We start from the raw sequence: 116804 nt of genomic DNA on the forward strand, positions 1-116804 counted from the left end.
TGGGGTGGAGAGGACCCAAGTGACAGATTACTTCATTGGTGTTGACGAGAAAATTCCAGACTGGCTGATTAAGATTATATTTCTGTAGAGGTTGAAACAGCAACTAGGTCAGGTATTAAAGCTAGGTTTGGTATCATGGGCTTTAACACAAATGATGCCATTTTAGGTCTGTGCTTTTCTCTTTAAAAAAGATTAAAGAATAGTATGTTCTAGAAAAAGAAACCTGGAAGAAAAGGAGCTAAGGCATCTTCTGCAAACTCAAGCCTAAGGTACAGTGTCAACGGCAACAAACATGGGAATTGTGAATGTAAAACATTACATGCTCCATATATTATTTGTTAAAATCTCCCATTTGTTTCTGTCTATAAGTTTTAAACTTGGTTCTCCCCCCCACTTCGTAATCATCAGATTGTAGCCCTTGTCCTAGAAACTGTAAATCCTATTCACTGTTGGCGAAATAAATTTCAATAAGAAGAAAATGTTCCTTTCTCCTAAGCAGTCTGCTAAGAAAGCAGATAACATCCAGTTTGATAAAACTATTCTCATGAAGATTAATGCTAACAAAGAAGTTTTGTAACCCATCCAGACTTCAAAGTTTGTTCCTATGTCCTACGAAATTAACCTCAACCACCATGAGCTCTGTAATTCCAATTGGTTGCCATATTTATCATATTTGTAATATTTTGTCTTTTCTTAAAGATAAAACGCCAGAAGATCACTGAATTTTCCAATTCCTCTCATAAAATGAAACAAACAAGTAAAATGACTCTAGAGTTTTCTTCTCTACACCAAAAGTTGGATATATTTAAATTAATTAATGGCTATTAAGAAAATATTGATCCAACAGTGTCATTTTATAAATATCTTTTCTACTGGCCTCCTCCCCCTCCTGTCTCTGAAGAAAATGTACTTTGTTCAAGACTTTAAGGTAAATCTTCATTCTTATCCTTCTTCTCGGGAGCTGTATGACCTTGGGAAAGTTAACACCCTCCTCTGAACTTCCATTTCTTTATCTGTAATTACTGCACGTGTTGTTGTTTAGAACAGAGCCTGGCACAATATAGTGCTTGATAAATATTAATTGACCTCCCTATCTTGCCTCTTTTCCTTTCCCCCCCTCAATTTTTATTCCCACCTTTCTGCCTTCTCTGTTCCTACAGTGCCTAGCATAAGCCTGAATGCACGAGAAGTGCTCCATATCTCTCCCCTGACAGGAAGGAAGAACAGTTTATTATTTAAAATTATTTCTTTTGTGAACAAAAAAAGGAGGCTATATAATAAGTCTGACAAGCCCAGTGATGGAAAGAAACCTCACAGAGTGATCTGATCATAAATTTTCAACGAGGCCAGTCATGGTGGGCAGTCCCACCCCAGGCCTATAAAAGGCTTACCTTTGCCTTAAGCCAGCCCTGTTCATTGTACTTGTGCATCGAGGTTAACACACCTTTGAAATGCCAGAAGTAATCCTCTTTTTCAGATCCCCTTAGAGGTGTAACCACCCTCACAGGAGCACATAATCTTGTTAACTGTTCTGTAATCCAGTCATAGAGATTTCCCCGCCTTGTTTTCTCCCACCTTTATGTAACCTTCCTTATGCTTCCTCCTTAATTTCAAATGTATAAAAAGAACTGCAAAACTATCATTTGCTGGAGCATTTGAAATTTTGCTTCCTGGCATGTAATCCATTTGGTTCACATAAAGTCTTATAAATATTCTCTACAGATTTGGATGTTTCTTATGTTGACATTTTTCTTAAGAAAATATTTCCATTATAATTTGTGTCTCATAAAAAAGGACAAATGGTTTTAATTTGTTTGCCTTATGGGGACGGAGAGCCCACTTTTTAAATAGGTGTTGGCCAGTATCCCACTCTCTCAAAGTTTGTCTAGCTGGGATATATATAAAATGTCCCTCTACCAGGTCAACTTCAGATAAGTTTCCTCTCTCTATACCTCTATACCTGACCCAAAACTATTGTCCTTCAGAAGCTAATAGTACCCGAGTTCAGCTCTGCTGCAAAAGTGATTTTCCATCTTCATGAATCAGCACCTACTTCTGGGATCCTGCAGCCATGGGGTTTCATTTCCTGATTTTTATTAATGGAAAATGGTCCATGGAACTCAAATAATATCATATTCTCTCAGTACTGTGGTCCTTGTCTTGTTTTAAGGATATTAGTCTTGTATTATTGTGGCCAGAAACTGAAGCCTGGTTTCAGGCGCCTTGGTGAATTTACACCCATGTTCATGTTATTGTTTCTTTCTGGCTCTTTTCTGCCAAGATACATTTAAGAGAGTGGTGGTGCTGCCTCAGTGGTGGAATGGTAGAAGGTTTGGGCACGTGTCAGTCAAAGGACAAACTAATACAATTCAAAAAAGAGCACAACAGGCTTGCTGGATATAAGATCAACTTACAAGAATCAATAGCATTTCTCCATGTTATCAATGATCAAGTGGGAAACACAATATAAAATACAATATAGTTTTCACTAGCCTTTCAAAGTCTATGAAGTCTCTAGACTTTATTTTGATCACACATATACAAGACTTCTATGGAGAAAACTTTCATATACTAATAAAAGGACATAGAACATGCAACATTTGTGTCCTTGAATGAGTTCATCTCTCCCAAGTAATCTATGAATTCGATACAGACCTAACACAGATTCAAGTTAGTTTTTCTGAGCAAATCCAATATATTTTGTCTAAGATTTATAAGAAATAATAAAGGTTCATGATTGGCTAAGTCAAATTTGAGAATGAAGAGAAAAGATAGGGTCTTGCTTTATGAGTATTGTTCCTCAGGCACACATTTTACACATATTTGTACATACACACACGATCTGACAATTAAGTTCACAAACTTTTCACCATGTGCTTACATGGGCAGCACTGTACAAACAGCTCAGTAAGGTTTCATAACCTGTATATATCAGTGTCTCACAGCTGTGTTCTTGTTCACATGTGGCGGTGTCTTGCTGAATAGAGTTCATTATTGTTGTGTTTTTGTGTGCCATCGCGAGAATGTCTGAGCTTGAATTAGAGCAATGAACAAACATTAAATTTCTTGTTAAACTTGGCAAGAGTGGAAATGAAATCAGGGACATGTGAGTTCAAGTTTATGGGGATAACGCCATGAAGAAAATGACAGCGTACAAATGGATTAAACATTTTTCTGAGAAGAGAGAACATGTCATTGATGAAGAGAGGTCAGGGCGGCCAGTAACAAGCAGACCTGACAAAATCATTGCAAAAATTCATCGAATTGTGTGTCATAATTGTTGGCTGACTGTGAGAAGCATAGCTGACCAAGTAAATATCGATAGAGAAACAGGAAAATCTTAACCGAAAATTTTGGCATGAGAAAGGTGTGTGCAAAAATGGTCCTGAAAGGTCTCTTGCATCATGTCAACGCACTAGCTTACATGCCACTGTCTATGAGGGCGTTTTTAGCCAGTAAACAAATAACTGTATTGGAACACCCTCCCTACTCACCTGATCTAGCCTCCAATGACTTCTTTCTTTACCCAAAGATAAAGGGAATATTGAAAGGAAGATATTTTGATGACATTCAGGACATCAAGGGTAATACGACAACAGCTCTGATGGCCATTCCAGAAAAAGAGTTCCAAAATTGCTTTGCAGGGTGGACTAGGTGCTGGCATCAGTGCATAGCTTCCCAAGGGGAGGACTTCGTGCGTGACCGCAGTGATATTCAGCAATGAGGTGTGTAGCACTTTTTCTAGGATGAGTTAGTGAACTTATTGTGACACATCATATTCTCCTCTTTGCTCTGTATCACAAGTATTAGCCAGATCTGCCCCAAGATATGATACTACAAATATTGAACAATAAGTATAGTAATATAAATAATATGTAAGTCAAGATATGGATCAAATATTTTGAATATGTCCCCTTTTAGTCTCTAAATAAACTATGTAATAGTCAACAATTTACTATATAACATGGGAGGGAGCACAATCTTTTTATCTAATCATTTTATTAATTTTCAAGTCGTTTGTTAAGTTTTATAAGTTGTTGATGTAGTCTTCTATCTCCTGTGGCTGTTACTGGATAAATGTTGCTTTGGTTTGAGGCATGGTTTAGAATAAAATAGTCCATCCAACTCTTCTCAAAAGGCCCCTTTAAAAATGATGGGCATTATGACCCTGGTGCTTTATTGCAGTCTGGGTAGTTGGGTGGATGCACTTCTGGTCCATAGATACATTTACTTGCTGCAGGGCACAGACTTGAGAGCCTGTAGCAGGCCCCTGACAATGCAATAACTGCCCATAATGCATGTTCATCACCCTCCTCTACAGCTCCGAGAAACTAGGGTCTTTTTGGGGTAGGAGGGGCAGCTACTCATGCCCATGTTGTGGTGTTCACCACTTCCCAATAACTGCTGGATGAGCTCCTACCCCCATATCTGTTCCTGCTCTGTTACTGATGTCTACTGATGCCACTGTGTGAAGCCATATTGTAACATGCTTTCTCAACAGCTAAAGAATTTCTTTTCATCAATTAGTATTAAAATATATTAATATTTTAACAACTGATGTGGCCAAACTGATGTGTCCCAGGTGACTACCAGCCCTCCAAGTACTGGCATGAGTCCCATAACTTGTCCAAGTGCTTGCAAGAGCAGATAGCACTCACAAATATATTGAAATTTTGTGGAAGTTCAAAGAGATCCTGGTTTCTTCACCTTGGACAGACTCTGCTTTTCTAAATTTATCTCAATACAAAATACTCACCAAGGACAGCAATTCATCTTTCTGAGCTTCTCAGTCTTCTGACTACATTTAATTTTCTGAGGAGCTGAAGACAATCTGACATCACAGTCTATATTTTAGTTCACTTTTGAAAGTTATGCTTTTGAAAGGAGAACAATTCTTGAGACATAGTAAGTGCTCATTAATTGTTAGCAATCATTATCATTCCCTTTATTATCCTCACAACAATCTGGGGAAGTAGGCATTAACTCCTACCTACATGTCTTTGTAGAAAATTAAAAAGAATCTACAAGTTAACTACCAGGATTAATAAGAAAGTATTAACTTTTCTGGATACCAGGTCAATAATAATCAGAAAATGAAGTTAGATCATACAGTAGGAACAGAATAGAATGGGGGTTGCCAGGGGCTGCAGGTGGATGAGTGGGGGCAATGGAGAAATTTTGGTCAAAGGGTATAAACGACCAGTGATAAGATGAGTAAGTTCTGAGGATATAATTACAGTATGGTGATTATAGTTAATAATACTGTGTTATATACTTGGAAGTTGCTAAGAGAATAGGTCTTAAATGTTCTTACCACAAAAAAGAAATACTAACTGTGTGAAATAATGGAGGCATTAGCTAATGCTACATTGGTAATCATTTTGCTATATATCTGTATCAAATTAACACAGGGTATGCTCAAAGTTACACAATGTTATATGTCAATTATATCTCAATAAAGCTGTAAAAAAACTCATTAGAACTACCTAAAGTATTTTCTCCCTTTTTTAGAAAAATGATTTAAATAAATGCACTAACATGTAAAATTCTGCAAAAAAAAAAAAAAAAAGAAAGAAAATGAAAGTAACAGAAAAACACATTTACCATGGAATAAAAACATCAAATAATATGACTTCACTCATATGTGGGATATAAAACTGAAAGCAACGAAGGGACAAGACAAGAAAACAAAGAAACAAAAACTCGTAGACACAGGCCAGAGTTTGGTGGTTACCAGAGGGGAAGTGGGAGGGCAACGGTAGAAGAGGATAAAGGGGGTCAAATATATGGTGATAAAAAGAGCACTGACTCTGGGTGGTGAGCACTCACTGTGATATAGAAGTAATGTATTATAGAATTGTACACTTGAAACCTATGTAATTTTGCTAATCATAATCACCCAAAAAAATTTAATTAAAAAAACTATGAATAAATCCAAAGACAAGATTTCTATGTGGAAAACTAATAAAGAACACTACGAAGAAATTTAAAGAAGAGCTAAACAAACAGAGGACTATATCTTCTACATGATGTTAATACTCTTCAAATTGATCTACAGATTCAATGTTATCACAATAAAAATCCCACGTGGTTTTTCTTTGTGGAAATTGACAAGTTGATTCAAAGATTTATAGACATAAATGGGCAAAGAATAGTTAAGACAACATTAAAGAACAAAGTTGTGGATTTAAATACCTGGATATTAAGATTTATTATAAAGCCATATTAATAAGGAAAGTGTGATACTGAAGCAAAGATAAATAAACTAAGGGAACAAAACAGAGAGTTCAGAAATAGACCTAGTCATAGAAGGTTACTTGATTTATGAGAAAAGTGACATACACAGTATTTTCAAAAAATGGTGCATAATCAATTAGGTATCTGTATCAAAAAAAAAAAAGAAAGAAACTTGGCATCTTCCTTAGACCATCCACTAAAATCATTTCCATCATGTGGATTGTAGGTCTTAATAAGAATGGCAACACAGTAGAGTTTCTGGAAGGAACATAGAATAATATGTTTATGACCTTAGCATAAATAAAGATTTCTTTAACAGTATGCATAATATGCTAACTATAAAAGAAAAAATAGATAAATTGGACCTCATTAAAATTGGAAACAATTTGTTGAACAAAAGATGTCATTAAGATAAAGAAAAGAAAAATCATAGTTTTTAAAAGATATAACCAACAAAAATCTTGTATCCAGACCATATAAAGAAGTCTTACAAACCACTAAGAAAATTTCAGACACATAAGTCTGACAATTAAGTTTGCGAACTCATCCTAGAAAAGGTGCTACATACCTCACTGCTGAATATCACTACGGTCACCTTCAAAGTACTCCCCTTGGGAAGCTTTTCACTGACACCACGGCCTAGTCCACCCTTCAAAGTAATTTGGAACTCTGTGGAATGGCCATCAGAGCTCTCGTCATATTACCCTTGATGTCCTGAATATCATCAAAATGTCTTCCTTCCAATATTTCCTTTATCTTCAGGTAAAGAAAGAAGTCATTGGGAGCCAAATCAGGTGAGCAGGGAGGGTGTTCCAATACAGTTATTTGTTTATTGGCTCAAAACTCCCTCACAGACAGTGCCGTGTGAGCTGGTGCATTGCTGTGATGTAAGTGCCATGAATTGTTGGCAAAAACTTCAGGTTATCTAACTTTTTCACGCAGCCTTTTCAGCACTACCAAATAGTAAACTTGGTTAACTGTTTGTCCAGTTGGTACAAATTCATAATGAATAATCCCTCTGATATCAAAAAAGGTTAGCAACATAGTTACAAGTTCGCAAACTTAGTTGTCAGACCTCAAGAGACAAGAAGGCCAAAACCTTGAACCGACATTTCATAAAATAGAATAACCAAATGACCAATTATCATAAGAAAGGGCTCTCAATTGTACTGTTATTAAGGAAATGCAAATTAAAACCACACTGAGCCACCATTACATGTGCACACCAGAATGACAGGCACTCATCTAACACATTTGTCGCACGTTAGTATAAGAGAAAACTTACATCCTTTAGTCAAATTAGTTACATTGTTTCAATTTTCAGTAGTTTCAGTCTGCAAATAACTTTCAGCTTTCATATACATGATATGATCAAACTCTTTACATCATCCTTAATTCTTTCCATAGGTAGTACCTTGCCCAATACCTAATTGCTCCCATAAGAAGGTAGAATCCTATAGTTCAGCACTAGTAAGTATATCCTGTGATGGTTGAATAGCTAGTTGTTTGGTTATACATGGGAGGACTTGTGACACTTCCTTAGCTATATTTTGTTGCAACAGAATTTCATTTTAAGCTTTCCAATCCCAAACTCTTCCTCGGTTTCATTCTAATTTTGCTCCTACTGCTAACTCCAGTATTAGACCACGATTCCATCCTGTTTGCCTCTGAATTACATGTTTCTACAATAGTCCAAGGTAGTATTATGTTGTTTGTCAGTATTTCTATATTATAAGAGTTTGCAATTTCAGTCCTGGTTCTGATTCTTCCTAACATAGAACTAAATGTTACTTTCAGTTCGATCATGGCCCTTTTGACTCTTCCATAAAAATTTTCTAAAATGGTAAAGTCCATTGTGTCCAAGTAACATCCACTCTTATTAGCAGTAGTAATATTAAGAGATACAGTTCATTTAATTCTCCTAAGGGCCTCAAATACGAGGACAGAAGATTGCGAGTTTATAAATAGGGTAAATTCATTTTTATGGGAAGATAGTTTTGCACTTTTTGAGAAAACAATCCCACCATTTGGGTTCAGATATTTTTTCTCATCTTTGTATCTATCTTTAGTTTTGTTAAACCGGGTCTCAATGGCTATAAAAGATAATGAGCAGTTGGAATCCTGTGGAATATAATTTGAGTATAATTATATTCAGTTTGATGAATTAACAGTTCCTTCCAATTGGTATATTCAGTAACACAATAGGATGTGATAGTTAAGATTATATTATTTAATATTTGGGTAATATTGATTTTAGTCTGTGGGAAAATTTGAAATTTTTTATTTCCTTTAAGTTTAAACCACCCAATCAGTGGGTCTGAAGTGTTATAGACAAATAAGGAGATTTCTTGAGCCTTTACTCCATATTCAGGACAATTTTGTCCAAACTTGGTACAAAATCCCATTAGGTAAATATACTTATGTTTTTAAAAGATGCTATTTTTAAAGAAGGATGAATAAAACTGTAAGTTTACTGTTTAACTGGTAGAAAACGAAAGATTAAAATTATAATGGTCAGGATAACTTAAAAGAAAGTAACAACAGTCTGTCTCTCTTGCCATCAGAACACTTTTTTTCTTCATCTTGCATCTTATTTTACGTTACTCTCTGGAGAATATAACTGAAGGTCCTTCTTGAGAGTTACCATCTATTCAGTCGTAGATGCTGATTTCACACGTGAAGCATGAATCCAGCTGTGTTGCTTCTTCCCTTTGATAGTGGTGTGAGTTATCAACAGTACCTGGTATGTTCTCCCCAGCATGATGACAATCCAGCCTTGCCATTAGAACACTGACCTACACTTTGTCTCCTAGTCTATACTGACACACCTTCTCAAGGGGATTCTTCCATTATCTGGCCACACGGTGGTGTAATGAGCCTGGGGAAACAAGCAAATCCTTCATAGCTGACCAGTGCCACTGCGTCAGGTAAAGAGCTGGTCTTAACCTCTAAATTCATAGAGATGCCAAACATTAGCTCTAAGGGAGAAATATCATGCTTGCTAAAGAGAGTTAATCTTGATTTTCATAGAACCAAGGTAAGGCTGTTGGATACCATAAACCAATGGCTTCATATAATTTAGCCAAACAATTCTTTAAGGTAAGGTTCATTCATTCCACTTGTCCAGAACACTGGGGATGATAAGGAATATGACAAGTTATTGGTATTTGTAAGGTTTGATAGCACCCCTGATTTACCATAGAAACAAACTGACTGTCTCTACTGGATTCTAGATATCCAGGAATTACAAAGATTGGGATGATAATTCAGTAAGGCTTTGATCATGATTTGAACTTCTGCTTTAGCCAATGGGAATAGTCCTGGCTGTGCAGACACCATACATACCATCACTGAATAGTATTTCTTACCTTCTGAGGGTAGAAACTCTACAATATTCATTTGCCACCAGGTCCTAGGTAGTGTGGGCCTTAGTGGGCTTCCTTGACATACTTTGGTATTCCTTGTAAGGAAATTTTCTGACAAACAGCACATATCTATATTACTTACTAAATTATTTGGTCCTTATACAGGAGTAGTATGATTCAGAGATTTTCAGTATATTTATTTTGTTTGAATGATATTACTAGTTAGATGGCGTGAAAAGCCATGTGTGCATACACTTTGAGTACAGGAATTGGGTAATTCCCATATTCCTGTGGTGCTCTTCTTAGCTCCCCTTGATTTCCAGTTCTCCAAGTTTGGGGGAGATGCATATTTCTGAAATTGTGAATAGGATTCTCTAGATAGAAGTAATGGGACTTTAATTTTCCCAGTCCAAATCCGAGTCAACATTTTTGTGCAGATTTTCTTTTAGATATTTCATCTTGTCCGGTAGGTGGTTTACAATTAATTTTATAGATCTGCTTGGGAACTTGCAATAACTGTGATAAATCAGCAGTTAGTTTCCATGTGGTATATTAATTTTCATTGACGTTAGAAAGCCTCTATTCTTCCAAATTTGGTCTGTAATAATCAGGCCCCGCACACATATTTACTGTCAGTATAGACATTCACTTTAAGACTGATGGCTAATGTAGAGCTCTCATAGTAACTATGAATGCTAATTTTATATTTGTGAGAACATACCCTCTAAAACCTCATGAGGACTATTATGTTTTACTATTTGCTTTATATAACACATAATATGCTTTTATATTTCCTCATGTGTCTCTCGTACAAGATCCTTTAGTGAACTATTTTAAGTCAGCACTGGAAATAGAAATATCAGACATAGCAGACTGAGGTCAAGTATCTTCTATAACGGCAAGGCAGTCATGTTTAGTACTTATTTAGGACCTGACAATTGAACAGCTGGGTTCAAAAAGTTACACCTGACTAGAATAATATTAGTATTAGTCAAACTCTGTACCCATTGAACACTGACTCGCCATGCTTCCCTTCCTGTCCCCTCCCAGCCCTTGGCAACCATCATTCCACTTTCTGTCTTTGAGTTTTACTACTCTAGGTACCTCTGTAAGTGAGAGCATACAATATTTGTACTCTTGTGACTCGCTTATTTCACTTACAATAGTATCTTTAAGGTTCATCCGTGTTGTAGCATGTATCAGAATTTCCTTTTAAGGCAGAATAATATTCCATTGTATGTACACATAACATTTTGTTTGTCCTAACTTTTGGCTATTGTACATAATGTTGCTATGAACATGGGTTCACAGATATCTATGCAGATCCTTGCTTTCATTTTTTTCTTTTTTGTATATACCCAGAAGTGAAATTGCTGGCTCATATGGTACTTTTATATTTTATTTTTTTGAGGAGCTGCCATATTGTTTTCCATTGGGCTGCATCATTTTATATTCCCATCAGCAGTGCAGAATAAATTCAAAATGGATTAAAGACTTAAATGTAAGATCTGAAACCATAAAACTCCTAGAAGAAAATATAGGAAGAAACTTTATAGACATTACCTGGAGTAAGATTTTTACTGATATATCCCCTCGGGTAAGGGAGGAAAGAGAAAAAATAAACAGGTGGGATTACATCAAACTAAAAAGTTTTTTCACAGCAAAGGAAACCATCAATAAAACAAAAAGGGATCCTACTGAATGGGAGAACATATTTGCCAATGATATATCCGATAAAGGGTTAATATCTAAAATTTATAAAAAACAAACAAACAACTCACTCAACTCAACTCCAAAAAAACAAACAACCCAATTAAAAAATTGGCAGAAGAAATGAGGAGACATTTTTCCAAAGAGAACATTTGGATGGCAACAGACATATGAAAAAATAATCAACCTCACTAATCATTAGAGAAATGCAAATAAAAACCACAATGAGATACCATCTCACCCCAGTCAAAATGGCTATCATCAATAAATCAACAAACAACAAGTGCTGGCGAGGCGGTGGAGAAAAGGGAACCCTTGTGCACTGTTAGTGGAATTGCAGATTGGTACAGCCACTTTAGAAAACAATATGGAGGGATCTCAAAAATCTGCAAATGGAACTACCTGATGACCCAGCCATTCCACTCCTAGGTATCTATCCGGAGAAATCCAAAACTCTAATTCAAGAAAATGTTTGCACCCCTATGTTTACTGCAGCACTATACACAATAGCCAAGACATGGAAACAATTGAAATTTCCATTGGTAGACAACTGGATTAAGAAACTGTGGTACATTTATACAATGGAGTATTACGCAGCCATAAAGAAGAAGGAAATCTTACCATTTGCAACAATATGGATGGACCTAGAGAACATTATGTTAAGTGAAATAAGTCAGACAGAGAAAGACAAATACTATATGTAGAATAGTTATATGTAGAATTCACTTATATGTAGAATCTAAAGAAAAGAATAAATGAATGAACTAATCAGAAACAGTCTCAGAGACATAGAGGAAAAACTGAGGGTTGCTAGATGGGAAGGGGGGTGGGGATAAAGGGAAAGGTGAGGGGATTAGAAAGCACAATCGGTAACCACAAGATGGCCACGGGGTTATGAAAGTCAATTTGGGGAATGTAATCAATAATGTTGTAAAGATTCTGTAGGGTATCCAATAGACACTTGTCTCATTAGGGAGACCACCTCAGAGATGATGTAGATGCCTGATCACTGCACTGTACACTTGAAGCTGAAGCTGAACAATAATGAATGTCAACTACAATTATATATATGTATATATTTACATATATATATTTATAAATAAATAAATAAATATATATATACACATATATATATATATATTTACGAGAAGTTGAGTACAGAATTAGGAATAGAGACAGTGAAAATGTAATGCTGTATGCAATATCAGAGGGGTAGAAGAGAGGGGGAGGGGGTTATCACTGTGTCAGAGATAGAAATGATAAATGTCTAACTATTACATTGTTTTGTACACCTGAAACTAATTAAAAAAAAGACAAATGTTTTTAAAAAGATTATTTATTTCTTAAATTATATATTAGTTTTCTCATTGCTTGCTTCATTCATTCAAATTTGTCTCACACAAAATGCCAGTTGGCTCTAATTTGTCTTTGCTTCTTACTGGGAAGGAAGGCCCACCTTGATATGGGGCAAATCTTCCATAATTACAGAGTGTTCAGTTGAGATATATGATGTATGTTGTCCTTCTGCCTGGCTAACTTCAGGTATGTCTCATCCCTTTTAGTTCATTGCACACAACTCTGGCCCATTTCCAAAACTAATAAAGGCAGGACACTGTCCTACTGCAATGAGTTCTATTTGGCCCCCTGCAACACAGCCCTCCATTTTCTCAGGACATGTCAATCATGAAGCCCTATTTAATGACTATTTCCATCTTTCTGATCCTGGTTCATAAGACTCCAGGTAATTCAGGACTTTGTCAAAAATTCTGGGGTCTTGTATAAGCTATTGCTATCTTGGTGACCTCTGAGATGACTCTTACTCACATATACTAGGCACTACCTGAAGCCTTTTCTGGTCCCAGATATGCTGTGGGTGTTAATCCCAATGTCCACCATATTAAAATCTCATTTGGTTCTGACAAATTTAAAAGGTGCTGTTCCTGGAATAGTGGAGTATCAAAGCATGAAGCATTTTAGGTAGTGTTGTCATTAAGATGGGAGTTTGATTCATGGGTTAGGTGTGAGACACTGGAATCCAAGTTGGGGAACCATAGGAGGAATCAATGATAGTTTGGGATTTGCAAAGAGAGTTGTGGTGGAGATGGTATTTGACCTTACAGTAAGAAATATTGGAAAAATGAGTAGGGATGTGGAGGGGGGTGAGCAATTCTATTAATAGAATTGGGCTGGACTAATATTTTAATGTAATCTGGAGAGGGAATGGTATTTTTGATGAATGGAGTTGAGGGTGGAGTTGGGTAGAATGGGGAGTTTGGGAAAAAGTTGAAGTTTGAAGTTGAAGTTGAAGTTGAAGTTTGTAGTTGGTCTGTGTTTTGGCTTGGTGCTGTGAATTAGGATTCAGTGGTTTGGCTAGTGTTATGTTTGTGTTAAGTTTTATAATTGAGCCTTAGGTGGTTATCAGAAGACATAGGACTGGGAGTTGGAGTTAGATGTTTGGTTCAAGTAGGTATCTTACTCAAACAGGGCATATGTGGGTTTTATCTGGGCAGTGGTTAGCTTAGCCTGGGGTTGGACATTATTAAGCTTGAGTAAGATAGTCAAATTTATCACTGCAGAGCTGTGGCTATTGAAATAGGGAGAATGAACGCTGGATGAAAAATATCCAGTAGTATTTTCAAATTCTTAACAAAGTTCCTTCAGTGTGATTTTCAGGGACACTGAAAAATAATAGAGATACTCGTAACTGTAGGTAGAGAGTAGATAAATGCAATCAGAAGTCTGGAATATCTTCAATGTCTTTATCAAACCTTGGCATGTACAGAGAGACATGGGAGTGGTCTCAATCCAGCCCTATAGAAAACCTAGGTTGTTTCTCCTTTGTTGGGATTGAGTTCAGAGTTACCACATCTAGTGTTTTTCTCCCCCTTCCCTTTCTCTCTCCTCTCCTTTTTCTCCTTCCTCATCTTCCTAATTCACATTCCTCTACCCCTTAGTCTCACCCTGTTTTATCCTCATTACTTGAGAGACAATTCTTCTCATGTCCAGTGAAGCTCAGTTCCCATGTTAGAACAGTGGTTAAAATCATAGGTGGGTTTGCAAAAAGCAACAACACAAAAAGGAAGACAGCACTCTATGCTTCAAAAGTTGTACACAGTGTTGCTTCCTTAATAACTACTTAATATATCACCTGGCAGAATTTATGGGCAGGAACTGTTCTGAACAACCTTTCCTGGGACAATCTGTCATTTTTTCCTTTCATCACCGCAAACATGTACATATAAAATTAAACTGTTTGAAAGCCAAGACTCTGCTTTTTAAATTTATGTATTCCTGGTTGAGCTGAATTCTTTGCACAGAGTAGGTTTCAGTAAAAGCTTATTGACTGAATGAATATATAAATGACTTATGCCTAATAAACATACATAGGTAGGAAGAACCCTGGGAATTGGGTGGGTAACGATAATATTTGGAGTGCACAGATGGCAGGAAAATCAAGTATCACATTGATTTTGGCTCTGGATGGAGCTGATAGCTTCTAGAGTATATGTTCAATTTTTTATTGATAACATTTTAATTTGCTCTTAAAACAAGTCCAATGTGGGAACATGAGCTGGGCAAGGTCTATGGGTGAATGTGAAAAGGTCAGGCAGGATTGTGGCTCTCAATTTAAGCAGGAGCCCATGAGTATTTTCTTAGAAACTTTGGCACAGCATTCTTGCTTGAGCCTTCTCAAATTAGAATCTCTAGAGACTTGATATGAGCATACTTAACAATCCTCCCAGGTTCTTACAAAATATGACACCTCTTCCTCCTTCATAAACACAGTTGAGATTTTTCTGATCTGATGAAAACTTTCCCACTCGCATTTCTCCCATAGGGATACCAAGTCCAGAGGGTCAGAGGCAATGCTGGGATTCAAAGGCAGATCTCCTCTGATTTCAATTTGAAGATGGAGGGATTGTAAAAGGTGACATTAACTTGATGTGGGTGTTACAATTTATCATGATACAAAATAATATAGGATTAGAATAGCAGGAGGGAGAAGTCATAAATGTCTATGACAAAACCCTAATTTATTTGTTTAGCCACTGTAAACAGAATCCTCCTGGGACTGTCTTGACCTGCTTTCCATGTGGAGAGAGTGAGGAAAAGGGAGCCTGCCTGACCCTCATTTTTGATTTCTATTTCCTATCCATCCTTTGGTCACTCCAAAGAGGAAACCTTGGGTGTCCCAGTTTCCATCCAGTCTGTTTGGGAATAAATGAAAAGAAAGTTCTCCCATTCCGGAGTTACCCAGCGTGTGAGTGTCACTCTAGGGAGGCCCCCTGCAGAAGTCCTCTTCCTACAAGTATACAGGTTCATAAGTGGCAGTTTTCAAATGAGAGACAGGTTCCATAATGAGGGTGAGGTAGGAAATGCAGTGGTACAATGATGCTGGAGCATGGATGAAGGGGTGTCATTTTTTCACCTCGGTGAAATAGCAGTCTGGTTGAGTGTCTCCTCTGGATTGGTGTGCCAGTTTCTGGGGCACTTCGTATATACACCAGCACCCATATGCTATGGGATGTCTGCCACTGAAGCATTTCTTTTTTCTTTCTTTCTTTTCCCATTCTCCGAGTTCACCTAAACTTTGAAAATTTTACTTCTTCCTATCAAACAATTAACAAAGTGCTTTTTTTTTTCATGTAGGAAATAACACTAAACTTGTTCTGTCCAGTTTTCACTAATGTGGGTGGGCATTGAGACCTTTGCATGCTTAGCCCTGAGTATATAGCCTGGCACAGAGTGAATGCTGAAAAATGAATGTGGAATAGGGGATGATGGATGAATGGTTGAAAAGATCCTTGCCTTCTCAAATTATTTCCAAAAAATTCAAAAGGAGGGAAGGCTCCCAAGCTTATTTTACAAGGACACTATTATCCTGATTATAAAACCAAAGACATTACAAAAAAGAAAATTATAGGCCAATATCCCTGATGAACACAGATGCAAAAATCCTAAACAAAATATTAGCAAACTGAATTCAACAATATATTAAAAAAATCGTACCAAAAGATTAAATAAATAAATAAATAAATAAAAAGATCATACACCATGATCAAGTGGGATTTATCCCTGGAATGCAAGTTTCGTTCAATATCGACAAGTCAATGTCATATAAACAAATTAAAAATAAAAATCAGATGGTCATATCATCTGATTTTTCACATGCTGAAAAAGCATATGACAAAATCCAGCATCCATTTATGGTAAAAACTTTCAGCAAAGTGGAAATAGAGGGAACATATCTCAACATATTAAACGCCATATATGACAGACCCACAACTGACATCATACTCAACGGTGAAAAGCTAGAAGCGGTTTCCTTAAGATCAAGAACAAGATAAGGATGTCTACTTTCACCACTTTTATTCAACATAGTATTCGAAGTCCTAGCCACAGCAATCAGATAAGAAAAAATAATAAAAGGTGACCAAATTAGAAAGGAAGAAGTAAAACTGTTGTTTGCCGATGACATGATCCTGTATATAGAGAACCTTGCAGATTCATTATATTAGAACTGATAAATGAATTCAATAAAGTAGCAAAATACAAAATTAATATTCAGAAGTTGGTTGAATTTTTATACACCGATAATGAATCAGAAAAAGTAAGAAAACAATCCCATTTACAATTGCATCAAAAAAATACCTAGGGATAATTTTCTGAGTACAGGTAAAAGACCTGTACTAAGAAAATTATAAGACATCGAAGAAATTAAAGAAGATACAAATAAATGAAGCATATACCATGCTAATGCATAGGAAGAATTACATCATTAAAATGTCCCTACTACCCAAAACACTCTATAGATTCAATGCAATCGCTATCAAAGTATCAATGGCATTTTTCACAGAACTAGAACAAATAATCCTAAAATTTATATGGAACCACATAAGACACCAAATAGCCACAGCAATCTTGAGAAAGAACAAAGTTAGAAGTATCATGCTACCTGATATCAAACGATACTTCAAGGCTATAGTAATCAAAATGGCATGGTACCAGCAAAACAGACACATAAAGCAATGGAACAGAATAAAGAGCCCAGAAATAACCACATGCCTATATGGTCAATTAATCTATGACAAAGAAGGCAAGGACATACGACGGGGTAAAGACAGTCCATTCAATAAATGGTATTGGGAAAACTGGACAGATACATGCAAAACAAGATCACCTTCTTACACAACATACAAAAACAAACTCAAAATGGAGTAAAGACTTAAATGTAAGGCCTGAAACAATAAAACTCCGAGAAGAAAACATAGGCAGTAAACTCTCTGACATTGTTCTTAGTAATACTTGTATTTTTTTCTGATATATTTTCTCTGGCAAGGGAAACAAAAGAAAAACAAACAAATGGGCCTGCATCAAACTAAAAAGTTTTGCACAGCCAAGGAAACCATCAACAAAGTGAAAAGGCAACTTACTGAATGGGAGAAGATATTTGTCAGTGATACATATGATAAGGGCTTAATATCCAATATTTATAAAAAACTCATACAACTTAACACCAAAACAACAATTAAAAGATGAGCAGAGAACCTGAATAGACATTTCTACAAAGAGGACATACAGATGGCCAATATACATGAAAAGATTGAAAATTGGTGCAGCCTCTATGGAAAACAGTATGGCGTTTCCTTAAATAATTAAAAATATAACTACCTAATAACCCAGCAATTCCACTTCTGGATATTTATCTGAAGAAACTCAAAAAACCAATTTGAAAAGATATATGCACTCCTACATTCACTGGAGTGTTATTTACAATAGCCAAGATATGGAAGCAACCTAAATGTCCATCAATAGACAACTGGATAAAGAAGAGGTATACAATGGAATATTACTATATACAATGGAATATTACTTGGCCATAAAAAAGAATGAAACCTTACCATTTGTGACAACATGGATGGATCTGGAGAATATTATGCTAAGTGAAATAAGTCAGACTGAGAAAGACAAATACCATATGTTCTCACTTCTAAATGAAATTCAAAGAACAAAATAAATGAACAAACAAAATAGAAACAGTCTCATAGATACAGAGAACAAGCTGATGGTTGCCAGATGGGAGGGGGATTGGGGGGCTGGATGAAAAAGGTGAAGGGATTAGGGAGTACAAATTGGTAGTTAGGAAAGAGTCAAGGGTATATAAAATATAGCATAGGAAATATTGTCAATAATATTGTAATAACTATGCATAGCACAGGTAGGTACTGGCCTGATCAGGGGGATTGCTTTGTAAATTATGTGGATGTTTGACCTCTGTGCTGTACACATGAAACTAATATAAAAAATGGTGGATGTCAATTGTAATGGAAGAATAAATACATTTAAATAAATAAATAAATATATCAATAAATGCAAGAAAAAAGAAAATAAAGGTGCTTGAATGCTAAATTATGAATTTTGGACTATCTATTGAAAAATACCTATGCCAGCAGACCTCAATGCAATGTGCCACCCTCTCTTAGAAATTCTATCACATAGAGAGGCAAGTGACAGAGAGGAAAGAGCATAAGCTTAATATCATGTAGACCAGAATAAAATCCGAGCTTGGTCAAGTACGAGCTGTGAGAATATGGATAGAACAAGGTCTCCCTTTCAGCCTCAGCATCTTCATCTAAAGAAAGGAGATGACAGCAGGCTTTTGTGAGGGTTCAGTGAGCTCTCATTTGTAAAATACCTGGTACATAGAAGATGCTGGATATATGGTAATGATTGTTGGTATTATTTTCTTTCTAATGGCTCCTTTGTCTTTGAAAGTTCCAATGGGTAACTAATACTATTGATGACTAATCTTTGTAGAATGCTAAGTGTCAGGAACTTTTTATATTTTCAGGTGAAGAGCCCGTATACACACAGACATATCTGGATGACTGACACAGCTATCAACATTCACAAATGGGATGTAGCCTTACATATAAAATGGTTGTAGAGATTTGTACAGTGAGCACATGTGTATATGCTCAGTTTAGGCATGAATGTGGACCTTTGAATAAAATGAGTTCTGCATATGTGCCTGTGTGTGTGTGTGTATGTGTGTGCCAGTGTCCTGCCCATGTATGTACAGTATGTCTCTGTGGGGCCCACCTACAAAGAGAGGTATGTATGGTACATGCTTGCTCAAATATTTCAAAGTACAAAGACATCCGGGGCCTCGGGGTAGATCCCGGATGTCTCTGATGAGAGTCATGTGTGAGGAGCACACTTCTATATGGGCGCTTGGGTCATGTCCTATATGTGCTCACAGTGGCCGCCCTTGAAGCCCTGGGCCCTCAGGAAAAGACTTTTATATAAAAACAACACTGTCTAGTATTTAATTTTTCCTCATATGTGCCAGATACTTTTCTGAGCATACTACATGTGCTAATTTAGTCATCACAAAAACATTAAGAAGTTGGCCTAGTATTATGCCCATTGTGAAGGTGATGCAACCAACGGTGGGCCTGGGAACTGAAGTCACTTGCCTTAATGATGAAGAGCTACAGTGATAGATCCCAGATTTGAATTGAAGTGGTTATTTTTTTCCCTACTTTTATTTCATTATTTTTAAAATTAGTTTCAGGTGTACAAAACAATGTAATAGCTAGACATTTATCATTTATGTTCCTCACACAGTGATAACCTCCCTCCCCCAATCTACTACCCCTCTGACATCGCACACAGCCATTACATTTCCACTGCCTCTATTCCTTATGCTGTACTCTACATCTTGTGAATATATATATATATATATATATATATACACATAATTAAATTATAGTTGACATACAGTATTATTCAGCTTCAGCTTCAGGTGTACAGTGCAGTGATCAGGCATCTACATCATCCCTGAGGTGGTCTCCCTAATAAGACAAGTGTCCGTCGGATACCCTACAAAATCTTTACAATGTTATTGATTATATTCCCCAAGTTGACTTTCGTATCCCCGGGACAATCTTGTGGTTACCGATGGTGCTTTCTAATCCCCTCAACTTCTGCCTCCCACCTAGCAACCCTCAGTTTTTGAATTGAGTTGGTTTTGACTCCAGATCCTGTGCTCTTAATATTCTTAGGTCTCATTCTCTTTAAATCATACTTCCCACCCTTATTGTTGTTGCTACATGGAAACTAAACATGGCTATATTTTTCCCAGGTGGCCTGTTCAGATCCTACTATGGCAAGAGTCAGGAACCTTGGAATCCATGCCAGGTTTACCACGGCATGTGCAGAAACGCCTGCAGAAAATATGAAATTCAATACTTACCCTGCCCAATGGTCAAAAGTGCTGTCTTAAATTTTCTGTGAAAATAGCCAGTTCTAACCACGGGAAGGAGGATTCCAACTCTGATTTCAACTTGTCAGTTACAAACACTTAAAGCTCCTCTGAAATTTGAATATCACCAACCTTACCGTCTCCTGGAGCAATTCCTTCCCCATTCTGGAACACCCTCCCCGTTAAAATGCATTCCTTCTCACATGTGTGTCTTTCATCTGTGAACAGTCATCATTGGACAGGGGAAGGTTAGGCTGAGAGCAGGGGAGCCACAGAATATAGGAAAGGGCACTGGCTAAAAAGCCAAATAGGATAAGATAGCTAGCTGAATAGATGGTGAGGGTGCTAAGGAAGGGAGGAGATCGCATTTCTGCCCTGCTTTGATACCACGAAGAGGAATGAGAGGCATTCTGGAAGCTGCAGATAGAAGGTGACCACTGGATCGAGTCTGGATAACCCAGTGAACAGGTAGGGGAGATCACTGAGTCCTCTGAGTAAACACTGTCGGATGAAGACAGGAATAATAGGGTTACCTTTGATACCCAGAGAGCTATCCTGGTCTATTTGGTATAATGTGGTGTCCTCAGGAAGAACCAGAACTAGATAGATGGATGGATGGACTTGAGTGTAGGTATCTGTTGGACAAATGAGGGCAACATTTTCTAAGCAGTAGAGCTGCTTCTTCTTCCAGTTTTGAAGCGGGAGAACCATTTCTGGGTGTGGGACAGAGGTGATGCTGGTCATGGTGTTAGAGAGGGATTTACAACAGAAGCTGGACTTTATATTTGATAACCTTTAAGATCCTTTCATTCCTGAGAGTTGACGAATATTGTTTTCCCACTCCAAACATAGCCACAACTAATATTTGGCATGCTATAAAATTTTCATTGTATTATGTATACTCTTCTTCCATGGCTAATGTTTTCTCTCTCCCCGTCTTTGGATCCAAACTTCTAGAACTAGTATTCCCAACCAAATTCTCTAAGTTCCAGATTCTTAATTTCATCTCAGCTAAGACAACTCTGGCCACTTCACTGAAATGGCTGTGGTTTTGCTCGCCAATGCTTTCACTGTTGAAAAACTTGAGTATTCTTTAGTTTTTACCATTTACTTTGTCTCTAGCTACTATTTCACTCCATTGTTCTCCATCCTTCCTTGAAATCCTTGTTTGCCATTGGCTTTTAGTCCCTGGGTATTCTTTCTTAGTCCCCTTAGGGGTTTCTTCTTCTGCTACCTGCCTCATGATATTTATCATCTTCCCTATTTTCTCTCTCTTTCCAAGTATGAGATTTTCCCAAAAGATGTCATTTTTTGCAGACACACAGAAAATAAGACGCATCATAGTTGACTAATGGATAAATGAGCAAAAATTAAGCTGTAGGTCCCACTCCTTAGTATATTAGACTTTGTTGCATTATTTTTGGCATTTAACCGAAAACCAAGTTAAATGGATCATTTTTATATGCCTCTCCAGATCTTCTTGACCCCATCTGCTTCTCGGGCCTTTGGCCGTTTGGTCACAGGAGAGCCCTGACCACCACTGCCATCACCTCAACTTTTACATCTGCCAGCTGGAATGAAGATTGGGTTCCAGCGCGAAGCCCTTATCATGCCAATGTGGTGGGATCTGCAGCAGCTTCAGGACAGAAGCTTAACCCCAGTAAATCCATGGAGCCTCTGACTGTTTTCACCATTTCTGGAGCAGTGCCCTGTCTTGGGGAATTGGTTTTTGCAATGGCTACTTAGCAGGGCTGCTTGATGCAGCATGGCCAAATTGACCAAGCAGCTGATTATGTTTTCTCTTGAAGCTGTGGCCAGCTTGAAAATGCATCTCCTGGTGTCCATCTCTACCCTGGGATTAGCATCCCAAAAGAAGTGTTAGTACACAAACCTTGCTTCCAACTCTGCTTTCTAGTTCAGAGGTTTTTCAAACTTGTTAAAACCCAGACTACCAGGCTCACCTTCAAAATTTTGGAGTCAGTAGGTCTGGGATATAGCCCAAGAATTGGTGTTTCTAACAAGTTCCTAGGTAATGCCAATGATGCTGGTTCACCGATCACGCTTTGAGAACAAATATTCTTGGGAGTTCAGGGTAAGACAATTAATATCAGGAGTGGTCCTGAAAAACAGAGCTTTGGATAATATTTGGCATTGGATTTTTCCCACCTGTCTGAAAGGAATAAGAATCCTATCGTTAGCAAGAAGCAGGGTGGCAATAACCCATGTAGTGGCCTCACTGTCACTAAAATTTCCACCTCTTTAAATGGGATAAAATGTGGGTGGACAATAATGCATTACAAGATCAAATAGCTGCTACACTAGATTATCATGGCAGTAATGATAATTAGGATTGTGGTGTAGAGTTGCTGACAGAAATGAATTTGAAAAAAGAAAACGCTAGGCTCAAGGCATCTAATGGCCAACCTAAGGCATGTTCTGAAAGCCAGAGGGTGTCTCTTGCAGACTTAAAGAAGACTCTTCTGCAGACACAGAAACTGCCCTGAGATTCAGGTTTAGGATTTGATTGTAAGGGGGGCAGGGCTCCCACTATTTTATTTTTAAATATGAAGACAATTTAGCCTCAAATTTTGAGAGGGAAGTGGTACATGGTATTACGGACATATAGTATGTGCTCTTGCCGGTTATTAAATACTGCTCATGTGTAATATGTTGTTTCTTCTTATTCTCAGAAAATCTGTTATAAAATTTATGTGCATCTTATAACTAATGGTGCTTGAGAATTGAGGAAATACAGTACTTGGCATTCAATACATGTTGATTTCAGGTCACTTTCCATGTTAGTTCTTTTCCTACTGACCTGATCATTCTCTTCTTGTTCTATCTCTAGCATTTGTTTGGCTTTTTTTCTCCTTCATAACGTAGGGCTTTTATACTTCCTCTCATACTCTTTTAATTCTTATTTCCATGGGGAAAATCCCCAAATCTCAACCTCTCAAAAAGTTTTGAAATCTCAGAATTATGCGGAATGTTTCCTTCCTTTAGTCCCTATAATCCATGAATTAATTTGTCCCATTAGTTACTTTTTCAGCTGTCTCTCACATATGTTTTGTTTTTGTCTACTCTTTTAAAGCTTAGGTAAAACCCAGACAAGCCCATATACAAACTGGGATTTTCATACTTATATTTGGAATGTAAACAGGGATTTTTTTAAAAAAATTCATTATAGGAGGAAAGTGAATTCTGTCAGCAATAAATGAAAAGGCATGGAGAAAAGGAAGACATGAAAAGGAAGAATTATGTATTTATATATTTACTATTTTACCTAGCAATTTGAATTCTACAAAACATTCTCACAAGAAAATTTGCCCCAATAAGCAAAGATATATGTATAGGAATGTTTTTTTTTGCTGAGTTTTGGTGATATCGATAATTTGAAAATGGATCAAATGGCCATTAACTTGGGCCATGAAATAGCAATTTTGGTTTATTCCTACAATGGTATAATGCATATCCAGCCATTAGAAGTAATAAAGGAAATACACACACACACACACACAATCTTATACTAAATAAAAAAGCCAATTAATAACAACATTTGTGGTATATTTCACTTTAAAAAAATGAAGTTTAAACACAGTTGATTTTCATTTGTGGTAGTTATGTTCTAAAAGTCACCATGAACACTGAATTAGCAAATGCTACAGCAGTGCTCTTAGAGGAAATATAAGGTTAGGTTTGTAAGCCTCTTATCACAATATTTTCATCAAGTAATCAATACATAACCTTGTTTTGTTATGCTTCTGTTTAAGGATACCTTGTTTAATATATACTGTTCATTCATTAATTGAACTCATGGCCAATAGCACTATAAATCATACCTGAACAAAGTTATCTAACACATGTATTTTACTTATTTTTAAATAATTTTTAATTGTTCAATTACAATTGACATACAATATTATATCAATATCCGTATTTTATCTGTAAGGCACATCACATCTTTCTTGTACTTAAGAACACTAGACAGAGCTTCAGCACTGTTTGTGAGCCATTTGAAATAGCAACATCACTGGTAGGAACCACAAAAATGTGAAAAAATGTGGCACTAATTATACTGCAAAAAGGACAATTTACAGTATGAGAACTGGAACAAGATAGTAGAGCGTTGCTTTGTTTGGCCTCAACTTGGAACGTGTGCATCAGGTGACTCAAACTTTTCACCACTTTGTGCATGTCCACAAATGACTATGAAAGTGTCATGAATATGGTTTTGATTACAATCAATGTAGTAAGAAGATGAATTCCCAAATACAGAATCTGCAAATAATGAAGTTCAACTGGATACTACTTACATGAGTTTATGTGTGGAGACTGTATTGTAGAATCACTGACTGGGAGAAGAGGATGGTACATTTTCTGGACAATTATTCAGATTCTAATAGTCAGTAATTTAAGAACTCTGAGCATTACTTTGAACAAGTTTTTTGCTTAAAGCAATTATCTTAAAAATCTAAGGCTTTCATGGTTGGAAGGGTATAGAAAGGCCTGTTCTCTCCTCCACATCAGAGTTCTGTTAGTTTGGAGATTGGAAAATAAATTATGGTGCAGTCTATTTTATTATTATTGCCATTGTACAGATGAGAGCAATGAAGAGACAGAGAGCTGAAGTTATTCGTCCAAAGACCAAGATCTAGTAAACAACAGAGCCCAGGTTTGAAAATAGGTGATTTTGATTCCAGCTCTTCTGCACTTAACATTCTATTCTTCTGTTATCATGGTTGCATAGAGTCTAATCATAGCCATATTTTCCCCAGGAAGCATGAAAAAAAATCACTCCCCCCCAAAAGAAGACAGTGGATTTTTAACGTAAATGTGATGGAGACGAAGGAAAGTGCAGAAATAAATGCAAACAATCTGAAACTGGAATACACTACTGTGAAAACAACAAAATGTGCTGCATGAAACCTTTAACCATTCTTACTAGAGTAATTGTGGAGGAAACTGGTTAAAACTGAGAGAGATCCAAGATGGTGGAGTAGAAAAACACTGTGCTTGCATCCTTCCACAAACACATTAAAATTACAACTAAATTATAGAACAATCAACCTGAAGAACCATCTGAAGTCTAGCTGAACAGAAGTCCTATAACTAAACATATAAAGAAGAAGCCATGTGTCGTGCAGGGCAGCCTGCGGGGCCTCCGCTCCCGCTCCCCACGTAAGAACACAGGACATGGTGAGGGCAAAAAGGAACACCCACGGAGCCCTAAATAGAGGAGTCAAACCAATATATTCTCACTGGCGGCTGGGCTGGAGACACAGGAAGCAGGATCTACATAATCTGTAACCCGCCGTCCTAACAGCAGTCCGAGCTTGCCAGCAACCCTCTTCTCGCTTAGCCCCCATTTTTTTTTTTGCTAGCATAGCCACAGCCGTTATATTAGTGGCCAATGGCTTACGGGTTACAGCTGACGGCCAACTAGCCACAGCTGATGGCCATCTGATCACAGTTGATGGCCATTTACTACCCGAGCCAGCACCTTTCTATGTGAGGCCGAGAGCCTGGAAACTGTTTTTTGGGGCTTTGTCCCCACACCATGTCAAGACTGGTAGGAGGGGCAGAGATGCAGAATGGACCTCAAACCTTCCTGTGGCAGTTGAGAATCAGGAAGAATATCTCAACCATGGAGGTTTCCCCTGGAGAAGCAAGGGACCACAGCCCCATACCGGACTCCCAGCCCAGAGTACTGGTGCCAGGAAGAGGAATCCCCCAACATCTGGCTGTAAAAAACAGTGGGGATTGTGATCGTTCTGGTGGGACAGAAAGCTGCAGGAAACCCAGACATCCTCTTAAATGGCCTGTACAAAAACTCACTCACTCGCAGGCACTTACCTTGGTCTCCAGCGGAGGGATGGTGACTCAGAGGGCCTCTGAGGCATACATGGGCAGGCTGAGGAGTATGGCTTCAGGAGGAGGACTGAAAGACAATCGGCATTTTCCTGGCGAGGAGTCCTTCTCTCGTGCAGCTGGCAGGTGGGCGCCATCTTTCCTGTGTTGAGCCCGCCCCCGGGCCAAATCTGAATCTGCCTGGCCTGGTGAGATCTGCAGCTCTGCCCTGTTGACTCAGCTGGACCCCGCCTCACCAAACTCGAGCATTGCCAGAGGCACTTTCTCCACAAGCAACCAGCCCCTCCCACATTGAGCTTTTTCTTTGAAAACTATGAGAGTCCATTGGCCCCAAGAAAGCAATGACTGGCCTCAGTATGCTCTGAGACTTTTGCTGAATCACTCCAGGCTCAGCACCGGCATCAGATCAGAGTCTACACTAACCAGGTGACCACAATTCTTCCCACACTAGTGATTCCCTGAGACATTGCCTCACACAAGATATCCTGCACCTGCCAATTCTATAATTGCGTTTTTGGACCTCTCCGTCTATCAAAATAAACAAAGAGATGAAAAAGAATAAACACAATTATATTAAGGATGTTGGTAACTGTAGTAATAATAGTTAGAATGAACTACTGAAATGTAGTGGCATTCTTGGGAAGATTTGATAAATCTGTGCGTTTAGAATGCCGACAGCTGGTCTTGACATGTACTAGATATGAGTATTTATATCCCTCCAATTGGAGGGAGACTTTATCTCTATGCTTATGATGTTTCCATCTCCATAATTTTTCACAGTCTCATCAATACTAGTTCCTCCTTGTTCCCAAATCTAGGTGCTTGCCAAGGATTGGGCCTATACCTTCAATTATTTCCCCCCTCTCCATTCATTATTACTCAACATAGATTGGTTGGGCACCTACCACGTGCCAGGCATTGTTCTAAATGCATTTCCCAGATGAGGTCTAGAGCAGGATTTTGAAGATTGGATAAGCAATTTATGTTGCTGACCTGCAGGTTGATGTTATGGGTGGTGTAACACTCTGCCCTTATATGATCTATTGTTTGTGACTTAGCCCTACCGAGGTCAATAAAACACAGAACGCAGACTCAGCTTCCCCAGTTCATTGGGTTGAGAGATCATAGTATCTTGGTTTAAATTACAGATTCCTTCTACTTGTTTTTTTTTTTTTTTTTTTTCTGCAAACTCCCCTCCTGGTAGAGAATTCCAAATTCTCTTTTTCTCACCAGGATGTTCAGACTGGAAAAATCAGAGTCGACATGACTCTGATTCCATAAGTCATTGTGCAGATTCATTCTCCAAAATGTCATTTGCATCTGTAACTCCCTTCTCTATTCCAGTTGCCCTCAACAGAGATTAAGCTAGGCTGAAACCAACTCAGGGTTAGCCTAGAATTACCTTCTTTTTGTTTCTAGAACAACTGAATGATTGACCAAGACTTTCAGTTTGAAAAGCTGATCCAAGAGCAGATACAACTTCCAATAGCAATGATCAAAAGGAAAATCATGGAATTAAAAATCATAAACTTTAGAATCCCCAGGAAGCTTAAATGGGAACATTTCCATTAGCCAGTTATTCACCACTAGTATTGTATTGTTGGAGAACTCTGGCTGTGTTCAATCTTGAATCCAGAATATTGTGCCTTAACTATAGCACCACCTTGAACCTGTAGATATCCAACACCAACCTACAAATTTTTCACTATATATTCTAAGACAAGAGCAAGATGCCTCCTCTGATTGCTTTAAAGGGGCTTTCAAAGCCAAACAACAATGGAGAGGTAAAGTAATGGGACTGGTTATTGCAAGAGGTGGTATCAATTGGAGGTGAGGGTGATATGAGAAATGCCTGGGATGAGAGCCTGTTGACATTTAGGCCAAGGATATTAAGGACACTAGAGATGTTGGGGTTGCTTCTGCATATGGAAGGGACTTTGTATAAGATACTCTGGCTTCTGCTGATAGTCATCAGGTTCCCTAATGAGAAGCAACATCATGGTCAAGGGTGACAGACTGCCCTTAATACGGGGCATATTAATTATAAGGGTTTTCACTAGATCTCAGCCATCCCATGGGCGGTCCTCACTTCCACACATGTTCAGTTTTCCAATGATTCTATGAGTAGGACTGCATTCCTACTACCTTTTTTCTCCTCTCGATCGTCTGGTTACCTGGAGAAGCCTGAGCCAGGAACAAGATTTTAATGTACCCTGAAAGGGGTGAGGAATGATCTGGCAGCCTACTGAATGTGTTAGGGAAGGTAGGTCTTCACTCTGCATTTTATTGACTTGGGTAGGGCTGAGTCAGGGACAATAATTCAGAGAAGAACAGAGTGTTCCACCACCCAGAACATCAGCCTGCAGGCCAGCAATATAAATTGACCATCCAATGTTCAGAGTCCTTCTCTAGACATCATCTGGGAGGGTGGAAAGCATTAGCAGGGTATGTACAAGTCCTACACAAGTTGGTGGCATTATGGTGAGAATGGACCCACTTTTCAAGGAGCTTTTCCTGTTCTTCTCCTTGGACAGGTTCACCCCATCCTTTAGGTTCTCACAGCCTCTCTCCTTCCTTCTTTCTGTCAAAATGTTATCATGATGAGTTGGAACTAAGTATTTTTCTAGTTCGTCTCCCCTATCAGACTAACCATTGAGGGCATCTTTTAAAATGGTGAGACCTCTGAAAGTAGGGAATGGCGGGGATTTCTGTATGTCCAGAGTGTGCAGTGAATATTTGCATTTGAAACAATGAACGGATGAATGCACATATGGTATTTACTCATACTAATAGATCTCAGAATTTACATTTCTCAGCTTAAAAAATGCAGGCCCAGAGAGTGGAAGAGAATTGCCTAGGGTCACACTACGACAAAGAAAGAAACAGACTGAGAGACCTCATAACCAATTCATAGTCCAGAGTTTCTAACTCTGCATTTTTCTCTTTATTTGTTATTCTAAATCCTTAATATTAGCTGCTTCTAGGACTTTCTTGGACTCTAGCCTGAAAGAATAAAACAAAAACATTTCCTGTGGGTTCTCCAACAAAGAGGGCATGGAAGGGGACACTGCCTTGGCTCCATCAGGGAGTTTGAGTTCACTGGATTTTCTTTTTTTTTTTGAATCCTTGGTCTGTCTTATAGTCATTTTACACTTTTTGATGGGTCCAATATTCTTCTGTTCTACTCTCTTCTTCCTAGATTCAGCAGGTATTAGCAACAGCTTGATGGGGTTCAGGAAATCTGCTTCTCCCTTGATATCCAGGTGGTAACTTCTTCAGACAAGAAGTGAGCATGAAGCTAGGCACTGAACTTTCACTGTCAGTAACTATGATAAATTTACATACATGATCCACCAGAATCCTCACAAGATCCCTGATAAGCAGATGTGCTTTGCACAGAGTTACACAGTACTTAGGAATGAGTCCTAGAATCAGATTTGTTTACCTGTCCTCAGAGCACATGTTCTTTCTATCATCCCAGAGTATTATACCTGGGTAATGATGGAAGGTGAGGCCTGTTTAACCTAAAAAGCAGTAATGAACTCAAGAGAGTTCTAGTTGATATCTTCTTAAAGGCATGTTGTGGAAATTGCAGGGGGGCAGATTTAAACTAATTGAAAAGAACTCTGATGATTGGAACCTTCTGGAAATGGTAGGACTGTCTGGGAGAAGTGGTGGCTCCCAGTGTCTAAATTGTACAAACGAAGTCTGCATGACCACTTCTCTCAGATTCCTCAGAGAGGATTTATTAAGGACCCATATACTAGGCACAGTTCTAGGCACTGGGTCTAAGAGTAGAAAGCAAGGTCCTGCCATTCTGGTGAGGGAGAGAGACAACAAACATATAATGCCAGGTGGTGACAAGTACTATAAAGAAAAATAAAAGTAGGGGAAGGGATAGAGCATATGATGTGTGTGTGTGTGTGTGTGTGTGTGTGGTTTGAACAGATTATGTTTTTTTTAAAAAAAGGCTCTCTGAGGAAGTGACAGTGAGTAGAAACGTAAATGTACTGAGGAAGTTAGCCACAGGGATATCTAGAATCTTTCAGGCAGAGAAAGCAGCAAGAGCAAAGGCATTGAAGAACGAAAGTGATAGATATCCTAGCAAGAGCAAAAAGTCAAGTGTGCCTGAAATAGTGAGCAGAATAAATAAAAGAAACCAAAATCACAGAGGTAGGCAGAGCTACCTCATGTAAGATCTTAAAGGGCCCTTTCAAGGACTTTGAAATTTTTTTTGTATGTGATGGGGAATTGTGATTTACATCCTAAGAGAACTTCAGATCTGAAAGTTTGTTTCTGTCTTTTTGTCTATAAGACATCACTTTCTTCATCTGTAAGGTAGTTTTTAGGCTAAAGTAGTGTTTCCTGAAATATGTGACCCATGTCACTGGTAGCATGAGTGATAACTTAAGGTGGTAAAATAAGTATATGTTTTTAATAATTTTTATTTTATAGTCATTTGAAAAAAAATATCACTAGCTTTGAATGTGGTGACTTTAGAGATAACATCACATAGGATGTTGTCAAATATGGATTTAAGTACATGGACTGTGTTGGTTTCTATAAAAAAATATTAAGTAAATAATACTATAGCTTACAGATGATATGGCAAAAAAAACTTTGTAGGATGGTACACAAATAGCTAAAGTTTGTGTTAGAAAATTAATAAAGACCATTCTATGGAATAGAAAACTGAAGTTCAGAGAAGTCAAGTGACTCTCTTAAGGTCACACCACTGGTAAGTTATGGAGTCAGGAACAGGACTTTAGTCCATCTGACTCCAAATCCATTGCTCCTATCAAAACATATATCAAAACAAGGAAACTGACATTGAATACCACTAATTTATATTGTGTGACTTTCTCATATTTATTGAGATGATTGCATGAACAACAGGTTCTCAAGTTTTTATTGAACATTTCCCATGTGCAAAAAACTGGTCTAGCAGCTTGGGACAGAGCCATGAGCAAGATCAAGGTGTCAGGATTATATGTACATTATGGTGGTTATGGTAGCCATACATAAGTAAATAACTCAATAATTCAGAAGGAGAGCAAAGAAATATGCAAAATAATTTCAAAGAGTTTAAGTGATAGGAAGAAAATAATACAAATTAAAGTAAGGAGTGGTCTCATAACCAAGGATTGTTTCTAAGAAGATGACATTTGAGGCAAAGATATGGTAAAAGAGTACTCTAGGCTGAGGTACACAGGTGGTCTAGGGAGGTCCTTATGGTGAAAGAATGCTTCTGTGAAGAGTTGACATGTGACCTGTATGATGAGGTGTCAGCCACACAAAGACTTGGGGGAAGAGCAATTCAGGCCAAGGTACATTTGGGAGAAGGTGGTCAATTTTTCTGGGTTTGCTAAAGACTTGGGTACTCTAATTCCCATGATCTGGGAAGACCCTCAGTACCAGGCAAACTTGGATGGTTTGTCCAATGGTCAAAGATCTATTGGAATATGAGATTTACTGAAAGATCAGTAGTCTGATGGCCAATATCCAAACTACAGCCATGGCAGCTTGATCTAGACAAAAATAAAATGAATTAGAGGAATAAACCTTCTTGATTCTGAGACATTTAGGGATCTGATACTGTGGCTCTCAGTAGCACTCCAGCCTTAGCCCAGCATGGTAATAATTATTCAGTCTTGTAGTTAATAACTGCTTCTCTATGATATCAGAGAGCAAACTTGCTGACCCATCAGTTGTCGTACAAATAACACTCATGCATATAGGCACACAAACCACAGGTGCCCTACACACAACTAGCATTCATGGACATGAAGATCTGGAGAGGCATGCAATGAGGTCACCATAGTTAAAAGTTGGACTTTGGAGTGGAAATAACATTGGGAAGATAAGTAGAATTTGTGATGTAACTTTTAATTTTATCTGATATGCTTTCAAGGCAAGTCCCACTTTTGACTCTATTTAGTTAAATCAGTGTTTGTGCCAAATGAGGTAGTCTCTAATTTTAACTGGAATAGTTCCTAGTTAAAGCCTTAAACAAAATTTGACCTTATGATACTGACAGAGATTTAAAGTCAGAGCTTACAATAAAAGGTGGGGTGTGGGGAAGGGAAGACTTTTTATGTACCTTCATAAATTCTTCCATATATGATGGTGGTTCAGGCATTAATAAAATCAAAATCCAAGTGTCAACCAAAACGGCAGCTCCACACTGTGGCCTTCAACTTTTTTGGGGAGAGGAGGGGAGAAGCATGGAAAAATACACAGACACACAAATGTTCACTTGAGACCAAATATTAGACCATATATTTTAATACATGTGAGGAAAACAGATAAAGAATTGAAGCTTGATGAAGAGAATCCCTCTATCTTCTCTACACTTCTTTTTCTATGTTTCTGATTGTAAGGTAATTCTCTTGGCTCTTGTCTTGGCAGTGGCATTATGTCCATCTTCATTTCACCCAATCCCCAACAGAATTGTCTTCAGTGAAATAACATCAGTAGAATTGGCTCCCTGAATATTATTCCTAATGGTTACCTGTAGTGTTCCATACCCAGCAGGAAATGTTAATTAGTTGTACCACTGCTGCTCTTAAGAGGATATGTCAAAGGTGAAGTTAAAGTCAAAGCCTATGTAGACATTTTCATCTTGGGAGTCGCGGTCGAAGCCTGTGTAGACATTTTCATCTTGGGAGTCGCGGTCGAAGCCTGTGTAGACATTTTCACCTTGGGAGTCGCGGTCGAAGCCTGTGTAGACACTTTCATCTTGGGAGTCGCGGTCGAAGCCTGTGTAGACATTTTCATCTTGGGAGTCGGGGTCGAAGCCTGTGTAGACATTTTCATCTTGGGAGTTGCGGTCGAAGCCTGTGTAGACATTTTCATCTTGGGAGTCGTGGTCCAAGCCTGTGTAGAAATTTTCATATTGGGAGTTGTGGTCCCAGTTTCTGTGCTTTCTTCAGCTTTGTTAAATGTTACTTCATCATTGACCCCAGTTATGGGGGAATTAGGAAAAACGTCCCAAGTATTAAAATTGATAGTAAAATCTTCAGGAAATAGGGGAGGTAGTGGCCTTCGAGTATATTCATCAAATTTTATGGGAGTGCAGCAATTTAGCTTGTTCATACAAAGAATTTTGTACCTTTCAGTATGTAAACACCGTCTTCTGCAGTGTCCTACATTATTCTTCCAGCATCTTTTAGCTTCCCAGCCAGCTGCAATGAATAAATAAGCAGGTCAAGTTTTAAACTCTAGCGACAATATGGTAAAGTATGTATTAAAAATTGTGATATATGCCACCAAGGAAATTGGGGGTGGGGGGAGAGAGAAGGAAGAAGAAGAGACAGAGAGGGTGGACATACTAAGAGTTGATATTTAAGTCAAGACAAGGAGGATAAAAGGAGCCAGCAAGATACATAGGAGGCAAAGATTATTTCAGGAAAGGACAAGCAAATGTTCAGTCCCAGTGATGAGAAACTGCATAGTGTCTTCAGGGTATTTAGAGAATGCTGATGAGCCTGAAATGTAATGCACAAAGAGCAAAGGAGCACAGGATAAAATGAACTTGAAGTAAGAATGCCATCTCCCAGTCACTTTAGGCCATCATTAAGCATTTTTATTTATTTCAAAACATAATGTGAGCTAATTTACTTTATGTTTTAGATAGTTAGCATTGCGTGTGGAAATTTGATTAGGGAAAAGAAAGAAAGAACAGAATCAGGAACACATGTTAGAGGTTTTGGCCGGTAAGATATAATGGTGGCTGGAACTGGGCCTGTGCAAGTTGTGGAAAGAAGAGGACAGATTTAAGACCTTGATTGTTTGGACATAAGGTTAGAGGAAGACGGAGAAATCAAAGTGCATCACTACATTTCTGAAGTGAGCTAGAGTAGATTAGTGATATTTGCCACTAACAGAATAGTAAACTGAGGAAAGAACAAGATTTGGAGGGAAGAGAAGAAAGTTGTCTCAAGTATTTGCTCTGGGGCATATAACATGTAATATATATAAAATGTCAAGAAGACAGTTGGATATACCTGCAGGATCTCTGTAGACAAGTTTAGACTCTAGGTTTAAATTTTGGAAACATTGCTTATGGATAGTATTTAAAACTACAGTAACTGATAAAATATAATAAGTTGGAATAATATGAGGAAAAAGAGGCCTTAATTAAGGTCTGGTGACTGTAGCCACGCAACAGCTTAACCTTTTGTTTCCTTCTACCTGCCCCCATAGAAAGGAGAGTCTGTAAGACGATCCTTTCAAGGACTTTGCTAAACCTTTGTGTTTGCACCCTATGTCTCCCTGTTTGGCCCCAGAAAGATGACTGGACAGTCAATGATGAGTAAGATTCCTCATGTAGGAACAACTCAATCCAGACGCAGTCGTGGGGACCAACAGGAGAACCCCCGGGGTTCACAGAGGTGGGCACAGCCTCCACCTTCCTCAGGCTAAGGAAAATCTCAGTCTCTGTAGCTGCATTCCTTCCCAAAACCTGCAAGGGAAGTGATTCAGTGAGGTGCTCTCCATCTATTCATAGGCATATAGGTTTTGTCCCTTGGGGAATTTGAGACTTAGCATCCAGCTGTCTGCCGCAAGGGTGATTGACGACAATCGGTTTCCTATTATGATGTATAAGAGTCACAGACCGTGGAATAAATAATGCTAATGCCTTATGTCAATATCAATAAAAGCCACCAGTCAGCTTGATTCTGGGCTCCAGTCTTTGTTCAGGCTGCGAGGCCCCTGACCTTCTGAGATTTAACTGAATTAAGTCTCTGTTTCTTTTTTTTAAAAAAACTTAACCTAAAGCTGCCCCTTTTCGTTCCTTTACTGCCCGTGTTGCACTGGACGCGACAGTTGTGTGTCAACATTGAGAGCTCAGATAGGAGGGAAAGACTCAAAAGGAGCAACCAGATAAATCAGAGCAAAACAGGAAAATGAGACACTAGCGAATTAGATTCATTTCCCCAAAAGCAGATCTTGAGGCAAAAGTGGAGTATAATACTTAAGTTGAGAGGTGTCCCCCAATCAGTTTGCAATGGGCAAGTTAGGAAAGTAAGAAAACCAAAAAGAGGTGAGTTATACAGTTCATTACCACTGTGGTTGCCTAAAGCACAACCCCATGGGGAACTCTAGCACCAGTGTATGAAATAAGCCTCGGAGTGATTCTTCTTGAGGAGCTGGAGTATTTATTTGCCATCCTGCCAGCCAGTAGCTCATAATTCCCTGTCATTTCTGGGTTGCCCTGTACAGAGGTATTTCATAAGCAATCAACCATGCTCAAGCTGATATGCATGAAAATGGCAAATGCCTAAAGGATACAAGAAAAGTTGTATCAGATATGACTAGATTATGCAAAAGAGAAAAATATTTCATAAAGGAATAAGTAGGTATTTGTAGGCAAATACCACTGAGAGGTTGAGTAAGATAAGGGCAAAAGTGTCCATTGCATTTAACTCCATGAGTATCACTGGTAACCTTGACAAGAGTAGTTTCAGAGTGGTAGGAAGAAAAGAAACAAAAGTGAAGTTGGTTGAAATGTCAATGGGAGAAATGGAAGTAACACCTCAGACAAAACTCTTAAGGTTAGCTTTGAGGAAGAGCAGAGAAATAGAGAAGTTCTTGGAGGACAATTTGGGGTCAAGGGAGCGTTTTTCACATTTGTTCTGAAGAATGGGAAATAACAGAACATACTTGCAAACAATAGGAGAAACAAGTAGAAAGGCAGAAGTTGATGTACAATAGGGAAAAGAGAAAACAAAAGGGCATAATCCTTGATAAAGTGACAAGGATCAAACTCACTATAGGACAGATTGACTGAAATGGAGAAGGCACATTTCCTCAGCTATATCAGGAAGGAAAGAGAAGATGGGTGCAAAGGCCCAGTGGTATGAATGTTGGCAGTGGTAAAAGAAGAAGTTCTATTTGAATTTTTAAAATCACGAAGTGTGAGGTAAAGTCATAAGCTGGGAGGGAGAGTCAGATAGAGGAGTGGAGCAGGAGAATTAAAAGGAAAGAAAGGTCAGTACAAAATAGCTGCCTAGGAAAGAGGGAAGATGAATGCACAAGAGACCAGTAGGATTTCTCAGCAGTGTGATAATTCATTTGAGGGGTGAATCTATGAATCTAAAGTGAAACTTGTCTGCTCCATTGTATGATCATTTATCAGGCAAACCACATAACCATCTTTCTCAGCAAATTGTCCGAGAAGTACCAAGGTGAGAACTTGCAAAGTACTAAGCAAAGAAAACAGCTAGAGCAAGGGTTCTATGTTGGAGGAAGCCCAGTATATATGAGGAAGGGCAAGTAATTCTCAAAACAACCTTTTTTGGATTTAATTTGATAATGTATGAAAAGTACCTGTCATGGCGTCCTATTTGGGAGAGCACCTCAGGATACTGTGGATACCTGATCATGGCATTGTACACCAGAAGCTAAACATTAATGAATGCCAACTATAATTTTATATATATAATGTGATGGTTCAGTGTGAGGTTGGAGGGATAGTGGTTGGGGGGAGGGGGGTTCACAGTGTGAGGGATATAAATGATGAACGTCTAAGTATTACCTTGTCTTGTACACCTGAAACTAATAAATAAAAAAATAAAAAATAAAAAAAATAAATAAATAAAATAAAAAAAATAAAAAACAAAGAAAAAGAAAAGTACCTGTCATGGGTTGACATATATAAAGCTCACAGTAATTTGGCTCCTATTGCCTCCTCTGGGACATGTTCGCTTTATTCCTCTTCTCCAATGATTCATTCTCTTATTTTATGGGCCCAGATTTACTTGGCTCATGATAGAATTTTCTGTAAGTTTCACATGTAGACATTCCATTTCTTTCACCCAAGACAAAATCTAACATTGCTGCTTCACTTCTCACTTCTACAGATTATCTCTTAATGTGTTTTTTTTCCCCCTCCAGAGTACCCATACTTGAAAGCTGAGGTCTCTCTTGTCCTTTCCTAAGCCCTTTAATCATCTTCTTCTGTCAATTTTTCTTCAGAATTGTTTCTTACTTGCATTGGTCACTATTCCTTTTTAACTATTCCCTCCAGAGTTAAAACTTAGGGTACAGCTCTCATTCAACACAGTTTTGAGTCCCTAACTATCATATGGACTCTATTCTAGGCCCTTGAGGTACATTTGTTAACTAAGCAGACAAAAATCACATGGAGCTTACTGTCTATTAGGAGAAGACAGGCAATAATAATAAGAATAAAAATACACCGTCCATGAAGTGGTCTCCCTAAGGGGTAGTAGATTGGGAGAGGGGAGTTATCACTTTGTGAGGGGTACAAATGTCTAATTAGTACATTGTTTAAAACACCTGAAACTAATTTAGAAAAGTAAATTATCTTGTATGTGAGAAGGTGATAAATCGTTTGCAGAGATGAGAGAGAATAGATTTAAGCAGAATCTATTTGGAGTGTCTTTGATGCAATTTCTTAAACAGCAGTTAGCATAGATCTTGACAGAAGGTGACAATTAAACAAGGACTTGAGGAGGTAAAGGAAGTAGCCACACCGGTATGTGGGTTCAGTGCATTCTAAGCAGAACAAACAAACAGAACTCCATGGGTTGAGCAAGGCTGGCCCGTTTGAGGAAGAGAATTCAGGTCAGTGTGAGTCTAGCAAAGTGGGCAATGACTAGAATAGTAGGAGATGAAGTGAGAAAGGTCATTAAGGCCAGATCATGGGCGGCAGGTGGGCCACTGTAAGGGCCCTGGTTATTGTTCTGAGTGAAGAGGGGGCCATTGCAGAGTTTTGAGCAGAAGAGGCACATAATCTGACTTCCAGTGTGCTGTCTTGACAGTAGATTGCAGGAGGCAAGGGTAGGACAGAGACCTGTAAGGAAGCTACAGGAGTAAAAGGTGAGAGATGATAGTGACCTGAATCAGAATGGCAGCAGTGGAGATGGTGAGCTTGGTTGGTTCTGGATATAATTTGCAGGGAGATGTAACAGTCTTCCTAATAGATGTGGATGTCACAGCTGAAAATATCAAAGACAATTTCAAGAATATAGCTTAAGCAATACAATGATGGCAATTAGGAGTAATCTGTAACTTAATGTGTTTTTTCAGAATAACCTGGAATTATTATGTAGTTAGGATTTATGGCCACCATCACTGATATCTCAGAACCATAAAACTAAAAAATATAAATAACTATTATTTCAGGCACACAAGCCCTCTAGCCAAAACATCATCCCATGTGTGAATTTTCTCTAAAACATACCAGATATAGAATCAGATAGCATCAACTTCAATATCGCTATTGATATCAGTCCATTGATGGACATCTTGGCTTGGTAAGAAATATCTTTATAAAACCATCAGATGCTGTCTCACTCAAAAACACACAAAAAATAAACTTAAATACATCAAATAGTTAAATTTCAAAACTGAACTTGTAAAAGAAAATCTATAAATCAACAGATATAAAAACTACACCCTCCAAATAAAAGGGAAAATTGGCAGGACCACACAATTTGTCGAAAAATTAAAATACACACTAAATATATACTTCAAGTTTGATTTCATAGCCAAAGAAATAGAAAACAATTATACATTTAGATATTTTCCTTCATTTAAAAAAATTGCAATATTCAGAAATTAATAAGGTGCATTTCTAGGAATTTTATGATGAATGTTTATGTCTAACAACAGTTATATAGAATATACTTGTAAATGAAACATAAATACACTTATTAGCAAAAAAAACACACACAAAAAAAATGAACAAACCAAGGACATACATGTCCAGTTATAAAATTGGATGAATAATTTACAGATCATCCATTCCATAAAATTTTATGCAATTATTAAAAGCTCAGATTTGGGAACATATTTAATATGTGGGAAAATACTAAAGATGTGGTAGAAAATTTAAAAGTAAATTACACATTTTATTCACATGGTATCCAGGGAATCTGAGGGAGAGCAACAGAGCAAAGCTTATTTTTACTTCTTTACTACTTCCAAACTTTCCAAAATGTCAGCAAATAGTTCATAATCAGAACTGAGAGTAGATATTAATTCTTTGTCTCACTTACAAAATCAATATGTCTCCATGAGAATCAAGATATAGGATCATAGGCACATTTATGTCCATTTTGTGGAAGTGAATACCTTTCTAAGCAAAATATAATATGCCCAAATTTTAAGAGTCCATTTTCTTAGATATAAAGAACTCTTAAAAATTAATTAAAAAGTGTTCAGAAATCCAATGGAATAGATGTTCAAACTCATTTATAATTAAAGTACGATAAATTCAAACAAAAATGAGATATTTTCACACATCAAATAAAATAGTTGAAAGAATGTGATAAAAACTGTAATGATGAATACATGGGAAGCTAATACTCTCACACACTAGTGTTAAGAGTGAAATGTAGTACAGCACATTTAGTGGGTTGTTTGACAATTGTGGGTGTGTGTGTGTGTGTGTGTGTGTGTGTATGTATTTGTGTGCATAGTTATAAATGGAAAGACATTTGTTGACAATTTTTCCTTACTAAATTGTTTCTGATAATTAAAGACTGGTTTTCCAGCAGTAATGGATGAATTAAATTAAGGAAATTCAACCCACAAGTTAAGTTCTATGTATGCATTAATAATAATACAGTTGATTTACATGTTGGTAAGAAGTCTCTAAGACATATTGCTAGTACATTGCAGAAGAATCCACATGGTTCATTTACATTGGATTTTTAAAAAAAATCTAGGAGACATACTTACATATATGTATATCTTAGTTTGTAAAAGATATGTAAACTAAGAAATGTATTAATATATCTTGTAAAAAGTTTCTTTAAAAAGCCATCAGAAGCTGTCTTACTTGAAAACACACACACACATATGTATGTATATATATATATATATATATATATATATATATATATATATATATCTCTCCTAGGATATACAAGTAACTGGTAAGAATAATTGATTCAGAGATTCTGAAAGGGAAGATTCAAGAACCATTATTCTAGAGTAGGAGAGTACTTTTCTTTAAACTCATATAAACCTATCAATTACTTGATACTTTTTAACAATTCCAAGTATATTTTTTCAACAGAAAGCATATAATTTTCAAAAGTAGAATGATTAAAAAGAGGGAATAAGTTCATTCATTTTGATCTAATATCAGAAGCCCCCCATTGGTCACTTGTCTTTTTACTTTATTTTAACTTCTCCCCAGTTCTAACTCAAACTTATGTTGTCTCTTTCTTATGACAGCTCTACAGCATCTACAAAGAATGTGATGAACTTGTTCATTGTATCTCAGAACATAAAAATAAAGGCCTCCCTTGAAGGTTAATTTCATGAACAAAGAGAATTCAAGATGATAGTAAAAGTTGAACTAATAGGAAACACAGTGAAATAGGCACAATAATGAAATTGTTAAAATAGAAGGAAGTCAGGCTAAGTTAATACTGGTTCTTTATATAGACAGATAGAGCTATTCAGAAGACTGAGGAAATTCTTGCCTTTGGATAAATTTTTCAGAAGACACTCCAGCCTTATAGGTGCACCTAACAGATACTTAGAGTAGGGACATGGAGCTGCCATAAAAAGAGCATTTCTGCTGCTCTTTATTGGCCCAAGTCTTTTCCTGTGGACCCTTTTCCCCCATTATGACACCTGGGAGTTCAAAGGCAACAACTCATCCTAGTTCCATCATCCCGATATTCTAGGGTTCCCTTACCTTTGGTCACTAGAGTTAGTAACCCACATATAATGAAGGTCAGCATCAGGAGATTCATGGCTTTTGGGAGAGAGGAAGCTCTGTATCCTGAGGAATCTAAGACACTTTGCACAGCTAGGACTCTAAGTGGTCACATTTACTGGCCTATCATGTGTGATGAATCAGAGAAGGGGAGAATGCTATGCCACTCGGAACACCAGACTATTAACTTGCACCATTGAGTGTGCATGACAAAATAATGCTCTGTTCTAGAAACTGTAAGAGGAAACTGAGGCCTTATGAAATGAGTTATAATTCTGAAGAAGTGTAGGGTCTGATGGAAAGAAACAACTCCCAAAGGAAGTCCTCCTTAACACTATATGGGGCCTCTCTGATTGCAGCAACATATATGTATGTATGTGAATATATATATGTATATATATGTATGTGTGTGTGTATACACACACACACACACACACACATACAATGATAACTGAATGCTATGTAACGATCCCATTTGTTTCAGACCAATAGCTCACGACATTCAGTAGAGCATCCTCCTTTCTATTTGAGTGATTGCCCCAATCCAATTTGTATTAATTTTTGTATAAAGTTTAGTTTGAGATGGATTTTTTTATAACCTGTGGAATCTAATTTTTGCAGTAACCATTTGTTGAAAGAACTATTCTTCCTCCATTGAATTGCTTTGGTACATTTGTCAAAAATTACTTGGCGGCACTTGGTTCTTTGTTCTGTTCCATTGATTATGTGCCTGTTCTGCTGCCAAACAATACACTCCTGATTGCTGTAGCTATATACTATGTCTTGGGATAGCGTATTGACTCCCCCTGCTTTATTGTTCTTTTTAAAAATTGTGGTAGCTATACCAGTTCCTTTGTCTTTCAATAAAAATTTTAGGAACATCTTATGTATTTCTACAAAAGATTTTGCTGGGATTATGATAGCAATTGAGTTCAACCTGCTTATTAGTTTGAGGATAAATGACTTCTTTACCAAGTTAAATCTTTTAGTCTATGAACATGTGTGTATATGACACTTCATTTAAGTCTTTTAAAATTTTCTATCATCAGCGTTTTGCAATTTTTAGAATATAAGACCTAAAATATTTTTCCAATTTACACCTAAATATTTAAACTTATGAGCGATTTTGATTTTATACTTTTAATTTAATATACCCGTACCCTTACTAGTATGCAGCAATACAATTCATTTTTCTGTGTTAATCTTGTAGCCTGGACCTTGCTTAACTTACTTTTTAATTCTAGGAGGTTTTTTTGTTTTGTTTTGTTTTTGTTTTTTTGTAGATTCCTTGGTCTTTTCTATGTGCACTATCATGTCAGCTGCAAATGGGGACAATTTCTTTCCTTTTGTTTACAACTGTATGCCTTTTATTTCCTTTTATTGTCTTAATTGTGTTGGGTATCATTTTCCAAATATGTTAAATAAAAGTGGTGAAAGTGAGTACCTTTGCATGTTTGATCTTAGATGGATTTATTGATTTTTTTCCCATTAAGTATGAAGTTAGGTGTAGGTGTGTTATAGATTGTTTTTTATCAAGTTGAAAACAAAGTTGAGAAAGTTGCCTTCCATTCTCAGTTTATCATGAATGCATATGGAATTTATTCAAATGTTATTTATGCATTCATGTTATATATGCATATGTATGATATGATCGTATGATTTCTCTTTTAACCTGTTAATTTGGTGGGTGACATTGATGGTTTTCAAATATTTAACTGCCTTTCCACTTGCAAAAGATCGCATGTAGTCATGGCTTTAGTTCTTTTCATATATTGCCTGTTTCCATCAGCTAATAGTTTCAGTAAAAACTTCAGTTGAAATAATTGTAGCTTCACATCTAATAATAAAAAATAACTTAAAGCAATCTTGTGTAATCTTTATCCTGTGTCTCCCAGTGGTAAAACATTTTGCAACACTATATCACACTATCAACAACCAAGATATAAACAATGACACACCTCATAATTCTTATTCTAATTCCCCAGTTTTACTAGTTATCATTTGTGTGTGCATGCATGTATTGTGATATTGTGTGTGTATGTCGTTCCATACAATTTTATCACACATGTAGGTTCGTGTATCCACCACTACACTCAAGATACAAAATGGTTCTATACAGGTAATAAACTTATGGGGTTATCACTTTGTGAGGCATATGTCTAGTCACTATATTGTTTTGTACAACTGAAACTAATTTAAAAAATGGTGCCATCACCACAAGGGTCCCTCTTTTATTGTTCTTTGGATCTTATCAAAAATCAGTTGAGCATATTTGTATGGTCCATTTCTAGGCTAATTTGTTCTACTGACATTCATTTATCCCTCATACACGCTTTCACTATTGTACTTAAGCTTTGATATTGGATAGAAAGACACCTCCCACCTTTGTCTTCTCTGTCAAGATGGTTTTATTGCTCTAGGGCCCATGTATTTTAATACCGATTTTATAATAAACTTGTCTCCACATGGATTTCTTTAGGTTAATCCCATTTGTGGTTTACTCAGCTTCTTGACTCCTTTGGTTATTATTATCTTTTGCCACATTTGGGATTATTTCTTCAAATACTTTTTTCAGCCCAACTCTCTGTCTCTCGCCACACATCTGGGCTCTGATGCTTTAAATATTAGCTCTTTTTCAATGTCCCACAGAACAACATGCAAAGAAAGGCACACCTTTTTCTGTTCTCAGTTGGAATATTTTGTTGCACCCGTCTTGAGTATATATGAGGAGTTAAGGGAACCCAGGAAATCAGCTCCAGGTAGTTCTCTAAGACCTCAGGCATATTGGCAGTCCACCTTCTCCTCTCCATCTTTCAGAGTCCTGCAATCCTTTTTGTTGTGTTAAGTATAGAGTCTTTCAGATGGAAGAGAGAGGACCTGGCAAGAATGGGCTACTCCACTTTGGTGGAATTAGAACCCAATTTTATTTATTTTTGTTTTGCTTTTTCCATTCACACTTTTAATGGGCACCTTCAATAAGCGAACTCATTTATTTTAATCTTTGAATTTTTCTCTTTTCTTTGGTATTCTTCCACTCTGTTCTACCTTTTTCCCCTCCACACACTCATATGAAAAGGATTTGGGACTCTATTTCTGGCTGGAACCATGGAAGGCACAGAAGAGAAAAAGGAGGTTCCTGGTGTGCCACATACTCTTAAGACAGAGTGAAGGAATTTCACAGAGCTGAAGATCAAGCACCCGAGAAAGAAGTTTGCCCAGAAGATGTTTCGAAAGGCAAGAAGAAACTTATCCATGAAAAAACTAAGCACCATCACAAAGAATACAGGCAGATGTACAGGACTGAGATTTGAGTGACTAGGATGGTAACAAAAGCTGGCAACTACAATATATGTGTGGAACCCAAATTGGCATTTGTCATCAGGAAAGAGGCATCAATGGTGTGAGCCCAAAGGTTCAAAAGGTGCTACAGGTTCTTCACCTTCTGCAGAACTTCAATGGCACCTTCTTAAGTTCAACAAGGCTTCAATTAACATGCTGAGGATTGTGGAATCATATGTTGTATGGGGTACCCAAACCTTAAGTCAGTAAATGAACTGATTTACAAGCATGGTTATGGCAAAATCAACAAAAAGCAATAACACGTTGATTGTTCAATCTCTTTGGTAAATATGGCATCATCTGCACGGAGGATCTTATTCATGAGATCTATACTGTTGGAAAATGCTTCAAAGAAGCAAACAACATCCTGTGGCCCTTCAAATTGTCTTCTTCGTGAGGTGGAATGAAGAAAAAGACCACCCATTTTGTAGAAGGTGGAAATGCTGGCAACAGGGGAGACCAAATCAACAGCCTTATTAGAAGAGTGAACCATAGTATCTACCATGGTTGTATTTGTAATCTGGTTAGTTAATAAACAGCGACTGCTTTCAAATTGAAAAAAAAAAAGGATTTTGGGATTTCTTGGTCTGTTCCTCACATTTCTTAGTGTTTTTTCCACACACTTCCTATCCCAATTTCTTCTTTTATCTGTAATCTAGAATTTTCCATCCAGCTCTTTCAAACTAAGCTACTCTCTAGCTGGGTTCATTACAATATGAATATAAAGCATGAAGTTTATATATCAACAGTTATGCTTTTCATAATTGATATCTCAAATTGTTCCTTTTCATGAATACCTGTTTCGTTTCATGGAAGTGCTATCCTCTGATTATATGAATTACGTGCTTGAGGGAGAGAGTGGGAGCTACTATTGAGTCTGGCATTCTGCGGTGTTTTTAGTAAGAGGGTCTTAGAGAGAAAACCTGCTTGGTGATGTTTCCTGGGACCTGTGTTTCTGGGCATATCAACCATCAAAGGTCTAACACACACTGCTTCCTGGAGACAGATGCTACCTTCTCTCTCTCCATGCATTGTAGGGTCTAACAAAGAAGGTGTTATGTGCTCAATCCAAACCATCAATGCTCTTCCTGCAGAGCTCCAGTCAGTTTCCTTGTGGGCTGTCCCAGGGCATCTCTCCCAACAGGTCTGTATAATCTCTGTGGATAGAGCCCTTTCCCACTTTCCACAGTGACACTCTATCATATGCCTGGAAGGTACTGTGTTTCCCCAAAAATAAGACCTAGCCGAACAATCAGCTCTATGCATCTTTTGGAGCAAAAATTAATATAAGACCCGGTATTACATTATATTATATTATATTATATTATATTATATTATATTATATTATATTATATTATATTATATTATGTATATTATGTTAATTGCATTATATTAAAGACCCAGTTTTACATTATAGGAAAATAAGACTGGGTCATTTTTGTTCCAAAAGACGTATTAGAGCTGATGGTGCAGCTAGGTCTTATGTTCCGGGAAACATGGTATTTCTTTTCAGTCTGATCTCTTCAATGTTTTGCTCTTGAAACACATTCTCTGCTCCAATGAAGTTCCTTTCCTTTTCCATAAAGGAAAATCAGAGAAAAAGACAAGCTCGAGAAATTTAGGAACTTCCCTAAAGCGTTGTTTCCACTTTAATGCAGAGCTTTTTGGATGTGTATGAGTATGTGTGGGTGTTTGTGTAGATGTTATCGAATACATTCAGGTATTTACTCTTCCAACAAATATTCATTGACTGCCTGCTCTCGGTTGTTCTGGTGAAGCAGCTAGGGATGAAGCAGTGAGAAAAACAGAAATAGTCCACGGTCTCATGAACTTTAAACGTAAGTGCATTAAACTTCCAATCTACGACCCCAGGAAATATGCTTAGGATAGACTCTAGATATCTGAATGATCTTTTATCGGGTTGTGGTTTATTTGTTTCTTGTCAAAATTGGGGTGGTACGCTTTTTAGAGCTATTAAGCTACATTTTCCAGTCACTTGTGTGTTTTAACCTTCCAGATCAAGGTGCCCTAATATAATTGATTGCTCCTCAGATCCAACTGGAGACAGTAAAGAGAATGAAAAATAAGGAAGAAAACTACATCTCTGTAACACTAAGAAAGTGCTATGTCTCTCAATCACATTCAACCTATCATACATGACCGATTAGTTAGGAAGTATGACAGGCTAGTATGTGAAACACAAAGACATGCAAAAAGGAGTCTTATACACATCAGGGTTTTATTCTCATATGGCATAAAGTCAAGGGATGCTATGAGAGCTTCACAATAACATCAGGCGCCAGGCGACATCTTCCCTTCTTTTCCCACATTCCTAGCACGTGCCTTTGCCCCAGAGTTATAAAGTGGTTGCATTGCCTCCAGCATTATGACCTGTTTCATGCAAAAGGAAGTGGCAGGGCAAAAGCTAATGGATACACGCCATTCGGATCTCTGCCCCTTCCCTTTTAAGTATCTTATCACATACCCCACCCAAAATATTCTGCTTAAAGTCACTGGCCATAATTGCGTCACATTTCACCTTTGTGTGTTTGTGAAATTTGGAACAGTTGTTTACATGGGCATATTGCTGCCCTTGAACTACCTTTCAGAGACAACGTAATGTAATAAGAAGCAAATTAACGGGCATGCCCAGAGCACACACCCCTCAGGCAATATCAAGTAGCACACTGAATTCCCCAAGGGAGTGGCACAGCCTGCAGAGGTAGCTAATGATCCCTTTCTTGGAACATCAGGTTCTAATTGTGCTGGCAGCCTGTGGACGTACCCCTAGTTCCATGGGACATCACAGAGTGCAGGAGAGGAACGGCATGTTCTTTTTCTTTACAAAGGTACTTAAGCTGAAAGATGGAGTGATTTTTTTAAAAGATTGAAATATGGCATCAAAAAATATTTTTGCCAACTCAAGTATTTAGTAATTCTGAAGTCTAGGATGACATATCTTTAGCCTGTATATCAAGAAACTAGTTCACATTATAGAAGGAAGAATAAGGCTCCAGATTTAAGGTATAAGTGAGATATACCCTCATCTACCACAGAAGAAAGATAATAGATAAATGATGTCTAAAGTAGACAAATCATAGTCACTGATTATTAAATAATAATTGTCATCTAATATTTCATTTTACTTTGGTGCATTATTTTTTGGAACATATATTAGATGATCTGCTTATGATGTGTAATTTTTTTTACAGTTTTCTCATACTATTTTTGCATGTGAATCAAGGTAATGACTTTCTGACTGTTATACTTTAGAAGCTAGCTAGCTTATCTATATGAATTATTTGCTAAATAAAAAACAAACAAAAAGTAACCTAGTTGGTAACTGAGTCGAAGCAGTGAACAGGGCAATAGGCACCTTGAATGGAAATATTTTAACATTGAATACCAACACTAAGAGTGTTGCCTAGCTATATATTGTGTCCTAGTCTGAGAGGCTTTTTGAGAAGCTCCTCTGTGTTCCAGGAGCTGTAGGTTGATATCAGATGCCAAAATTCATCAGCTAACTTAAATTGTCAGCAGTGGCACTGAACACTGCTCAATAGAGCTCTTCTCTCTGCCCCATCTCTAGCAGCTCCTTTCACAGATGGTGGTATGAACATGCCGTTCCTCTCCTGCACTCTGTGATTACTATGGCCTTGAAGTATAGTTTGATATTAGGTAGCATGTTACCTCCAACTTTGTTCTTTCTCAATATTGCTGTGGCTATTCAAATGTGAATTTAGGATTATTTGTTGTAGTTCTGTAAAAAATGCTATTGGTGTTTTGATAAGGATTGCATTAAGTGTATCAATTGTTTTGGGTAGTGTGGACATTTTAACTCTGTTAATTCTTCCTTCCATTAGTTCAGTATATGCTTCCATTTATTTGTATCTTCTTCAATTTCCTCAATGTCTTATAATTTTCTGAATACAGGTATTTCACCTCTTTGGTTAAATTTATCCCTAGGTATTTTTTGATGCAATTGTAAATCGAATTGTTTTCTTTTTTTAAATTAAAGTTTATTGGGGTGGTGACAATTGTTAGTAAAGTTATGTAGATTTCAGGTGTACAATTCTGTATTACATCATCTATAAATCCCATTGAGTGTTCACCACCAGAGTCAGTTCTCCTTCCATCACCATATATTTGATCCCCTTTACCCTAATCTGCAACCCCCCTTACCCTCTGGTAACCACTAAACTATTGTCTGTGTCTATGAGTTTTTGGTTCTCATTTGTTTGTCTTGTTCTTTTGTTGTTTTTGGTTTATATACCACATATCAGTGAAATCATATGGTTTTCTACTTTTTCTGTCTGACTTATTTCACTTAGCATTATACTCTCAAGATCCCTTCATGTGGTCACGAATGCTCCTATGTCATCTTTTCTTACCGCCGAATAGTATTCCATTGTGTATATATATACCAATACTTCTTTATCCATTTATTTATCGAAGGACATTTTGGTTGTTTCCATGTCTTGGCCACCGTAAATAAAGCTGCAATGAACATTGGAGCACACGTGTCTTTATGAATAAATGTTTTCAGATTTTTTGGGGTAGATACTTAGGAGAGGGATTGCTGGGTCATATGGTAATTCTATTCGTAATTTTCTGAGGAACCTCCACACTGCCTTCCATAGCAGCTGCACCAGTCTGCATTCCCACCAACAGTGTATGAGGGTTCCTTTTTCTCCACAGCCTCTCCAACACTTGTTACTATTTCTCTTGTTGATGATAGCCATTCTAACTGGGGTGAGGTGATATCTCATTGTGGTTTTTATTTGCATTTCTCTGATGATTAGTGATGTTGAGCATTTTTTCATATGTCTATTTGCCATTTGTATGTCCTCTTTGGAGAAATGTCTGTTCCAGTCCTCTGCCCATTTTTCTATTGGGTTGTTTGGTTTTTTTGTTGTTGAGCTTCATTAGTTCCTTGTATAATTTGGATATTAGCCCCTCATCAGAGGCACTGTTTGCAAAAGTCTTCTCCCATTCAGTTGATTTTCTCTTTATTTTGTCAATGGTTTCTTTTGCTGTGCAGAAGCTTTTAAGTTTGATATAGACACATTCATTTATTTTAGCTTTTACTTTCCTTGCCTTTGGAGTCAAATTCATAAAATGCTCTTTGAACCCAAGGTCCATAAGTTTAGTACCTATGTTTTCTTCGATGCAGTTTATTGTGTCAGGTCTTATGCTTAAATCTTTGATCCATTTTGGATTAATTTTGGTACGTGGTGACAGATAGCAGTCCAGTTTCATTCTTTTGCACATGTTTGTTGTAGGTTTGTCATATATGGCCTTTATTATGGTGAGGTCATATATGGTCATATATGGCCTCAATAAAGGTCATATATGGCCTTTATTATGATGAGGTATGTTCCCTCTTTTTCCATTTTGCTGAGAGTTTGAATTGTTATATTAATATCAGACAAAATAAATTACAGAGTGAAAACTAATAGCAGGCATAAAGGGAACAGTCTCATAATAATTAAGGTGTCAATTCATGAAGAAAACATAGCAATTTAAATTTTTAAAGACCTAATACCAAAGCTTCAAAATGTATGTGGCATATGTGGAATCAAAAAATCTGAATAAATGAGCAAAGTAAACAGAAATAGTCTCAGAGATATAGAGGAAAAACTGATGGTTGCTAGAAGGGAGGGAGATGGAGATAAGAAAGAAGGGGGAGGGATTAGACAGCATAAATGGTAACTACAATATTGCCACAGGGAAATGAAAGACAGTTTGGGGAATATAATCAATAATTTTGTAAAGATTTTGTAGGGTGTCAGATGGGAACATGTCTTATTAGGGAGACCACTTCATGTTTGGTAGATGCTTGACCACTGCACTGTACACCTGAAGCTGAAGTTGAATAATAGTGTATGTCAACTATAATTTAATATATATAGTCATGGGATATCAAGTATAGCACAGGGAATAGAGTCAATGGAATTGTAATAGATATGTACGATGTCAGAGGGGCAATAGATTGACGGAGGGGGTTTATCACTTTGTGAAGGGTGAAACATCTAATTATTGCATTGTTTTGTACACCTGAAACTAATAAAAAAAGAAAAAAATACATGTGGTAAAGACTAATAAAATTTATAAAAGGAAAAAGACAAATCCACAATTATAGTCAGATATTTCAACAACTCTTTCTCAATCATTGATAGAATAGAAAGAAAAAAAGAAGGGTGGATAATTGAACAAACTATTGACTAATTTGATCCAATTGACAGGTATTGAACATTCCACTCTATAACAGACATTCTTTTTAATTGCATATAGGACACTTACCAATCAAAGAAATCAAACTTTTTTATTAGTTTCAGGTTTAGAAAACAATGTAATAGTTAGACATTTAAATCCCTTGTAAAGTGATAACCCACCCCCAAGCTACTACCTCTCTGACAATTTATATAGCTGTTACAATACCATTGACTATCTTCCCTATGTTGTACTCCACATCCTGTGATTATATATATATATATATATATATATATATATATATATATATATATATATGTATATATATACCTATATATTTAGTTGACATTCAGTATTATTCTAATTCAGCTTCAGGTGTCTCGCGCATTGGACACAGTCTATGAAGTAATCCCCCTGATAAGTCCAGTGCCCATCTGGCACCTTACATGATCCTTACAACATTGTTAATTATATTCCCCACACTGTATTAACTGCCAATTTGTATTTCTTAATACCTTCACCTTTTTCATCCTGCCCCCAACCCCATTCCCTTCTATCACCGTGATAGATCTAGTACCTATCTGGCACCATTCATAGTTATTACAATATTATTGACTATATTCCTTATGCTACACCCTACATCCCCATGACTACTGTGTAACAACAAATTTGTACTCCTTAATCCCTTCCCCTTTCACCCAACTTTAATGCCATCCCATCTTAAAGAAGTCCCTCTAAGATTTCTTGTAATACCTGTTTGGTGGTGATGAACTCCTTTAGCTTTTTCTTGTCTGGGAAGTTCTTTATCTGTCCAATTCTAAATGATAGCTTTGCTAGGTAGAGTAATCTTGGTTGTAGGTCCTCGTTTTTCATCACTTTGAATATTTCCTGCCACTCCCTTCTTGCCTACAAAATTTCTGTTGAGAAATCAGCTGCCAATCTTATGGGGGCTCCCTTGTAGGTAACTAATTGCATTTCTCTTGCTGCTTTTAAGATTCTCTCTTTGTCTTTAACATTTGGCATTTTAATTATGATGTGTCTTGGTGTTGGCCCCTTTGGGTTTTTCTTGTTTGGGACTCTCTGTGCTACCTGGGCTTGTATATCTACTTCCTTTTCCAGGTTAGGGAAGTTTTCTGTCATTTTTTCAAATAGGTTTCCAATTCCTTGCTCTCTCTCTCTCTTCTCCTCCTGGTACCCCAATAAAGTGAATGTTGGTATGCTTGATATTGTCCCAGAGGCTACTTAAACTCTCCTCAATTTTTTGGATTCTTTTTTCTTTTTGCTATTCTGGTTGGGTGTTTTCTACTATCTTATCTTCTACATCACTGGTTGGATCCTCTGCTTCATCTAATCTACTGTTGATTCCCTGTAATATAGTCTTCATTTCTGTTATTGTATTCTTTATTTCTGACGTTATTTTTCATGGTTTCCACCTCCATTTTTATGCTTCTTATTTCTCTATTGTTGAAGTTCTCCCTGAGATCAGTGAGCATTCCTATAACCAGTGTTTGGAACTCTGCATCTGATAGATTGCTTATCTCTGCTTCGCTTAGATTTTTTTCTAGAGCTTTGTTTTGTTCTTTTATTTGGGACATGTTTCTTCGTCTCCCCATTTTGGCTGCTTCCCTGTGTTGGTTTCTAAGTATTAGGTGGGGCTGCTATGCCTTCTGGTCTTAGTAGAGTTACCTACTGTAGTGTGTGCTGTGGGGTTTAGTGGCAGAGTCTTTCTTGTCACCTGAGCTATGCACTCCAGGTGTGTCCCTTGTCTCGGTGTGTGTGCCCTCCTCTTGTAGTTGAGCTTTGGTTGATAACTGCACATCAATAGGAGGGACTGACCCTTGGGCTCACTCTTGTGAGTTCTGGCCTTGGCTACAATGGAAGAGTTGTTGGGCAGAGGCTGATCCTACGGAGCAGGATCTGCTTCAGCAGGACTCTGGTGCCTGCCCAATCTGCCCCTTGAGTGTGTTGTAGTTGGAGGCGGCTGGGTGATGCTCCAGCTCATTTTGAATCTGACCACTGGGGGCGCCAGCCATAGGACCACCTTGGAAGGGATCCGTTGTAGATCAAGTGAGCCACAGCCCGTGCCCCACCTGGGGCCACCTGGCAGGAGCCACAAAGAAATCTGCAGATGGCTGCTGCCTGTTTTGAAAGCACCTTGAGAGGCCAAGCCACAAACCAAGGCCCACTGCTGCTAGTGCAGGCTTAGGGGTGCTCAGCCAAAGGTACAGGACTCAAGCCGGATGTTGCTCGTCTGGGTTTTGTGAACCTTTGAGCCACCCTAGGAAAGTCTGGCAGCTTGAGCCAAGGCAGGTGGTCTGCACGAAAAGCCTGGAAGTGGCCTGGGTATGCCTGGAAGTTGGGCGGGGCTGGGTTTTGAATCGCCAGGGTGTGGCAAACAGGAGTGGCCACCTGTGTCTGCATGCTGAGAAGGGGGAGGGCTCAGCAAAGAAACAATGGCCTCCACCAGCTCCTCTGTCCAGGAGAAAGCCATCTCTCCAGCTCCTGTCCTAAGCCAAACAACTCCATTCCCCACCATTTGTCCCTGCTGCCTTTCCAGCTGCTTCACCAGCACCAGAGCTCAGAATGAGTGATTCTGTTGGTGGATTAGTATGCATGCAATCCCTTTAAGAGGAGTGCCTGAAAGGTCAGCCACACTCAGTCTCAGTCACAATCTCCGCTGGTTTTCACAACCAGAAATTATGGGGACTTTTCTCCCCAGCACTGGAACCCTGGGCTGGGGTGGGGTTGGGGCCTCTTGGGGCCTCCTCTGGGAAGTGGGGAGGGGCCCTCCACAGCTGAAATATCCCTCCCAATCTTTAATGGTCACCTAGTGGTGTGGGACCACCTCGTTCTGCATCTCTGTGCTTCCTAGTACCAGTCTGGAGGTAGCTTCTTCTGCACGTCCTTAGTTTAAAGGCTTCAGTTCAGCTTGATTTTAGGCAATTCTCAATAATGGTTGTTTTGTAGACTAGTTGTAATTTTGATGTGGTTGTGAGAGAAGGTAAGCACAGCATTTACATACTGCGCCATCTTGGTTGTCTGTCCCTCAAACACTGTTTTTTTAAAGATAAATAAAATTAATATAAGCTAGCCAAAATGATCCAAGAAAAAAAGAGAATGATACAGATTGCCAATATCCAGAATGAAAGAGGAAACATCATGAGAAATCCTATAGGGATTAAAAATATAATGGGATTATAATTAACAACTTTATGCCAATAAATTTAATAACTTAGATGAAGTAGCCAATGTCTTGAAAAACACTAATACTACTCTAGATTGGAAAAGAAGAAATAAAAAACCAGCAATGTAATAGAACATTTTAATAGTCCAAAAAAGAAAAGCAATATGCTCATATCAGAAGCAGAAAAAAATTTTTCAACAAAATTTTTTATCCAATCATAAAAATGCTCAGCAAACTGAAAAAAGATGGAAACTTCCCCAGTATGAAAAAGGACAACTATGAAGAACCTACAGCTAATATTTTACTGATGGTAAAGACTGAATGCTTTCTCCCTAATTTTGGCAAAAAGGCAAAGATGTCTGTTCTCATCAGAGTTGTACTGTATATTCTTACCAGTACATTAAGGGCAAAGAAAATAAATACAAGGTATCCACTTTGAAAAAGAAGAAAACTCTTTATATTCACAGGCAATATGTACATTCATGCAGAAAAGTCTGAGATATACATAAAAGCTTGCAGAACTAAAAAAGTGAATTCAACAAAGTTTCAATATAAAGGTCAATATACAAAAATCAACTCTATTTCTGTATGCAATCAACAAACAATTGAAAGTAAGAGGGTAAAAGGGATCAAATATATGGTGATGGAAGGAGAACTGACTCTGGGTGGTGAACACACAATGGGATTTATAGATGATGGAATACAGAATTGTACACTTGAAACCTACATAACTTCACTAACAAATGTCACTCCAATAAACTTTAATAAAAAAAAGAAAATAATTAAAACCTAAGTGAATGGATACATAAACCATGCTCATGGTTTGAAATATTATCATGTCAGTTTTCCCCAAACTGATCTATGGATTTAATGCAATCCCAATCAAAGTCTCAGCAGCCTCTTTGTAAAATTTCACTAGCTGATTCTAAAACTTATATGGAAATACAAATGAATTAAAATTGCCAAAAATACTTTATAAAAGAACATAGAAGACTTACATAACCTGAATATAAGAATTCTTGTAAAGCCATAATAATTAGGACACCTAATGTTGGCATAATGATAGATATATGTATCCAAATAGAAAGTCCAGAAATAGACCCAGACACTCAGTAGTGAAAAGGTAGCATTTTCAACATATAGTTCTGGGACAGTTGGCTAGCCATAGTGGAAAAGGAAATATGATTCTTGACCATTACTTCACATCACATACAATTTTAACTGAAAAATTGAACATAAACTTAAATGTAAGACGTAAAACAATTAAACTTCTTTCTACAATTTTTCTTCTGCAACATAGAAAAAAATCTATGTGACCTTAGACTCAACAAAGATTTCTTAAACATGATACCAAAAGCAGAAATTATAAAATAAAGATCAATAAATTGGATTTTATCAGAATAGAAAAAGTTTACTCTTTAAAAGACATTGCTAAGTCGGTGAGAAGGAAAAATATTTGCAAATTTTATATACAACAAAGTTCTTATGCCTAGAACATACAAAGGACTCTTACACTTTAACAATAATCAGCAAGAATCCAAATCAAAATGTGGGCAAAAGATTTGAACTGACACTTCTCCTAAGAAGATTTATGCTGGCAAATAGTACATGAAAAAAAAAATGTTCAACATTTTTAGTTATTTGGGGAATGCCTATTAAAATCACAATGAGCTACCACTACACACTAACCAAAATAGCTAAAAATTTTAAAACTGATCATTCCAAGTTTTGTTAAGGACATGGAGAAAAAGGGATTCTTATAAACTGCCGATAAAACTGTAAAATGGTATAACCATTTTGAAAACAATTTGGCCACTTCTTAATAAGTAAAATATATACTTACCCTATGACTCTGCCATTCCACTCCTAGCTGTCTATCCAGGAGTAATGAAAGCATGTGTCTGCCCACAAAAAGACTTTTACACAAATGATCATAGCAGATTTACTTGTAGTAGCTAATATCTGGAAAACAATAAAAATTATAAACAAATTTTTGTATATCCATGAATTCAAACCTCAGCAATGAAAGAAAATGAACTGTTACTATATGCAACAACATGGATGAATATCAAAATAATTACATGGGGAAAGAAGATAGGCTTAAAAAAAAGAATACATAGTGTATGATTTCATTTATATGATATTTTAGAAATTGCAAACCAATCTTTAGAGATAGATGTCAGACCATTGGTTGTCTGAGAAGTTTGGAGGAAGGGGGAAAAATGGATTTCCAAGCAGCACCAGGAATGTTTGAAGATGAAAGATGTAGGCATTATTTTGATTGTGGCGATGGTGTCACAGATGCTTACATCTGTCAGACTCACGAAATCAAACACTTTAAATACTACAATTTAATACACATCAGTCATATCTCAACAAATCAGTAGAAGTAAAGGAAAAAATTAAATCTCACAAAGAAAATCTCTAAGATCCTGTGGATTCCAGTCATAATCCAGAGAGCCATTAAAAAAAGTTTTTAACACAATTAAAGTTTACTTTGACAGTCTGCCTCAAACCTCATCCCATTCCAAGGAAACCACTAGTGTTAAAATGATGTGCATCCTTTTACCCCTTTTAGTCAATCCCTTTACAGACATACGTACACACAAAACTTTTTTACACAAATTAGAACCATTCCTGTACCAATTGTTCTACAAGATTGCTTTTTTTCACTCAAAATTATGTATAGAAAGACAAAATTGCTGCATTCATTTTAGCAGATGCATAGTATTAAATCATGTAGATACATTTCATTTAATATCCTATTGACAGACTCAAAAGAATTTGAAAACATCTTTGCACATACATCTTTGATCATTGATTTATTTATTTTAAAAAGGCTCTTTTAATATCTATTATCAAAAAAAGTATTAATGTTCATTCAACAAACAATTACGTAGGTACTTCTCTGCCCAGTACTGATAAACAGAGAAGAATCATATGTAGACAGTGTCCTGAAGGACATCTCATTTTAGAGGAAGGGGCCGACAGATGAACACACTGTCACAATGCAATAAAATAAACACTGATAAAACCAACCCCAGGGGCTGTGACAAAACAGGTAGAAGTACTCAGCCTTGGGGGACCAGAATAAATTACTCTTGTACCTGTCCTTTCTCTCCAAATTACTATACCATTCTTGTACTTTCCTTTCTGTCTTTCACATTTCCCTAAGGCATACCTAGTCTAAGACTCGGAGCAGTGGAGCCTCAATTAGAGCTGCTGGCCAATGGACAGAAGTTACGTTTGGCACAATATCCTACATCCTTCTGGTCCACTGGCTGAGCCCAACCCCACCCAGAGAGGACAATAAAGACCTGAGTTCAGAGTCACGCTGAATAGAGAGTTCTGGACTCCATAGAACCCACTGCCAGTCTGCTGTATTTCAAGAGCCATGAAGTCCCTATTACTCACTCTTGCAATTTTTTTGCTCCTGGCCCAGTTGGTCTCAGGTAAATAGAATCTTGGGGAAGAAGAAACACGAACCTAGAACAGGGTCCTGCACATGGAGTCCCTTTTATCAGACTGGCTATGGGCGTGGGGGCAGGGCTCTCACTGGGAGGGGGCCGAGGTTTGCCTTCCTTCTTCAAAACACCTCTGATCTAAGAGACCTCAAGGCTCTCACAGTAGAGCAGTGTCTATAATAGGAGCTGAGGGAGGACAATGAGAAGCCAAGGACAGAGATGACCCTGACATCCCCAACTTCCCTCGGTCCTATCTCTTAGGGCCAGTTCAGTCCAGCCCTGCCTCATTTCACTTTGTATGGCACCAGGTATTACCTACTGAAGCAGCAATTCTATACTACTACTTCTCCCAATTTCTTGGTCTTACAGACAAGGGAACCCCCTACACACACACTGTTTTTTTCCTTGGATGTGGTGAACCAAACAGGAAAGGCTATTTCTAAATATCTGTAGGCCTAAGGTGGAAAAGGGAAGGAAACGATTCTGGGTGAGCACTGGGAAAAGATTCAGAGCAGCTGGAAGTCCTACGTCATATCTCAGCCCTACTTCTGTAAACATTCCTTTTTTAAGATTAATTCTTTAGTTTATGAAATTAAGACAGGAACATTGCAAGTACTTGGGAAATAGAAACATTGGCTACAATTTTCTTACCACTTATGTTTTCTAAGTTTTGACCAAGTTACATGCATGTTTCTAAATTGATTTTTTAATTTAAAATTTTATCAGAAAAAAATGCAGATCTTTAAATACTCCTTGAAAATACAATTTTCAATAGATGCTTATTATTATATTTTTGTACCGGTATTTACTTGGAAGGACCTCTATTGTGTCATTTAAATTATTTTTCCCAATATGTCAGTATTATAAATAGTGTTATAATCTAGTTCATAAATCATTGTGCAATTTGTGATCTACAAGCAAATTTTAGAAGCTCTACTTCCAGGTTACAGCATATTATTTCTTTTAAGGGACTTGCCAGGTATGTTCAAATGTTTATTTTCAGTTTATTACTGTTTTCTTACTAATTTGTTTGTTTTACCTGATAAGTATATTAACTTTGATATTTGATATTACTGTAAATATTGTGTGCTGGATTTTAATACCTTTATTGATATATAAATTCATATCTATATCAAAAGGTGGTACTTTTTAAGGGAACTGGCATACATTTTGAAATGGTTACTCTTAGTATATTGGTGCTTTCTTATTATGTATGTTTTGGTTGGATAAAAAAATAAATGGCACAACAGAGCAAAGTGAGGAAGAGCTGAAATATCTCTTTGAGGCCTTCTATGTGTTAAACCATGTGATGGGAGATGTTATATATGTATATAACGTACATATATACATAGGCACACCCTGCAGAATTCCTCTCTGATATAGCCTGTCTAAAATGCCTCTTGTGTATTTTATTCCTAAAATTACAAAAAAGTACACATGTCTCAATGTCACATATATAATCATTGTTTATATAGAGAGTTTATAGGTACTTGTCTATAGCTTAACATGACATTTTGAATAATGCAATATGTAAGGCAAGCATAGAGTTATATTACAATTTGCAAGATCTCGGAAACATGGAAAGACATTTTGAAAATCCTACCAAGTGTCAACAAAAGCCATGTGTGTTTTGAATGATGTGAGCAGCATTGCAACAATGATTTATTTAAGCATTTCACATTTTAAAAGGATAACTTGTGAGTACTATTTAGATGTTTTAAGTGTGTTGTTGGTTATATTTTAGGAAATTAGTCGGGGATTTTGTGTTGATACAGTTTTTTTTTTCCCATTTTAAAAAGTGAGAAATAGGATTTTGGTGAAAGTTTGCATAAAGAATTCTGATTTCAGGAATGGTAAGTCCACACACATATCCATATATCTTTATATTTATATATACATAAAATCTCATTTATTCCACACAGGTAGTTTTTACTATTCAGACAAACATATCAAAGCAACTGGTAAAGACTTGAATAATCAATGCTCCAAAACTTGCTGTTTTTAATTTATTTTGATAAATATCTTTGGCTTACTGATCTACATAATTCCTTTATGCAGGAAGTTGGTTTTTGAGAAGGTGTGAAAACAAAACTGGATATTGCAGGAAGAAGTGCAGAAATGGAGAGTTTCGGAAATATTTTCCTGCATGGAAATGTGGCAAAAATAAGGTGTGCTGTGTTCTGGAAGCCAACATTAAACCCTTAAGTTCCAGTAATAAAATCTCTATGACAACTGTTAAGAAGCAACAACTATCAACTACTGAGAAACTAAAAACTATAGTTATGGTGACCACTGCTTCTATTGTTTAAACATTCCAGCCTCTGTTGCCTGACATAGGATTCCTGGTTCATTAAAGCAAAGGGGTTATTCTGGGGTCAGTCTTCTCTCAATAACCTCCTTCCTACTGTCTCTACACTCCACAGTCTTTGGAAGGGCATCACATCTCCATAGCGCCAGTTCCAGGGTAACGATGCAAACAAGATAGCCAGGCACAGGTGAGGGTTAGTCCTTAACACCCATTAGTGACTGCTGGACAGAATTAGTGTCATCACTGAAGACAATTTCCAGCCCACAGGCCTATAATCTAACTGTAGCCATGATGATCAGACTTTATTTTGCATCAAAACATTTTTAGGGACTGCTAAAACAGAGATTACTGGTTCTCACTTCTGTTTCTGATTCCGTGATAGAGACAGAGAATCAGCATTACTCACAAGCTCCCAGGTGATCCTGATATTGCTAGTGAAAGAAACACACATTGAGAACCACTGGCCTACAAAAGAGAATGATTGAAGGCCTCCTCCTACAGATAAGCATTCCCTACATATTTTTGAAGTGGTTAGTGAGATCAGAGCATTCCTACAGAGTGCCTTGGTATTCATTTTCTTGTTGGCTTTCCTATGTCAACCTTAGGATATAGGTATGGTGACCTCACTTCAGAGAAGAGAGATATTGATTTGTAGCCAATAGAACTGAGACAGACTTAATTGACTATTAAGAGCGCTCTGTCAGTGCACTGTGATATTATCCAGTTCTCTTCCCTACCTGGAAATCTACATTCATATAAATTGCCAACTTAGACAGCTTAGAAGGGAGACCAAGAGCTCTGGAGTGTTAACTAAATACTGAGATAGGCACTCATGGTTAGCCACAGGACTTTTCCTTTAAGAGCTCTGTCCACACAAATCAGAGAAGGCAATCATAAGAAAATATCACCTTCATTTATTCTATCTTCCCCAGGAGACAGGCCTCTGACTCCTTCAAGAAGCACATCTATGACCTGTAATTATCTAGCAGAACAGATTTGAGGGGTGGGTAGACCAGACGAGTAGGACTTCATTGACTTTTATACTCATGGCTATCACTGTAGGTATAACTGGTGAACTCTCACAGGAAGGTGAGAGGACAGAGGTGGGTCACTTCAGCAGACGAGGATAGTAAAAAAAAAATCATGAGCTTTAGAGTCAGACATATACGAGGTCCCACCATGTATTATTCAGTCTTGGACTTTTGGACTTTGAACAATTGGTTTCCCATCTTTGAGCCTATGTTTCTGAACTAGAAGAATATAGAAAATATTTACTGCCACTCAGGCTACTTTGAAAGTTGCTAGAGTAGTATATTCAAATTTACTCACGTAGGGACTTAGCTAGCAGGTTGCTGATTCCTGGATGAAGAGTAGAAAGGCACATTTCACGAGAGCCCTGCCCCCTGGGACGTGGCTGCTCTACAAGGGTAACGGTGATTATAACCCGTGTTTCACTTGGGGGAACCTCATGCAGAGAACAATGTAAGAGAAGTTAGGATTACAGGATCTCTTTGAACAGCCAGATGGAGTTATACAGGCTCCTTGGTAGAACTCACTGTGCTTTCTTCTCACTGATCACCTTGATCACTACCTTGAAAACATCTCAGGGCTATGAGCACTGTAATTACAAATAAGGAATATAATCTTAATGCCGCAGCCTGAAACTTTACCCTCCTGTCTTCTTGTCTCCTTCATCCCATGCTTGAACTGAGGTGGCAAATAAACTTTCCTTATTTGGGGGTTTGAGGGTGAAAAGGGACCTTCATTGCATGCGAACCCACATGGGCCAAGCACATTGATGCACAATCACATTAAACAAAAGCATATGATAACACAGTTAAAGCCCAGGACTGGAGCAAAGCACATCTAGGTTCTCCCTTTACTACCTTTACTTAACACATGGTTTCTACCAAAATTTCTTCATGGAAAGACAAGGATTATCACACATCTACCTCCTAAATAAGTCTCAAAATTAAAATATGTCACATTAAACACCAAGCACAGTCTCTGACACCTATGAAACGCTAAGTTTGTGGGCTTTAAAAGGGTATATGAAGTATAGGTTATTATCATTTAAAATATGAAAAATCTGAATTTAATGGGTAGAGGGAGAAGACTCTTGAATAAGAACAGACAACAGGCAATTTTGTCTGCTCCCAAGGCTAGATATCACTAACCCATTTCGTGCTAATCTTGAAGATATCTTCAAAGCTGACTTCTAAGTTATTAATTTTTCATCTTGCATAGCCATACAGTCCTCAAGAATGAGTTCTCTATGCACATCCATCTGTATGCAGTCAGGCTCCAATGTCCTTAAATAAATCTTTACTTTAAATTAAATGAGAATGTAATTTCAGTGCTCATTGCTATTTGACTCTAATATGATACTCTAAAGTTTGATTCCAAACCTTGTGGTAACCATAAAGATAAAAATCTATAGCAGGAAAGAAAACTCATAGACACAGACAATAGTTTAGTGGTTACCAGAGGGTAAGGGGGTGGGGCGTGGATGATGAGGGTAAGGGGGATCAAATATATGGTGATGGAAGGAGAACTGACTCTGGGTGGTGAACACACAATGGGATTTATAGATGATGTAATACAGAATTGTACACCTGAAATCTATGTAAATTTACTAACAATTGTCACCCCAATAAATTTAATTTTAAAAAAATCTATAGCAGAAAAATATACAAAATGTACAGAGTAAGAAATCAAAGCATACCATTACAGAAACCATCAAATCTCAAAAGAAGACAGCAAGAGAGGAAGAAAGGAACCAAGGATCTGCAAAATACCCAGAAAGCGATTAACCAAAAGAAAATGACATCCCTACTTATCAATAATTATTCAGCCTTAAAACAGGAGGAAATCCTGCAATTTGCAACAATATAGGTGAAAATGGAGGCCATTATGCTAAGTGAACTAAGCCAGACACAGAAAGGGAAGTATCACATGATCTCACTTATATTGAGAATCACTTATCTGTGGAATCTAAAAAAATATTTGAAATCACAGTAACAGAGATTAGATTGGTGGTTACTCAGAAGGTGAAAGTGGAGGAAAAGGGAAGATACTGATCAAAGGGTACAAACATTCAGTTGTAAGATTAATATAATAACTGGACCTAATGTACAGCATGATGACAATAGTTAATATTAAGATAGTTTATACTTGAAATTTGCTAATAAAATAGATCTTGAGTGTTCTCACCACACACATAAAATTGTAACTACCATATTTCCACAAAAGTAATACCTAGGCAGACAATCAACTCTAATGTGTCTTTTGGAGCAAAAATCAATATAAGACCAGGTATTATATTATATTATATTATTTTATACTATATTATATTATATAACCGGTCTTACATTATAGTAAAATGAGACCAGGTCTTATATTAATTTTTGCTCCAAAAGACACAAGAGCTGATTGTCCAACTAGGCCTTATTTTCGGGGAAACATGGTATGTGAAGAGATGGCTATGATAATTAGTTTGATTTTGGTAATAATTTCACAATGTATACATATATCAAAACATCATGCTGTATACCTTAAATATATGCAATGTTTATCAATCATACCTCAATAAAAGTGAAAAATAAAATATTCTGAACTAAATTATATCAGAGATATAACATATCAACTGAACAGTTCTTAAAGGGAAATTTTTTGCCATCCAATCTATACATTTAAAAAGGAGATAAATTGAAAATAAATTATTAGATGTTCATATTGAAACAGTAGAAAAAGATTAGCACATCAAACTCAAATACCACAAATAAGATAAATAGTAAAGAAAAAGAGAAGAAATCCATAAAACACAAAACAATGCACAAAGAAGTTAATTCAGAATGGCCAATAGACATGCAAGACAAGTATATAAAACTACATGAATATATGGTCTATATTAGACTAAACTATAAATTACATAATATTCCTTAGGTCACTCTGTCTTGCTACAATGTCACCAAAGAAAAACAGATCTGCAATCAAAAGTACACAAAATCCAATCTGTTATTACCTGTTCCTGGCCAAATGCTCTATCCCATTACATTTTATGATATAAACTGTTTCATAAGGAGTTAGTAAATTCTAAGCCATAAATGTATGTGATGAAACATTTTCAAATATAATGGAATGAAATAAAACAAGAAGTAAAAATCTGTAGAAATATCCCCCAAAGGAAACATTTTCTGAAGTTTGCTATTTCAATAGTTCTCTTCATATCCAAATGGTAACCCCATTTCTTTATTTACGAAGTGGAAATTTTATCTAGAACCCCTTGATTTGACTTGCTAGGTTTTAACTTTCTTACTACATCCCCACACCCCCTATTCTTCTTCCCACTTTGTGTTAGTAATATTATTCTTTAGTTCTCTCATCAGTTGGCTTTATAATATGACCCATATTTCTCTAGTAATAACTTTTGCCTGAAGTGCTATGTTGTTTAATGTTAAAAGTAGATCAGTTTCCTTTAGTTGGTATTAGCATGTTATATCTTTTACCATCTTTTCACTTTCGATCTTTCTCTGTGTTTTATCTTTACATATATCTGTTGTAAACATCATCTAAATTTTCATCCAGTCTGACTATTAGCTACAAAGTAAATCCATGAGTTTTCCTTATTTCTGAATAATACATGGAACATGGAATTCCTCAATTCTACTCAACTCTCATAATCTATTTCCTGCTTTCAGAATTTTGAGCATGCTTTAAGTGTGTTTTTAAAAATCACAAAAACATTTTTATTTAATCCTGATAGTTCTTAATTTGATTTATCCAATTTTATCACATTCCTTATTTCTTTTTCACCACAGAAAAATATAGTCATTTTTTTCAACTGATGTATGTCCTTTAGAATTTCCTTTCGTCTTTTCAAGAGATCTGCTGATGTCTATAGCTCTGGAAATTTTTCTTATTGAAAAGTATCTGAACAGGCTGTATTTATGTTTTATTCTTAATATATATTTTGATAGGTATGGATTTTCAGGTTGCGTTTACTTTTTAAAATATGTTGAAGAAGTTATTTTACTGGATTACGGCTTCTGTTGTTCCTAGTGAAAAAAAATCACCTGTCAGTGTAACACATAGTCTGTCAAAGGTAAGCATCTTGTTTTCCCTCTGGCTGTTTTTAGTTTTCTTCTTTCTCTGGATTTTATCTAGGTCACTATTCTTATTTAGTGTATGCAATAGTGTTACCCAGAGCATTTGTGGAAAACTGTAAGATCTATTATCTTTACAAATTAATGTAACTTTTTTATAATTCCTTTCCTCAATTTTCTCTGTCCTCCCCTTTGAAAACCAGATATTATTCAGATGTCTGATTATCAGATATTAGCTTTCTTCAATTGACACTCTATATCTCATATATTTTGCTCATACTTTCCACTTGGATTTACATTTGAAATATCACCTCACAATATCTTTAAACATGCATGTTATTTTAAAAATCATATTTATAATTTCCAGAAGTTTGTTTTTTCTCCTTGTTCCTTTTACAAAGCATCATATTTTTTATGGATAGAATATACTCTTGAATCTATTTAAAAATATGAATTATAGTTTATTTATTTGTCACTGTTTATTGACTTACTCCCAAATAATAAAGTTCTGATGTGATGTTTTTTCATTTATTTTCTGTCATATTGCAGATTTCTCTCAAGTAGCTGCTCATTCTAGATTTCTAATTCATAATTAATATACACAATAAGGCTAATTTTAAACCATTTTTAAGTGTGCAATCTTGACCTTGGCTAGATTTTGATTTACAATGTTTGAACTATGAAGACAGAAAAAATATATATGCTGCAATGCATGGTACTAAAGTTTGCTTCTAACATTCTCTCTTCAAAAGAAGTCATGAGCAAAAAGAGGGAATAATTAAAAAAATGAAAATATGACTTCCAGAATTATTGTGCCAACTCAGAAGATTAGTAAAGCAAAAGTATAGCTGACAGCACTGTAGCTTGTATAGCACAACCAGTTCATAGTATGGAAGAAAGAATGAAGGTTCTAGAGATTAAAGTATAGTTAAGTTATATCCTAATCTAACGCATCTGTAAGATAATAGATGAGGTCAAAACTTGACAAATATAGTGAACTACATATATAAATAGAGCATCATACTATTAAATAATAATAACCATTCAATATTTTATTTGGTGGCTTTGTTTTTCTGGGACATACATTTGGCTATCTTCTGTTTATTATATGTGTTTCTTGTATTTATCTTACAGTATCCTGCCATGGAAACTAAGCTAAATCACTTTCATATACAAACTTTAAAGGGGATTCAATTGTCCTTGTCAATTATTTGCTAGAACAAAACAAAATAGTAACAACAACAAAAAACCTAGGTGGGATAGAGACCAGGGGTATGAACCAGGAGATAGGTAGCCTGCATGAAAATATGTTAACTGAATACTTTCTCCCCAATACTGATAGTGTGCCATGGCCATATACTGTATCCTAGGACGGTAGGCTCTTTGAGGAGCCCCTGTGAGTTCCAGGGCAAGCAGGTTTATATTACTGGTCAAAATTCCTCAGCTGACTCAAATTGTCAGTAGTGGCACTAGTCACCTGTCGACAAAGCTCATATTTTTCTACATCTTTAGCCTTCTCCTTTCACGGGTAGTGGTATGAACATGCAGTCCCTCACCTGACCCTGGCATTTTTCACAATGCTCAGGATACGCCTGCAGGATGCCAGGACAATTAGATCTTGATGTTCCGAGAAAAAGATCATTAGTTTGGCCCTGTAGGCACGCCACCTTTCTTGGAGAACTCAGTGTACTATTTGACGTGGAGGTATAGGCCAACAGGTACACACAGACACACACATACACACAAACACACATGCTGCCGAAGTCACTTAAGGCCATGTTTGGAGCAGTAATGAGGTGTATTGCCCCTTCCAGCCAAGGCTGTATCAGTAGGAACTTCATGGGAAGCCTGAAATCCCACCCCTACCCAATAGTAATGGGAGCTCCTCCCATCACCCATGCCCACAGAGACCAAGTGGAGAATCTGGATTTCGATCCCTACCAAGGAGAAATAAGGTTGTGCCAATGGAGTGGTATCAGAATAGGCCTGATTAAAAAAAAAATAACATCTAGGATCTCACAACAATACCCAAAATTTACAGGTTTCCATCTAAAAAAATCACTCATAATACCAATAAACAGGAAGATCTCCAATTGAATGAGAAAAGAGAATCAGTGAATGTCAACACAGAGACAATACAGATGTTTGAATTATATGTGAAGGATTTTAAAGTAGCCATCAAAAATAATTCAACAAACAATAATTAACATACTTGAACAATTTCTAAAAGGGAAAGGAAGAGTGAAAATAAATAGAAAGACTCAACAAAGAAATGAGATACAAAAAATCAAATGAAAATTTTAGAACTGAAAAATTAAATAGTCAAATAAATAGCTCAATAGATAGGTTCAACAGAAGAATGGAGGGGACAGAGGAAAGAATCAGCAAACTTGAAGATACAGCAGAAGAAATTACTCAATCCGAACACTAGAGAAAAAAATAGACTGAAAACAAATGAACTAAGTTTCAGTAACCTGTTGAACTCTAACAAAAAATATAACATTTATGTCACTGGGCTCCCCAGAAAAAAAGAAGGAAAAAATTGTGGGGCTGTAAAACGATTCAAAGGAAAACTGGCTAAAAGTCTCCTGGTTTGAAAAATGACAAACCTACAGATTCAAAAAGATGACTAAAGTAGGAATAAACCCCTCTCCAAAATATCACCCCAAGACAAATCAAATTCACTTTTCTGAAACTAAATACAAAGAAGAAAATCCTTAAAACTGACAGAGAATACACTTGTATCTATATAAGAAAAACAATTTAAAGGATGACTGATTTTTCATATGAAACCATGGTGGTCAGAAGGAAGTAGCACATGTTTAAAGTGCTGAAAGACTATTAAGTCTCAATTCAGATATCTATATTCAGGAAAACATCTTTCAAGAATTGTGAGCATATAAACACATTCTCTGTTGAAGTCTGAAAACAGAAAAAAATGGCCACAAGCAGATCTTCCTAAAAGATTGGCTAAAAGAAGTTCTCCACACAGAAAGGAAGTGGAAAAAAAAAAAAAATCTTGGAGATGAGGGAGAAGTTGAGGGGATTAGAAAGCACAAATTTGTAACCACAAGATTGCCAAAAGGATATGAAAGACAGTTTGGGGAATATAATCAATAATGTTGTAAAGATTTTGTAGGGTATCCAATGGACAGTTGTCTTTTTTTAAATTTATCTTTTTTTAAAAAAATTTATTGGGGTGACAATTGTTAGTAAAATTACATAGATTTCAGGTGTACAATTCTGTATTACATCATCTATAAATCCCATTGTGTGTTCACCACCCAGAGTCAGTTCTCCTTCCATCACCATATATTTGATCCCCTTACCCTCATATCCCACCCCCAACTCTCCTTACCCTCTGGTAACCACTAAACTATTGTCTGTGTCTATGAGTTTTTGTTTCTCATTTGTTTGTCTTGTTCTTTTGTTGTTTTTGGTTTATATACCACATATCAGTGAAATCATGGGGTTCTCTGCTTTTTCTGTCTGACTTATTTCGTTTAGCATTATACTCTCAAGATCCATCCATGTTGTCACAAATGTTACTATATCATCTTTTCTTATCGCGGAATAGTATTCCATTGTGTATATATACCACAACTTCTTTATCCATTCATCTATTGAAGGACATTTTGGTTGTTTCCATGTCTTGCTCACCGTAAACAAAGCTGCAATCAACATTGGAGCACACGTGTCTTTATGAATAAATGTTTTCAGATTTTTTTGGTAGATACTCAGGAGAGGGATTGCTGGGTCATATGGTAATTCTATTCATAATTTTTTGAGGAACCTCCACACTGTCTTCCATAATGGCTGCACCAGTCTGCATTCCCACCAACAGTGTATGAGGGTTCCTTTTTCTCCACAGCCTCTCCAACACTTGTTACTATTTGTCTTGCTGATGATAGCCATTCTAACTGGGGTGAGGTGATATCTCATTGTGGTTTTTATTTGCATTATTCTGATGATTAGTGATGTTGAGCATTTTTTCATATGTCTATTTGCCATTTGTAAGTCCTCTTTGGAGAAATATCTCTTCAGGTCCTCTGCCCATTTTTCAATTGGGTTGTTTTTTTTGTTGTTGTTGAGCTTCACGATTTCCTTGTATATTTTGGATATTAGCCCCTCATCGGAGGCACTGTTTGCAAAAATCTTCTCCCATTCAGTTAGTTGCCTCTTTATTTTGTCGATGGTTTCTTTTGCTGTGCAGAAGCTTTTAAGTTTCATATAGTCCCATTCGTTTATTTAAGCTTTTACTTTCCTTGCCTTTGCAGTCAATTTCATAAAATGCTCTTTGAACCCAAAGACCATAAGTTTACTACCTATGTTTTCTTCGATGCAGTTTATTGTGTCAGGTCTTATGCTTAAGTCTTTGATCCCTTTTGAATTAATTTTGGTACATGGTGACAGATAGCAGTCCAGTTTCATTCGTTTGAATGTGGCTATCCAATTCACCCAGCACCATTTATTGAAGAGGCTGTCTTTCCTCCATTGTATGTTTTTAGCTTCTTTGTCAAAAATTATCTGTCCATATTTATGTGGTTTTATTTCTGGGTTCTCAATTCTATTCCATTGGTCTATGTATCTGTTTTTCTGCCAATACCATGCTGTTTTGATTATTGTAGCCCTGTAGTATAAGCTAAAGTCAGGAAGTGCGATACCTCCAGTATTGTTCTTTTTTCTTAAGATTGCTTTGGTTATTCGGGGTCTTTTGTGGTTCCAAACAAGTCTGATGATTTTTTGTTCTATTTCTTTAAAAAATGCCATTGGGATTTTGATGGGAATTGCATTAAATCTGTATATTGCTTTGTGTAATATGGCCATTTTAACTATGTTGATTCTTCTAATCCATGAGCACGGAATGTCTTTCTATTTCTTTGTGCCTTCTTCAATTTCTTTCAAAAATGTCTTATAGCTTTCAGCATATAGGTCCTTCACATTCTTGGTTAAGTTTATTCCTAGGTATCTTATTCTTTTGATGCAATTGCAAAGGGAATTGTTTTTTTGTATTTCTTTTTCTGAGATTTCATTGTTAGTATATAGGAATGCAATGGACTTTTATACGTTGAGTTTGTAGCCAGCAACTTTACTGTATTCGTTGATTGTTTCTAGCAGCTTTTTGGTGGAGTCTTTAGGGTTTTCTATATATAGCATCATGTCATCTGCAAAGAGTGACAATTTAACTTCTTCATTCCCAATTTGGATGCCTTTTATTTTTTTCTCTTGCCTGATTGCTCTGGCAAGGACTTCCAACACTATGTTGAAAAGCAGAGGTGATAGGGGACAGCCCTGTCGTGTTCCTGAACGTAGAGCAAAGGGCTTCAGTTTTTCACCAATTATGAGACTAGTTGAGGGCCTGTCATATATGGCCTTTATTATGTTAAGGTATTTTCCTTTTATACGTATTTTATTAAGGTTTTTAATCATAAATGGATGTTGTATCTTGTCAAACGCTTTTTCTGTATCAATTGATATAATCATATGATCTTTGTCCTTTATTTTGTTTATGTGATGTATCACATTGATGGATTTGTGGATGTTGAACCATTCTTGTGCCCCTGGATGAATCCCACTTGGTCATGATGAATAATCTTTTTAATGCATTGTTGTATTCGATTTGCTAGAATTTTGTTTAAGATTTTTGCATCAGTATTCATCAGAGATATAGGTCTGTAGTTTTCTTTTTTTGTGTTGTCCTTACCAGGTTTTGGTATCAGGATAATGTTGACCTCATAAAATGAGTTAGGGAGTACTATCTCTTCTTCAATTTTTTGGAAGAGTTTGAGCAGGATTGGTATTAGATCCTGTTTGAAGGTTTGGTAGAATTCACTAGTGAAGCTATCTGGTCCCGGCCTTTTGCTTTTGGGAAGGTTTTGGATGACTGATTCAATTTCGTTACTGGTGATCAGTCTGTTTAGATTTTCCATTTCTTCATGGTTCAGCCTTAGAAGGCTATATGTTTCTAAGAACTTGTCCATTTCTTCTAGGTTATTGAATTTGGTAGTATAAAGTCCTTCATAGTATTCTTGGATGATCCTTTGTATTTCTGTGGTGTCCAGTGATAACTTCCCCTTTTTCATTTCTGATTTTGTTAATTATGTGTCTTCTCTCTTCTTATCTTAGTGAGCCTAACCAAGGGTTTGTGTCTTCTCTCTTCTTATCTTATCTTCTCTCTTCTTATCAAGAGAGTGTCTTCTCTCTTCTTATCTTAGTGATCTTAGCCAAGGGTTTGTCGATTTTGTTAACCTTTTCAAAGAACCAGCTCTTTGTCACATTAATTTTTTTCTATTCTTTTTGTTCTCTATTTCATTTAGTTCTGCTCTGATTTTTGATATTTCCTTTCTTCTGCTGACCTTGGGTTTCACTTGTTCTTCTTTTTCTAGTTTTTTAAGGTGTAACATAAGGTTATTTATTTGGGGTTTTTCTTGTTTCTTGAGATAGGCCTGTAATGATATAAATTTCCCTCTTAAAACTGCTTTTGCTGCATCCCCAAAATTTTGGTAGGATGTATTTTCATTGTCATTTGTTTCTATGTATCTTTTGATCTCTCCTCTAATTTCTTCTTTGACCCGGTCATTCTTTAAAAGCATGTTGTTTAATTTCCATGTATTTGTGTTTTTTCCTGCTTTCTTTTTGCAGTTGATATCCAATTTCAAAGCCTTGTGATCAGAGAATATGCTTGGTATGATTTCAATCTTCTTAAATTTGCTGAGGCTGATTTTATGTCCCAGTATATGGTCTATCCTTGAGAATGTTCCATGTACACTAGAAAAGAATGTATAGTCTGATATTTTAGGATGAAGTGCTCTATATATGTCAATTATGCCCATTTCATCTAATGTGTCATTTAGGGCTGCTATTTCGTTATTTATTTTCTGTTTGGATGATCTATCCATCGCTGTCAATGATGTATTTAAGTCCCCTAGTATAATTGTGTTTTGTTCAATTTCTCCCTTTAGTTCTGTTGGTAGTTGATTGGTATATTTTGGTGCTCCCTGATTGGGGGCATAAATATTGATGACTATTATGTCTTTTTGTTGTATAGTCCCCTTTATCATTATGAAATGTCCATCTTTGTCTCTTGTTATCTTTTTCACCCTGAAGGCTGTTTCATCTGATATCATTATGGCTACACCTGATTTTCTCTGGGTACCATTTGCTTGGAGTGTCAATTTCCACCCTTTCATTTTGAGTCTATGCTTGTCCTTGTAGATGAGATGTGTCTTTTGGAGACAGCATATGGTTGGGTTTAGTGTTTTGATCCAATCTGCTACTCTGTGCCTTTTTATTGGTGAGTTCAGTCCATTTGCATTTAAGGTGATTATTGATATGTGAGGATTTCCTGTCATTCTGTCTTTAGTTTTCTGGTAGGGCTGTGTCTCCATTGTTTCTTTGCCTTTTTGTTGTCTGTTATTTCTGTGTGGTGGTATTCTATGATGTTTCCCTCTGTTTCTTCTTTTATTACAGTATATATGTCAGTTCTGGATTTTTTTTTTGAGTGGTTACCCTTAAGTTTATGTAAAAGAAAGTTTGATATTTACAGTATTCCATTTTCTTCAGTACACTTACTTTCTCCATTCCCATATTCTGGTTCAGGTCTTTACTCTCCCCCTTTTTATGTTGCCACAAATTGTCCCTGTTGATGGTGGTCGAATAGCCTCCTTTAGTATTTCTTGTAGTGCAGGTCATGTATTAGAAAATTCCCTCAGCTTCTGTATGTCTGGAAAGGTCTTTATTCCTCCTTCATATCTAAAGGATATCTTTGCTGGATATGTTATTCTTGGCTCATAATTTCTCTCTTTCAATAGTTTGAATATTTGGTTCCACTCCCTCCTGGCTTGTAGAGTTCCTGCTGAAATATCTGATGATAATCTAATGGGCTTTCCTTTGTAGGTGACCGTCTTCTTTTCCCTGGCTGCCTTGAGGATTCTTTCTTTGTTGTTGATTTTAGACAGCTTCAATACAATGTGCCTTGGAGAAGGCCTGTTGAGATTGAGGTAATTCAGTGTTCTATTTGCTTCTTGGATTCGAGGATCCAGTTCTGTTCACAAGTTTGGGAAGTTCTCATCAACAATTTGTTTGAATATATTCTCTGTTCCCTTCTCTCTTTCTTCTCCTGCTGGTATGCGCATTATTCTTATATTGTTCTTTCTGATGGAGTCAGAAAGTTCTTGTAGAGTTCTTTCATTTCTTTTAAGTCTCAAGTCTCTTTCTTCTTCCATATGTGTAATTTCCAGGTTTCTATCTTCGATGTCACTGATTCTTTCCTCCATCTGGTCAACTCTACTACCTAAGCAAGTTATTTCATTCTTAATTTCTTCTATTGAGTTCTTAATCTCCAGAAATTCCATTTGGTTCTTTTTTAAAATTTCAATCTCTTTCATAAAATGCTCATGTTGTTCTTTGATTGCGTTTCTGAGTTCATTAAATTGCCTTTCTGTGTTTTCTTGCATCTCGTTGAGTTTTTTCAGAACTGCAATCTTGAATTCTCTGTCACTTAAGTCACATATTTCCATATCTTTAAGTTCCTTTTTTGGAGACTTTTCACTTTCTTTCTGAGCTGTCTTGTTGCCTTGGTTATTCATAGCAATTATTGATTTATTATTTCTCTTCCTTTCATCTACAAGAGTGGCTTCTGCAACAGGTTGATAGAAAGAGGTCTTTCTTTTGCTTTCCAATACTTGTTGGTAGAATGTTTTATTTTCTCTCCGACTGCAGCCTTTTTTTCCCTCTCTCACACAGTAGTGCTATGTTTTCTCTGCACTATTCCAGCTTCTCACACAATGGGGGGATTCCCTGGGAAACGGGCTTCTCTGTTAATAGTTTGTCTGGGTCATAGGGCGCCACAACCCTGTGGGGATGCGGAGAGCTTTTGAAGTTCCAAAGCTCTTTCTGCACCAGATTCAGAGGCCTGTATGTTTCAGCAGTTCTGTTTACTTCCGCAGGGATCCGCCCAGATGGGTGGGGCCAGGGGTGGGTGAGTTGTGAGAGGTGGCCCAGAGCTATGGCAGCTACCACCACCATAGCCAGTCCTGCTTCCACAGCTCCCTCCTCTTTGCCGGAACTAGTTGGGCTGCGAATCTGTGTCTGCAGTCCGCAGTTCTCAGAACAGCAAATATTCTGTTCTTTTGATCTGACACTGCTACTGTTCCACTTCTAGCACTGGGCAGGTGGGGGCAGGATATGACCTCTGGGAGGGTAGGGAGGAGGCGGCTAGTCTCAGTGCCTAAGACTTCCATTCTCTGAGGCAGTGAGCACTTACACCACCATTTTCAGCCTTTTTCCCTCAGTCTTTGCTACGAGGTCTCTGCCATGAGCGTTGGGTTCAGCCTGTTATATGCTGCCCCCTCAGCCCTGTGGGCCGTAAGCGGAGCCCTAGCAGTCCGAGTTCTTCCCTCTCCCGCAACTGCGGTAGTTCTGAGATGCAGCGAGCTCAGAGCACGGAGCTAGGTCTGCGTCCTGCGCCCGCGAGGCTCCGTCCCTGCCCTTCTCCTTTCCCTCCTCCCCCACTCCTGCAATTATCGCACCTTTAGGTGAATTCAGTATTGGACCTCTTTGTCTTGCCTGTCTGCTGTGCAGGGAGTCCTTTGTGGAGTTATTGTTGTTCGATTAGTTGTAAATTCCAGGGGAGCTTTACAGAGGCTCGCCTCATGCCGCCATTTTGATGATGTCTAAGGTGGCATTTTTAATCGGTGGGGAAAGAATAGATTTGGCAAACTGACCATTTAATGGTAAATCAATGAAGTCTGATCCATACCTCACATCATATACACAAATTAATCCAATTAGATTAAACATTGAAATGTGAAAAATAAATTTATAGAACAGCTAGGTCCAAAAATTATACTATATAGAGCTATATAGTATACTATGTATAGCAACATTAATAAAGAAATTATGATGTTTGTTTAGGCTACACATATACATCAGAATAGAGAGTACAGAAATAAACCCACATATTCAATAGGAAAAAAATAATATTATCAGCAATGGTGATGGGACAATTGCATAGCCCTAAGTGAAAAACATTACCTGACTCTTACCTCACACCATTTAAAAATTAATTCAAAAACTAAACATAGATTTAAGTAAAAGAGATAAAACTTCTCTCTACAAGCTTTATTCTGAAAAACATAAATGTATGTGACTTTGGATTTAACAACAGTTTCTTAACTATAACACCAAAAGGCTCAAACTGTAAAATTTACAAATCAATAAATTGAATTTCAGCAAAATAAAAAAATAATCATCAAAATACAATGTTATGGAAATAGCAAGACAACACACAGACTGAGAAAAAATATTTGCAAATCGTATACCCAACAAAATTCTTGTATTTAGGCTATATAAAAGAAACTGAGAATTCAATAAGGAGAATGAGAACCTAATCAAAATATGAGGAAAATATTTAAAGAGGCACTTCACCAAGGAAGATATATGGGTGGCAAATATTACTTGAAAAGAGGATCGATATATTTCATCACTAGAAATAATGCATATTAAAATTACAATGAAATACCCCTACACACTCACTAAAATGGCCAAGGCTAAAATAATAATGATAATGATAATAATAATAATAATTTAAAAACTGTACATGCAAAGTGTTGGTGATTGTATGGAGAAAAATTAACTCTCATATATTGCTGGTGGGAACGCAAAATGGTACAGCTATTTGGAAAACAATTGGCAGTTTATTAATAAGTAAAATATATACCACCCCTGTGACTCAGTCATTCCACAACTAGGTGTTTACCAAAGAGTAATGAAAGCATTTGTCCACTCAAAGACTTACACACAAATGATCAATGGCAGCTTTATTTGTAACAGCTAGTATCTGGAAGCAATCAAAATGTTGGTTAAGAGGTGTTTGAATAAATGGATTGTTATTATATCTATGAAAAAAGAACAGTCGCAAGAAAAGGAATAAATACACACCACAACATAGATCAATCTCAAAATAATTACCCTGGATGAAAAAAGCCAGGCAGAAAATGATGCATACTATATGACTTCATTTCTAGAATGTTCCAGAAGATGCAAGCAAGACTCTAGGGACACAGTCTATCAGGGTTGCCAGGGTATCATGAAGGTGAGGGGAAAGAAAGGAGTGGCTACCAAAGGGACATGATGAGCTTTTTGAGGGTAAAGGATATATGCATTAGTTTGATTCTGATGAAGGTTGCATGAGCGCATAATTTGTCAAACTCATCCAAACTCATCCACTCATGGATTTTCATGTACCTCAATTGTCTCACTAATTTTAAAAAAGGAAAATGAAAACTCCTCAAAGAATAAAATCTCTAGGACCTTATGGCTTCCAGTCACAATCCACTGGGCCACTCAAAAAGATACTTTAACAACACAAAATCTCTTTGAATGCCTGCCTCAAACTCATTCAGAAAACAGCTACTATTAGCATGACATCTGCCTTGCACTCTTTTAGTTAATGCATTTACTTACATACAAGACATATGACTTCCTCCCATTAATTAGAATCATTACTAAAGATGGTGCACTACAATGCTACTTTTGCACTCTTTTTAACAAATGCACAGCATTGAATCACATGGATGTACTTTTCTTTGTGATGCTTTATTGCTGGACTCAAGTGCGGACTTAAAGACATCTTTATACCTCTGAATTACTTCTACGATACTTTCTAACTCACCAGATTATCAACAAAATACTAACTTTTTCATTTAACAAACAAACACTAAGGTACTCCTCTATATCCAGAATTAATATACAAAACAAGAATAATATGCAGTCAGTGCTCAAAAATACATTGTATTTTAGGGGAAGAGACATACAGGCAAACAGACTGTCACAGGCAGTAAGATAAATACTTTTAGAACCAACACAGGAGATTGTGGGAAACAGATAGCACAACCCCAGCCTTCGATAATCAGCTAAATTCTTCTTGTATCTTTCTCTCCAAATTATCATACACTTCAGCAGGGCTTTTTGCACCTCTTCCAAGTCTCTTTCCCCTAAGGCATGCCTAGAACAGGGCTGTTAAGCAGTGGAGCCTCAATTAGAGCTGCTGGCCAATGGACAGAAGTTACAGTTTGGTACAATAGCCTACATCCTTCTGGTCCACTGGCTGAGCCCAACCCCACCCAGAGAGGACAATAAAGACCTGAGTTCAGAGTCACGCTGAATAGAGAGTTCTGGACTCCATAGAACCCACTGCCAGTCTGCTGTATTTCAAGAGCCATGAAGTCCCTATTACTCACTCTTGCAATTTTTTTGCTCCTGGCCCAGTTGGTCTCAGGTAAATAGAAATTGGGGAAGAAGAAACACGGACCAAAAACAGGGTCCTGCACATGGAGTCCCTTTTATCAGACTGGCTATGGGCGTGGGGGCAGGGCTCTCACTGGGAGGGGGCCGAGGTTTGCCTTCCTTCTTCAAAACACCTCTGATCTAAGAGACCTCAAGGCTCTCACAGTAGAGCGGTGTCTATAATAGGAGCTGAGGTAGGACAATGAGAAGCCAAGGACAGAGATGACCCTGACATCCCCAACTTCCCTCGGTCCTATCACTTAGGGCCAGTTCAGTCCAGCCCTGCCTCATTTCACTTTGTATGGCACCAGGTATTACCTACTGTATTACCTATAGCAATTCTATACTACTACTTCTCCCAATTTCTTGGTCTTACAGTCAAGGGAACCCCCTACACACACACTGTTTTTTCCTTGGATGTGGTGAACCAAACAGGAAAGGCTATTTCTAAATATCTATGGAATTGTAAGGTGGAAAAGGGAAGGAAAGTATTCTGAGTGAATAGGGAGGAAAGATTCAAGACTGTTGGAAGTCCTATGTCAGATTTTAGCTCAACCTGTGTAAGCATTTCTTCTTTTTAATTAATTCTTTAGTTTATTTTACAAAATTAAAACAGGAACACTAAAAGCATTTTAGAAATAAAGAAAATGGCCACCATTTCATCACTGCTTACATTTTTTAAATTGTGACCAACTGATGTACAAGTTTATAATCTACCCATTCTTAATTTAAGATTGTATCATGAAATTGTTCAAGGTCTCTAAATACTCCTTGAAAATATAATTTGCAGTAGGTGCTTATTATTTTGCCTTATTTGTGTACCAATATTAACTGGAGAGTCCCTTATTATGTGTCATTTGAATTACTTTTGCACTGTATCAATATTATGAATAATATTATACAACCTTGTTAATATGTCATTGTAAGATTCTCTGTTTATAGGTAAATTTTAGAAGTTCCAATGCATGGTCAAAGGTGGTAAAGGAAACTAGCATATAATGCCAAATGTCAGTGTATTACTATTTTTAAACTTTCTATTTCATATTTCTTGCAAATATTTTCTAACTTATTGGTTACTTCTAAAAAATTTTATTGAACCCATGCAGAATTCTGAGTTTAGGAGTGTGAGACCTATATGTACATAAATATTATGTATGCAAAATTTCATTTTATCCTCAGAGGAGGATTAAACAGCTGATAACAGATAATAGGAGTGGTAATAGAACTCAAAAATGATTCATTGCTCTGTTCACTTTCTCTCTTCTACATCACATTATTCTTTTAATTTGTTGCACTTATCACAATCTGTAGTTATTTTGTTTATTCATTTACTTGTTTATTTTCTTTCTCCCCTCCCCAGTATAAGATTTTCAAACCTTGTCTTTCTGTTCATTGTATATTCCCATCTTCTTACAGAGTTCTTGACGTAGTAGGCACTCATTATATATTTGTTGGTTGAATAGAGGGTTGAGATAAGCAATGTAGAACAAGGTAAGAAAGAGTTCCAACATCTCTTTAGGGCCTTTTATGTGTTACACCATGTGACAAGAGCATTTTAAAAATATTTTTATATAACACATAAACATACACAGCCACACCCAGCAGAATGTTTCCCTAATGAATATATTCCTAGAATTATCCAAGTTTAACCCACTCAGGATTACTCATTATTCACCAAGGCTTTTGGTTTTTTATTTCCCAAATTTTGTAGAATGTATTCATAGTTCAATATTATGTAGTCATACCTACATATATGTATATATACATATAGATACAAATGAAAAAAATATATTTATATGTAACAAGACAAAATATAAGACAAATCTAGAGTTACATTTTAAATACAATTTGTAGGACCTCAGAAACATGTACAGATAATTTGAAAATTTCACCAAACTTCAACAAAAGCCATGTGTGTTTAGGTAATAGTGAGATAATTTGAGCATTTCAAATTTTAAAACGATAGCTTTTTAACTTCAATTTAGGTGTTAATGTGTGTTTTAATTACATTTTCTGAACTTGATTGGGAGTTTCACACTCATAACTAATAATGTGTTATATATTTTCCCATGTAAAATAATGGGAAATAGACACCTGGCATGTGTTTATATGCAGAATTTTGGTTTCAGAAAGCCTCATACATATATAAAAAATTCTGTGTGTATATGTTTATAAAATCTCATTTAATCCTTAGAGCAAGTCTTAATGATTGGGAAAAGTATAAAAAAGCACCTTGTAAGGGACTTGAATAATCAGTGTTCAAAGAACTATTGTTATTTTTATCTTTTGTGACATATCTCTGGTCTAAATGACGTACGTAATTCCTTTATACAGGTGGTTGGTATGTGCAAAAGTGTGCAAACAGAGGTGGAAATTGCAGAAGCAAGTGCAGAACTGGAGAGATGCAGTTAGAGTCTGCTACTCTTACGTGCAAAAAGGAAAAACTGTGCTGTATTCTGTCCGGAAAAGAGCTTCACCCTCTTCTCTGTGCTGACGACTTAAAGACAACATCGGCAGCAGGAAATATGGCAAGCGCAATGGGGACGACCAGCTGACGAGGAAACGCATGGTGTTCAGTATTGCTATTATGATTAGCTCTTGAGTATTCCAGCCTCTGTCTCCTGACATAAGATCCCAGGTTCATTAAAGCAAAGGGCCTTACTTTAGTGTCGGTCTTCTCGCTCCTTCCCACTCTCTCTCCTCTCCGCAGTGTTTGGAAGGGCACCACATCTCCATAGCACCTGCGGTTCCAGGACAGGGAGGCAAATAAGATAGCCAGGCACAGGTGAGGGTTAGTCCAAAACACCCATTAAGGACAAATGGACAGAAGTGGTGTCATCCTTGAAGACATTTGCCAGACCACAGGTCCGCAGTCTGCCTGGCAGTCATTATCAAAATTGACAGTGCATGGGAGACCACTGGAGGGACTGCTAAAACAGATTTCAGGGCCTCCTCTCCAGCTTCTGATTCTGTGGGAGAGCCTGAGAACTTGCATTGCTCACACGTAACAGTGGATGCTGACATATCTTGTCCAGTGAACACACTTTGAGAACCACCAGCCTATCGTACAAATGACTAAAGGCCTGCTTCTACAGATTGAAGACATTCCCTATGCATTTTTAAGTGGTTAGTGACACAAAAGCATTCTGACAAAGTGGTTAGAGAGTCATTTTTCTCATTAGATTTCCTATAACAACCTCAGAATGTAGGTATTATGACCTCACTTCAGAAAAGAAGCTTCCTGTGTAAGCATTAGAACTGGAACAAATTTCTCTGCCTACTGCGAGCATTCTGTCACTACACCCTGATGTCCGATTTTCTCCTCTCCCTGGGAATCCTCCATCACAGATTACAATTTAGATAGGATGAGAGATCAGTATCTCTATAGTGTGTGACCTGGAGACTGAGATAGACACTCCCCTTAAGCTGTAAGATATTTCCCTTAAGAGCCCTTCCAGGAAGAGAATATGGTTCATTACACTCATCCACCTATGCCTCAGGACCACTTCCTTGGTACTTGGAAGATTAGGAAGATTAGGAAATATGGTTGCCTTCACTTTCTGGACACTAATAGTGGCCATGTTTGTCTTTATGAATCTCCGTTTGCCCACTTATGAAATGATAGGGTTGGATTGAATGTCTCTCTCCTCAACCTTGTCATGCTGATATTCTTCTTATTCTAAAACTGTGAGCTTAGCTTATGCCTTGTGTGGTCAACTTCACCTTTGACCTCATTAGAGGCCAAAGATTTACTGTAGAGACCTAACAGTGGGAGAAAACATTGGTGGAAAGTTTGTCTCTGCTATAAAACACAAGTCCATGAATGCCATCACAGAATCCTTTTCCTTCTTCTCTTGATCCCACATCAAGCTACTAATAGGCCTATGTGCACCTACCAACTCTAATATGTGGCATGACTTCTATTCCCATTGCTAGCCTAAAGATTCAGCGCTCAAGACTTGCCCTGGGTAACCTTCCCATTGATGGCTCTGCATTCCTTTCACACACATACTCATTCATCCGCTACGCTGATAGCCAGAGGAATTTTACTGACACAAATCTAAGAATCACACTCCTTTCTGGTTTCATTGCCACATCATTCTAGCCAACGTTTCAGTTCAGCCTTTGTCGTTCATGTTCAGATCCTAGATTATATTTGTGCTTTTGTCTCCTATCACTCTCCCACAGGACATCCTACACTTCTGCCTCGTACGCTTTTTTGTGATTGATTTGAACTCACTGGATGCCTTTGGGATTTGAGATTTTATACATACCCTTCTCTCTCAACGTACCCCTGCCTGGAAAATACTTTGTTGTCTTCCAGAGGACATTGATAACCACACGGTTTCACCCAAAACAGAACCACCACTCTCTCTTATTTTCTATTATGGTGGCATATCCAGAATTCGTCATCTTGTCACATCAGATTCTGTGTGTCTACTTATGTGTCTTCTCTACTGAACATGGAAATTTTATTCAAGGATAAAACCTTTTTCTAATTCTCCTTCTCCTACCATCCCCTAACTAGATTCTATATTAATACTTGTGAATAAATCAAAGGCTTGTTTAGGGCCTCAAAGATTTCTGGATGTTGCTGAATTCTCTCTGTCTTTCTTTTCTTTTTTAATTTACTGGGGTGACAATTGTTAGTGAAATTACATAGATTTCAGGTGTACAATTCTGTATTTCATCATCTATAAATCCCATTGAGTGTTCACCACCCAGAGTCAGTTCTCCTTCCATCACCATATATTTGATCCCCCTTACCCTCATCACCTACCTCCCACCCCCCTTACCCTCTGGTAACAACTAAACTATTGTCTGTGTCTATGAGTTTTTGTTTCTCATTTGTTTGTCTTGTTCTTTTGTTGTTTTTGGTTTATATATGATTCAGTGAAATCATAGGATTCTCTGCTTTTTAAAGACACGTGTGCTCCAATGTTCATTGCAGCTTTGTTTACGGTGGCCAAGACATGGAAACAACCAAAATGTCCTTTGAAAGATGAATGGATAAAGAAGTTGTGGTACATATACACAATGGAATACTATTCAGCGATAAGAAAAGATGATATAGGAACATTTGTGACAACATGGATGGATCTTGAGAGTATAATTCTAAGCGAATTCTCTCTTTCTTATATTCTAGATCTTCTCCAGGACACAGGCCTCTACCTCCTTGAAGAAGCACATCTATGATCTATGTCATTATCTAGCAGAAGAGATTTGAGGAGTGGGTAGACCAGATGAGTAGGACTTCATTGACTTTTATACTCATGGCTATCACTGTAGGTATAACTGGTGAACTCTCACAGGAAGGTGAGAGGACAGAGGTGGATAGTAGAAAATATCCATGTGATTTCAACAGACTATCCTTCAGCAAACGAGGATAGTAGAAAAACATCATGAGCTCTATAGTCAAACATATATGAGGGCCCACCATGTATTATTCAGTCTTAGACTGTGAAAAATTGGTTTCCCATCTTTGAACCTAAGTTTCAGAACTGGAAGAATAGAGAAAATATTTACTGCCACTCAGGCAGCTTTGAAGGTTGCTAGAGTAGTATATTCAAATTTACTCACGTTGTAGGGACTTAGCTAGCAGGTTGCTGATTCCTGGATGAAGAGTAGAAAGGCACATTTCATGAGAGCCCTGCCCCCTGGGACGTGGCTGCTCTACAAGGGTAATGTTTCACTTGGGGAACTTCATTACTAAGCAGAGAACAATGTAAGAGAGGTCAGGATTATAGGATCTCTTTGAACAGCCAGATGGAGTTATACAGGCTCCTTGGTAGAACTCACTGTGCTTTCTTCTCACTAATCACCTTGATCACTACCTTGAAAACATCTCAGGACTATGAGCACTGTAATTACAAATAAGGAATATACTCTTAGTGCTGCAGCCTGAAACTTTACCCTCCTGTCTTCTTGTCTCCTTCATCCCATGCCTGAACTGAGGTGGCAAATAAACTTTCCCTGTTTGAGGCTTTGGGGGATAAAAACGACCTTGAGTGCATGAGAAACACACAATGGGGCAAACACATTGACGCACTATCTCATTAAACAAAAGCATATGATAACATGGTGAAAGCCGAGGAAACTGGAGCAAAGCACATCTAGGTTCTTCCTTTACTATCTTTACTTATCGTATGGTTTCTACCAAAATTTCTTCATTGGTAAGACAAGTATAACCACACACCTACATCCTAGAATAAGATTCAAAATTAAAATAAGGCACGTCAAACACCGAGCAAAGTCTCTGACACCTATGAAACGCTAGGATGTGGGCCTTAAAAAGGTGTATGAGGTATAGGTTATTATGATTTAAAATATGAAAAGTCTTTATTTATTGTGTGGGGGGGAGAAGAATCTTGAAGAAGAACAGACAACATTAGGAAATAATTTTTTCTGCTCCCAAGGCCAGATACCTCTAACTCATCTCATGCTTATCTTGAAGATATCTTCAAAGCTGACTTCTAATTTCTTAGCTTTTCATCTTGCATAGCCATATAGCCCTCAAGAATGAGTTCTCCAAACTATACACATTTATCTGTGTGCAGTCAGGCTCCAATGTCTTTGAATAACTCTGTTTTAAATAAATTAAATGAGAATTCAATTTCAATGTTCATTGGTATTTGACTCTAATATGATATTCAAAAGTTTGATTTCAAGACTTATGCTAACCATAAAGTAAAAAAAAAATCTAGAGTAGAAATATATATGAACCATAAAGAGAAAGGAATCAAAGCATATCACTACAGAAAACCATCAAATCTCAAAAGAAGACAGCAAGAGAGGAAGAAAAAAATCAGCGATCGGCAAAATACCCAGAAAGCAATTAACAAAAAGGAAATGATAGGTCCTTACTTATCAATAATTATTCAGCCTTAAAAAAGATGGAAATCCTGCCATTTGCAACAATATAGATGAATCTGGAGGACACTATGCTAAGTTAACTAAGCAGACACAGAAAAGGAAGTATCACATAATCTCACTTATATGTGGAATCGTAAAAAAAAAAAAAAAGTTGAAATCACAGTAACAGAGATTAGAATGGTGGTTACCAGAAGGTGAAAATGGAGGAAAACAGAAGATACTGATCAAAGGGTACAAACATTCAGTTGTAAGATTAATATAATAACTGGAGACCTAATGAACAGCATAGCGCCTATAATTAATAATATATTTTATACTTGAAATTTCTTAGTAAAGTAGATCTTGAGTGATGTCACCACACATAAAATTGTAACTGTGTGAAGAGATGGATGTGTTGATTGGATTGATTTTGGTAATCATTTCACAATGTATACATATATCAAAACATCATGTTGTATACCTTAAATATATGTGATGTTTATTTGTCAATCATACCTCAATAAAAGTGAAAAAATAAAATATTCTGAACTAAATTATATCAGAAATATAACATGTCAACTGAACAGTTCTTTTCTTTCTTGTTTTTGGTTTGTTTATTTTTTATTTTTTGGAAATTAATTTTACCTTTAATGTAATTTTTCTTTTTTAATTTAAAGTTTATTGGGGTGACAATTGTTAGTAAAGTAACATAGATTTCAGGTGTACAGTTCTGTAATACATTATCTATGTTTCACATTGTATGTTCACCACCCAGAGTCAGATCTCTTTCCATCACCATATATTAGACACCATTTACCCTCTTCTAGAGCTCCCTTCCTCTCTCCCCCTCTGGTGACCCCTAAACTACTGTCTATGTCTATGAGTTTTTGTTCCTTCATTTGTTTGTCTTGTTCTTTTGTTGTTTTCAATTTTATATACCACATATCAGTGAAATCGTACGGTTCTCAATGGGAAATTTATGCCATTCAATCTATACATTTAAAAAGGAGATAAATTGAAAATAAATTATTAGAGGTTCATATTGAAACAGTTCAAATACCACAAATAAGGTAAATAGTAAAGAAGATAAGAAATCCATAAAACACAAAACAATGCACAAAGAAGTTAATTCAGAATGGCCAATAGACATGCAAGACAAGTATATAAAACTACATGAATATATGGTCTATATTAGACTAAACTATAAATTACATAATATTCCTTAGGTCACTCTGTCTTGCTACAATGTCACCAAAGAAAAACAGATCTGCAATCAAAAGTACACAAAATCCAATCTGTTATTACCTGTTCCTGGCCAAATGCTCTATCCCATTACATTTTATGATGTAAACTGTTTCATAAGGAGTTAGTAAATTCTAAGCCATAAATGTATGTGATGAAACATTTTCAAATATAATGGAATGAAATAAAACAAGAAGTAAAAATCTGTAGAAATATCCCCCAAAGGAAAAATTTTCTGAAGTTTGCTATTTCAATAGTTCTCTTCATATCCAAATGGTAACCCCATTTCTTTATTTACGAAGTGGAAATTTTATCTAGAACCCCTTGATTTGACTTGTTAGGTTTTAACTTTCTTACTACATCCCCACACCCCCTATTCTTCTTCCCACTTTGTGTTAGTAATATTATTCTTTAGTTCTCTCATCAGTTGGCTTTATAATATGACCCATATTTCTCTAGTAACAATTTTTGCCTGAAGTGCTATGTTGTTTAATGTTAGAAGTAGATCAGTTTCCTTTAGTTGGTATTAGCATGTTATATCTTTTACCATCTTTTCACTTTCGATCTTTCTCTGTATTTTATCTTTACATATATCTGTTGTAAACATCATCTAAATTTTCATCCAGTCTGACTATTAGCTACAAAGTAAATCCATGTGTTTTCCTTATTTCTGAATAATACATGGAACATGGAATTCCTCAATTCTACTCAACTCTCATAATCTATTTCCTGCTTTCAGAATTTTGAGCATGCTTTAAGTGTGTTTTTAAAAATCACAAAAACATTTCTATTTAATCCTGATAGTTCTTGATTTGATTTATCCAATTTTATCACATTCTTTATTGCTTTTTCACCACGGAAAAATATGGGCATTTTTTTCAACTGAAGTATGTCCTTTAGAAATTCCTTTCGTCTTTTCATGAGATCTGCTGATGTCTATATCTCGGAATTTTTCTTATTGAAAAATATCTGAAAAAGCTGTATTTATATTTTATTCTTAATATATATTTTGATAGGTATGGATTTTCAGATTGCATTTACTCTTTAAAATATATTTAAGAAGTTATTTCACTGGATTATGGTTTCTGTTGTTCTTAGTGGAAAAAAAATCACCTGTCAGTGTAACACATAGTCTGTCAAAGGTAAGCATCTTGTTTTTCCCTCTGGCTGTTTTCAGTTTTTCTCTTTCTTTGGATTTTATCTAGGAGATCACTATTCTTATTTATTATATGCAGTAGTGTTACTTAGAACATTTGTGGAAAAGTATAAAATCTATTATCTTTACAAACACATATAAGTATTTTATAATTCCTTTCCTCAATTTTCTCTTTACTCCCTTTGAAAACCAGATATTAATCAGATGTCTGAATATTAGATATTGGCTTTCCTTGATTGACACTCTATGTCTCATATATTTTGCTCATACTTTCCACTTGGATTTACATTTGAAATATCACCTCACAATATCTTTAAACATGCATGTTATTTTAAAAATCATATTTATAATTTCCAGAAGTTTGTTCTTTCTCCTGTTCCTTTTACATAGCATCACATATTTTTTTATGGATAGAATATACTCTTGAATCTATTTAAACTATGAATTATAGTTTGTTTATTTGTCAAAGTTTATTGACTTATTCCCAAGTAATAGTTCTGATATGATGTTTTTTCATTTACTTTCAGTCATATTGCAGATTTTCCTCAAGTAGCTGCTCATCCTAGATTTCTAATTCATAATTAATTACACAATAAGGCTAATTTTAAACCATTTTTAAGTGTGCAAGCTTGACCTTGGCTAGATTTTGATTTACAATGTTTGAACTATGAAGACAGAAAAAATATATATGCTGCAATGCATGGTACTAAAGTTTGCTTCTAACATTCTCTCTTCAAAAGAAGTCATGAGCAAAAAGAGGGAATAATTAAAAAAATGAAAATATGACTTCCAGAATTATTGTGCCAACTCAGAAGATTAGTAAAGCAAAAGTATAGCTGACAGCACTGTAGCTTGTATAGCAATAACCAGTTCACAGTTTAGAAGAAAGAATGAAGGTTCTAGAGAAAAGTATAGTTAAGATTATCTTCATCTAACATATCTGTAACATAATAGATGAGGTCAAAAGTCGACCAACAGAGTCAGCTACATGTATAAATATAGCATCATACTATTAAATAATAGTAACCATTCAATATTTTATTTTATTTGGTGGCATTTTTTTCCTGGGACATATATTTGGCTATCTTCTGTTTATTATATGTATTTCTTGTATTTATCTTATACTATCCTGCCATGGAAACTAAGCTAAATCACTTTCATATACAAACTTTAAAAGGGATTCACATTGTCTTTGCCAATTATTTGCTAAAACAAAACGAAATAGTAACAACAACAAAAAGCCTGGGTGGGATGAGACCAGAGGTATGAACCAGGAGATAGGTAGCTTGTATGAAAAATATTTTAACTCTGAACGCTTTCTCCCCAACACTGATAGTGTGCCATGGCCATATACTGTATCCTAGGACGGTAGGCTCTTTGAGGAGTCCCTGTGTGTTCCAGGGCAAGTAGTTTTATATTGCTAGTCAAAATTCCTCAGCTGACTCAAATTGTCAGTAGTGGTACTAGTCACCTGTCGACAAAGCTCGTATTTTTCTACATCTTTAGCCTTCTCCTTTCACGGGTAGTGGTATGAACATGCAGTCCCTCACCGGACCCTGGCATGTTTCACAATGCTCAGGATACGCCTGCAGGATGCCAGGACAATTAGATCTTGATGTTCCAAGAAAAAGATCATTAGTTTGGCCCTGTAGGCATGCCACCTTTCTTGGAGAACTCAGTGTACTATTTGACGTGGAGGTATAGGCCAATAGGTACACACAGACACACACATACACACAAACACACATGCTGCCGAAGTCACTTACGGCCATGTTTGGAGCAGTAATGAGGTGTATTGTCCCTTCCAGCCAAAGCTGTATCAGTAGGAACTTCATGGGAAGCCTGAAATCCCACCCCTACCCAATAGTAATGGGAGCTCCTCCCATCACCCATGCCCACAGAGACCAAGTGGAGAATCTGGACTTCCATCCCTACCAAATAGAAATAAGGTTGTGTCAATGACCTGATTTAAAAAAAAAAAATAATGAAGATCCAGGATCTCACGATATAATACCAAAAATGCCTAGGTTTCTATCTAAAAAAATCACTCATAACACTAATAAACAGGAAGATCTCAAATTGAATGAGAAAAGAGAATCAATGAATATCAACACAGAGACAATACAGATGTTTGAATTATGTGTCAAGGTTTTTAAAGTAGCCATTATAGAAATAATTCAACAAACAATAATTAACACACTTGAACAATTTTGAAAAGAAAAAGAAAACCTCAAATAAACAGAGAGACTCAGCAAAGAAATAAGAGATATAAAGAATCAAATGCAAATTTTAGAAATAAAAATTTAATAGCCAAAATAACTCGATAGGTTCAACAGAAGAATGGAGGAGACAGAGGAAAGAATCAGCAAATTTAAAGATGTAGCAGAAGAAATTATTCAGCCTGAGCAATATAGAAAAAAATTGACTGAAAACAATGAACCAAGCTTCAGTAACCTGTTAAATTATAACCAAAAATATAACATTTATGTCACTGGACTCCCAGGGGGAAACAAAAAGGAAAAAATTGTGTGGCTGTAAAATGACTCAAGTTAAAAATGGCTAAAAGTCTCTTGGTTTGAAAAAAGACAAATCTACAGATTCAAGAAAATGACTAAAGTAGGACTAAACCCCTCCCCCAAATGTGCACCCCATACAAATCAAATTAACTTTTTGAAACTAAATACAAAGAAAGAAATGTCTAAAACCGAGAGAGAGAACACACCTATACCTGTATAAGAAAAACGATACAAAGGACAACAGATTTTTCATAAGAAACTATGGAGACAAGGCAAGGAGGAAGTAGCCCAACATGTTTAAAGTGCTGAAAGAACATAAAGTCTCAATCCAGATAGCCATATCCCAGAAAATATCTTTCGAGAATGAAGAAAAAATAAACACATTTTCAGTTGAAGTCTGAAAATAGAAAAAAAATGGCCACAAGTAGATCTTCCTAAAAGATTGGCTAAAGGAAGTTCTCCATACAGAAAGGAAGTGAAAAAAAGGAATCTTGGAATATTAGTAAGAAAAACAGAACAACAGAAAGAACAAAAATATAGGTAAATACAGGTAACCCCCATATAACATGGCACTTCTATAACATGGTTTCGCTCTAACACAGTTCAAGAATTGGGAAAAATCCTCGTATAACACTGCATCTTAGAAAACGGTTTCACTCTAACATGGTTTGAGAATTAGAGAAATCCCCGAACAACACAGAACGTAATAAGAGCTTTTAAGAGCAAAAAATATCTCATTTGAAATTAGGGAAATCCCTGAACAACACGGAACGTAATAAAAGCTTAGTAGTGATGACGAAGAAAACATTATTTAATACACATTAATATGTTATACTTTTGGTGAAAATTGCTTTAATAAAGATATTTCTCTTAATTATAAAAATATAATGGTATGTTTTTAAAATTTTTGGAACCTAACCCCCATTTTTGTACTAGTTCTTTGTTTCGTATGACACGGATTCACATAACATGGCTTTTTTTTTCTGTATAGGATGATTTTATTTAAAAATCATATTACATATACATTTTTGAAAAAAGGAAAATAACATGCTCAACTGTTGGTGGTTGTTTTCTGGGTAGTAGGATTATAGGTGATTTTTATTTTCTTATTTTTATTTATCCTTACTTTTTTTGTACAATGACCACATGTTACTTTTATAATAATAAAAGAGTAGTTATAATTATTTTTAAAATTTTTTCTATCCATCCTAGCCCAACCAGTTCAAATTTTGCCCCTTCCTGAAGTCTTCTGTAGCCATCATCCTGGCTGAAGGTGAGTGCTGTCTCCATTGATCCTTTAGGACAGTTTGTAAGCTCTTAGCACACCTTATTTTTATTTAAGAAATTGCTACAGAACATGGCATTTTTTAGGAACCGAACAACCGTGTTATATGGAGGTTACCTGTACAATAGACTTTCTACTTTTCAGTTTTCTAAACTATGACAGTTGAAGCAAAAATTATAACATTCTATTGTAGTTCTCAACATAAGTAGAGAAAATACTTTAGTCAATTATATTTTAAATAGTGAAGATCAAAGAGACATAGGATAATAAGATTTCTAAACCTCACCTGAATGGGTAAAATTATGCATCAATAGACTGATTAGTTATAGACATAAATGTAATACTGAAAGCAACCACTACAAAAGCTATCTAAGAGATATAATAAAAAATACTATAGAGTTATATGAGTTTGTTATATTTTTCTAATATTAGCCCCTCATCAGAGGTATTGTTTGCAAATATCATCTCCCATTTGGTCGATTGCCTTTTTATTTTGTTGATGTTTTTTTTTTGTTGTGCAGAAGCTTTTTAGTTTAATAAATTAATAGTCCCATTAATTTATTTTTGCTTTTATTTCCCTTGTGATGAATCAAAATGGAATTCTAAATAATGTCCAAGTAACTCTCAAAATGACAGAAAAACGAACACAGAGAAACAAAAAACAAAAGGAACAAAAATAATGTAAAATATTTAAACCCTATCATATCACTAATTACATTTAAATAGCTACATTTAAATTTATGTGATCTAAATACACAAATTCAAACATGGAGATTGTCAGAGTATATTAAACAATAACCCAAATATACTCTGTCTATAAGAAACTCTCATCAAATACAATGACATAAGTAGGTGGTAAATAACAGAATGGGAAAAGATACACCATGCAAATATTAATCAAAAGATATAAATAATCCCGGAAGTCAAAAGATATAAATACTATATTAATATTGTATAAAGTAGACCAGAGCAAAGAACATTATCAGGATTATGGAAGTTATTAAATAATGATAAAAGGGCAAATAAACCAAGAAGACAGCACAATCTTAATGTGTATGCTCCAAACAACAAAGCTACAAAATAAGTGAAGAAATAATTACAAGAATTGAAAAGGAAAAATAGACCTACACACAATTATATTTGTGCACATAACCACACTTCTCAGCAACTGACAGAATAAGCAAGAAAATAATCAACATCAATAGAGGAATTTTAACAACACCATCGACCACAGGACCCAAGTGGAATTTATAGGGCACTCCACACAACTATAGCAGAGTAAATATTTCTTTCAAGCTCCCATGAGCCATGGGCCAAGATAGGATATATCCTAGGCCATAAAACAAGCCTTGGCTAATTTAAAAGAATTGGAAATCATACTGAGTTTGTTCTCTGTGTGATTGACCACAACAGACTCAGATTAGACATCATTAACAAAACTAAAACAGAAAAATCTCCAAACACTTGGAAACTATACAACACACTTCTGGGTTAAAGAGAAAATCTGAAGGGAAATAAAATACACACTAAATTGAATGAAAATGAAAATTCAACATGCTCAAAATTTGTGCTAAATTAGTGCTGAGGAGGTAATTTAGAACACTAAGTGCTTATATTAGAAGAGAGAAAAAGTGTCTAATAATTAATCTGATCTCTCACCTGAAGAAATGAGAAAAATAATTGATATAAAGTGATTAATAATGCTCTCAGTATCCTTTTTAATGTTTGTAAGATCTGTCATAATAAGCCTTCTTTAATTCCTGAAACTATAAATTTTTTCTTGCTAAATCTTGCTAGGGTAATGTTAATCCCATTAATTTGCTGAAAATACCAAATTCCTCTTCTGTTAATTTTCTTTATTATTTTTGTTTTCTATTTCACTGACACTTAGTCATATGTTTATTATTTCCTTTCATTCAGCTTACCTTGGATGTAATTTACTTGCCTCTTTCTTCATTCTTTAGATGGAAAAATTCCATCCTTATTTTAAAGCTCTTCTTTGATGATATATGCATCTACAGCTACAAATTTCCCTCTAAACACGGGAATAGCTGTATTCCATGCATTTTAACATGCTGTTTATATGTTTAATATTTCATTATCTTTTAGTTCAAAATACATGTTAATTATCCTTAGGATTTTACTTTTAACACATGGCTTACTTAGAAATACGTTATTTAATTTAAAAATATTTTGTATATTTCTTAGCATTGTGTGTTTATTGATTTCCAACTCGATTCTGATATTTTTCTAGATATCATTTTAATTTATTTCTAATGTAATACATTGCAATATTTTAACATTTACAAAAACTTCCTTTTTATAAATGTAAAAACATAAGACCTGAAACAATAAATGGAATAGAAGAAAGTATAGATACTAAGCTTATGGTCCTTGGGTTCAAAGAGAATTTTATGAATTTGACCTCAAAGGCAAGAGAAGTAAAAGCTACAATACATGAATGGGACTATATCAAACTTAAAAGCTCCTGCACAGCAAAAGAAACCATCAACAAAACTAAGAGGCAACCAAATGAATGGGAGAAAATATTTGCAAGCAACACCTCTGGTAAGGGACTAATATCCAAAATATATAAGGAACTTAATCAACTTAACAACAAAAAGACAAACAATCCAATTTAAAAATGGGCAAAAGACATGAAAAGAAACCACCCAAGAAGACATACAAACAGCCAACAGATATACAAAGAAGTGCTTAACTTCACGAGCTATTAGGGAAATGCAAATCAAAACCATCACTTCTAAGTATTACCTTGTCTTGTACACCTGAAACTAATAACAAACAAAAAAAGAAAACAAAAAAAAAACATCACTTTACACATGTTAGAATGCCTGTCACCAACAAGACAAATAATAACAAGTGTTGGAGAGGCTGTGGAGAAAAAGGAACCCTCATACATTGTTGGTGGGAATGTAGACTGGTGCAGCCGCTATGGAAGGCAGTGTGGAGGTTTCTCAAAAAATTAAGAATAGAATTACCACATGACCCAGCAATCCCTCTCCTGGGTATATACCCCAAAAATCTGAAAACTTTTATCCATAAAGATATATGTACTCCGATGTTCACTGCAGCATATTTACAGTGGCCAAGACATGGAAACAACCAAAGTGTCTTTGATAGATGATTGGATAAAGATGTGGTATGTATGTATATATATATGTGTATATATATATGTATATATGTATATATGTATATATGTGTATATATGTATATATACATATAAATGTATATACATATACACACACTATATATATGTATGTATGTGTATATATATATATATATACGTATATATACACAATGACTACTTTGCCAAAAGAAACTATGAAATAGTGCCATTTTTGGAAACATGGGTAGACCTTGAGATTGTTATTCTCAGCAAAATAATTTATACAGAAAAAGTGGAGAACCATATGTCTTCACTCATATGTGGGATATAAAACTGAAAGCAACAAAGGAATAAGACAAACAAAGAAAGAAACAAAAACTTGGACATAGACAACATTCAGTGGTTACCAGAGAGGTAAAAGGTGATGGTAGAGAAGGTAAAGGGGATCAAACACAGGGTTATGGAAAGAGAACTATCTCTGGGTGGTGAGCACATAGTATGATATATAGATGATGTGTTTTAGAATTGTGCACTTCAAACCTATGTGATTTTACTAACCACTGTCATCCCAATAAATTTACTTTTAATAAAAGGGAAAAACAAAACCACCCTTCTGTTAAAGGTCAGCATTTGTCTGTCTCTGTGAATATCTCATATGCATGTGAAAAGAATGTGCATTCTGTAGTTGTTGGATGTAGTGTTCTATAAATGCTCATTACATTGAGATGGTTGATAGTATTATTCAGATTTATTAAGTTCTTATGAATTTTTTTGTCTAGTTATTCTATCAGTAACTTACAGTGAATGGTAAAATTTTCTAACTATGATCATGAATTTGTCTATTTGTGTGTTTTTTTTCAAATTGGGAAATAGTGTGTTTTTCCAGGACCCATCTGCTCCAAGTGAAGTCGTTGTTTTTAATCTAGTTGTGGAGGGTGCAGCTCACTGGCCCATGTGGGAATCGAACTGGCGACCTTGGTGTTATGAGCACTGCTCTCTAACCAACTGCCAACCAGCTGCCCACGGTTTTTTTGGGTTTTTTTTTTGAGTTCCAAGAAAACTTTACCTGTGGATACTACATTAATTTTATATAATTTTCACATCATGAAATAGTCTTCTTTTGTTTTTTTTTCAACCACTTAAAAACCATTTTTAACTCGCGGGCTATACAAAAACAGGCCCTGGGTTGAATTTGGCCTGTGGTCTATAGTCTGCTGACATGTGCTCTAGGGACCAGCATTGGCCAACAGCATTTTCTGGGATAGTAAAAAAAATCTATCGTCAACCACATGTAACTGGCGAGTACTTGAAATGTGTCTAGTGTGACTGAGGATTTGAATTTTTAATTCTATTTAATTTTAATTAATTTAAATGTAAATCCATCCCTGAACAAACTACTTTCTGAGCTATTTTCAATTTAGTCCTGTCCATTTTTGTTACACGTATTTTTAAGTTCTGTTACCAGCTACTTCATGTCTAGCTAATGGATTGACCCTTTCATCATTAGGAAATAGCCTTCATTATCTCTAGTAAACACTCTGTCTTAGAATCAACTATGTAAGATATTAATGTAACCACTCCAGCTTTCTAATGCTTACTGTTTGCATTGGTTAGCCTTTTCCATGCAAGCTGTTTTTCCCCAATTTTTCTATGTCTTCGTAGTGTATGTTTATATTCTTTTAGACAAAACATAGTAAGATCATGCTTTCTTTGTGCAATCCAATAATATGTACTTTTCAGTTGAAGTGCTTAATCCATTGAAATTTAATGTAAATAACAGTATTACTGAAATTATGATTACCATCTGCTATTTGTTTTGCCTATATAACATTAGTTTTTATTCGTTAAGTTTTCTATTTCTCTTTTTTCCTGCATTTCCAATCTCTCTCTCTCATCGTTCCTTCCCTCCCCCATCTCTTTCACACACACACACACACACACAGTTTTTTTTTAAGATTCTTATTAAAATATAGCTAACATACAATACTTTGTTAGTTTCTGGTATATACCATAGTTATTCAATGCTTATATACCGAAAGAAGTGATCACTACGATCAGTGCAGTAACCGTCTGACACAGTACCAGGCTACCACAATATTATTGACTATATTCTCTACGTTGTACATTACATCCCCGTGACTTACATTGTAAGTTTAAATATACTTAAGAGGGTAAAGTTGGTCAAATATATACATGGTGAAGGAAGAAGAAATGACTTTGGATAGTGAACACACAATGCAGTATATAGATGATGAATTATAGAATTGTATACTTGAAACCTATATAACTCTACTAACCAATGTCACCTTAATAAATGTAATAAATACTTGAATCCGCATTACTAGTATTTTTGTGCATTCTATACTCATTAAAACAGTATACTTATTCCTTCCTGCATTTCTGTGTCTGTTTGCTCTCCATTTCTTTCTATCTAAAGACTCCCTTGAATATTTCTCTTCATGCAGGCTCACTGGTAATGAATTCTCTCACTTTTTGTTGATATAAAAATGCATAAATTCACACTCACTTTTAATTCTTTATTGAAGAATAATACATGTACAGAGATGTGCAATACCCGTTACTTGATATTTCACTAAATTTTGATAAACTGAGTGCACCCATGTAACCAGAGCCCAGATCAAGAAACAAAACCCTGGGCCGGCCCGGTGGCTCAGGCGGTTGGAGCTCCGTGCTCCTAACTCCGAAGGCTGCCGGTTCGATTCCCACATGGGCCAGTGGGCTCTCAACACACACATACACACACACACACAAAAAGGCAAAAAAAAAAAAAAAAATGTAAAAAAAAAAAAAAAAAAACCCTTTCTTAAAAAAAAAAAAAAAAGAAACTTTAAAAAAATAAATAAATAAATAAAATAAAATAAAAATAAATAAAAGAAACAAATTGTAAAAAATAAGTTTAAAAAAAAAAAAAAAAAAGAAACAAAACCCTGCTAGCACCTCACAGGTCTTGCTTGCTGCCCTCCCATCACTAACCTCCTCAAAGAGAATCGATATCCTGATACCTAACAACATAGCTCAGTTTACCTGTTTTTGTACTTTGTATAAGTAGCCTAATCACTTTCTGTTTCTCTTGCTCAATATTATATTTTTAAAAGTATGCTTTATAATGTTTTTCTTTGAAAAATTATTACTATTGGCTGTAAATTATTCCTTTCAATTGCTCTGTAATATTGTATATTTTAAATAAAACACACCACAATATATTAATAGTTGTCCCTTACACTGTTGATGGGGGCTTGGGTAATGTATATATTTAAGCTGTTATATGTAGCTATTCAAAGTAGTTTAGCGTTGACTAATCTTATACAGGTCTTTTGATAAATACAAAGGGTGCCAAGAAAAAGTATACACACTTTAAGAAAGGAAAAAACTGTATTAAAATTGTTATAATACATAGCGATAACAAAAGATGAATACAAGTCATGTGTTTCCTTTTTTCTTGGCACTCCTGGTATACAAGGTCCAACAATTAAATTCATGAACTTGTTACAATGATATGCTTAACTTGTTTGATATCAGAGGGATTATTCATTATGAATTTGTACCTACTGAACAAACAGTTAACCAAGTTTATGACTTGGAAGTGCTGAAAAGGCTGTGTGAAAAAATTAGACGACCTGAACTTTTCACTGACAATTCATGGCTCTTACATCACGTCAATGCACCAGCTCACGAGCACTGTCTGTGAGGGAGTTTTTGTTTTTCTTATTTTTTTTTAATTGTAAAGCTAATTTTTATTGGATTAATCCCCACCCCCACTCCCTGTTAGTAACTTGGTTCTCAAGCCTTGGCCTTGGCTCCCTGGAATAACTGGGATGAGGTCTTGTGTCTGTTGTGAGTTGAACAGAACCAAAGCTGTGAATTGCCCCACTGTGAGGATCCACGGCTTAAAGCCATAGAGCCCAGCCCTAGTGAGTTTCAGTTCATGTTCCTTGCTAAGTAAAAGAACAGACTTTTTTGAGTGTACTGTGTACCAGGGCCTGTTTGGGTTACATGGAGGTCAAGAATGACACAGATGTAGTCTCTTCCATGGCAGAGGTCCTGGGAATGGGGGCTTCCTGACCGTCTTCTCCCAAATCCTCTAGGTCACCAGAATCTTGGAGAGTCTTAGACAGGGTACTTTCTATGAGAAAGTTTTTAGCTAGTAAATAAATAACTGTATTGGAACACCCTCCCTACTCACCTGATCTGACCCCCAATGACTTCTTTCTTTACCCAAAGATAAAGGAAATATTGAAAGGAAGACATTTTGATGACATTCAGGACATCAAGGGTAATACAACGACAGCTCTGATGGCCATTCCAGAAAAAGAGTTCCAAAATTGCTTTGAAGGGTGGACTAGGCACTGGCGTCAGTGTAAAGCTCCCCAAGGGGAGGACTTCAAAGGTGACCATAGTGATATTCAGCAATGAGGTATGTAGCACTTTTTCTAGGATGAGTTTGCGAACTTAATTGTCAGACCTCATATGTATCCTAAATATTTCTCCTACTCTATGTCTTTTCACTCTTACTGTTGTAAGTTTATGACCAAAAATTCTAGATTTTAACAAATTACAGATATTTCTCTTTTATGATTTTTACTTTCCAGATCGTACTTAAGATATTGAAAACATTCTCCTCTGCTGTTTTCTGTATTCTTTTACTTTTCACAGTTATATCTGCAACTGATACCATCTGGTACTGATTTTTTTATAGGATGTGAAAGGTAGGTCAAGGTTAATTTTCTGTTATATGAATATCCAAATCACCAGACACCATTTACTGGAAAAGACATTCTTTATTCAGTGCACTGCAGTGTCACCTTTGCAATAGATGACTGCATAAAATATACATAATTTTGTAACTAGTGTAACTATATCTTTTCTTACTGAAAACTTATATCTTGTTTTGGGCACATAGTCTCCAGATTTGTACTTCTCCTTCAACATTACCTTAGTTATTATTCACTCTTGGAATTTTTACCACTTTTATGATCAAAATGTCAAAGGGAAATAAAGTTAATGACATTTAAACAGTTTGGGATTGCATTTATAGATGTATTTAATTTATAAAATTTATAGATTAACAACATTGCAATACTAAATCTAACAATTTTCTAATAATTGAAAATTATTAGATTTTTCTAATTACTAGAAAAATCTAATAATTTTCTTTTAGATTTGTACCTAGATTTTGATGTTTATAACACTAATATTTTTAAGATTTTCTGATTCTGCTTGTATTTGCAAGTATGTAAAAAACACAATTGATCCAAAATGCATAAGGAAAAACATACAACCCTCAAGACCAAATCATGAAGAAATAGAAAACCCAAACAACCAATAATGTCTAAGGATATTGAATCAGTAATCAAAGCCCTTCCAACAGAGAAAAACTCAGGAACAGCTGGTTTTACTGGTGATTTCAAACAAACATTTAAAGAAGATTTAGGGTCAATCCTTCTCAAACCCTTCTCAAAAATTAAAAAGGGAGACTTCATTATATGTAGCCAGCATTAGACATCACAAAAGCCAGACAAACGCATCACAAAAGAAAGCCAAACACAAAATACAAAACAAACCAAAAAACTACAGTCAAATATCCCTGATGAATATAGATGTAAAAATTCTCAACAAAATAGTATCATATAAAATCCAGCAGTACATCGGTGAGGATAAGAAATTAGAACCCTTGCACACTGTTGGTGGGGTTGCAAAATGGTTCAGCCACTATGGAAGACAGTATGAACTTTCCTCAAAACACAAAAAATTGAAATAGAGCTAGTATATGATCCAGGAATCTCACTTCTGTGTATTTGTCCAAAAGAACTGAAATCAAGATCTCAAAGAGATAATAATGTTCCCTTGTTCATTACAGCAGTATTCACAATAGCTAAGATATAGAAACATTGCCAAGACCAATGCCCATCAACAGATCAATGGATAAAGAAAATGAGATACACACATACAATGGAACCCTATTCAGACTTAAAAAGAAGGAAATTCTACAATATACAATAACATGGGTGAACCTTGAGAATATTAAGCTAAGTGAAATAAGCTAACCACAAAAAGACAAAACTGCATGTTTCCACTTATACGAGGTATCTAAAAGAGTAAAAATCATAGAATCAAAGAGTGGAATGGTGGCTACCAAGAGCTGAGCAATGGGGAAATGGAGAGTTACTAATCAACAGGCATAAAGTTTCAGTTAAGCAGGACGACTAAGTTGTCGAGATCTGTGGTACAACATCACACCTACATAATATTATGTTGTACACTTTTGTAACAATACAACAATGTTGTATTGTGCACGTAAACATTTCTTAAGAGAGTAGATCTCATGTTAAGTCTTTTTACCACAAAAAATACTTTTATAAGAAGAAAGCAGAGTTAAATATTCATTGATATCTTTTTCTTTTTAGTAGTTTCAGGTGTACAAAACAATGTAATAGCTAGACCTTTACGCCCTTTACAAAGTGATCACACCCCTCCTCCGATCTACCCCACTGACATCATATATAGCTGTATAGTCACAGGACGTGGAGTACAGCATAGGGAATAGAGTCAATGGAGTTAAATACTTAAATGAAAGAAATCAAATAGTAAAAGTTCCACTTAAAATATTAAAAAATTCTACATGTCAAAAATCATAGACTGTAAAATAGTCTGATATTGGAGTAGGAATAGAAAAGTAGAACTATGAAAATAGATGAGACTCCAGAAACAAGCCCTAGTGAACATACAAATTAATAATGATTAAGGTGGCATTTTTAACCGGTGAGTAAAAAATAGATTGTTTGTCTAACACTGACCACTTAATGGTAAATCAATGAAGTCTGATCCATACCTCACATCATATGCACAAATAAATCCAATTGGATTAAATATTTAAATGTGAAAAATAAATTTATAGAAGAGCTAGGTCCAAAAAACATAGTATATAAAGCTATATACTATGCTAGGTATAGCTACATTAATAAAGAAATTATGATGTTTGTTTAGGCTACACATATACATCGGAATAGAGAATACAGAAATAAACCCACATATTCAATAGGAAAAAGATAAATTATCAGCAGTGGTGATGGGACAATTGCATAGCCCCATGTGAAAAACATTACTTGACTCTTACTTCACACTATTTAAAAATTAATTCAAAAACTAAACCTAGATTTCAGTGAAAGAGATAAAACTCTCTACACGTTTTCTTCTGAAAAACATAAATATATGTGACTTTGGGTTTAACAACGGTTTCTTAAGTATGACAAAAAGGCTCAAACTATGAAATCAATAAATTGGATTTCAGCAAAATAAAAACTAATCATTAAAATATACTGTTATGGAAATAAAAAGACAACACATAGACTGAGAAAAAATATTTGCAAATCATGTGCCCAACAAAATTCTTGTGTCTAGAATATAGAAAGGAAACTTAGAATTGAATAAGGAGAAAGAAGCCCAGCCCGGTGGTTCAGGCGATTGGAGCACCAGTGCTCCTAACGCTGAAGGCCTCCCGTTGGATTCCCACATGGGCCAGTGGGCTGCGCCCTCTACAAATAAGATTGTGAACAACAGCTCTCCCTGGAGCTGGGCTGCCGTGAGCAGCCAGACGTTGGCATGGGCTGCCGTGGGCTGCTGTGTGTTGCCTCTGGCTGCTGTGTGGATAGCCAGCGAGTGGCGGGCAGACAGCGTGAGCTGCTGTGAGCTGCTGTGGGCTGCTGACCAACGAATGAAGACCCACTGCCTCAGCCGCCACCCTCCCCCACCCGCAAGTCTCATAACACCAGCATGGGCCAGGGAGCTGTGTCCTACACAACTAGGTTGAGAAACAACGGCTTGAACCAGAGGGGGGTGACAGGGGAGGTGGGAGAAAGGGGACGGAAAAAAAAGAGAATGAAAACCTAATAAAAATATGGAGAAATTACTTAAAAAGGCACTTCACCAAGGAAGATATATGGGTGGCAAATATTACATGTAAAAGAATATTGACATATTTCATCACTGGAAATATGAATATTAAAATCACAATGAAATACCAGTACACTCACTAAAATGGCTAAAACTAAAATAATAATAATAATAATAATAATAATAATTTAAAAACTGTACATGCAAAGTGTTGGTGAAGGTATGGAGAAAAATGAACTCTCATATATTGCTGGTGGGAATGCAAAATGGTACAGCTATTTGGAAAACAATTTGGTAGTTTCTTAATAAGGGAAAATATACCACCCCTGTGACTCAGTCATTCCACACCTAGGTGTTTACCAAAGAGTAATGAAAGCATTTGTCCACTAAAGACTTGCACACAAATGATCAATGGCAGCTTTATTTGTAACAGCTAGTATCTGGAAGCCATCAAAATGTTCATTAAAAGATGTTTGAATGAATGGATTGTTATATATCTATGAAAAAATATTGTGGCAATAAGAGAAATAAACTATTAGTACACACCACAACATAGCTCAATCTCAAAATAATTACCCTGGATGAAAAAAGCCAGGCAGAAAATGATGCATACTATATGACTTCATTTCTAGAATGTTCCAGAAGATGCAAGCAAAGCTCTAGGGACACAGTCTATCAGGGTTGCCAGGGTATCATGAAGGCGAGGAGACAGAAAGGAGTGGCTACCAAAGGGACATGATGAGCTTTTTGAGGGTGAAGGATATATGCATTATTTTGATTCTGATGAAGGTTTCACAAGCGCATAATTTGTCAAATTCATCCAAACTCATCCACTCTAATGGATTTTCATGTACATCAATTGTCTCACTAATTTTAAAAAAGGAAAATGAAAACTCCTTACAAAGAATAAAATCTCTAGGATCTTATGGCTTCCAGTCACAATCCACTGGGCCACTCAAAAAGATACTTTAACAACACAAAATCTCTTTGAACGCCTGCCTCAAACTCATTCAGAAAACAGCTACTATTAGCATGACATCTGCCTTGCACTCTTTTAGTTAATGCATTTACTTACATACAAGACATATGACTTTCTCCCATTAATTAGAATCATTACTAAAGATGGTGCACTACAATGCTACTTTTGCACTCTTTTTAACAAATGCACAGCATTGAATCATATGGATGTACTTTTCTTTGTGATGCTTTATTGCTGGACTCAAGTGCGGACTTAAAGACATCTTTATACCTCTGAATTACTTCTACGATACTTTCTAACTCACCAGATTATCAACAAAATACTAACTTTTTCATTTAACAAACAAACACTAAGGTACTCCTCTATATCCAGAATTAATATACAAAACAAGAATAATATGCAGTCAGTGCTCAAAAATACATTGTATTTTAGGGGAAGAGACATACAGGCAAACAGACTGTCACAGGCAGTAAGATAAATACTTTTAGAACCAACACAGGAGATTGTGGGAAACAGATAGCACAACCCCAGCCTTCGATAATCAGCTAAATTCTTCTTGTATCTTTCTCTCTAAATTGCCATACACTTCAGCAGGGCTTTTTGCACCTTCTCTTACAAGTCTTTCTCTTTCCCCTAAGGCATGCCTAGAACAGGGCTGTTAAGCAGTGGAGCCTCAATTAGAGCTGCTGGCCAATGGACAGAAGTTACGTTTGGCACAATAGCCTACATCCTTCTGGTCCACTGGCTGAGCCCAACCCCACCCAGAGAGGACAATAAAGACCTGAGTTGAGAGTAACGCTGAATAGAGAGTTCTGGACTCCATAGAACCCACTGCCAGTCTGCTGTATTTCAAGAGCCATGAAGTCCCTATTACTCACTCTTGCAATTTTTTTGCTCCTGGTCCAGTTGGTCTCAGGTAAATAGAATCTTGGGGAAGAAGAAACACGGACCTAGAACAGGGTCCTGCACATGGAGTCCCTTTTATCAGACTGGCCACGGGCTTGGGGGCAGGGTTCTCACTGGGAGGGGGCCGAGGTTTGCCTTACTTCTTCAAAACACCTCTGATCTAAGAGACCTCAAGGCTCTCACAGTAGAGCGGTGTCTATAATAGGAGCTGAGGGAGGACAATGAGAAGCCAAGGACAGAGATGACCCTGACATCCCCAACTTCCCTCGGTCCTATCTCTTAGGGCCAGTTCAGTCCAGCCCTGCCTCATTTCACTTTGTATGGCACCAGGTATTACCTACTGTATTACCTATAGCAATTCTATACTACTACTTCTTCCAATTTCTTGGTCTTACAGAAAAGGGAACCCCCTACACACACACTGTTTTTTCCTTGGATGTGGTGAACCAAACAGGAAAGGCTATTTCTATATATCTATGGAATTGTAAGGTGGAAAAGGGAAGGAAAGTATTCTGAGTGAATAGGGAGGAAAGATTCAAGACTGTTGGAAGTCCTATGTCAGATTTTAGCTCGACCTGTGTAAGCATTTCTTCTTTTTAATTAATTCTTTAGTTTATTTTACAAAATTAAAACAGGAACACTGAAAGCATTTTGGAAATAAAGTGGCCACAATTTCATCACTGCTTACATTTTTTAAATTGTGACCAACTGATGTACATGTTTATAATCTTCCCTTTTTAATTTAAGATTGTATCAGGAAATTTTTCACAGTCTTTAAACACTCCTTGAAAATATAATTTGCAGTAGGTGCTTATTATTTTGTCTTATTTTTGTACCAATATTAACGGGAGAGTCCCTTATTATGTGTCATTTGAATTATTTTTCCACTGTATCAATATTTTGAATAACGCTGTAAAACCTTGTTAATATGTCATTGTAAGATTCTCTGTTTATACAGGTAAATTTTAGAAATTCCAATGCATGGTCAAAGGTGGTAAAGGAAACTAGCATATAATGCCAAGTGTTACTGTTAGTGTGCTACTATTTTTAAACTTTCTATTTAAACTTTCTATTTCATAGTTCTTGCAAATATTTTTTAACTTATTGGTTACGTCTAAATAATTTTACTGATTTATTTGAGGCACAAAATTTCCATTTTCATGTTGCGAAACCTGTTGGTATTTCATTTGAATTGGTCCCATGACTAGAAAGTTCTTTTCCATGTTGAGAACAGTTTATTCACCATGCTTATGGTCGTTGTTTTTTTAATTCTGTTTTTTATATTGGACTCAATCCCATATTTTGAATATGGCACAAAGTGAGAAATAAACTTTTTTGAGGGAGAATTTCCTAACAGGTGGAGCATGATTTAACACCTGCCTCTAGAGATAATATTTAATGTTCTCTAGAATTTGCAGAACTGTTCAAATTGAAGGTGGAAAAGAAGAAATTAATAACAGTAAGAGGGTTGCCTCAGAAGATGTTTCAGGTGTATTGCATCCTTGAAATTCTGTGAGTTTCGATGACATGATTTCTCCCTCTGCCTCTGGAACATTGATGATATATATCACGTATTTGCCCCCTTTTTCAAACAAAGGATTCATGAAAATTTCTCAGTTCCCTTTCTAGACAAACAGAAGCAATTCAGGATTATGCTGTAAGATTATCCAAGTCTAACCCAAAATCTAGAGGCATTAGAAAGGCAGCCCTTAGAAAGGATATTTAGAAGAAGAATCAACAAAATGCCGGGGCCCACAGAACTCAGGATGGAAAAGAAGGAGTCTTGATCTGAGGTTTCCATCCACATAGCCCAGCTGAAGAAAACTATTTGAATGTTATCTCTGTAAAGATGTTTGGGATAGTGAGTAAGAAGGGGACTGTGGAGGTAGAGACTGCAGAGGAAGCTGAAGGCCAAGGACTATTATGGAGAGCCCTTGCAGATACCAAAGAAGAAACAGAGGAAATAGAGTAAGAAAAACCATGAAAACAAAGAAGTCACCACTCTTTCTATTCCCCCAAAATATCAGGTTCTTCTGCTCATGGCCTTTTCATATGCTATTCCTTCTTCTTTGCACTCTCTTCTAGATGTTCACACAGCTGGGTCCTTCTCCTCCTGTATGTCTAGGGTTGAATGTCATTTCCTGAGGGATCATTACCTTAATGACCCCATGCAGAATTCTGAGTTTAGAAGTGAGAGGCCCATACATAGGTCTATAGATCTATGTATGTACATAAATATAATGTATGCAAAATTTCATTTCATCCTCAGAGGAGGATTAAACAGCTGATAACAGATAATAGGAGTGGTCATAGTCAGAACTCAAAAATGATTCATTGCTATATTCACTTTCTTCTACATCACATTATTCTTCTAATTTGTTGCACTTATCACAATCTGTAGTTATTTTGTTTATTCATTTACTTGTTTATTTTCTTTCTCCCCTCCCCAGTATAAGATTTTCAAACTTTGTCTTTCTGTTCATTGTCTATTCCCATCTTCTTACAGAGTTCTTGACGTAGTAGGCACTCATTATATATTTGTTGGTTGAATAGAGGGATGAGATAAGCAATGTAGAACAAGGTAAGAAAGAGTTCCAACATCTCCTTAGGGCCTTCTATGTGTTACACCATGTGACAAGAGCATTTTTTAAATGTGTTTATATAACACATAAACATACATAGCCACATCCAGCAGAATGTTTCCCTAATGAATGAATATATTCCTAGAATTATCCAAGTTTAACCCACTCAGGATTACTCATTATTCACCAAGGCTTTTGGTTTTTTATTTCCCAAATTTTGTAGAATGTATTCGTAGCCCAATATTATATAGTCATACCTATATACATGTATATCTACACATAGATACAAATGAAAAAATTGTATTTATATGTAACAAGACAAAATATAAGACAAATCTAGAGTTACATTTTAAATGCAATTTGTAGAACCTCAGAAACATGTACAGATAATTTGAAAATCTCACCAAGCTTCAATAAAAGCCATGTGTGTTTAGGTAATAATGAGATGATTTGAGCATTTCAAATTTTAAAACGATACCTTTTTAACTTCAATTTAGGTGTTAATGTGTGTTTTAATTACATTTTCTGAACTTGGTTGGGAATTTCATACTCATAAGTAATAACGTGTTATATATTTTCCCATGTAAAATAATGGGAAATAGACACCTGCATGTGTTTATATGCAGAATTTTGGTTTCAGAAAGCCTCATACATATATAAGAAATTCTGTGTGTATATGTTTACAAAATCTCATTTAATCCTCAGAGCAAGTCTTCATGATTGGGAAAAGTATAAGACAGCAACTGGTAAAGGACTTGAATAATCAGTGTTCAAAGAACTATTGTTATTTTTATCTTTTGTGACATATCTCTGGTCTAAATGATGTATATAATTCCTTTATACAGGTAATTTTTTTGCGAAAAAGTGTGCAAACAGATATGGCAATTGCAGGAGGAAGTGCAAAACTGGAGAGATACACATACAGCCACCTACTTCCACGTGCAGCAAAGGAAAAATGTGCTGTATTATGTCTGGGAAAGAGCTTTATCCTCTCATCTGCGGTAACCACTCAAACACTGCAACTACAGTAGGAGTTCCAAGAACTATGACGACCAAGATGCGGATGACCCAGGGGGCTAAGACACAGGTGGCGGTGACAACTAAGGTGGCCAAGACCACGGGGGCGGCCAAGACCACGAAGGTGGCCAGTACTAACTCTTGAGTATTCCAGCCTCTGTCTCCTGACATAAGATCCCAGGTTCATTAAAGCAAAGGGCCTTACTTTAGTGTCGGTCTTCTCGCTCCTTCCCACTCTCTCTCCTCTCCGCAGTGTTTGGAAGGGCACCATATCTCCATAGCACCTGCGGTTCCAGGACAGGGAGGCAAATAAGATAGCCAGGCACAGGTGAGGGTTAGTCCAAAACACCCATTAAGGACAAATGGACAGAAGTGGTGTCATCCTTAAAGACATTTGCCAGACCACAGGTCCGCAGTCTGCCTGGCAGTTATTATCAAAATTGACAGTGCATGGGAGACCACTGGAGGGACTGCTAAAACAGATTTCCGGGCCTCCTCTCCAGCTTCTGATTCTGTGGGAGAGCCTGAGAACTTGCATTGCTCACACGTAACAGTGGATGCTGACATATCTTGTCCAGTGAACACACTTTGAGAACCACCAGCCTATCGTACAAATGACTAAAGGCCTGCTTCTACAGATTGAAGGCATTCCCTATGCATTTTTAAGTGGTTAGTGACACAAAAGCATTCTGACAAAGTGGTTAGAGAGTCATTTTTCTCATTAGATTTCCTATAACAACCTCAGAATGTAGGTATTATGACCTCACTTCAGAAAAGAAGCTTCCTGTGTAAGCATTAGAACTGAAACAAATTTCTCTGCCTACTGCGAGCATTCTGTCACTACACCCTGATGTCCGATTTTCTCCTCTCCCTGGGAATCCTCCATCACAGATTACAATTTAGATAGGATGAGAGATCAGTATCTCTATAGTGTGTGACCTGGAGACTGAGATAGACACTCCCCTTAAGCTGTAAGATATTTCCCTTAAGAGCCCTTCCAGGAAGAGAATATGGTTCATTACACTCATCCACCTATGCCTCAGGACCACTTCCTTGGTACTTGGAAGATTAGGAAGATTAGGAAATATGGTTGCCTTCACTTTCTGGACACTAATAGTGGCCATGTTTTCTTTATGAATCTCCATTTGCCCACTTATGAAATGATATGGTTGGATTGAATGTCTCTCTCCTCAACCTTGTCATGCTGATATTCTTCTTATTCTAAAACTGTGAGCTTAGCTTATGCCTTGTGTGGTCAACTTCACCTTTGTCCTCATTAGAGGCCAAAGATTTACTGTAGAGACCTAACAGTGGGAGAAAACATTGGTGGAAGGTTTGTCTCTGCTATAAAACACAAGTCCATGAATGCCATCACAGAATCCTTTTCCTTCTTCTCTTGATCCCACATCAAGCTACTAATAGGCCTATGTGCACCTACCAACTCTAATACGTGACATGACTTCTATTTCCATTGCTAGCCTAAAGATTCAGCCCTCAAGACTTGCCCTGGGGTTGTTGCAGTAACCTTCCCATTGATGGCTCTGCATTCCTTTCACACACATACTCATTCATTCTCTACGCTGATAGCCAGAGGAATTTTACTGACACAAATCTAAGAATTACACTCCTTTCTGGTTTCATTGCCACATCATTCTAGCCAACGTTTCAGTTCAGCCTTTGTCGTTCATGTTCAGATCCTAGATTATATTTGTGCTTTTGTCTCCTATCACTCTCCCACAGGACATCCTACACTTCTGCCTCGTACACTTTTTTGTGATTGAGTTGAACTCACTGGATGCCTTTGGGATTTGAGATTTTATACATACCCTTTTCTCTCAACGTACCCCTGCCTGGAAAATACTTTGTTGTCTTCCAGAGGACATTGATAACCACACGGTTTCACCCAAAACAGAACCACCACCCCCTCTTATTTTCTATTATGGTGGCATATCCAGAATTTGTCATCTTGTCACATCAGATTCTGTGTGTCTACTTATGTGACTTCTCTACTGAACATGGAAATTTTATTCAAGGATAAAACCTTTTTCTAATTCTCCTTCTCCTATCATCCCCTCACTAGATTCTATATTAATACTTGTGAATAAATCAAAGCGGTTGTTGAGGGCCTCAAAGATTTCTGGATGTTGCTGAATTCTCTCTGTCTTATATTCTAGATCTTCTCCAGCACACAGTCCTCTACCTCCTTGGAGAAGCACATCTATGACCTGTAATTATCTAACAGAAGAGATTTGAGGGGTGGGTAGACCAGACGAGTAGGACTTCACTGACTTTTATACTCATGGCTATCACTGTAGGTATAACTGGTGAACTCTCACAGGAAGGTGAGAGGACAGAGGTGGGTCTCTTCAGCAGACGAGGATAGTAGAAAAACATCATGAGCTCTAGAATCAAACATATATGAGGTCCCACCGTGTATTATTCAGTCTTGGGCTGTGAACAATTGATTTCCCCTCTTTGAGCCTAAGTTTCTGAACTGGAAGAATAGAGAAAATATTTACTGCCACTCAGGCTAGTTTGAGGGTTGCTAGAGTAGTATATTCAAATTTACTCACGTTGTAGGGACTTAGCTAGCAGGTTGCTGATTCCTGGATGAAGAGTAGAAAGGCACATTTCACGAGAGCCCTGCCCCCTGGGACCTGGCTGCTCTACAAGGGTAATGTTTCACTTGGGGAACTTCATTACTAAGCAGAGAACAATGTAAGAGAGGTCAGGATTATAGGATCTCTTTAAACAGCCAGATGGAGTTATACAGGCTCTTTGGTAGAACTCACTGTGCTTTCTTCTCACTGATCACCTTGATCACTACCTTGAAAACATCTCAGGGCTATGAGCACTGTAATTACAAATAAGGAATATACTCTTAGTGCTGCAGCCTGAAACTTTACTCTCCTGTCTTCTTGTCTCCTTCATCCCATGCTTGAACTGAGGTGGCAAATAAACTTTCCTTATTTGGGGGTTTGAGGGTGAAAAGGGACCTTCATTGCATGCGAACCCACAATGGGCCAAGCACATTGATGCACAATCACATTAAACAAAAGCCAAGGTTAGAGCCAAGGAAACTGGAGTAAAACATATCTAGGGTCAATCTAGTTTCTCCTTAGTACTTTTACTCATCATGTCCCCTCTACATCAATTTTTCATTGGTAAGACAGGTCTAATCATACTTCTATCTCCTAAAATCACTCTAAAAATTAAAAAAGCTAAGCTATATAGAACATCACAGTCTCTGGAAACCATGAAACTCTCAGACATATAAGCTTAGTGAGATATTATGTTATCCCCACTTAAAATATGAAAATTCTGAGATTCATGGAGGAAGTGGATCTGACACAAACATTTATCAAAAGCAGTTCTGCCTGCTCCCAAGGCCACATCATCTCTAACCTTTCTCATGCTAATCCTGAAGATATTTTCAAAGCTGACTTCTACCTCTTTAGTTTGTCATTTTGCATAGCCATATAATACTCAAGAATGGGCACTACAAACAATGCAGAATGATCTGGATTCCAGAAGGAGCAGAGAGAGATAAGGAGACAGAAAGTTTATTTAAAGAAATAATAGCTAAGAAGTTCCCAAACCTGGGAAGGATTTGGACATCAAGTTCATGAAGCTTACAGATCACTCTATTATCTCCATGGAAAAAGACCTTCTTCAAGATACGTTCCAATGAAATTATCAAAAATCAAATATAAAGAAAGAATCCTAAAAGCAGCCATGGGGTAAAAAGAGGGTAACTTACAAAGGAAATCCCACTAGGCTATCAGGAGATTTCTCAGAAGAAATCCTTATAGGTTAGGAGACGGTGAAATAACATATGAAATGTTGAAAGATAAGAATTGCCAGCTGATAATACTCTATCCAGCAAAGTTATCCTTCAGGTATGAAGGAAAAATAAAGACTTTCCTACACAAACGAAAACTGAGGGAGTTCATCACCACTAGACCTGCCTTGCAAGAAATGCTGATCAGAGTTCTTCAAGCTGAAATAAAAAGATGCTAATCAATAACGTGAAACTATACAACACACTGGTAAAGGCAAAAAAATATATAGTCAGGTTTAGAAAGCTCTAATTCTATGATAGGATGGTGTATTAACCACTTAACTATGGTATAAAGGTTAAAGGAAAAGAGTATTAAAAAACTATAAAAGGTTAAAGGAAAAGAGAATCCACAACATATAAGGAGGTAAATTGTGACAAAAATATAAAAGGGGAGAAGAAAAAGGGTGGAACCTTTATAAGCAGATGAAGATAAGTTGCTTTCAGCATAAAATGGACTGTTTTGTCTATGAGAGTTTTCATGTAAGCCCCAGGGTAACCACAAAGCAAAAATCTAAGGTAGATTCACAAAAGATTTTTTTTAAAAAGGGAAGCAGAGCATACCACCACAGAAAAATCATCAAGTTACAAAAGTAAGCAGAAACAGAGGGGAAAAGAAACAATGAAAATACAAAAGAACCAGAAAGCAAAAGATAAGGTGGCAGTAGCAGCCCTTACATTACAACAACTACTCTAAATATAAATGGATTGAATTCACCAAGCAAAGGCACAGAGTGGCTGGAAGGATTTTAAAACAAAGAATTGTCGGAGAAGATGGAATTGGGGAGATGTTGTAGAGTATAAACTTACTAGTGCAACTAGTAGGTAAATAAACCCAGAAGACCGAATGTACAGTAATGTGATTCCAGATATTAACATTGTATTACAGACCTCAAACTTGATGAGACTGCATCTTAGTTATTCCCGCCATGAAAAAGGAATGAAATTATGTGATATGATAGAAGCATTAGTGCTACGATAGCAATCATACGAGGTCGGACAATTAAGTTCGCGAACTAATCCTAGAAAAAGTGCTACATACCTCATTGCTGAATATCACTATGGTCACCTTTGAAGTACTCCCCTTGGGGAGCTTTACACTGACACCAGTGCCTAGTCCACCCTTCAAAGCAATTTTGGAACTCTTTTTCTGGAATAGCCATCAGAGCTGTTATCATATTACCTTTGATGTCCCGAATGTCAACAAAATGTTTTCCTTTCAATATTTCCCTTATCTTAGGGTAAAGAAAGCCCTATATACTTCTCCTAAGTGTTCAGACTTAAGTTATTGTCCTTATTTGATGCTTATAGGTAACTCCGCAGCAAATCACCTATAAAGGAAACTCATGTCCACAAGAAGGCTGTTAATAATAAAACCATTTCTTGCTTTTTGAGATCCTTCCATACTGATTTCCATAGTGGCTGCACCAATCTGCAGTCCCACCAACAGTGCACCACCACCTCACCAGCACTTGTTCTTTGTTGATTTATTGATGACGGCCATTCTGACCAGAGTGAGGTGGTATCTCATTGTGGTTTTTATTTGCATTTCTCTGATGATTACTGAGGTTGAGCATTTTTTCATGTCTGATGGCCATCTGTATATCCTCTTTAGAAAAATATCTCTTGTCAGTAACCACAAGATTGCCACAACGTTACGAAAGTCAATTTGGGGAATGTAATCAATAATGTTGTAAAGATTTTGTAGGGTATCCAATGGACACTTGTCTCGTTAGGGGTACCACCTCAGGAATGATGTAGGTGCCTAATCACTGCACTGTACACCTGAAGCTGAACAATAATGAATGTCAACTACAAGTTTGTATGTATATACATAGTTACAAGAAGCAGAGTACAACATTAGGAATAGAGACAGTGGAAAAATGGCTGTGTGTGATGTCAGAGGGTTGTGGAAGGGGTGGGGGTTTGACACTGTGTGAGGGACATAAATGATAAATGTCTAACTATTACATTGTTTTGTGCACCTGAAAATAATTTTAAAATGTTATAAAAATGACTCTTCATGTCCTCTGACCATTTTTTAATTGTGTTGTTTGTTTTTTTGGTCTTGAGTTGAATGAGTTTTTTATAAATTTGGACATTAACCCCTTATCAGATGTATCATTGATAAATATTTTCTCTCATTCAGTAGGATGCCTTTTTGTTTTATTGATGGTTTCAATTCCACTCTTAGGTATCTATCCAGAGAAATCCAAAATGCTAATTCAAAAAAATATATGCACCCCTATGTTTATTGCAGTGCTATTCACAATAGCCAAGACATGGAAACAACCGAAATGCCCATCGGTAGACAACTGGATTAAGAAACGGTGGTACATTTATACAATGGAGTATTACTCAGCCATAAGGAGAGTGAAATCTTACCATTTGCAATGATATGGATGGACCTAGAGAACATTATGTTAAGTGAAATAAGTCAGATGTAGAAAGACAACTACTATATGATCTCATTTATATATGGAATCTAAAGAATAGTATAAATGAGCAAAGTAATCAGAAACATTCTCAGAGATATAGAAGAAAAACTGACGGTTGCTAGAAGGGAGGAGGATGGGAATGAAGGAGAAGGTGAGGGGATTAGAAAGCACAAATTTGTAGCCACAATATTGCCACAAGGATACAAATGATAGTTTGGTGAACATAATCAATAATGTTGTAAAGATTTTGTAGGGTGTCAGATGGGCACTTGTCTTATTAGGGAGACCACTTCATGGGCAGTGTAGATATCTGACCTCTGTCCTATACACCTGAAGCTGAAGCTGAATAATACTGAATGTCAAATGTAATTTAATATATAGATATAGTCACAGGATGTGGAGTACAGTATAGGGAATAGAGTCAATGGAATTGTGCATTGGGGGAGGGAGGTTATCACTTTGTAAGGGGTGTAAATGTCTAACTATTACATTGTTTTGTACACCTAAAACTAATAATAACAATAATAATAAAACCAACTCCTTGATTAGGGCTTAATACCATGTAAAAGCTCATGGCAAAGGTGAAGAGAAGTAATCCTTGGGACCTCAGAGGTAACTTCTCTTAAAATTTACATTTGACTCCAATAAAGATTTCTTCCATGTCAATTTCTTTTGATGTAAAAATATTCCGGTGAAAAACTACTGTATTACCTGAATGACAGAGGTAGTTCTCATTCAAGCCAACTGGCTTATTTATTTATTTTTTATCTTTTTGGTATGCATATCAATGGTTCACAGGGTTGAAATTTTTTGAAAAATGCAATCAGTGCTCTAAGGGTAATCTAGGTAGATATCTCCCCCTAGTGGAAACTTTTGATTTAGTGAAAATCAGATACCCTAGTTACCCAAGATTCTAAACACACACACACACACACACACACACACACACACACACACACACACAAACACGCATGCATACATACACATTTAAATACTAATAGAATAAATAAACTAAAGGAATGTTAAATATGTTAAAAGAAAATTTAAAAATCAACGTTATTTTCTCAAAGACAAGGCACATCTAGTAAAAAAAAAATCCTCTTACATCTCTTTCTAAAATTGTGGTAAAACATCTATAACATAAAATTGTCATTTTTAAGGTTACAATTTAGTGGCATTAAATACATTCAGAATGTGCCACCATCACTACCATCTGTTCCAGATCCCTTTCGTGACCTAAAACAGAAACTCTGTAATCATTAAGCAATAACTCCCATTTTCCACTCCCCTCAGGCCTTGGTAACCTCTAATATATTTTTCTATCCCTCTGAATTTGCCTATTCTAGATGCTTTATATCAATGAAATAATATAATTTTTGTGTGTATGGTTTATTTTGTTTAGCAGAGTATTTTCAAGATTTATCCATGTTTGGAACATGTAATCAGCACTTCATCTCTTTTTTTTTTTTTAGTTTCAGGTGCACAAGACAAGGCAATACTTAGATGTTCATCATTTATATCCCTCCCACTGTGGACCCCTCTCCCCCATCCCCCCATCCACTATCCCTCCGACATCTTATGGCTGAATAATATTCCCTTGAATGTATTATCACATTTTGTTTATCCATTTTTCTGTTGATGGGCATTTGGGTTATTTCTACCTTTTGGCTATTGTTATTGCTGCAGTTATGCACATTCATGTACAAGTATTTGCCCACACCCCAGTTTTCAATTTTTGGGGGTACATACCTAAATTTTTGGTACATACCATGTGGAATTGCTTGGTCATATGTTTAACTTTCTTTGGAAGTGCCAAACTGTTTTCAATTTGACTGCATAATTTTACATTCCAATCTACAATGTAAGAAGGTTCCAATTTCTCCACATCCTCACCAACATTTTTTTTCCTTTTTAAAAATTTTAACCATACTAGTAGGTGTGAAGTGTTATCACATTTTGTTTTTGATTTGCATTTGTTATATCTTCATGATGAATTGACTCTTTTATTAATAGATAATGTCCCACTTTGCCTCACAATAGTTTTTGACTTAAAGTCTATTTTATCTTAAATTAATATAGCCACCACAGGTCTCTTTTGGTTACTATTTGTATGGAATATCTTTTTCCATCTTCTCAATTTCCACCTGTGTCATTGGGTCTAACGTGAGTCTCCTTAGGAATAAATTTAACCAAGGAAGTAAAAGACCTGTACTCAGAAAATTATAAGACATTGAAGAAAGAAATTAAAGAAGACACAAATAAATGGAAGCATATGCCATGCTTATGGATAGGAAGAATTAATATAGTTAAAATGTCCAATGACGTTAGAAAGATGGTGGCATGAGGTGAGCCTCTTGAAATCTCCCCTGGAATTTACAACAAACTGAACAGCTATTATTACACAAAGGACTTCCTGCGCAGCAGACAGGTGAGACTAAGAGACATGCAACACAATCATCTAAAGGTGGGCAAATAGGGCAGGGGGAGGTAGGAGGGAAGGGAGACGCAGCCACATGGGCCACAGGTCGCAGACCAGAGCTTGGCGCTCCCTTCATTCCAGAGCTACCACAGTGGCAGGAGAGGGAAGAACTCGGACTGCTAGTGCTCCCCTTATGGCCCACAGTCCTGTCTGAGGGATCAGCATATAACACAGCTGAACCCAACACTCACAGCAGAGACCTCAGAGCAAAGACTGAGGGAAGAAGGGTGAAAATGGTGGTTTAAGCCCTCACTGCCGAGGAGAGGATGGAAGACATAGGCACGGAGCCTGGCTGTCGTGCGGGGTGTCCGGCAGGGCGGCCTGCGGGGCTCTGCTCCCACTCCCCACATAAGAACGCAGGACATGGTGAGGCCAAAAAGGAACACCCACGGAGCCATAGGTAGGGAAGTCATACCACTATGGTCTCACTGGAGGCTGGGTTTACACGACGTGCGACCTGCTGTCCGCTTTGCTGCCAACCGACCAACTCTCCTCGACTCTCCTTACTCTCCGTCAGTCTCCTCCTTCACTCTCCTCGGCTCCCCTCCATAGCCGCAGCAGTTACATCAGTGACCAATGGCTTAATGGCTACAGCTGATGGCCAACCAGCCACAGCTGACAGCCATCCACTATCTGAGCCAGAACCTCTCCACATGAGGCCGAGAGCCTGGAAACTGCTTTCTGGGGCTCTGTCCCCACACTGGCCAACCCCTCTTCACCCTCCCAGTTCTCGAAGCAGAATGGTAGCAGTGTCAGATCAAAAGAACAGAGTATTTACAGCTCGGAGGGCTGCAGCTCCGCAGCCGCAGCTGCAGACTCACAGCCCAGTTACCTCTGACAAAGGGGAAGGAATCTTGGGTGTAAGATAATTGTGCAGGTAGTCACTGCTATTGCTCAGAGCCATCTCTCACAACCCACCCTGACCCACCCTCATCTACCTGGGCGGATCCCTGTAGGGGAAAACAGAGCTGTGGAAACACACAGGCTCTGAATCTGGTTGCAGGAAAAGCTTTGGGACTCAGAAGCTCTCCACATCCCTCATGGTGGTGGTGTCCTGAGACCCAGGCAACCTGCTCACAGAGGAGAAGCCAACCTTCCAGGGAATCCCCCCATTGTATGAGAAGCTGGAACAGTGCAGAGAAAATATAATACTACAGCATGAAAATGAATAAAAGGCTACAGTGGGAGAGAAAATAAAATATTCCAGCAATACCTACTGGAAAGCAAAATAAAGACCTCTTCCTCTCAACCTGTTGCAGTACCCACTCCTATAGATGCCTAAGAATAGAAATAATAAATCATTAATAACTAAGGTAACAAGGCAGCTCAGAAAGAAAATGAAAAGTCTCCAGGAAATAAATTTAGAGACATGGAAATATGTGACTTAAATGACAGAGAATTCAAGATTGCAGTTCTGAAAAAA

General features: G+C 36.7%; 1 protein-coding gene and 1 pseudogene across 2 annotated transcripts; both read left to right on the top strand.

Annotated features, from left to right (window-relative positions):
* Positions 1-12986: 12986 nt before the first annotated feature.
* Positions 12987-20683, top strand: DEFB116 (defensin beta 116; the record flags this gene model as incomplete). Its single annotated transcript, XM_081033990.1, is given in 3 exon segments — positions 12987-13053; positions 20461-20577; positions 20580-20683. Coding segments are annotated over 3 exon segments (288 nt in total).
* A 23562-nt stretch (positions 20684-44245) lies between these two features.
* Positions 44246-106771, top strand: LOC308490965 (large ribosomal subunit protein uL30-like; annotated as a pseudogene). The gene is made up of 3 exons: positions 44246-45014; positions 90032-90092; positions 106455-106771. The product of its transcript is annotated as a large ribosomal subunit protein uL30-like (transcript).
* Positions 106772-116804: the final 10033 nt, after the last annotated feature.

This window comes from Rhinolophus hipposideros, assembly GCF_964194185.1.
Source record: "Rhinolophus hipposideros genome assembly, chromosome: 22".
Taxonomy (NCBI): Eukaryota; Metazoa; Chordata; class Mammalia; order Chiroptera; family Rhinolophidae; genus Rhinolophus; species Rhinolophus hipposideros.